The sequence below is a fragment of the Lissotriton vulgaris genome, chromosome 11 (assembly GCF_964263255.1).
Source record: "Lissotriton vulgaris chromosome 11, aLisVul1.2, whole genome shotgun sequence".
Classification (NCBI taxonomy): domain Eukaryota; kingdom Metazoa; phylum Chordata; class Amphibia; order Caudata; family Salamandridae; genus Lissotriton; species Lissotriton vulgaris.
The window spans coordinates 1,095,710,523-1,095,854,701 of record NC_141699.1 but is presented as its reverse complement, the minus strand read 5'-3'; positions in this window follow the sequence as shown (position 1 = coordinate 1,095,854,701).

The window sequence follows — 144,179 nt, the reverse complement described above, 5'->3', positions numbered from 1 at the left end:
AGGGGCCAGACCAGTGAGGTGTCCCCATCAGAGGGAGTCATTGAGGAGTGAGCACACAGGGGCCAGACCAGTGAGGTGTCCCCATCAGAGGGAGTCATTGAGGAGTGAGCACACAGGGGCCAGACCAGTGAGGTGTCCCCATCAGAGGGAGTCATTGAGGAGTGAGCACACAGGGGCCGGACCAGTGAGGTGTCACCATTAGAGGGAGTCATTGAGGAGTGAGCACACAGGGGCCGGACCAGTGAGGTGTTCCCATCAGAGGGAGTCATTGAGGAGTGAGCACACAGGGGCCAGACCAGTGAGGTGTCCCCATCAGAGGGAGTCATTGAGGAGTGAGCATACAGGGGCCAGACCAGTGAGGTGTCCCCATCAGAGGGAGTCATTGAGGAGTGAGCACACAGGGGCCAGACCAGTGAGGTGTCCCCATCAGAGGGAGTCATTGAGGAGTGAGCATACAGGGGCCATGTCAGTGAGGTGTCCCCATCAGAGGGAGTCATTGAGGAGTGAGCACACAGGGGCCAGACCAGTGAGGTGTCGCCATCAGAGGGAGTCATTGAGGAGTGAGCACACAGGGGCCGGACCAGTGAGGTGTTCCCATCAGAGGGAGTCATTGAGGAGTGAGCATACAGGGGCCAGACCAGTGAGGTGTCCCCATCAGAGGGAGTCATTGAGGAGTGAGCATAAAGGGGCCAGACCAGTGAGGTGTCACCATCAGAGGGAGTCATTGAGGAGTGAGCACACAGGGGCCAGACCAGTGAGGTGTCACCATCAGAGGGAGTCATTGAGGAGTGAGCACACAGGGGCCGGACCAGTGAGGTGTCACCATCAGAGGGAGTCATTGAGGAGTGAGCACACAGGGGCCGGACCAGTGAGGTGTTCCCATCAGAGGGAGTCATTGAGGAGTGAGCATACAGGGGCCAGACCAGTGAGGTGTCCCCATCAGAGGGAGTCATTGAGGAGTGAGCATACAGGGGCCAGACCAGTGAGGTGTCAGCATCAGAGGGAGTCATTGAGGAGTGAGCACACAGGGGCCGGACCAGTGAGGTGTCACCATCAGAGGGAGTCATTGAGGAGTGAGCACACAGGGGCCGGACCAGTGAGGTGTCACCATTAGAGGGAGTCATTGAGGAGTGAGCACACAGGGGCCGGACCAGTGAGGTGTTCCCATCAGAGGGAGTCATTGAGGAGTGAGCACACAGGGGCCGGACCAGTGAGGTGTCACCATTAGAGGGAGTCATTGAGGAGTGAGCACACAGGGGCCGGACCAGTGAGGTGTTCCCATCAGAGGGAGTCATTGAGGAGTGAGCACACAGGGGCCAGACCAGTGAGGTGTCCCCATCAGAGGGAGTCATTGAGGAGTGAGCATACAGGGGCCAGACCAGTGAGGTGTCCCCATCAGAGGGAGTCATTGAGGAGTGAGCACACAGGGGCCAGACCAGTGAGGTGTCCCCATCAGAGGGAGTCATTGAGGAGTGAGCATACAGGGGCCATGTCAGTGAGGTGTCCCCATCAGAGGGAGTCATTGAGGAGTGAGCACACAGGGGCCAGACCAGTGAGGTGTCGCCATCAGAGGGAGTCATTGAGGAGTGAGCACACAGGGGCCGGACCAGTGAGGTGTTCCCATCAGAGGGAGTCATTGAGGAGTGAGCATACAGGGGCCAGACCAGTGAGGTGTCCCCATCAGAGGGAGTCATTGAGGAGTGAGCATAAAGGGGCCAGACCAGTGAGGTGTCACCATCAGAGGGAGTCATTGAGGAGTGAGCACACAGGGGCCAGACCAGTGAGGTGTCACCATCAGAGGGAGTCATTGAGGAGTGAGCACACAGGGGCCGGACCAGTGAGGTGTCACCATCAGAGGGAGTCATTGAGGAGTGAGCACACAGGGGCCGGACCAGTGAGGTGTTCCCATCAGAGGGAGTCATTGAGGAGTGAGCATACAGGGGCCAGACCAGTGAGGTGTCCCCATCAGAGGGAGTCATTGAGGAGTGAGCATACAGGGGCCAGACCAGTGAGGTGTCAGCATCAGAGGGAGTCATTGAGGAGTGAGCACACAGGGGCCGGACCAGTGAGGTGTCACCATCAGAGGGAGTCATTGAGGAGTGAGCACACAGGGGCCAGACCAGTGAGGTGTCACCATCAGAGGGAGTCATTGAGGACTGAGCACACAGGGGCCGGACCAGTGAGGTGTTCCCATCAGAGGGAGTCATTGAGGAGTGAGCACACAGGGGCCAGACCAGTGAGGTGTCACCATCAGAGGGAGTCATTGAGGAGTGAGCACACAGGGGCCAGACCAGTGAGGTGTCACCATCAGAGGGAGTCATTGAGGAGTGAGCACACAGGGGCCAGACCAGTGAGGTGTTCCCATCAGAGGGAGTCATTGAGGAGTGAGCACACAGGGGCCAGACCAGTGAGGTGTCCCCATCAGAGGGAGTCATTGAGGAGTGAGCACACAGGGGCCAGACCATTGAGGTGTCCCCATCAGAGGGAGTCATTGAGGAGTGAGCACACAGGGGCCAGACCAGTGAGGTGTCACCATTAGAGGGAGTCATTGAGGAGTGAGCACACAGGGGCCGGACCAGTGAGGTGTTCCCATCAGAGGGAGTCATTGAGGAGTGAGCACACAGGGGCCAGACCAGTGAGGTCTCCCCATCAGAGGGAGTCATTGAGGAGTGAGCATACAGGGGCCAGACCAGTGAGGTGTCCCCATCAGAGGGAGTCATTGAGGAGTGAGCACACAGGGGCCAGACCAGTGAGGTGTTCCCATCAGAGGGAGTCATTGAGGAGTGAGCATACAGGGGCCAGACCAGTGAGGTGTCAAAATCAGAGGGAGTCATTGAGGAGTGAGCACACAGGGGCCAGACCAGTGAGGTGTCACCATCAGAGGGAGTCATTGAGGAGTGAGCATACAGGGGCCAGACCAGTGAGGTGTCCCCATCAGAGGGAGTCATTGAGGAGTGAGCATACAGGGGCCAGACCAGTGAGGTGTCACCATCAGAGGGAGTCATTGAGGAGTGAGCACACAGGGGCCAGACCAGTGAGGTGTCACCATCAGAGGGAGTCATTGAGGAGTGAGCATACAGGGGCCAGACCAGTGAGGTGTCACCATCAGAGGGAGTCATTGAGGAGTGAGCATACAGGGGCCAGACCAGTGAGGTGTCCCCATCAGAGGGAGTCATTGAGGAGTGAGCATACAGGGGCCAGACCAGTGAGGTGTCACCATCAGAGGGAGTCATTGAGGAGTGAGCATACAGGGGCCAGACCAGTGAGGTGTCCCCATCAGAGGGAGTCATTGAGGAGTGAGCATACAGGGGCCAGACCAGTGAGGTGTAACCATCAGAGGGAGTCATTGAGGAGTGAGCACACAGGGGCCAGACCAGTGAGGTGTCACCATCAGAGGTAGTCATTGAGGAGTGAGCACACAGGGGCCAGACCAGTGAGGTGTCACCATCAGAGGGAGTCATTGAGGAGTGAGCACACAGGGGCCGGACCAGTGAGGTGTCCCCATCAGAGGGAGTCATTGAGGAGTGAGCATACAGGGGCCAGACCAGTGAGGTGTCCCCATCAGAGGGAGTCATTGAGGAGTGAGCACACAGGGGCCAGACCAGCGAGGTGTCACCATCAGAGGGAGTCATTGAGGAGTGAGCACACAGGGGCCAGACCAGTGAGGTGTCCCCATCAGAGGGAGTCATTGAGGAGTGAGCACACAGGGGCCAGACCAGTGAGGTGTCACCATTAGAGGGAGGCATTGAGGAGTGAGCACACAGGGGCCAGACCAGTGAGGTGTCCCCATCAGAGGGGGGCATTGAGGAGTGAGCACACAGGGGCCAGACCAGTGAGGTGTCACCATCAGAGGGAGTCGTTGAGGAGTGAGCACACAGGGGCCGGACCAGTGGGGTCTCCTCATCAGAGGGAGGCATTGAGGAGTGAGCACACAGGGGCCAGACCAGTGAGGTGTCACCATCAGAGGGAGTCATTGAGGAGTGAGCACACAGGGGCCAGACCAGTGAGGTGTCCCCATTAGAGGGAGTCATTGAGGAGTGAGCACACAGGGGCCAGACCAGTGAGGTGTCACCATCAGAGGGAGTCATTGAGGAGTGAGCACACAGGGGCCAGACCAGTGAGGTGTCCCCATCAGAGGGAGTCATTGAGGAGTGAGCACACAGGGGCCAGACCAGTGAGGTGTCACCATCAGAGGGAGTCATTGAGGAGTGAGCACACAGGGGCCAGACCAGTGAGGTGTCCCCATCAGAGGGAGTCATTGAGGAGTGAGCACACAGGGGCCAGACCAGTGAGGTGTCACCATTAGAGGGAGGCATTGAGGAGTGAGCACACAGGGGCCAGACCAGTGAGGTGTCCCCATCAGAGGGGGGCATTGAGGAGTGAGCACACAGGGGCCAGACCAGTGAGGTGTCACCATCAGAGGGAGTCATTGAGGAGTGAGCACACAGGGGCCGGACCAGTGGGGTCTCCTCATCAGAGGGAGGCATTGTGGAGTGAGCACACAGGGGCCAGACCAGTGAGGTGTCACCATCAGAGGGAGTCATTGAGGAGTGAGCACACAGGGGCCAGACCAGTGAGGTGTCCCCATCAGAGGGAGTCATTGAGGAGTGAGCACACAGGGGCCAGACCAGTGAGGTGTCACCATCAGAGGGAGTCATTGAGGAGTGAGCACACAGGGGCCAGACCAGTGAGGTGTCCCCATCAGAGGGAGTCATTGAGGAGTGAGCACAACTGGCCAGACCAGTGAGGTGTCACCATTAGAGGGAGGCATTGAGGAGTGAGCACACAGGGGCCAGACCAGTGAGGTGTCCCCATCAGAGGGGGGCATTGAGGAGTGAGCACACAGGGGCCAGACCAGTGAGGTGTCACCATCAGAGGGAGTCATTGAGGAGTGAGCACACAGGGGCCGGACCAGTGGGGTCTCCTCATCAGAGGGAGGCATTGAGGAGTGAGCACACAGGGGCCAGACCAGTGAGGTGTCACCATCAGAGGGAGTCATTGAGGAGTGAGCACACAGGGGCCAGACCAGTGAGGTGTCCCCATCAGAGGGAGTCATTGAGGAGTGAGCACACAGGGGCCAGACCAGTGAGGTGTCACCATCAGAGGGAGTCATTGAGGAGTGAGCACACAGGGGCCAGACCAGTGAGGTGTCCCCATCAGAGGGAGTCATTGAGGAGTGAGCCCACAGGGGCCAGACCAGTGAGGTGTCACCATCAGAGGAGGTCACTGAGAAGTGAGCACACAGGGGCCAGACCAGTGAGGTGTCACCATCAGAGAAAGTCATTCATTAATGCCCACACAGCCCTAACAAATGGGGAGTTATAAGTCAAAGGAAGGCGTCCACCACTGCTGACACAGGTCTGACCAATGAGGTGTACGCATTCAGAGGAAGGAAATGGGTAACGTCCACACAATAGAAGTCCGTGGCTCCCAATGAAAGACCAATAAGTGTAATATAGGGCCATATTATCAAGAAAGGCCGATACATTATCGCTGCTTTTATCGGCAGGAAACTGCTGCTAAAGCGGCGATAATGGGCTTGATAATATGCCCTTGTGAATTCCCATAGAAGCCCAGGTTCTGGTGTTAACCTGGGCTGCTATGGAAATTCACAAGGGCCTGTTAGCAAGCCCATTATCGACACTTTAGCGGCAGTTTCCTGCCGATAAAAGCGGGGATAATGTATCGCCCTTTCTTGATAATATGGCCCAAAGTGTCTTGCTGCCACCACCTAACACACACTCAATACCACAAGGGATGTGGTAGTCTGTGCGTCCACACACTCATTACCACAAGGGATGGTGGTGGTCTGTGCGTCCACACACTCGTTACCACAAGGGATGGTGGTGGTCTGTGACTTCACACACTCGTTACCACAAGGGATGGTGGTGGTCTGTGCGTCCACACACTCATTACCACAAGGGATGGTGGTGGTCTGTGCGTCCACACACTCGTTGCCACAAGGGATGGTGGTGGTCTGTGCGTCCACACACTCATTACCACAAGGGATGGTGGTGGTCTGTGCGTCCACACACTCGTTTCCACAAGGGATGGTGGTGGTCTGTGCGTCCACACACTCGTTACCACAAGGGATGGTGGGGTCTGTGCCTCCACACACTCGTTACCACAAGGGATGGTGGGGTCTGTGCCTCCACACACTCGTTACCACAAGGGATGGTGGTGGTCTGTGCGTCCACACACTCGTTACCACAAGGGATGGTGGTGGTCTGTGCGTCCACACACTCGTTACCACAAGGGATGGTGGGGTCTGTGCCTCCACACACTCGTTACCACAAGGGATGGTGGGGTCTGTGCCTCCACACACTCGTTACCACAAGGGATGGTGGTGGTCTGTGCTTCCACACACTCGTTACCACAAGGGATGGTGGGGTCTGTGCCTCCACACACTCGTTACCACAAGGGATGGTGGTGGTCTGTGACTTCACACACTCGTTACCACAAGGGATGGTGATGGTCTGTGACTTCACACACTCGTTACCACAAGGGCACAAGGGATGGTGGTAGTCTGTGACTTCACGCACTCGTTACCACAAGGGATGGTGGTAGTCTGTGACTTCACGCACTCTTTGCCCCTTGCGGAAATACAGGATCCTTCTCATAGCAAATCTGTAGCTGCCTTTGGCACACCTGAATGTGCTGGATTTACCAGAGAACCCATGGATAACCTACCCTGAATATAATGTCATCTTCAGGGCTATTTACTCCAGCCCCCACTGTGCCCCCATGTATCTGCTTCAAAGGTGGACGTGAAACCTCTTAACATTAAAATTTGTAAAACCATTTTGCAGCTGAATATTCAGCGTCACATTGGCTTCAATAACTCATGTCGAAATGTATTCAAATGAAAACAACATGTTGCTGTTAATATTTTTATAGCGCGCATTGTACAAACACTGGGGATGCCTCAGGTGCTCAAGACATAAAGTAAAATGCACCATTGCCAATTCTTCATCATCACAACAGCTCAGCATTATGCAGGTGTCTAGGGTCAAATGTTCAAGAAAAGCACAACTCAGTTATTCCCTTTTCTCATCAGCTCCAGTGGTGGGATCCACCATTAGACGTGGGACCCTCCATTAGACGTGGGACCCACCATTAGACGTGGGACCCACCATTAGACGTGGGACCCACCATTAGACGGGGGACCCACCATTAGACGCGGTACCCACCATTAGACGTGGGACCCTCCATTAGACGTGGGACCCACCATTAGACGTGGGACCCACCATTAGACGGGGGACCCTCCATTAGACGTGGGACCCTCCATTAGACCTGGGACCCACCATTAGACCTCGGACCCTCCATTAGACGTGGGACCCACCATTAGACCTGGGACCCTCCATTAGACGTGGGACCCTCCATTAGACCTGGGACCCACCATCAGACCTCGGACCCTCCATTAGACGTGAGACCCACCATTAGACCTGGGACCCTCCATTAGACGTGGGACCCTCCATTAGACGTGGGACCCTCCATTAGACCTGGGACCCACCATTAGACCTGGGACCCTCCATTAGACGTGGGACCCACCATTAGACCTGGGACCCTCCATTAGACGTGGGACCCTCCATTAGACTTGGGACCCTCCATTAGACGTGGGACCCTCCATTAGACGTGGGACCCACCATTAGACGTGGAACCCACCATTAGACGTGGGACCCTCCATTAGACGTGGGACCCACCATTAGACGTGGAACCCACCATTAGACGTGGGACCCTCCATTAGACGTGGGACCCTCCATTAGACGTGGTACCCTCCATTAGACGTGGGACCCTCCATTAGACGTGGGGCCTACCATTACGTAGGAACTGGCGAACTATTCACCTACCAGAGAACTCCTATAGCAAGAAAAACAGCCCTTTTCCAGGTTTTTTACATAATATAATGCTACAAGGTGACGGATTAATGACTCTCTCTAGCCCTTATGGCAGAGTCGGCCCTGGTGGTATGACTACCAGCCCTTCTGCATGGACACCACCATTCCTGTGTAGGACACCACCCCTCGCGCGCCCCAGCGGAAGGAATCATTGAAAGTAAAGAGAGGTGAGGGACGTCTTGGGGGGAGGGTAGCAGACTAAAAAGTTCAACCCACTTCCACCAGTCTGAACCCCCACTAATAGGTCACCAGAAAAAAAATCCTCTTTAGTGAAAAAATATCCCAATGGCTAGCGTTAAACAAGGTCACCGTCCCTGTCAGGGTGCCTTATAAAAAGACCCTAGGACTCCCCTCCCCCCCCCCCCCCCAGCACTCGCACCTTAAAAGCTGCCAGATTGTCACCCAGCTGTCTGATTTGAGACTTTAAGCTCTCACTTCTAGGCTTTCTTCAAACATTTCACACACAAAATAGATTTAAAAGAAGGTGAGGTCCCAGGCATGGCGATATAACATGTTATAAAATCAAATATTTCCTTTCATATGTAAAAAAATGCATTCTGTAAGTGACCATCAAGTTCATTTGCCCTGTGAAGCAGCTCTTGTATCTGGTTGTAAAATCCTTTGATGATTTTAAGTCATATTCAGTACACAGCTGGGACTCACTATTTTGCATTTATAAAAATAGGGCTCCAACTCTTATGGTACATATATTTTTGACATTGCTGTCTCTACTTATCCATATATAAGGTTTGCAAATGTTATCCACATTTATTTTGGGTTTTGTGAAAAACAAAGCCGAAATGTGTATATTTCCACATTTATTCAACCGATAAACGTTCCCTCGTCCTTGAATGCCTGACGGGTTTCAGTGATATGATACGCATAGATGATACTTGTCTGAAACCCTGTACATTTTAGCAGCAGCCTGGTGCCCATTATCAGCTCTTTAAGACTCATTAAGAAAACTTCCTCTGTTTTTGACTCTTTAACTTGTCAATCCGCACAGCTACTGGCATGGCAACCATGACGGGCAGCATTTAAAATAAGCAACCTGTGTCCGTTTCTAACCATATTTTGAAATAAATGCAAAGAGGAAAATAGATGATTTTGCACCTGGCACCCTCCTTTGCACTACTGCGTACCCGCCCTCATTCAAGGACTGACTGCCCTCTGGCCGGTCCAGCCCTTCCTCTTAAAGGTTCTTCGTCTCATCTCCCTGGCTCTAGTTCTTCTTCTGGCACACCCTCTCTTCCACCCTCCTCTCACCCTGCATGGTTCTACCTTCGCTACTACCCTCTCTCCAGGTGGATGCATTGCAAGGCCTCTGGGCTGGTCCAGCCCTCCCTCAGGTCCCAACCTCCTGAGGAAACAGGTTCTTCCTGGGTCCAATCCGTCTTCTGGCACACACTCTCTTCTACCCATTTCCCTCTCACCGTGCATGGTTCTACCTTCGCTACTACCCTCTCCCCTGGTGGATGCATTGCAAGGCTTATAGTCTGGTCCAGCCCTCCCTCGGGTACCAACCTCCAGAGGAGACAGGTCCTTCTGGGTCCAGTCCTTCTTCTGGTCCATCATCTCTTCTACCCATTTCCCCTCTCACTGTGCATGGTTCTACCTTCGCTACTACCCTCTCCCCTGGTGGATGCATTGCAAGGCTTATAGTCTGGTCCAGCCCTCCCTCGGGTACCAACCTCCAGAGGAGACAGGTCCTTCTGGGTCCAGTCCTTCTTCTGGTCCATCATCTCTTCTACCCATTTCCCCTCTCACCGTGCATGGTTCTACCTTTGCTACTACCCTCTCTCCAGGTGGATGCATTGCAAGGCCTCTGGTCAGGGCCATACTGAGGAACCAGAAGCAGCCCTGGCAAAAATACTCAAACCAGCCTCACTCCTTTTGTCTCCTCGTTCTATTTCCTTCCATTCTCTCTCTCTCTCTCTCTCTCTCTAATTTTCTCTCCTCCCTCTGTGATTGCTCTCTACTTTCCTCCTCCCTTCCTCTCTTTCCGTCTCTCTTCAAGCCTTCCTGGGCCTGCTGTGCTTAATTTGAGCCAGTGGTTGCCGGTGGGGACCATAGACACTAATCTTTCCTTATCAGACATTCCCTGAGAACAAAAGTGAGAAAAACACACAAAGAAAGAAGAAGAAGGAAGAGAAGACAGGAAAACATCAACATGGGAGGAAGCAGGAGCCTGAAAGAGTGAGATGAAGGGGCAGGGAGCGTCCAGCAGTGGGTTGAAGAGGCCTGAGGTTGATTCTGTACTACACAGCCTAGGAATTCGGTGCCAGAACATTTAAGAGCACCGGACGCTATCTTTTGAGCAGTGTTTTGGGGCTCCGGCACTGATTATGTTACAAATTAAGAACTGGAGTGGCTGCTAAGCTTAGAGAGCTGGGAAAGTGATAGAGGCAGCCCTGGGCTTTCAGACCAGCCTCCCAGGGCCAGTGGTGGAAGTGGGCGTGATCTGAGGGGCAGGACGCGCCTCTACTTTTTAAATTTAACAAAGACAGGTCCCCTACTTTTCGTGAAGAGACAACTATACCGGGACGGACAAATTCTGACAGTTGAGAGGCAGAAAGTCTCCTGTGCTGTGAAACCGAGGGAGGGCAGGCAGCTAAGCAAGCCTTCTTGCCAGGGTGCCAGCTGCCTGAAAGAAATGTAAATGTGTGCAACTGGTTGATCTGCAGGTGTAAAGGGTGCTTGGAAGCTGGTATTGGCTTTAATTGATGGAATTCCTTGAAGCTTCCTCATTACACAGATGTATTCTTTTTTAGTGGTATTGGAAGGCTGAGTTGTGCAGTGTGTGCTTTAAAAGGAAAATCAAAAAATGCACAACATAGCCTGGATTTTACTAGAAATCTATATTTTGGAAGAACTTTTTTTGCGTAAACATTTTTGTGCATTTTATAGCAGCCTATATTATGCTGAGTGTAATGCTGCATTAAAAAAATAACGTACGTGTTCACAGTGCTTTCTGCCATAGACTGGGACCTCGTAGCACTAAACAAACACAAGTCACTATTCTCCACTGCAACAATCAGCTTTCAAATCTGTGGTTCTCTTGTTACAGACAGAGACCTCTGAAGAGCATTATCTAATAGAGGTTTTGTAATGTGTAGGCGAGTGCATTTCCCACTAATTAACTTAACTCTCATTTTTTTGTCAATTAAGCTGTGCGTAATTGTATATGCAGTTACCCGAAGGTGAAAGACAGAAAAAAGTTATGGAATATTTAATTTTTTTAGTCACACCTTTTACCACGCCCATACGCTCACTCACCCAGCCCGATTGCATGCAACATCACAGTTCCCCTACGTTTTTTAAATCCATTTCGAAGGCTGCCAAGGGTCTGAGCCTACCAGGGAAATGCCCGGTGGAAAAAAGTCCTGTCCAGCCCTGCTTCTAGTGCATACTAAGGGCCAGATGTAGGTAATCTTGATTTACCTACTCTTAAATACCGAATTATACTGATTCGGTATTTAAGAGTAGGTAAATGGGATGTAAATAATTTCTCTTTTTCAATTAGTTAAGATTCGGTAATTACGGAATCAGTATTTACCGAATCAGTAATTGCCATTCATTCCTATGGGCCTGTAGGCCCATAGGAATGAATGTCAATTACTGAATCGGTAAATACTGATTCGGTAATTGGGGGAAACATTGAAGGGTGGCAGGGTGTCACTTTGACACCCTGTTGTACGCCTCAATCGTGTATGGGTGCACATTGCATACATCCATGCCCTAAGGGCATGTATGTCTGCAACATGGCAGCGTTTAAAAAGCAAAAAAAATGCTTTTTCAAGGCTTTTCATTATTTACCACCAACTTCTAGTTGGTGGTAAATAACAAATTCTTAAAGCCCTGTTACCTACATCGCAAAATACAGATTCGGTAATTTTACAGATTCTGTAACTTTACCGAATCTGTAAAATTACTGATTCGGTAACATTACCGATTCTGTATTTTAGGTGGCCCTACATCTCAGTATCCAAATACCGGTTGGTAATGGCCGATATCGGTATTTTCGTCCGTTACCGACCGGTATTTGGATACCTACATCTGGCCCTAAGTGTTGAGTTCTTGAATTAGGCCATCTGGGCATTAATAGGTCTTTCAATTCTGTATCTTATCATGTTTTTCAGAACGTGTAGCTTTCCTGTGCTATAACAATTGCTGGACAATTTTGACCGGACACATACCAGTGCTGTAGCAGTGTAGTCATTTCACCAAACATGAACATCTCGCCCTCTAGCACCCTTTCAGCTCTAGTTTTTATACAGTGTGGTACAGGTTTGGAAATGTCTTCATTATGAATACGAAGGTAACAGAAATACTGGGCTGCCCCTTACGCCAGCGCTGGCCTTGTAACATCCTGCAAGAAGCACTATTCTCCTAGGTGTTCATTAGCGAGCCCTGTACGCCGCTGGAACGCCACCTTTAGTGACAGTCCAGTGGCGCACACTGCAGGGCCAAACCGACAGGGCCATGGAAGGCCACCCTATATGGCTTTTCTTGGACTCGTAGAAATGATGTGAGGGAACGCAGTGCAAGTTGCGGCGTTGCCTCACACTGCCATGGGGAGGCGTACCATGGGCCTTATGGTGGGTGTTCCCAAGTAACACAGCATTTGGGAATGCGTCAAAAGCCTATGCCTACCCAGGGATGACGTAAGGGTTGTTTTTGTGCAGAAAGGTGTCTCTTACTGCATGAACACAACCTGATATCAGTGCAGCCACCCTTGCACCATGGGGCAAAGTTGCCTGCTCTGGTGCTAGGCAACCATTTTGTGCTCCAGTGCAGTAAAAGACACGTAATAGATACAGCGCATTCCTGCCCTTTTCTTTTGACGTAGGACAGTGCAGCAGGAAGGCTTGCGGCCCTGACCTACACCAAAAATAAGTAAATGAGGCCCCTTAGTATCTATTTTCACAAACTGTTGAAGTGTTTTTAGCATCGAAAGAGAGTTTCCCCCGACTTCTAGAAATGCACTTATGTGCACTAACTTATTCGAACTGGATTTGCAGATGACATTACAAATGCCAGATCTTTGTTTGCATTTTATATTAGTCACCTGTCATGGGACTTTAAGTGTCAGCTGCAACAAAACAAACAGCGAATGGGCATCCTGTACCCCTTGCCAAGCGCCGAGAAGGCGTGTGTATGCAGGGTGTATAGCTGTACCACGCGCAGCTGCTCCACAAAGAGTTGGCAAACTTACTGCATTTTTCATGATGTTGTTGTTTAATGGAATAGTCAAAATGGCACTTTGATTTGTGTGACATTTAAGGTCCCTAAACAAACAGATTGAGCTGCACACATTATGAGCAATCATGGCAGATGAGCTGTAGAATATTGTGCATAACGCACACTCTGCAGGAAGAGGCGATGGAAAGGGTTTGATCGAATTCTGGGTCACACTGCTTTGGCTTAAGGCTGTGGTGCGTGGCTGGGGTAGACCTCGGATGTGCTTGGAGGAACATACTGAACATTTCACATGTGTGTAAAATGCCAGAATGGAATGGCACACACTAGGTGCGGGTCAGTCTGTCACTCAGGTGTATTCCAACCCCAGCACCCCTCACCTATCACTCAGATCCCAACAGGGGGCTTTGCAATCTGCAGGGGCTCCCACCGCCCTCCACGCCAATGTCTGTTTGTGCTCAGAGTGCCTTGTATTGTGCCACTTGTCACACGCTCAAGAATTTAAAAATCCCTCTGTTTAGAAGGAAGACACATTTTCCTTGCTCTGTATGACGTATGTAACCTGTGACCCCTACAGTCATGACCAGCTGCAGATGTTTACTGAAAGGTTCTTGTTAGTTGGTACAATTTACTGTCCTCCAACCCCATTCCTGTCGACTGCCGAAGACAATTTGAGGGGTTGTTTATTGCTGGGCGATCAGGGGATGCACAGAATACTTTCTAAAGTATCTCTGTGGATAAGGCTCCTTGCCGACAACTTCCCTACCACCACTGGGGCATACCACGTGGAGCCCCTGTGCCACAGAACCAGCCCATGGATGGCCATTTATGGAGGTCATCTCTGTGGGGAACCTCACCTGCAGTACTACCTGCCCCTTGCCGACAACTTCCCTACCACCACCGGGGCATCCCACGTGGAGCCCCTGTGCCACAGAACCAGCCCATGGATGGCCATTTGAGGGTGTCATCTCTGTGGGGCACCGTACATGTAGTACCACCTGCCCCTTGCCGACAACTTCCCTAAGACCACCACCGGGGCATCCCACGTGGAGCCCCTGTTCTACAGAACCAGCCCATGTATGGTCATTTGTGGAGGTCATCTCTGTGGGGCACCTCACCTGCAGTACCACCGGCAACATTAATTGCAAAACCAAACGGATCCCTGGCACTTCAGGGGACTACCTTGTGTGTGCCATTAATAGCTGAGCATTTCCCACCCCCAACAAATGCATCCCAGGGAGTACAGCGCCCATGTGGCATGCCACCCCCTGGCAGCCCTACGCCATTTATTATGCTGCAGGATTCTTTGGCTTGCCACTCAACGGTTGGCATAAGCCTCTAGTGTGTGAAAAGGCACAGACCCTTTGGCCACAGGAATGGCAGCGCCCTGAGGCGTGAATGTCATCAGCAGCATAGAATCATCCGAGCTTGCTTATGCAGCGATGCTTGCCACAATTATAAACCGGTATCAATGACATATCAGTGACTCACATCAAAGTATTTTTTAAATTATTTTGCATTTGATTTGAATTGTATTTTATGCTTCTAAAAATGTGTGAGCATTTGAGCTGCTGATACACAGTAAGTACTTTTTTGTCTTTTCAAACCATGATTTTAGTTGAATATTGTAAGGTGGGTGATTCATAAACAGTGTTAAACAGGCAGCTACAATGTCTGTGCAGATAGTTAAAATTATACAAACGCCCAAAACGTATGTTATAGCGTCAGAATCTCTAGGCTGGTCCCAAATCCCAAACCGCGCACTACAGCCCAACATTTCACCTCAGTCAGATTGTAGCTACTTGAGGTAGTTTGAAGCTTAAACTGTATAAATCTAGCAACATAGCGCCGATCATGCCTCATAAGAGAGGTCTGTGCTTTGTTAATCAATATATTTATTTTTGATAAAATAGTTCATAACAAGCATGGCGTTAGTATCGCAAATTTACTGATTCTGTAGCAGTCTTCAACTGAGAGTTGCCTCTTGCACTCCTTGCTCTCTGGCCCAACTGTTCAAATTATATTTCTCAAAATGTACAACTATCCTTTGGGACTCGACATAGAAGCACTAAACTCAACCAGAAGAAATGTCAATAATTTATGAACGCGCTACCTCGTTTTCATTAATTCATTGCCACCATGACCTCTAACAAGATGCTTCTCTAATTTGTTCTTCAGTGAAACACACTTTATTCATCAACTCAAAAAGTTTCTCCCATGTTCAATATTCCTAGTGCATTTCACACTCACAATACAGCTTCATCTTGGCAAAGTTTCTCAAAAACTGGAGGGAACTAGTAATTACAATGTGTTAATAATATAAGAACTCACAAGTATATCAGAAACACATCAGTCATGTCTGCACGCTGGTCCACTTTACCTCTTTGTGTTACTCTCTCATACTTCACTCTACACCACACTCAGGTGTGTTTTCATGGCATGCCATACCTTGTCTAGCAAACAACAATCCATCTTTTCCAATGTGTGGTGTTAGTATCTGGTACTCCTCGCTCTCTTATGGATTACATCTATATAGCAAAATTCTCCTAGTAATATGCAGATTCTATACCGGAAGGCTCTCCAAAGACCTCGCTACAAGTCCACCTCCTTCATTATGACGATTACAAGTTAGTTCGATTCCCAAAGGAAGGATTTAAACTCCTCTATATAGGTAGCCATACGTGTAAACAATAATGTTTCATGGTGTTTGCAAAAGTATGTTATTCCCATTCACCCACAAGCTTTACACGATTTCAGCTTGTATCCGATTGTAGGAGTTGTGTTATTCCACTTGGGTTTTGAGTTTACTCTATCCAAAGTCTTGTAAAATGCTAAGGGGATCTGTAAGTGGGGCACAGGCAAAATATGTAGTACTTTTTCGATAATAATCACTTTAGTAGATTAAAATTTCCCACATCAGTTTAGATACAACAATGCTATTTATCAACTTTCTCTTCTGATTTTAGTAATAACATAATTACAACTGAGGATTACAGTTTTCTTAATGGAGTTTGTAAATAAAATTTCAAGATATTTTCTTTCCTTACTACACTGTATTATATTAGCATTATTAAGCATAACATGTGTACTTTGAACATTTAATGGAAATAATTGAGGTTTTATGAGGTTATCGGCCAAACCAGAAACCTTAGCATAGGCATCGGTTTAATCTTAAAAAAACTGAAACAGCAAGATTAGGATTGCTAATAAAAAAAAGAATGTTGTCAGCATAGGCAGAGGTTTGATGAACAATGGCCCTGTTTTAGAGTTTGGTGGACAAGGGACTCTAGCACAATGAGATGGAGTACCCAGTCCTCCAAGCCATTTGTCTACACTCCTCACTTAGAGACACGGGGACCATACGATTTTTGTCGACGAAGCCCCTGTTTGTGTTGCCTCCATGGAAAGCTTCCTCTCATGGCCTGTCGGAGAAGGACATTGCCACCCGCCCTATTTGTAATGGACAGGTAATGTCTTTTTTCTGTCGTTCGCCCTAGGGAATTTCTGGTGGTGAGAGAGAGGCAAAAACATTGATGACCCTCAGGCTCTGGGAGAAAACTCCCAGCATTTGGTCGTCATTAGTTTTTTAGTTTTTCATAAAGAAACTCCCACGTTGAGACTCTGTCTCCGAAAAAATAAATCTTTGGAAAATGTTTGTGAACAGCTATCAAAACCGACAGCAGCCATCCACCAAAACATTTGTTTGTACCCCAAAACGAAGGGTGACGGAGATTAATTTCAATGTACATAGATGAACACTGGACGGGCATCACTCTGTATATTTGGCAAGCATTAGTCCATCAGGTTAGTAATGGACAGACTGAAGGACAGAGTACTGTGATCTAAACCAAAAACCAGGCATTATATCACCAATACAGACGCCTTCATTCTCTTTCGAATCTCTCTCTAATTCAACAAAGCACAGGTTCAATAGATAACAGAAAGGGAAGGGGGAAAACAGACAACCCGGTCCTGTTTCTCTAAATATTTTGAAATATGATGTGGAAGTACCTTTTATGAAAAGCACGGCAGATGAGTGCATGTCGAGAGCTGCAACCATTTTTATAACATTAGAGACAAACTGAAAAGCTTTCATCTCTTGAAATAAAAATAGCCAGTTTCCTTTGTCAAATGCTTTCTCAGCATCAAGGGCAAGTAAGTCGGAAGAAGAATAAATGGACAAAATGGATTATAAAACAGGACAAATAAGCCTGGAGTTATTTGGTCAGAATCTGCTTTTCATAAATTCCGACTTATGTGAAAAATGCCTTTCTCACCTTTGTTAGTCTGTTTTCTAGAATTTCAGCATATATCTTACCGTCTTGATTTATTAAAGAGATATGACTGTAGTTTGATACTTCAAAAACATCCTTGTCTGGTTTAGGTTTTATAAATATTATAAATGCTTCCGAGAAAAATCCAGACACAACACCCGTGTCACTGAATTCTCTAAAATGTTTAAAAAGATGTGACACAAGTGGGGTAGTAAACGTTTTATAAAACTCTGCTGGGAGTCCATTCAGACCAGGGGATTCTCCAAAAAAGAATCTATTTCCTTACAATGAATTTCATCTGGTTCACTAGCCATATATAAAGTAGAAAACAATTTTTGAAATTCATTAATGATATTCTCAGTAGAAACTAAAAGTTTCCCATCTTTCCCACCAACTTTGCATATTTGGGTCCAATCCTTTTAATTGTGGAGGTGCTTGCCATGTAATTTTCCAGACTTATTTAAATTAAAATTAAGTTTCACTGTCTCGTTAGATACATTTCAGCCAACTCTATTACTAAGTAATGAGTAACATTCACAACAGAGTTTCTCCAACTTCAAAATATACGAACTTAGTGGTAAAAAAAGGCTCATTCTCAGAGATTTATTTTTCAAAATCAGAAATTCTAGACAGAAACCTTTTTTTTTTTCCTGCAGCATCATAGAAATTGTTTTACCCCCAGTATATGTATTAAAGAAATGCCAATGTGGTATAATTTTTGTTGCATTTTTTGTATTACACTTTAGGCATTTTTCAATGGCAGATAACATTTTATCTTTATTGTCATCTCTAATAAATATATCACATCCATTCTCTATCTAGTCAAGGAATCAAAAGGGGGAACATTGTTTACAGCGCAGTGTTTACACCGCACTACCTTAACAACGCTGCCATTACAACGCAAGTCGTTACTACGACTTGCGCTGAATGGCGCTGTTGGTTAAGGAATGTTGTAATTTTAAATTCCAACACCTTCCCTACTGTTACGTGGACTGGTGATGGAATCTAAAATTATAATATTCCACAATTCACGCCCTCCAACGCAAGTCGTTGTAATGACTTGCGTTGTAATGGCAGCGCTGTCAAGTACCGCGATCTAAAAGATTGCATTGTACTGACATACATCCAATCAAAAGTCATCTTACTTAAAAACCAGGGTAACAATGGTAACTTAATTATTACCTGTCTCTCTAAAGTATTCTCCTGGTTAAGCCTTAACCATCTAAAATGTAACTCCGAGAAGTCTGAGATTATTTTATTTGGCTCACGGCCACCCGATACCTGGCATGCATGGTGGCCCCAGGATCAGGATATGTCCCCCCCTACGTCTGCCATCTCCACTGTGAAAAATCCGGGAATCAAGCTGGATTCAACTCTCTCTATGAAGGCCCAAGGGCAGTCGGTAGCCGGGGTCTGCTTTGGGATTGCTGAGAATGTTACGGAATTTTCTCCCCTTGCTCTCCATTCCTCACAGGAAGACAGTAGTCCAGGCCTTAATAATGTCTAGACTGGACTACGTCAATTCCTTGTATCTTGGCCTGCCGGAATATCTTTTGGGCCGGCTACAAGTGATCCAGAAAGCAGCGGCTAGAGCCATTTTTTTGACTGGTCCAAGAACACACACCTCCCAGCTCCTGTCTTCGCTCCACTGGCTTCCGGTACGGAAGAGACTCCAGTTTAAAGTCTTGGTCATGGTTTTTACAGCCTTCCATAAGATTGGAGCTCCTTATCTCAGGGACAGATTCCAACCTTATCTTCCTCAGCGTACCTGATTGGGGGTAGATCCTTTCACGCTGATGGAATAGACTTCCTTTTTCTATTAGGCAGAGTCCTGATCTACTTACCTTCAGGAAAAGTCTTAAAACGTGGATCTTTCAGTTATGAGTTCTTTAGCAGGTGGCCTGATGTGCTCTACGTTACGTGGCTGATGTTTGGTTTTAGCGCCGGGATACTCCAGGGAGTAGCCGTGCGCTGTATAAATATGCGCTAACATAACATAAAATAACCATAGAAATCATGGCATGACATCATTTTGATCAATTTTGGCATTTGAAATTCAAATTACATAAATTTCTAGATGATAACAAGCAATCAACTCGAGACTGAGAAAGGCCCAAGTTTAGAAAGAACGTAAATTATTTTTGCGTAGAGGAAATGAACTCTCTATTGCTCAACTAGCTTTATGCTGTAAAAAATGCTCTAAGAATGGAAAAGGATCTGGGGCTACATTTAGTATATCAAATAAATTAACAATTCTAAATAATGAGATAAGACACAATTATTGACTATTAAACAAAAATGTTTTTATCATTTAAAAAAATGTTAGTGCATTTGCTCAAGAGATCTGTGTGTAATCTGCTGCTCAAAGGTTTGAAGAATCGTAAAAACTTTGTGGAGGGTTACTGTGCCTACTGCAAGTACTGTGTGTAAACTGCTGAGCACAGTTTAATCCAGAATAAGGTGGGACAGCCGCCCAGGGGAGGACAGTATAGTTGGTGGAAAAGTAGGACAGTATAAGTTGAAAGTGGAGGTGAAAAAATGGGTCCAAGGGACAAGAAAGGAGGAGGAAAAGTTTGAGGGGATAAGGACGTTGTACAGTGAATGTTATTACTTCATCTTGAAGGCAACATTGGTGGACCAACAGCACTTTGTGAGTAGAAGAGCAGGGATGTGTCAGTGTTTTTTTTGTTTGGGTAGAAGGGAACATGAAGGATTTCTCTGGAGCATTTCCAATTCATTACCACACATGCTGCCTGCAGCAATCACACCCCACTGGGACCACACACACTATGGGGCATATTTATGGGATTTTGGTGTAGGGTAGGGCAGCAAGGTCACACCAAAGTGAAAGAGCAGGAATGCTTAAGCAATGCGGTGCAGTCCTGTCCTTTCTCCCTGAACTGGCATGGTTGCGGCATTAGCGCCAACATAGGCTCCCTTGCACCATGGTGCAAGTGTGTCCCCATTGCAGGCAGGATTGCTTTTGTGCAGGAAGGTAAAGATATACTTTTATTTGATTTCATAAAATCATAAAAGGGTGGAACAGACCACCATGGGATATACAATGTAACGCAGTAAACTAGATTAAAAATTGCAGCATCCCATTTTTTTTATAAATAGTAAAGTAATTAATTCCAAGGTCTAAAATCTTATAATAAAATACCTCAACCACAATCTTTGAAATTAAGTTATAAACGTGTGTATTCCTCCTGCTGCTGGTAAAGTTCTTGTGCTGAAGAGGGGAAGGTGAGAGAAAAAAAACGGACTAAAAGTTCTGAGGAGGACTCAACCCGACTGCATGAAGGAATACTGGTCATCTGTCCTTCATATGATAGGGGCACCTTTCTCCACAAAAAACAATCCTGAGAGGCGTTTTCCTCTTTCTATGTGTGCGGCAGAATGCAGAACACATGGACAGAGGAAAAAACGAGGAGAAATAAAGATATTTCTCCTCATTATGCCTCACCTTGATTTAGCACTTCCCCGGGTTTACATTATTTTGTAAATCTGGGGCAGCGTGATATTCCATGGGTTTCTAGTGGTAAAACCCAGCGCAACACCCGTGGAGCGCCTCCCAGGCGCCGAGTAAGGTAACACAGTCATTTTCGCTGGGTCGCCGAACTCATGATATATGAAGTCACTAAATGCCACACGGGGTGGCTCTGCGTGGATTGATAAATCGAAATGAGAGCCCTGCGTCACGCATGTACCACTTTACGGGGTGCAAACATCACGCAGGGCTCTCATAAATAATCCGCTATGAGTCTTATAAAGTTGAAAGTTGCTCTAGTTCGATACGTAGCCACATTTTAACCACCAATCCGCAAATGGAGGGGCGCGCATTTATTTTAGTACCAGGTAGTATTTTCTCTCGCAGACGATCCTGGTCACAGTGCAGCTATGGCGGGAGTCTAGGTCTAGCCTGTATGCCCTTCAGGCCAGTGGTCAGTCACTGGTCAGACACCGTGTCTGGCTGGCATCTGACCCTTCCATATATGACCGCCCCTTCAGCGCCCATCAGAGATCAGAAGACATCGAATCTGTGAGCTAGAACCGCAGGAACAGCGACAGCTTTATTACGACACAGAAGAAATAATAAATAGGGCTGCTTTGCGGCACGGTAAAGACACTGTAAAGTCACAAATTTATACGAGGGGCATTAAGGTGCCAGGGAAGCAAGGCAGGCCCTAAAGGTACCACTACACCGCTCCCGAATCTCGCTGAGACAACAAGGTCATTAAGCATTGCTCATTCCTTTTCAGAAAACATAAAAATGTCATGCAGGGAATTGCGGATCTTTAAAGGAGCTGTACCCAGGGGCCGGGATATGATGCAATGAAGTCATTAACTGATCTCCACCCAGAGCTCGGAGACCCAGCTCGCAGAAGAGTGTCGCAGCGTCAAACTTTCAAAGGCAGATGTCGCACGTTGTATTGGGCGAGATAGCGCTTAGATTGTATAGTACAACCCTTGCAGCTGCACTTGTACAGCACTTCACAGGGCAGTCACCCATCCCGTCTGTTCATCCCTCTTTCACTCAGGCAGCCACTATGCATCTGTCTGTACATCCATACTTCACTGTCTGTCATGCATCCATCCCTTAATCACAACACCATCATCCACCACAGCCATCTATCAATCTTTCCCTTTATCACTCTGTCTGTCCATCATCTATCCATCTATTCACCTGGTGATTCATCTCTATGACACTGTGTTCGAACATCCTTCGTTCATCTATTTATCTAGCCTTCTATTACCGGGCAAGTCCACCTTTGCTCTTCCACATATGGATCAATCAATCAAACAGGCTTTATAAACCGCAGCTATTCACCCGTGAGGGTATCCAGGCACGGAGGGTCTTGCTGCTTCAGGTGGTTCCGTTGAACGGCCAGGTCTTGGGTCCTTTCTCTAATTCTTAAAGGAAAGATGAGGTCCGGAGGGCAAGAGGGAGTTCATTTCAGGATCTTGCCATGAGTCAGGAGAGGGAGCATGTTGCACTGTTGCTTCAGCGGATGCAGGGGGGTGTGTGCAAGGGAGAGGGCGGTGGAACGCAGGTGTCTGGAGGGTTGGTAGAGATTCAGCCGGTGGTTGATGTAGGTTGGTTCTTGGTAGTGCAGGGCCTTGTAATAGTGGATGGGCATCTTGAATTGACATCTCTTCTGTATGGGGAGACAGTGAAGCTTCTTGAGCTGAGGGGTGACGTGAGTCCATCTGGGGAGGTCGAGAATGAGTCTGGCTGTGGAGTTCTGCATGGACTGCAGTCTCTTCAGAAGGTTAGTTGTAATTCCTGTGTAGAGTGCATTGCTGTAGTCCAGACGGCTGGTGACTAGTTCTTGAGTGATGGTTCGTCTGGTGTGGACGGGGAGCCATTTGGAGAATTTCCGAAGCATGCGAAGAGTGAGAAAGCAGGACGATGAGACTGCATTGATCTGGCTTTTCATGGTGAGCTTGCTGTCCAGGATAATGCTGAGGTTGCAAGCCTGGTCTTTTGGAGTGGCTGTGCATCCTAGTTTGGGAGCGGGGGACACCAGGAGTTGTTCCAATAAGAAGGTCAGTACTTCAGTTTTGTGTGTGTTGAACTTTAGGCCGTTGCTTTTCATCCAGTCAGGAAAGCTTGTAATGCATCCGCAGAAGTTGGCCTTAGGGGTGGAGGTGCCTCTGATAGTGAGAGGATGAGCCGGGTGTCGTCTGCATAAGATATGATGTTGAGGCCATAGGTTCTGATGATGTTGGCCAAGGGAATCATGTAAGTGTTGAACAGAGTGGGGCTGAGGGACGAGCCTTGAGGGACACCGCAGATGATGTTCTTGGATTCTGCGGTGAACTGTCGTACGCAGTTTCTCTGGGTTCTTCCGAGGAGGAAGGAAGTGAATGATTTGAGGCCGTCTCTTCAGATTTAAATGTGAAAAAGCCTCTTGATAAGGGTGTGATTGGATACAGTGTGAAATGCTGCTGAAACGTTGAGTACAATCAGATCAACCAGGGTTCTGATATCATCTGTGGCAACAATTAGGGCAGTTTGGGTGCTGTGGTTGGTGCGGAATACACCCATACATTCACCTACCAGTCTGTTCACTACTTGCACCGTACCATACTTCCTTCCCTTTACCACAAGGAAGGCTATCATCCATCCGTCTATTCATGTTGTGATCCATCTCTCTATTGCTGAATCAGTCCGTCTTTCCTCCATCCATCCACCGATCTATCTGGCAGTTTGTTCACCATTCATCCATCCACCCCTTTACCATAAGGCCATCTTATCACCCATCATTTATCATCTATCCATCTTTCCGACTATTATTCTGTGTGCCAATTACTTATCACTCCACCTGACAGCCTGTCAGTTATCTATCTGTCTGTCGATTCATCCTTTATCACTTCATCTGCCCATCTATGAAGCCATCGCTCGACCACTCTGTCTATCCTTCTAGCAATTCATCGATCCATTTTGATATCACTCCTTCAGCCATTAATGCGGAGGTAGCAGCCAGGTCCTGAAGACCACGGCCTGGAAGGGGAGTGGTGCATGGTCCCTGGGGTGCAACCCAAAGTCCAGGTGGGGTGAGTAGCGTAGGGTCTGGGGGCTGAAGGAGCTGTGCATGTTCTGGGCTAAGAACGAGTGCAGATCTGGAGAAGAGGTTGAGGGTCCAGGGAGAGTTGACTGGCCTTAGGAGGAGCTCAGCAGGATACAACAGAAGAAAGCAACTCAAAGGTCCCAAGTGGTGGGAAAGAAACCTTGGGTCGTGCAGGGGGCAGCATAGGGAGCAGGCAGTACCTCGGTGTCCAAAGAGTGGGGGGCATACCCCTCCTAAAAAGAGTAGTTAAAAGTAGTTGCATTTTCTGTTCAATTTGCCTGATCTGGGTATGCAAGATGAAAGGGCCTCCAGTGATTTCTCTAGATGTATACAGTGTTCTGTCTCTTGCAGTGTGGCTAAAAACGGACATATATTGTTTCTATGTTTTGTAACACTAAATTGTCTGTGATTAATGTTTTTCTGTTTTGTATATTTATTGTTACCCAGACTAGTAAATGTATTTGAAAGTTGGAAAACTACCTATAGGCATCAAAATTCATAGCAATAGCCATTGATACAAAAAAACTGTCATTGTTCTAAAAAAAAAAGACTAAAGGAATGGTTATTGTCTTTATGTCCTATGTATTGTCTGACACATTTTAGCCACCTTTTTAAATATTTTTTAAAAGAATAAAAATACGTACTCATATATTTGATTGGTACATTAGGTTGTTTTTTAATCCGTTTTTTTTTTATTTAGGACTTCCTTCTAGCCTCATTTGACCTTATGTTTGCCTAGTGATTTTGATTGACAATTGTTAATTTCCCTGTCCTAGGAAATTCCCATTGATTACAGGGGGTCCTTATCTTTTGCACTAACTGTCTCTTGTACCCTCCATCTTCTTTCATAATACTTTTTTTCTTTTTTCAGGCATAGTTTAAATCATTTTATGATGGGGAGGGGCTGATTCACAAACTGCATGTTGTAGTATGTTTTGTAGTACAGTATTAAAACTTGTGCATCACCAAATGCAATTCACAAACGTAAGTGCAGACCTCCTCTCTGCCTCTCCTATCTTTCCTTTGTGAGATGTCCACCACAAGCCAGATCTCGGCACACAGGTCTAAGTTTTAACAGTAACTGTGAGAGGGACAGGGGGAGTGGCTGGAAAATGGGGAATACTTACATACATGATTCCACATCAACATGAGTTTCGAGAGAACACACACTGGGTGTCGGCTGCTGCTGCAATTGATTATTTTTACTTTCTTTGTTTTTTCATGTTAGATATCTGGTCCTACTTTGTTATGGTAGTGCGCCCTTGAAATGCAATGCAGTTGCTGAGCCTCATATTGTATATCCAATGTACACATCTGTATGTCCGGCGGAAGGGGCTACTCCGGCGGGTCCACGACCCCAACTGATGGAATATTGCGTCCGTGGTTTCCTTTTGATTGATGAGTGTACTGGATTGTACTATGCTATTTGCAGTGCCACATATGTCTGTGCTGTGTAGTCATACGTGTATTATGCAACTTCCCAATAAAACTAGGTAAATAAAAATAAAGAACATGAGTTTCCAGTTTTTGTTCTCTATATTCTCATTTCCTGCAGGAAACTACATTGATGCAGCCCAGTGCAGCTTTCAGTCCCTGTAAAAAATAAAGTGTAAATAATATCCTGAAAAGTAGAGTGACTATAGATTGAATGGTTCCAAGAATACCACACAAAGTATACAGTGTCTACTCAAAAGTACAAAGTGTGCCCGAAGGGGGTGCCACAGCTGGACCTCAAGGTTTCACTGCCTCAGCCATTGAATCAACAACATCTGCTGAAAAGAACCCACCAAGAGAGAGGAAAAGCTGAGGATGAGCAGTGGCTCACAACCCGGAAGAAAGGTAATGATGACAAAGTCCCAGAACCCTCCAACATAGATTGCAGGCAGTGGATGTATCAGTTCCACAGCTGCAGCTGCTCCTTTTAACCTGACTATCTTCCCAGCCTTGGCTCTGTGGATGCCACAGAGCTGTTTTAAGGCACAGACAATGTGGTCAAGGGCCCAGAGACCCCACCTGAGCCCCTAATAAAGTGTTTTGGGTGTACAGTGTTATTTTTGGTGATTGCCAGCTTGAGATGCCAGACGCCTGGTGTGCAATCCTGTCTGTACAAAATAACCTTAAACTTGCAATATAGGCTAGTTCAATTCATAAAAACAAGTCTTTCTGTCTTATGACTCTCAGTACATCACCAACCTCTTTTACCTCACTCCTCTCTGGGTACCTCTCCCTCAGTCTCTACATCTCTGTACACCTACCCCTTTCACAAATCTTAGCTCTCACACTCTCACCTATGTGGTGCTCACTTCTCTCTTAAAACACCTCTCAACCCATCTCTCCCTGCCTCTTTGATACAACTTCACTTCTTTCTGCCCCTCTGTCACTGAACACATTTTTACCTTGGTATCCTCTGTCTCTACATCAATTCTTTCTTTACCTCTCTCCTCTCTCTGCACCTCACTGCTCTATGTCCATCTCACATCCTTGTGTCCCTCCTTGACCACACGTCTTTGTCCACCTCATTTCTTTCTCCACCTCCCCTCCATGTCTCTCAATCCCTCTATACATCACTTATCTCTTCTTCTCTGGTGGCCTCATATCTGTCTCAGTACCCGATGATTTTCTGCCCAAACTCCCTTCTTTACTACCTAACCTCACACTTCATCTAACCCTTCATTTGCGACCTCAGCCCATCTGTCGACCTCCTTGTTCTCTAATTCCACAACTGGCCCCTCTATTTCATCTCCCTCCCTACAATACCCCTTTCTAGTTCTCTCTTTCTCCGTCTGTTTCTCTTCTTTCTCTACAATTACTTCAGCTCTCTCTTTGTCATCTCTCATGCAGTATTTTAACTCGCTCTCTCTTCTTCTCTTTTAATTCATCCCTATACCTCACCTCACTTTCTCGCACTCTCTATATCTCACAGCTGTCCTCTTTCCACACCTCTGTACCATATGAACTTCCCCCATTGTTCCTAACTACAGTCCTACCTCTCCAATTAGCCTAGTTTCTACCGACACCTCTTGTCGCATTCACTTTATGTCCTTCACATCTCTCTCTACATGTCTCTCTGCCTCAACACTCCCTTCACCTGACCTCGCGTCCTATACCTCCTCTCATTTCCCTCCCTTTTTACTTTGCAAACAACTATAGTTCTCTCGCTACCTCACCTCTCTATCTATCGCTACCTCTCTCTAACCCACCGCTCTTTCTACCTTACGTCTCTCTACCTCACCCATTGGTTTACCATACCCTTCTTCCTCTCTACATTTCCTTCTCCCTTTCTCTCACTCTCTCCACCTCATTCTAAAACCTTACCTGTCTTTCGATGTATCTACCTCTTTCTCTTTTTACTTCTCTTGACCTTTCTTTACTGCTATTTCCCCTTTCCCTTTCTGTCTGTACCATATGCCTCTCCCTGCCTAACCTATCTCTCTGTCTTGTCTCTATCTCTCCCTCCCTCCCTTATCTATATTCTCACCATACTATTCTTTTTAACTATCTCTGTCCTGTCTTCAGTCCCTCGTATTTCTGGACTCAGCAGAATGTTTCACTGTCTAGCCAGAGAAGTGTAAACATAGAATGAGAGATAAGGCAGGGAAGGAGTCATGTTTTGATGTTCACTGCTGCAGTGAGAATACCAGTTATGAAGGGGATTTATTGGTGATTATGGACATCCAGCAATTCAAGCTACAATTTCAAGCACTGCACTCATAGGTTTTATTTTAGAACAGGAAGTGGTGGGAGCACACTGCTTCACCTCCCAGCACAATTCGGCCCTTAGCATTATGGTAAATGCAGTTCGTAATACATGCTTACTTGAGATTTTACAGGAGTGTTCCACCAAAGTTGGTGCCGGTTAGTGCTGTACATCTCTAGACACGTGTTTGTGGATTTCATCCGTCATCAGTAGTGATAAAAAAGATTTTTTTAGGTTTTATTTTAACATTATGCAAAAGTCGGCTAAACATAAGTCGCCCTTATATTGTGATTTATAACTTAAAACATGGAGGAACCGGCTGGTCAGACAGCCAGGTAAATGTAAAACATTGGTGCAAGACACATAATATAGAAAAAACAGAAAAAATAAATGCCTTTATCAATGCTTGTTCCTTCAGCTCTCTCCTGGTTTTGTGTGCTCTGTTTCTGAAAGTTTAAGTTATAATGCAATACTATTTACACAAGTCCTTAAATTAAAATGAAAATGGGTAATACATTTAAAGTTGTTCTGAAGGGCTGTACCAAAATACATTTTGTTCAGGAACCAACAAAAACCTTGAGCTTGTGCTGTAGACACACCACCTATATATTACACACAAGGGATATATACAGGACATTCATACACAGAAAGTAGAGACACACAGAGTCATGAAAATTGTGGACATACAACATTCTCCTGCACACACACACAGGGAGAAAACAGATATGGAAAGTCATGAACACATCACTCAAAGGTATAGATGCAGGATAAGACAGTGAGAGACACACCCATACAAAGTCACATAAAGAGACACACAGAGACAGACAGATGGAAGTACATACATAGGAGATGCATAGGCAGCCACACTGAAATGGGCATACATGCCCTCTTTTCTTTCCCTCTCTCATCCAATCACCTTAAAGCTCGCTTTGCCCCAGCCCTCTTTTTCTCCCTCCCATCCAATCACCTGAAAGCTCGCTTTCCCCAGCCTTCTTTTTCTCCCTCTCATCCAATCACCTCAAAGCTCGCTTTGCATCCTTGGTCCTCCTTCCCCACCCGAGCTGCCTCCACGTGTCCTCAGGTGCCCCCTCACGGCTCCTCCCACAGCCGTCACTCACTCGGGTCTGCCCTCAGGCTGCTCCTGTGAGGGCGCCTCGAATGACGCGCCTTGTGATTCTCTGCATGCGCGAGCATGCACAGGAGGCGGAGAGGCGCTCCCTGACATGAATTACATTTCCCAAGGTACCCTTCTTCGAAGAACTGTCTCAAGGACGCCGAAGCTGCCGAGACAAACTGTAATCTCAGGGCCGAGGGGAAGTGGAGGGGAGGGAAGAGACAGACAGTACCGGGGAGGAGGCCTCACGTGACATGGAAGATAGAGCGTCAAAACACTGCTCCGAAACCTCTGCTCCCTTCTGGCGATGACGGCGCCATTGATGTTATGTTTTCTAGTTATTTGATAGAGTGCAAACTGCACCTGTGTGAAGCTGCAGCGGCCAAACTAAAACCCTCTACCAATGTGCAAGTGTGCAGTGGGATCTGGCCTCCGTGCACAAGTGTTTAGTTGTGACAATGCGTGTGCACCATGGCTGTCCATCTGCAGCCCCCTTGCACAATCTCTACACCCAGGAGGCCTCTAGGCCAGTGGTCTTCAAGCATTTTAATTCCGCGCCCCCCTAGTGTAGAAAAACAATTCACCGCCCCCCCTCAAATTTTTCACAAATATTCTATTTAACTGTCAATGTTTAAATATGTCTAGACTTGTTTAAACATTGCAGCTAGGTTCTGTCACTGTTTTAGAAATGCAAACAAATACATGATTTCCAAACATAGTACTCCGGCGAGGCAGGCCTTGCTAATGTGCAAAGGATCCAGTGAGGTTATTCGAAATGGCAGTGTGGGTCTTGGAGAAAATGTGAAGTCCCTTCCCTTTTGAAGCCTTCTCCCAGCCAGGATTTAAATGACAAAGGATGTTAATGATGGCCCATTATAGACGTGCATACTGCTTCTAAATTTTTTTAGGCTGAAAACAAAGCATAATGTTTCTTCTGACCAGAGCCTGACGGCCCCCCTGGGATCACTTAAGGCCCCCCTAGAGGGGCCCGCACCCCAGTTTGAAGACCTCTGCTCTAGACGCTCCTCCGTACACTCTCGTGAGGACTCACCGCTTGCCTTTTTCTTTTTTTTGTTGCGTATTTATATAGCGCGAACTCGACCCAAAGGTATTGGAGCGCTTTACATGAGCACTGTATTTACATTACTCCATATCTAAATTTTAGATATAATGTTTTAGCCAAAGGAGGGTTAACTTCATTCAAAAAAAATTCAACATTTGGGCCCGCCTTGAACAAAAAAAATTCTTCAGTCAAGGAACCATTTTATATCATTGGTTCTATGATCGTTAATGTAAGCCCAAAAAATTGCTTTTAAAATCTTCCTTGACCCCGGCATTAATGCAGATGGATTACTCCAGAAATGTGATAGTCCAACCCTCTCTTACCATGTTCTAGTATGTTTAAACCATGTGATGCAGTTAGAGATATCTAGATCTTTTATCTCCACCACAGCCTCTCGATAATGTAGGAGCTCTGGTGTTGTCCAAATTCTAACCCAGAACATTAAGGGTCTAAGTATAGCATAATGATCTGAACGCTTCATGTTAAGATCAAATATCAGCGGAATTGTGGGAGTGCGTACTGGTACCTTTAGGAGGGCTCTATAAAATATATTCTCTTTCACCTCAAACGCCTTTTTCTCAGGACGGGCCCCACAATTCTGCTCCATATAGGGCTTCCGATTGCGCCTTGGCCCGAAACACCTCGAGTGCAGGAAGCACAGCTTTGTTAAGGCTGTTACCATGTCTTTTTAATATTGGACGAGTGTTCTGAATTAGTAGCATCTTACTCTTTTCAATTTGTGATTTCCACCGCATTTTTGAGTCAAGTAAAACACCCAGGTAGCTAAAGTTTAGAACATATTCCAGCTTTTGATTATTCAAGGCCAAGTTTTCCCTAAATGAACTATGAGGATTTATTGCCATGTATTTTGTCTTGGCAGTGTTTATCTCTAATCCTTTTTTGCTGCAATAAAATTGGAAAGTGTTAAGAAAAGATTGTAGGCCCTTAGAAGTTTGCGATATTAAAATAATGTTATCCGCGAAAAGTAGGGCCGGAATTTTCTCACCCCCCAATTTCGGCGCATCGTTACTACAATTACTTAAAAAAGAAGGAGCATCGTTAACAAATAAGAAAAACAAACTTGGTGCCAGGACGCAACCTTGGCGAACTCCCCTTTCTATTGGTATTGATCTAGTGAGTTCGCCACCTGGGCCCCACCTTACCTTTGCGAAGTTAGTTCGCCACCTGGGCCCCACCTTACCTTTGCGAAGTTCCAAATTGACAAACAAGTACAGAATTTTCAGGACATTAAAGTTCTTATCTTCTTCAACTCCAAGGTCCTCCAGACCTTAACACACTCTGTTAATTGTTAACCCAACTTTGCCTCTCGATCATAATTCTCTGTTTCCTACGCTTAGCCAAAGTAGACCAAAGCAATGGACTGTGAGCCTCCTGTCTTAGCCTAAGCAGACCGAAGCAATGGACTGTGAGTCTCCTGCCTTAGCCTAAGCAGACCGAAGCAAAGGACTGTGGGCCTCCTGTCTTATCCTAAGCAGACCAACGCAATGGACTGTGAGCTTCCTGTCTTAGCCTAAGCAGACCGAAGCAATGGACTTTGAGCCGCCTGTCTTAGACTAAGCAGACCAAAGCAATGGACTGTGAGCCTCCTGCCGTAGCCTAAGCAGACCGAAGCAATGGACTGTGGGCCTCCTGTCTTAGCCTAAGCAGACCAACGCAATGGACTGTGAGCTTCCTGTCTTAGCCTAAACAGACCGAAGCAATGGACTTTGAGCCTCCTGTCTTAGACTAAGCAGACCGAAGCAACGGACTGTGAGCCTCCTGCTTAGCCTGAGCAGACCGAACCAATGGACTGTGAGCCTCCTGTCTTAGACTAAGCAGACCGAAGCAATGGACTGTGAGCCTCCTGCCGTAGCCTAAGCAGACCGAAGCAATGGACTGTGAGCCTCCTGTCTTAGGCTAAGCAGACTGAAGCAATGCACTGTGAGCCTCCTGTCTTAGCCTAAGCAGACCAAAGCAATGGACTTTGAGCCTCCTGTCTTAGCCCAAGCGGACCGAAGCAACAGACTGTGAGCCTCCTGTCTTAGCCTAAGCAGACCGAAGCAATGGACTGTGAGCCTCCTGTCTTAGGCTAAGCAGACTGAAGCAATGCACTGTGAGCCTCCTGTCTTAGCCTAAGCAGACCAAAGCAATGGACTGTGAGCCTCCTGTCTTAGCCCAAGCAGACTGGAGCAAGGGACTGTGAGCCTCTTGTCTTAGCCCACGCAGACCGAAGCAATGGACTGTGAGCCTCCTATCTTAGCCTAAAAAAAACGAACCAATGGAGAAGTGTGGCTCACTGGTTAGAGCAGGCAGACCCTGAAGCAGAGGTCAGACCCGGGACCAGGGTTCAATTCCTGACGCGGCAGGGTCTTGAGCTCAAATGTCCACGGACTCGATAATTCTCGCTTCGGTGCCTGACCTAATCATGGGTTCACAGTCTGCAACTCTGGGCATTAAGCTTGCTTAATCTCCACAACGGCCCCCCGCGGCGGGATGCCTGGCTTTCACCTTGGGGATGCCTGTTAGGGGCTATCTCACAGGGAAAAGCCAGGACGGGTTCCCAAGGCAAGCGCCGAGATGCCTCCGGGTAGTCGAGCGCTATATAGGAACATACAAAAAAAAAAAAAAAATCTTAGCCTAAGCAGACCGAAGCAATGGACATTGAGCATCCTGTCTCGACCTGAGCAGACCAAAACAATGGTCGGTGAGCCTTCTGTCTTAGCATAAGGAGACCGAAGCAATGGACTGTGAGCCCCCTGCCTTAGCGAAGGAGACTGAAGCAATGGACTGTGAGCCCTCCATCTTAGCCTAAGCAAAGTGAAGCAATGGACTGTGAGCCTCCTGTCTTAGCCTAAAAAAAACGAACCAATGGACCGTGAGCCTCCTGTCTTAGCCTAAGCAGACTGAAGCAATGGACTGTGAGCCTCCTGTCTGAGGCCAAGCAGACCGAAGCAATGGACTGTGAGCCTCCTGTCTTAGCCCAAGCAGACTGAAGCAATGGACTGTGAGCCTCCTGTCTTAGGCTAAGCAGACCGAAGCAATGGGCTGTGAGCCTCCTCTCTTAGCCCAAGCAGACTAAAGCAATGGACTGTGAGCCTCCTGTCGTAGGCTAAGCAGACCGAAGCAATGGACTTTGAGACTCCTATCTTAACCTAAGCAGACCGAAGCAATGGACTGTGAGCCTCCTGTCTTATCCCAAGCAGACCGAAGCAATGAACTGTGGGTCACCTGTCTTAGCCTAAGCAAAGCAAAGCAATGGACTGTGAGCCTCCTGTTTTAGGCTAAGCAGACCGAAGCAACGGACTGTGAGCCTCCTGTCTTAGCCTAAGCAGACCGAAGCAACGGACTGTGAGCCTCCCGTCTTAGCCTAAGCAGACCGAAGCAATGGACTGTGAGCCTCCCGTCTTAGCCTAAGCAGACCGAAGCTATGGACTGTGAGCCTCACGTCTTAGCCTATGCAGACCACAGCCAAGTTTTTTAGTCTTTCCTGAATCCCTGTTTCATGTCAGCCATGCATATGTGGGTGATTAGGGAATTCCAGAGCTTAGCCATCCGTACCGAGAATTACCTGCCACCTCGTCACGCTTTGGCAAACCTCGGAGTGCAAAGGAGTCGCAGGTGGTTGGATCTCAAGACTCGCTCCTGCTGGTACATGCTAAGCCTATTCCTGATATAGTTAGGCCCTATGCCCCTTAAGGCTCTGAAGCCAAATGTCAGGGCTTTAAACTCAACCCTCTTGGCAACCGGAAGCCATTGAAGTTGCCTCAAATAGGAGGAGATGTGATGGTGACAAGGGACCTGACGAATGAGCCTAGCCACCGCATTTTGTATTATTTGTAATCTACGAATCAGAAAAGCTGGAAGCTTATAGACAATTTTTGCTGTGGGATCGTAAGACCTTCTCCAGCTGGGCTCTTGCACCAGCTTTTCTCTGCTCTAAGTTTAACAGAGAACCCAGGGGCAGATGGATTAGCTGTCTTGGCTACAACTGTTTTTAAAGGGGCCAGCGTGTCCAGAGCATAAGAGGTCCATAGGTTAAAGCAGATCACATTGCTGTCAAGATTAGGCCCTTCAAGCCTTTGGGTCGGCTTGAAGGGCCGACCCAAAGGCTTCCATCATAACTTTCCGTCAGTTCCTCCTCTTTTCTGAATTTTTGCAACTCATTGACTGGTAGCCCTCGTCATAAAAGCTTAGCCTAAGCAGACCGAAGCAATGGACTGTGATCCTCCTGTCTTAGAGTAAGTAGACCAAAGCAATTGACTGTGATCCTCCTGTCTTAGAGTAAGTAGACAAAAGCAATGGACTGTGACCTTATGTCTTAGCCTAAGTAGACCAAAGCAATAGACTGTGACCTTAAGTCTTAGCCTAAGCAGAACAAAGCAATGGACTGTGACCTTATGTCTTAGCCTAAGTAGACCAAAGCAATAGACTGTGATCCTCCTGTCTTAGAGTAAGTAGACCAAAGCAATAGACTGTGACCTTAAGTCTTAGCCTAAGCAGAGCAAAGCAATGGACTGTGACCTTATGTCTTAGCCTATGTAGACCAAAGCAATGGACTGTGACCTTATGTCTTAGCTTGAGCAGAACAAAGCAATGGACTGTGACCTTATGTCTTAGCCTAAGCAGAGCAAACCAATGGACTGTGACCTTATGTCTTATCTTGAGCAGAACAAAGCAATGGACTGTGACCTTATGTCTTATCTTGAGCAGAACAAAGCAATGGACTGTGACCTTATGTCTTTTCTTGAGCAGAACAAAGCAATGGACTGTGACCTTATGTCTTATCTCGAGCAGAACAAAGCAATGGACTGTGAACTTATGTCTTAGCCTAAGCAGAGCAAAGCAATGGACTGTGACCTTATGTCTTAGCCTAAGCAGAACAAAGCAATGGACTGTGACCTTATGTCTTATCTTGAGCAGAACAAAGCAATGGACTGTGACCTTATGTCTTATCTTGAGCAGAACAAAGCAATGGACTGTGACCTTATGTCTTATCTTGAGCAGAACAAAGCAATGGGCTGTGACCTTATGTCTTAGCCTAAGCAGAGCAAAGCAATGGACTGTGACCTTAAGTCTTAGCCTAAGCAGAGCAAAGCAATGGACTGTGACCTTATGTCTTATCTTGAGCAGAACAAAGCAATGGACTGAGACCTTATGTCTTATCTTGAGCAGAACAAAGCAATGGACTGTGACCTTATGTCTTATCTTGAGCAGAACAAAGCAATGGACTGTGACCTTATGTCTTATCTTGAGCAGAACAAAGCAATGGACTGTGACCTTATGTCTTAGACTAAGCAGAGCAAACCAATAGACTGTGACCTTATGTCTTATCTTGAGCAGAACAAAGCAATGGACTGTGACCTTATGTCTTAGCCTAAGCAGAGCAAAGCAATGGACTGTGGGCCTCCTGTCTTAGCCTAAGCAGAGCAAAGCAATGGACTGTGACCTTATGTCTTAGCCGAAGCAGAGCAAACCAATGGACTTTGACCTTATGTCTTATCTTGAGCAGAGCAAAGCAATGGACTGTGACCTTAAGTCTTAGCCTAAGTAGACCAAAGCAATGGACTGTGACCTTAAGTCTTAGCCTAAGCAGAACAAAGCAATGGACTGTGACCTTATGTCTTAGCCTAAGCAGACCAAAGCAATAGACTGTGACCTTAAGTCTTAGCCTAAGCAGAGCAAAGCAATGGACTGTGACCTTATGTCTTTGCCTAAGTAGACCAAAGCAATAGACTGTGACCTTATGTCTTAGCCTAAGTAGACCAAAGCAATGGACTGTGACCTTATGTCTTAGCCTAAGTAGACCAAAGCAATGGACTGTGACCTTATGTCTTAGCCTAAGTAGACCAAAGCAATAGACTGTGACCTTATGTCCTATCTTGAGCAGATGAAAGCCATACCTTTTCTGTCTCCAGTGTTCGTGTAAGTAAACCACAGTGGCAGACTGTCAATGTCATATCTTAGCATGATCACATCGAAACTATGGAGTGCCAAGCTCCCATTTTATCAGCAGGATGCTGGGGTTGTACTGCCCATTGTGCCCTCCTGGCACGAGCTCGGAGGCTCTTTTCAGAGCAGGGTGTGGTACCATAACTCAACCCTGCCCCATGGCTCCGGTCTTGTTGTGGTCTCCTGCACTGTTGGTTGGTTTGAATATTTTATGCACGTGTTGATTTTTGTTTTCAGTCAGGCCAGGAAGTAGACCAAATCAGTAATTAGCCCATCAATTACCCTAGCAAGAGCACAACAAAGAGATGAATTATCTGACTACCATGAGCATGCCAACGTAAAGAATTTCTTTTTTCATATCTTAGCATTAGCAGACCAAAGCAATGGAATGTGTGTCTTCCATCACAGTGTGAGCAGACCAAAGCAAAGGATTGCCTGTTTCCCATCTTAGCAGGAACAGACAAAAGCAATGAATTGTCTGTCTTCCGGCTTACATGAGCAAAACAAAGCAACAGATTGACCACAGCTCTCCTAGCACAGGTGAGCAAAATGGATTTCAAGAATGTGGAATAACTAAGACACAGCACTACTCACAGTTTCTCCAAAAAGTCGGCCCCTGTAATTGAAGGAGAAAAGAGTGTTGTGTTTTGTCCTTCGTTGTGTGCACCTAGAGAAGTGGTGGGTGTTGGCTTACGAAAACCCAACAATGCAATCCTTCCCAAATTGGCCTTATGCCCCACCCCCTTTACTTTTAGACACTTCCTTCAATAATTGACTGGCATCTGAGTGTTCTCACTGGGTACAAATCATCAGGTATCTTCAACAGATGTTGTAGACAGCTATCTAGTACCGTCCAGCCCTGAAAAGTTTGCCAGGATCATGTGTGACTAGCTGCTCCAGTACAGTATAATGTTTTTGAAACATTCTGGATCTTGAAGCCTTGTTTAGCCCAATATAAAACCAGTCCTAGACTTCAGAGGAAAACATCTGGACAGGGTCGGTTCATGCATGGACCCGCGACACGTGGCAGCTATGAAGATCATCTGTTTCTGAGGGGACATCACAGGAGAAGCTGGACTCAATTATACCACATCACGTGCCCTCAGCAAATGCCAATTTAGGCTTCGGAGCACACGGGAATGAGTTTACCACAGTGCAAAAACCCAGGGAGAAAACTCAGCATGAGTGAAATTTTAAACCCATTTACGTAGTCGGGGGGGGGGGGGGGGGGGGGGGTGTTAGGACATTTTAGCCATCATCAAGAACCAGTTAACACCAAACCACCCAGGAAACCTGCTTGCATTTCAGCTCTGGGTCAGACACTGCCATGTGTTGTGAAATACATAACAATGATTGAAACGTATTTAATGTTTGTATATCAAAGTGTTTTCGCCAAAACTTCACCTGACATGAGCTGTCATTTACCTTACCGTACCAAGTAATGTTTGTGCGCATTCTTGTACATTTCATTAGCTCATTATGTTATCCTCTCTTACTCCCTTTACGGTGTTCCCCTTGCACCTTGTTCTCCCCTTCCATTATTGTGAAGCGCTCTGATACCCTTCGGGGTCTTTTTTGCGCTATACAAAACTTTTTAAATAAATACATTTAGGTTTTCTGAAATCTTGAACTGGGATAAGTTTAAGTAAAGGTACTCTTTGCTATAATTAATTACATTACGGATAGGATCCATCAGTATAAGTAGTCAAAAGGCACTTAAAACTGGTCCACCCCACCCCACGCCCCTCTCTCTCTTTCATTTACTCTGTCTGTCTCTCTCATTCTCTCTCACACACACACAAAGATGCGTGCGCACAAGTACACAGACACACTAAAATGGACTTCTGGGCTCTTTGTCTTAAAAAGGGGCAGTAGAAAACTGATTTCTTTCCTGTCCCTCCCTCCATCCCTGAAGAATGGTGATTCTGATTATGAATCTACAGCACTCCGTGTCACTCTCTTCCAGGAAGCCAATGAGGTCTGCACTCTAGCATACGTGTAATGTTTTCCCAGGGCAGTGGAAGATTGCCGATGCAAGTGACATGGTTCATTGTTGGCGCTGAGGCAATGGCTCAAACCTTAGCGTGAAAACGGCCTGAAGCTGTTGCTTCAGGTAGGACCAGGCGCTGCGCGTGTTTAATTCATCGAGGTAAGTACCATTGGTCTGCAGGGGATTGGCCCACCTCATGTACAACCACAGGCTGAGGACTGAAGGTACTGGACTGTAGTGGGGCAGTCACCCCTGGCTGCAGCCCACAGACCGGGGTCTTGGAGAGTCCACCGGTAGATAACTAGGCAGAAACACACCACAGGTGCAACTGATGTCCAAATCCACAGGGCGAAGAGAGTCACCCCGGGACATCGACTCCCTACGCAGACTCCACCAGGATCAGCCCACTCTACCTCCCGCCACAAGACTCAGGGTAGTAACAACCCTCGTCGTTCCAACAGCCCTCCTGGTCCCAATCTGATGTAATCAGTCTCTCCAAGTGACACCGTGGACTGAGTCACTGACCGATCCCTCTTCACGAAGAAACAGGTATATAGTGTTCAAATAGTTTCATGGAATCTTGCTGGCACACCTGGAGGGGGCAGATTCAGGCTACACCAGCCAACATAACTAGCCACTCAATGCTAACTATACAGGTCAGCAAAGACTGGAGATTTTATTTATTTAAAAAGTTTTATGTAGCACGAACAAGACCCCGAAGGGTATCAGAGCGCTTCATAATAATGGAAGGGGAGAACAAGATAAAAGGGGAACATTGTAGAGGGAGTAAGAGAGGATAACATAATGAGCTAATAAAAATGTACAAGGATCCACACAAACATTACTTCTTACGGGGAATCTCTCGCACACTTCTAGTCAATGGTAGACTCTGACATAGTCCACCCTGCATATACCAAATAGTCATCCCTGGACCACAACATCCTATCATGACAAAAGGATGTTTATAAGAGTGCATCTCTGCAAATCTCCTTAAATGACATATCATAACAGCAGTCATTCAACGAAGAACTGAAGGCAACCTATATGGGCAGATCTTAGCTTCCCATCCACCCTTAAGGGGTGGAAAGCACTACACAAATGCTACAACACAACAAACTATCTCACACGTACATAATGTCACGACTTTCTATAGTTCTACAATGCAGATTGCATGCTATCTAAGCCTCCGCCCACTATGTGGAAACCCAGCATGAAAAGTGCCCTCGACTTACAATTATTGTTTTTCCTTCTTTCTATTGAACGATCCTCTCCTTACCTTCAACCCCCTAAATGGCTATTCTTTCCGAGCACCTCCAGCTTTGAGTGGCATCGCTCTGCGGCTTATTCTCTCTTGTATTTCTGCAAACTGCCCACACCTCATTTCATAGATCACAACTTCTCTTTCTTTTAAACTAAATCCCTGCAACCCAACAATACTTTATGTGCTCCAGCCTGTCTATTGACTCCTTCAACTATCTGCACAAACTCACATACCTCCTGTTAGTTTGATCACCACAAGAACTGCAGGAAATACCAGCAATGTTTGTGGGAACAAGCATTATGACCACTGGTTTAACCATTAACCTTGGGTTTCAGAAAATCTTACTACTCACCATAAAGCATTCCAACACCTTACTGTGGTGGTAAAACCATAGAATTGCAATGAAAAGAAAATACTACTATGAGGCATCCCAGATTTGCCTGCCTCATGCATGGTCTAATTTTGCTTATACCTTCAGTCGGATGACCACGCCATCATGGAAAGGATATGAATAAATTTCCAAATCAAGTTCCAAGGTATATGCAATTCTTCTTTGTATTCTTTTTTTGTTCTTATATAAAATATATGTCACCAAATTTACAGAAGAAACAGCCAATGTGTTTCGTCCAAGGCAATGGACTTTTTCTGGGTAAAGCTGTATTCAAAGCTCATATCATCAGGTAAATTCTCACGCATGCCACAACTAACATTCTCCAAAAAGCATGTCAGTGTGGATCCATCAATCGTGAACCCCTAATCAAAAAATACGATGTGGCAAGTGACAGCGTCCACAGGCATTAGAGTAACAACATTCAGTAAATTCTCAAGGCATCCAACTGAAATTATATTGTTGAATGTCAAAGAAGGGGTCTATTTACCCCGCTGTGGCACTAGTGTAGGTACCGGAGCCTGCAGAAGAGCATGCGTCAGGTACTCCGTGTACCAGATGAAATGAATTCATACTTGTATAGCGCACTTGTACACATACCGCTGTGGAACCCTTCCTGACTTTTCCCTGTGAAATGCCCACTCCTGGGCACCCCCAAGGTGAAGCCAGGCATCCAAGCGCTGCTGGGGCCGTTTGTGGAGATTAAGCAAGCTATTGCCCAGAGTTTGACCCATGATTAGAATAGGCACCGAGGCAAGAATTATCAGGTCCGAGGAAATTGAGCCCAAGACCCACCGAGGCAGGAATTGAACCCTGGTCCTGGGCTAGAACTCTGCATCAGGGTCTGCCGCTCTAACCATTGAGCCACATTTTTCCAGATCTGGTATTTGGAAATTTGTTCCTATTGTTATTACTTGTGGTCTGCTACAGAGTACCTGCACTTCTATTTTTCCATTTCAAGCACTGCTTGTGGTGCACCTTTTGTTCCAATTCGAAATGCCCTTGCTCTAGGGCTGCATCTTGCCAGCAGGTGCTGATATTGTGTGCACATGCAAACTGGAATTTACACATTAGAAAGTGATCAGGGACACGGGATAGGTGTGGTGAGCTGGGATCCCCTTCCCCTGCCTTTTTGGTGTTTTTGCCAACATGGAAAGGACAACAGGCTGCAGAGATCTGTCTCCCCGGCTGTCACCTGAATTCACAGCCTCAGCATTTACTTTCCCCAGGCTGTAAGTACCAAAGTCAAACAGAACATTCCAGCCAGAAAGGGGCATGGCTAGAAAGTTCCAGAACCAGCAAAATGCTCCTTTTTAGCTAGAATACTTTTTCAAACAGCAGCATCTTGCAGGTCTGTGAACTGATTAAACAAACAATAAACCATGCTTGTGAGGCAGCTGCATCCCCAACTTTGCACAAGCCTAAAAGTGTTCTACTAGTTTATAAATATGATTTGTGTTGGGTGTTTTCAGGGATTTGCGCCAGATGTACACTCTGGAACAAGAGTGGATAATACTGTGTGCAAATTGTATTTCTTCCCTTATTCATTTTCGCATTTTCCCAATTTACCCTCACACACGTCACCCGCTAAAAGAAAGTGACAAATGCGGAAGCAAGCGATGAGCAAGCACAATATGCAGTGGTTGTTTATTCAAATTAAGAGGTGCCATCTATTTCCTACAGTGACGAGACAAAATAGAAGACTGCACTGGAGACATCAAGTTAAGAAATGAAGAAATGGGGATTATATCAAACCTACTGTATGTGCAATACAAGCGATTATTGTACCTATAGGGCAGAGGAGTTGGCCTTACGGCTAGGGCGGTCGAGCTGAAATCTGGGGAACAGGGTTCGAGTCTCGGCATGGACGCGCAACATCCTGTGATTCTGGGCAAATCGATGTAGGTAGGCTTTTACCGGGTGGTAACGGCCGAATTCGGCCGTTACCACCCGGTAAAAGCAATTTGACATGTAGGTCCCTGTAATTTACAGACTCGGTAAATTTACCGATAGGTAAATTTACCGAGTATGTAAAATACCGAGTCGGTAACATTATGGATACCGGTAAATTGGTATGTAGGTGGGACTCTTCTGAGTCCCACAAGCAGTACAAAATCGGTATTTTACCATCAAATAATACTTGATGGTAAAATACCGTTTCAGGTGTGCATGCACATGTGTGCATGCACACCTATGCCATATGACAGGCAGACCTGCCCTTAGGGCAGGTATGCCTGCCACATGGCACCTGAGCCTCTTTTGGGGGTGCCAGAGGGTGTCAAAGTGACACCCCCTGCTCCCTTGTGGCTATCGGTATTTACCGATGTGGTAAATACCGACCGGTAAATGCCCGTTCATTCCTATGGGCTTCAAAGCCCATAGGAATGCATGGGCATCAACTGGTCGGTATTTACCGCATCGGAAATTACCGACTGTTTCCGATTCGGTAATTGCACATCTGCAATTACCTACATCTCGGTATTTTTATTTTCCGACCTCTGAAATACCGAGTCGGTATGACTCGGTATTTAAGAGGTCGGAAAATAACATTTACCTACATCTGGCCCTTAATCTCCCCGTGCCTAACAAATAATAATGTGTCCTCATGTAACGCAACTGGTGCTTGTGTAAAGCGCTCTGATACCTGATACCTTTGGGTCAAGTTTGCACTATGTAAAAAGTTAATTGTGATATATGCTAGTGAGATAATGTAGATGCATAAGACAAATGCATATTTGGGACTGAGTCCTTGATACATAAGAAAGACTCTGTGAATGCCCCTCTCAGGGGGTCAGATGTGGCCCAGGGCAATGCTCTTGGGGCAATATATATTTTCAGACCGCTATATGCTTTTTGCTAGTTTGTCACAACTGCCTTGAAAGATGTTTCCAAAGCTCGGATTCCAAGAGGTGGCCCCAGTCAGAGAAGGGTGGAGAGAAGTCAATGGTTCAGATTCCACCTGGGGTGAGGTACTGGATGAGGAAAGGATCTTAAAGAATCATTCTATTAAAGGAATAAGAAGCATGATATATGTTTTATCAAAAATAAATCATGTTTGGTAGTAACAAAAGATGGAACTTCTGGGGTGTCAGAACTCTGTAAATAATTTTTATGAATTTTGCTGTCAAACAATAAGGTGTGTGTTTTAACAATAGTTTGTTAAACTGCTGCCATACTTTCAATAATAAAACCGCATTGTCAAAGCCAATAGGTTTCGCCTATATGAAATCTATTGGCTTTGACAATATTTTTTCTTAATGCACAGCAGTGCGAGCTGCTGAGCTACATAGCTTAAAGTAAAAACACAAAAGTGATATGACATGGCCAGACTGCATCATATTGCTTTTCTTTTTAACTTTAAGCTATGCACGTACAAACAAGTTAAAATTGGTTTTACCCCATACTCAATATACAGTTTATATTCTTGAACAAATGCCCATTGCAGTTACCGAAATGTCAAAGTTTAGCCAGATGGAACAATGAGCATGGAGAGGCTGTGGCGTTACAGTCAGAGCTGCTCACTTTGGAGCTGGGGAACTTTGGAGTCTTGGCGCTCACCGTCCTGTCATTCTTGGCAAATCACTTAATCACACTGTGCCTATAAAAAGTAACGTGTCCTTGTGTGATGCAACTGACACTCGTTGAAATTGCTCCAAGTCCTTCCAGTCGACTTTGCACTATTTAACACAAGCTATGACTAGCAACGGAGTGGAAAAGGGGAAAGCAATGACGGGAGCGAGAGGGAGGGAGGGACAGGCCAGCACCGAACGGGGAAGGGGCTTGCAGCAACTGACATTGGAAGGTGGTAGGGACAGGTAAGAAAGAAACAGAATGTGGCTGCTGGAAAGTAAAAAATAAAAACACAGTATGCTACAACTGTACGCCTAGTGGAGGGACACTGCCCGCCAGAAGCAGTACTTGGTCCAAGCTCCACAGCAAGGATGAATACTTGTAGCTGAGCATAAAGCTGGAGGTAGGAGGAGGCACTGACCAACAGGAACAAAGGGAGCAAGAGTGACTTGGGAGTCACCCTATGGTAAGGAAAGATAAGTAAGAGGCGGGCTCTAAGTCCCTTTAAGATTTTTATTTTTCTTTACAAGAGATTTCACAAGCAAGGCACACGCATAGGGTAGACCAACTCTAAAAAGGGCTGTGAATGTTACATTATAAGCCATTTTTACAGCAAAATCTATACCATTCAAACGGACTATTGGTGTATAGATCAAGGAAGGAGACTGAAACAGAAGTGCAGTTGAAAAAAGTTACATGTAAAGGATTTGCTTGAATGATATCACATTTAAATGTCGACCTTCCAAAATATTGTGGCCATATTGACTACTAGAATATCTTGATGGTAAGTATATATTAGAAAGTAGTAGACACTTAGCCTACTTAACTCAATATTTATGTATCTTTGAAAATACACAGACACACACACATATATATATATATATATATATATATATATATATATATATATATATATATATATATATATATATATATATATATATATATATATATATATATATATATATATATATATATATATATATATATATATATATATATATATATATATATATATATAAGTTTCTCGCCACACGCAAACACGTATCCAGCCAATGTTTTAGCAGGAGAACATATGACGATGCAGAAAACCCAAGTCTGTTGCTGATTATTTCTGTGCTTTTATTTCGTGCATAAGATCGCCAGCATGCCTGCCATGACGCGTTTCGCCTCTCTCCAGAGGCTTGATCACATGACATGTTGCAAAGCATTAGGGAGGTTACTTATAGTTTTAAAATGGCCGGGCATTAATTACCACGCTTGATGCAGTTAAAAATAGACATAGAAAACATATTTGCATCGGAACATTTCACCATTGAATAAAAGACTAGGGGCCAGATGTAGGTGGCCAAATACCGGTCGGTAACGGCCGATTTCGACCGTTACCGACAGATATTTGGAGTTTTAGATGTAGGGGGCTTAAATTTTACAGAATCGGTAAATTTACCGATCGGTAAATTTACTGATTCAGTAAATCTAGATGTAGGTGGCATTGAAAACAGTGCCACAGGCCCTTAAGAATTCGTTATTTACCACAAAATAATATTTTGTGGTAAATACCGAATTCCAGTGTACATGCACATCTGTGCATGTACACCTGTGCCATGTGGCACACATACATGCCCTAAGGACATGTATGTGTGTCACATGGCACACAAGCTAGAATCAGGGGTGCAACAGGGTGTCAAAGTGACACCCTGTCCCCCTTGACAATTCGGTAATTTTACCGAATCGGTATTTACCGATTCGGTAATTGACATTGATTCCTATGGGCCTCAAGGCCCATAGGAATCAATGGCAATTACCGAATCGTTGGTAAATACCGATTCGGTAATTACCGAATCATACCGATTCGGTAAAAATTACCGATTTTTTTCCTACATCTAATGTAGCGAATCTAGAATACCGAATCAGTAAAATTCGGTATTCTAGAGTCAGTAAATGAGATTTACCTACATCGGGCCCAGTGTCTAAAATCAGAAAAAACATTCCCATATTAAAACCAATCTGTAATGGCAATAAATATGTGCAAATATACAAATATCCATAGTATAAATACTTTTAAATGCATATGTACTTCTTCTGGTTCTCTATGTACATCAACTGCAAAATACTACCCAAGTGTGTTATCGTCCTAAATTGGGCAACTTCATTTCATCAATTTTATAAACTATGTACTCCTTCTCCATATAAAAAACGAAAGTGCTATTAATGTTCAAATTTTGCATTAAAGTGAAACTGGTGCAAAATTATAAATAATATTAAAAAAATAGGTACAGGAGGTTTGCCTACATGCAAAATTTGGTATGTTATTGATTCTTCCTATTCCTTGACAGAACCTACAGATGCATCTTGTTATTACTATTACTCCACAGTCTAGTTAATCCTATATGTACAGCCATTTTACTTTGTTTACTGATACCACCCTGGAACTATAGGCAGGTATACAGATCTTCAGTTGCATTAAGACCTGCCGGAGTCTTACTGTCTAGTTCCAGTATGTACCTAGTTTCCAGGAGGCGTAATTGTGCTTCCCTGTTGGCTCTGCATTTAAATGGCAGCGCAGTAACAATTAAAAAATATTGTGTGTGTTTAGGCTTACTATCATGTGTACTCTCGAAATGCCGGGCAACATTGTAAGTCTGATCCTTACCCGTAATCGCCCTGATATGCTGCAATATTCGCTTGTGGGCGGGCAGTCGGGTACTCCCCACATACCGCAGCCCACAAGGACACTGCAGCACATACACCGCATAGTCCGTCTTGCATGTGAGTCTCTTATTTATAGGTACCGGTGTCTCTTTGAAGGGGACTGAGAAATGGGTTTTGTTGCAGTCGTAACGGCATGCTTTGCAACTAAAACATTTCTTGAATCCCTCACTCAGTGCCATCCATGTACTTGGTACTGTAACCTCTGGACAATTACTCACTATGTATCTTTATAAATACACACACACACATATATATATATATATATATATATATATATATATATATATATATATATATATATATATATATATATATATATATATATATATGACCTACTGACGCCAGTAGGTAGTTATAGTTAGGACCTATTTTCCGTAGGAAATCCGCAGCATTCTATTTGGAATAACTTTGGCGCCGGTTGACGAATCTTCGCAAAATTTTCAAAACTAATGGCCAGCTCTGGTCCAATCCTATCCTGAAAGTCTCTGGGTGATTTGTGAAGCGGGGACCGAGAAAAAAGGGGGGTCCAAAACGTGTTTTCCCCATGCAATTTTCCATAGGAACCGTTCATCACGGCTACGAACTGCTGAACGGAATTACACTAAATTTGGCAAAGCGGTAGTCCTTTGTTCAGACTCATGCATTTTGCTTAAATGGTGTAAATTGGTTCAGTAGTTCCTGAGAAAATCACAATTAAAAGTACATATATATCGATGGCCGCGGTGGATCCGCGCACCCTAAGCGCACCCTGCCGTGCACAAGCTGTATTCTAATTGGCTGTGAACACTTCAAATAAGGAAGTGTTGACAGCCATCTTGTGCCTCTGTAGATCCGAGGCACAAGAAAACTATGAATAAAAACGCGCAAACCGCAAAAAGGGGGCAGGGTAGAAACACCCTGACCCCCTAGGCCTGCTCAGGGGGTCCCACAAGGACCCCCATGGGCCCCCAAATTCTTTTAATTTTTTTTTAATCAGCAAAATCTGCGCTGGGTGCGCGTATCCTGCCAATAAAAAAAAAGAAAACGAAGCGCGGGCTCCCGCGCTTCAATGCTAATTAGCCCCAGGGGGGCCACATCCCGGGTGCATGGTAAAATTAAAGGGTGGGGGGGCCAATCGCCCCCACACTGCCCCGGGGACTGCCACCCCCTGGGGCAAAGTGGGGGCCGCCACCCCCCCCGGGCTTAATAGTTTAATGTGGGGGGCCTCTAAGGCCCCCCGAGCCCTAGGGACGCCTCAAAGGCCCCCCTGAGCACCGGCGAATGCCACTCCCGTGGCTCGACTTTATTAACATTACGGGGGGACACACAGCCCCATGGCACATTTTAAGTTTGGGAATTAATTTTCTTTCAATACTGAGGGTCCCCAAGGGCCCAATAGCCCAAGAGGTATCTCCAGTATGAGCCAGGGAGCTGCGTTGCAGACAGGTGTTCAGAGGCCACGACCCTTTTTACACCTCTCGGCAACGCAGCTCTGTGGCGCTTATTGGAGGTACCTAGTGAGCTAGTTTGACCTTATGGACCCTTAGGATTGAAGGGGACTTAATCTCTCAACTTAGAACAGCCACAGGGCTCGTATACACTGTGGTGAAGGGAGGTGACAGGGCCTGAGGTGATGTGTGCAAACACGCCCTGTGGCTCATTTTAAATTGGGGAAAAAAATCCACTTCAATCCTGAGGGACCATGGGGGTCAAGTAGCCCACCAGGTGCTTCCAGGAAGCGCCACTACGCTGCGTTGCAGAGAGGTGGTGCAGGCCGTGCCCCTTTTTAAATCTCTCTGCTACGCAGCTCTGTTGCGCTTACTGGATGTACCTAGTGGGTTAGTTGGACTCCAGGGACCCTCAGGATTGAAGGGGAATTATTTCCCCAACTTAAAACGCGCCACAGGGCATGATTGAACAGTGGTGAAGGGAGGGGATGGTGTAGGAAGGTGGCTCTATATACACTGGACCGAAGTAAAATCAGCCAAACTACGAATTCCGATTTACTCACCTGTTATCAGGAGAGACCTCAGTGCTGCATCTTTGAGTCCAGTACTGATCCTGAAAAGTTATTCTAACCATACTTACCAGTAACTTGAATTTCCTTCCTTAGGTTATCATTGCCTGCTTTTTGCTGAAAAAGTTTTTACGTGTTGATTTTTGAAACTTACAAATATTCCTCTAAAATCAGCCGAACTACAAATTCCGATTTACTCACCTGTTATCAGGAGAGACCTCAGTGCTGCATCTTTGAGCCCAGTACTGATCCTGAAAAGTAATTCTAACCATACTTACCAGTAACTTGAATTTCCTTCCATAGGCTAACATTGACTGTTATCACTTGGAAATTCTTTTCAGTGTGGAGTTTTGAAACGTTAAAATATTCACCTAAAATCATCCGAACAACAAATTCAGATTTACTCACTTGTTATCAGGAGAGAACCCAGTGCTGCATCTTTTAGCAAAACACACAAAATGATGGACGGAATGTTGCACAATTGCAAAACATTCATCCCCAGTCACAGATCTAGGTTTAATCCATCGTTATTTTGCTCACCAAGCCACCCCAGTTTAGACATGGCCATATGCAAATCAGTCTTGACCCTGTGCCTCATGGGAACAGTCCAGCATGAACTGCCAGAATACGCCGATTATCCAGTCGCTCGGCAGATTCCATTGTGAAACAACATTGGGGAACCTTGACGTATGACCCATAAGAGAGGGAAACAGGAGCAGCGGTAAACTCATGGACCATAAATTAATATAAAAAATAACACATGGAAGGAAAAAAAGGAATTTAATTTCAAACAGACCGTAACCAAGGAAATGTTGTACTTTATCTTTCTTCGAAATCGCCACACAGGAAAAGGCTAGAGGAACAAGCATTTCTTACACGGAAGCTCCAATCAGTGGGAGAACTTCTCGCATCAGACCTGAGTTAAAGATATGGACGTATGACCAGATACAAGTCTACTTCACGATTAACAATGTGCAATATTGGAACAATAGACCCTGTACCCATTAATACTTGTCCTGAAGAAGGTGGTTGGGCAATAAGTAGGAATACCACCGAAACGCGTCGACGCATTTACAAAGAATCCACCGCTGAAGGGTTTTTTCAGGACTAAAAAGAAAAATGTATTTACCGAAATTACCTTACAATATATATCAGCTTTGGATCAATAGTCTGGCTACAACTGAATGTTACTATTGGGTTTTTGTTGGCCTTAGGGTCTTGTACTGCTATTTTAGGAATTATTTATAATTTGTGAAGGAATTGTTTTTCATAAAAGTAGTTCTTTGTGATGTTTTTAATGGACTAGTGTCCACCATGTACTAACCATGCAGGAATTGCTATTTTTAATATTTTGTATTGACATAATTAAATATGTGTTCAAATAGTTTTTTTTTTAAATTAAAAAATATATATATTAGCACTACCTTCCAGTTTGGATATAGATTAATGTCATAAGGAGGAGCATACTGATAGTTTATGGAGGAGTGAATGTGTGAAACAGAGTCAACTGTGAGTGCGCATCAGAATTGTATGTATATTCCTATGTTTTACTAAAATCCAGGGGAACCTTTTTTGCTTTCCTTAGACAAGGCTCAGCCCCTTGGAACAGAGTGAGCCACCTCTCTCTTTTTCAAATATAGGAGGGGTGCAGCCATGCACAATGCAGCCGATAAAGGGTGTCCCATGGCCCAGGTGACTAAGCAGCCCCGTGATCCTATGCTGACCCTTTTACTAACAACCCCAGGGTGTCAGCCTGAGTAAGTCTCTGTTTGCACTGGAGCCTAGGGCGCCGCTGCTATACCACTGGGCAAAATCCATGCAGCCTGCAATTTACAGAGCAAAGCTTTGGAACCTGGTTGGTTGGAAAACACAACAAGTTGTGTAAAACAACGTACTGTGATAGTGTCTGCATGTGGGTTATAGTACTCTGAGGAACAACTGGAGGCCATAGTTAAGGTTTTTGCTGATAGAAAAATTGCCCTATGAAACCTTTTCTCTACTGAGTAAGATTGTGACGTCATCACATGCAGGAGTTTTCAAAGACCATCTTGGGGATATTCACTTTTGGGCTGATGTTCTGTTACTTACTTATTCAAAGTTGTAATTGTGCCCTTACACTTTAGATACATGTGGGAAAACCCACATTTGTTTGTACTCAGAGGATACGAGAATCTTGAAGGATGCTTGTTTCCAGAGATGCACTCAGCCTACATTTGCTAGTTTGGAGTCCTCCATACTGGGGACCAACTTTCTGTAGGGTATGTTCGGTTGTACCTCAGACCTACTTTGGATAATGTGCTACCTCAAGTGATGGCTAGACTTTTGAGGCCATTCAGAGTTTCCTATGATTGGACGTTCACCGTCAATCAGTCAATGTCTTGTTAAGCTCACAGTTCCCCCACCTCATTTGTAGGTGTTTCCAGTGACAGCACCTCAGTTAAATCCAATGTTGAGAATTCTTTCCATCTGTCACAGAATTTATGGGAACACAGCTCTGGAAGGCCCACAGGACGGGCCTTTGAATGCAGAGTTTCCTTCATGGACTGCCAAGTGAGGTCTGCGGGACCTAGGTAAGAATATTTATGCATGACCTCCACACACAAAGATAAAGCTACATGCATACAAGAGATTTGCAGGGTTATTAGGAGGGCGGGCAAACTTTGTCCTATCGTGAAATGGGACTGCCCACCATAAGGGCGGGGGTCCCGTGGGGGCCATTAGGTTGCACCTGCCACAGTGGCGGGCGCATCCTGCATTTCTGACATTGTGGCGGGCGGTGCACTCAGCTCCACTCCCCACAATGCCAGGAAGGCATGCCGTGCACTTCCATGCACAACATGCGCGGTGCCTGCCATGTTGTGTATGGAACTGCAGGGTGTACCATAGGTACCCCCCATGTCCACCCCCCAGCCCCCAGAGTCCCTGGGGGCTGGCAACAGGCCCTCGCAAGCAATTCCCGCATGCCTTTTGGAGGCGCCAATGCCGCCACAGAAAGGCATGTTTCCGCACCCATAGTAATATGGCTGACGGTGTCTGACAGACACCAGCACCATATTAAACTCTTTTCCGCCCGGTCGACTTGTTGACCGGGTGGAAAAGCGGCGGATGGTCTTTCTGTCCGCCGCGGTCCCTCCCCCATAGTAATATGGTGGGAGAAATGGGTGGCGGGCTGAGACGGATCTCGGGCGGATCGCCACCGCCATCCGGGCGGTGGTAATCCGCCCGAGATCCTAATGGGCCGCTTGATTTTAAGGTCTGCCTACAGAGAGCTTTAGCTGTCTTGTGTCAAAGACCTATTGTGGACTTACAATGTGTTCTGGATTTTCCCACTGATGGCCACTGATAGTCTTTCGAGTGAATCTCATTTGAATGCTTCCTAATGTTCCTCCATTGCTCCCTTACCCCCTCTCTCTCTCTGCTGCCCCCACTGTGTTGACTTCTCCCCACATGCTCTGTTGTTGCTCCCTTGTCCCTCCCGTTACGATCTTTTAAAATATATGTATTTTACATTTTTGGGAGGGCCCAGCCGCTGTAATTTGCTATAAGGTCATTCCTTCTACAAAACACACTTTCATACATTGAAATATTTTTTTATTTAACATTCTAAAATTGGCCCCCACTATCCTGGAAGGATAAATAAAAATATGCACAAAAATGGCAGCCGATTCATGCCATTTCAAGGTGCCTACATGGTGATTCATGTGTACACATACATCATCGTGCTCAGCCACCGTAGAATCATGATGCATAAATGCAGTTGCGTAATAACGCATGCACAAGTCATGACACTATTTTCTTTGTTTTCCTCGTGCTGAATATCATCAGAAAAAACATTTTTTTTTCTCTAGGCTGAACAGCTTCTGCAAAAAATATGTCAAAGCCATAGGTCTGCATTGGCAGCCATAAGACGGGGTATGCTTGCTTTGCCAATGATTGTTTTTTTAACTTGGAAAACACTTCGCATTTCTCAATTGCTAAAAACATGCTGTGCAGTTTTGTTAGGGGCCCAAGATTGGCAGAACCTTCAGTGCCAGAGAGGATTTGTAGACCCCTTCGGACCTCAACGGCCCCCTTTATCATTTGCTCAGGTTAGGGTCTCCCCATGGCCAAAAAAACATCTTCTTGTAAGTTTTTTATTTTCTGTTTTATGTGGGATACAGTGCACCACAACGCTTTATGTTTATGTTGTTTGCCCTTTCATCAACCTTCTGGAGGGAATGTGAATTTGCTACTTGAAGAAACAATGAATTTGTCATGTCAAACGTAGAGTTCCGGCATGCAAAGCGGGCCTAAAGCGCTCACGACCCAGGGTCAGCAGAAGGCACTAAGGGAGGGGGAAGTGTGGAAGAAATGTCCACTAATGGACTCTCCCCTACAAATTGGGTGAGTAGAGAAATGGGTAAGGTGAAACGCCTCATTGGCCGAGGCCAATAGTCTCATGCCCGATTGGTCGGATAGGGGAGGAAACCTTCAAATGAACCAATCACCCAATAAGGTAATTAGGCCTTCAAAATAACCAATGAACCGATTGGTCAGAAGGGGAGGAGAACTTCAAAATAACCAATCACCCCCTGGAAAGGGTGGATATAAGTATTACAGTAACCCCAAATTCTACAGCACCAGGCAGCTGTTCCTGTTCTGGGAGAGGTACCGAGTAACAGGGGTCGAGCTTGGGTGTAAACTGCCAGGCGAGCCTCAAAATGAAAAGAGCTTGTTAGATGCTGTCAAGTAAAACTGGTGGCCTGTAAATTTCCGACTCTGATCTCTAATAAATGTATAAATCTTACATCTATATTTTAATCCACGTTGGGAAACAATGCTCCCTTTCTCCACTGATCTTTGGAACTGGCGGTGTGTCGACACATCATGGGTAGCATGGTCATGAGAGATGACGCTCTTTTTCTCTACAATGTTGTCCAGTGATGTCATTTTAATATCTTACGCTATACCTGATTGGATAAAAGTGCTTTGGTGACCCTGCCCCAACCCTGTAGGCCTTCCAGAGGCATGGCCCTACAAGGACACCTCCTTTCTTTTCTCTGCATGCATACCCCATCATTTGCCCTGGACTGGTGTTTCACCCCACGCCTTCTCCCTCCTCTGGTGCTCTGTTCCACCTCATTGGTCACAGACGACGGGCCGGTCACGTCCAGGGCCCAAAAACGGACCTTTTAAGCATGGAAAGATTGCCTCACCCTCTCTGCACGCCCTGCTCGGCTCACAAACACAAGGTGAGCTGTCAGGAGCGCCCGGGGCAGAGTTTGTACTTGAATTCATACTTTTGTTTATCGAGGTAATAAACCGGTCCTGGGCTCCAGGTGTAAAAGCTATTATGCAGACGGATTTGCGCGGCTCCGCCTTGAATGTACGGTATGTTCTGGAGGTGGCTCCGACGAGGCAGGGATAGGTTCCTCCGGCTTCTTACAACACTCAGAAGAATGCAGATGGCCTCTCTGGGGAGCCCGCTGGCTTGGAAATACAAAGTAGCTGGGTAACCAGAAGTCACCTCGGTGCCTACCACCCGCTCCTGGCCTGGCCGGCCCGGGTTGAGACTGGGCCCGCCGAGGCCTGCGGTCTCCCACGCGGGGTTGGCCCCAGGTGTCCTCAGAGTATGTTTACTTGATCTGTTCTGGCAACTTCTGCCACACATTCTTTATTTATATTCTCAACAAAACAACTTGAGACCAAGTGGCACCTGAGAGCAGCGTGTCAGTTTCAGCGGAGTAGATGGGCAGCCGCCAAGTCGCGGGGAGTGGCTACTGAACCGCCGAGTTGCCGGGAGAGGATAGGCAACCGCCATGTCGAAGGAAGTGGCCAGAAATCCGCCAACTCAGGGAATGGACTGAGAACCGCCAAGGCGAAGACGGTGGCTACGCAACCACTAAGGCCCTGATTACGACATTTTGGCAGAGTGGTGTCGCGGCGGTGCAAACGGCCATGCCACCGCTCCACCGAAGGTTGCCGCCGCCCACCTGCCGCATTACAAATTTTTAGTAGTCTGGCAGGCAGACGGCGTATCGGTCCCATGGCAGTCCCTCTTTTAAAGGCTGGGGTTTCTTAAAAAAAGGCACTGCAATGGGACCGCACTACAAGATTCTTGCACGGCATGGACTCGAAAGTCCATACCATGAAGGAACCTATGTGCATGCACAAAGGAGGGCACATGTTATGGCCCCCTGGGTGCATCAACATGCTGATGGGGCACAGGGGGAAACCATGGAGAAGAGGAAATTCGTAATATGCTTGGCAGGACCACAGCTGTCCCGCCAAGCATATTGCGGCCTCTAAATACCGCTCCAATGCCAGGGCACAGCGTTTTTGTGGCACGAGCCGGCGATCCCAGGGCGGATCGCTCAGCCAAGTCATAATAGGGTGGTCGGACCGCCGTTGCGGTGGTGGCTGGATCTGCAACTGCAGTGCTACCAGAGGACCGCCAGACTTGTAATCAAACCCTAAGTTGTGAGTCAGTCAAGTTCCTGGTCCAAAGTAGTGAATGTGAGAACTGCTACGATGAAGACAATGAACACGTAACTGTAAAGTTATGGGGATTGTACCATGAACTGCCATGTCAAAGGCAGTGGATAGAGAACTGCAACATCACAGGGAGTGGACCGGCTAGTGCCACGCCATAGGGAAGTAAAGTGCCAATTCAAAGGTAGTGGATACAGAACTGAAAACCACAGGGAGTGGATAGGATAGTGCCAAGTCATAGTAAAGCGAAATGCCCAGTCGAATGCATTGGATAGAAAGTTGAGAAATCAAAAAAAGTGGATAGTCGGGTCTTAAAAGTTTACCTTGTTCAAGCAAATGTGTGTTGAGCAGGCCTTGGCATAGTTCGCACGGTTTTGCTACGTGGAACACTCGAAGTTACAGAAAAATGGTGCAGAGTTCCACAAGTAGCGGAGTGAAGTGCGAACCGCCATTTGCGACGGTCTTCCTGCCGCTCGGGTAGAAACTCTACGGCAGCTCGGGCTCGCAAACTTACAGTTCGCAATCGTCAGCAGGGAAAAAACTCAGCTGAACTATGTGAAGCGGAGTTTTCTGCACTCTGCGAGCTCCGTGGAGTACAGAAAACTCCACAAACTCCACGAAGAGAGTGGAGTTCACCGCCCAGGCCTAATGTTGAGCTCCCATGTTTGTTATGTTTCTACTGCCAGTACTGAACAACACTGTGAAGAGTGATGACTCGACAACTTCTTACTATACAGATAATTAAACCAAATGCTATCAAAGGTTTATGGGCTAGTTCAATAATGATGTCCCAGCAGCCAATGACACATTTTATGATGCACTCCTCCATCTAGGGCACGCCATCTTGGAGTTTCAGTCCTATTTTTATTTCACCTGTTGACATTTGTTGGAGACGATACAAATGGCGGTGCAAGTGCTTCCCAAACGCAAGGCAGGTTGGGAGCCCAGGCTGAGGCAGCTGCTGCTTCTGCTGGCTTTGCTGTGTCAAGTCTGCAATGGAAGTTAAAGGGTTCAACGCTACAGGGAGTCCCGAAAGACTCCACAAGTCAGTCTTTTAATGAAGTGATAGAACCCGTTGGCCCGGTTTTCATCAATTGAAGCGCGTCCGGCAGTAGGGCGCGAGTCGTTTGTGCAGTGCTCTTGGCATACTGCAGTTAGAGCACCATGGGGCCAGGTGAGTTTGCCTGTCACTTTCCCTGGCTTCATTCTCCCTTTGAAAATTGGGATCTTTCTGTGGCACAATACAGCGGGGCAGGATAGACTCACATTCTTAGACAAAGTGTGGGGAAGGCATTATTAGGAGAGGGCCTGCCTGACTCTGTAGTTAATGATGCTGGACTCAATTGCAAAGAAACAAATTCCTTTACTGATAATAAAGCACTGGTCAGGGCAGCTGCTGTTCAGATCCCCACAGAGTTTCTGTCTCCTTCAACCCCGAGAACCCCCCGTACAATAGACACAGACACCGGACCCCTGTAACATGCTAAAGAATATATAGATACTAGAATTCAAGCCCACAACACAGTCCCTTTCCTTAACCAGAAATAAACCAACACTTAAAAAAAGAGAAAGAAGTAGATACAACTGAACAAAGAAGAGTCCATAAAAGTCTGGTGGAGTAGAACGGAAAAACCATGAGTACAATCACAACTCCCAAGGTTCTTTGGTGCTCTAATCTTTCTACTAACCTTACTCACCGTATTATTATTATTTTCCTCAGAATACATACCAGGTACATGTCACCATCGATTGCATCAGCAACACATGACTCAGCCTGCTCCATCTCACGACCACCCAAACCCTTCACATGCGCGTCCTTTGAGGATGGGTCATCTGCAAACAGGAAACAACCACCTATACATATAGGTTGAATGCAGTCATCCTCATGCTGCAACACCTTTACACCCATCTCTTCACTCTGCAAGATTCACATCTACATCTCTCTTCATCTAGGCTGGCCTATGACATGAACATCCCCCTCTCACTATCACAATGTGATGTTTATGCCAGATACTGGCTTTCTCCATCCTGACAATGCTCATCGTCACCCTCGTAACCTTTTTTGAGCTACTAAACCCACTCTATCCCGCGACAGTCTTGCTTCCGCTCTTCACGGGCACCCATTGCCCAACACAAAATGTATAGTCCTTTACTAAATGATTTGTATCATAATACAGTTTGTTCCTTATCTGTGTTGCTTTCATCTGATGGCTTACCCCTTATAGATTCCACCAATCTCCCTTTTACCTCTCCAACCTTGGTTACTTCCAGAATTATGTACATGTCCTATTATGATAACAAAAGGGCTTTTCCAGGGAACCCCATGGGCAGTGACTCGTTAAGCCCAAAGTATCCTTTGAACTTCGAAACATCAATCCTTGTTGCTCTGATTTTCAAGCTGTAAAGTCCCTTCGATAACCTGGTTCACTCTTTCGACAACCCCATTACCACTGGCAAGTTACAATGCAGTAAATATATGCTTAACACCAGAAAAACTTCCCATAATCTATCATTTCTGCTGATATAACATTTGGATTCATTGTCCATCAAAATGGATGCTCTCAAACCACTTGTAACAATCTGTTTACTCTAACCAATAGAACAGAACTTAATGTATGAATCGTAACTCCTAGCCTCATGTGTATGCGTACTCGAATACTGCACTTATTTTAAAACTGTATCCACGGTTTCTGATCACCTCTATCATCAATATTAGACTGTGTCACATGCCTTCTTGCCCCCTCTTCTATCTAGTATTGAGTGCTTGTTTATGGCGAAGTAAGGATGGTGGACTAGTTAAACTTTTTCTAATGAAGTTTAGACCCTGAACAATCCCAAACATGAATAATCAAAACTTTACTATTAGTTGTGCACAAGTGTTTTGGCCACCTAGGGGGTGTACCTTCCATGAAAGGGACTGAATGGAAAGAGTACTTCTTGAATTATATTCTTTCTATTGAAAAAGGGAATGTAATAACAGCAGATAAAAGGGTCCTAAACTGATTAAACCGTACAACCAAATGTGTATCTGTGCAGCCAATGGGGAAACTAACATACTCACTTGTGTATTTCTGGATTCTGACAATTAATTTGCACTTAAACTGTGTGCAAGTACCGGTAGTTGCGTCCCAAGGAGGTTAGTCTAATCTGAGTGAAAGGGGGGTAGTAGATGAGTTGGTTGCACATGATTGTGAAGTAATAAATGCACTTTCCGCTGTTGTGGACATTCTTGCCTGTTCCAAAACCTTGTTGGATGAAGCTTCTACGTCACACGCATATCTGGAAAAATATATGAAAAAAACGACTATGTAGCTGAAGGATTATGACACTGGTGATTCTCTAAAAAGAAATTAGAGCCATGTGCTCAAGTTTCTTGTAATCTATTTTTAGGATTTGCCTGCACAGCACTTGCGCTTGAGAAATCTATTGTTTTTAATATAAACTTAAAGGGGACCTTGTCGTTTTCCTGGTTTTTCATTGGTTCCTGTGCGTGCCAGTTACCTTTCCTCCATTTCTATTGGCTGTAGTATATATTTTCCTGCAATTACAAATGACTGTTCTTCGTCTGCTTCTCTTATCAGTTTCTTGCTGCCAAAATACTGTTAACATCCACTTTGTGGAAATATATTTTCATAACGTTTTTCCATTTACTATTGTAGCATATTTATAACACAGTTTATCACCTAGAGAGATTAAGTGATTTGCATAGATTCACAGAATGTTGTGTAGCGCAACTGAGACTTGCACTGGGATCCCTAGCTCTGGAGTCAGCAGCTCTGGTCACTGCACCGCATCCTCTCCACTCCTGTGTTATCTGCCAGGGAGCTCTTTCCTTCTCCTGGACGATGACTGATGAAAACAACTCTTTATTCATTACATAGGTGAAACCGATGTATTACCAATGCCTATTCTTTTTTCTTCTTCATGCTTTCTTCTTTGGAATTAGTATGGGGTTTTGTCTTTTGTTATTAAAAGGGGCAGGTAGAGGGTGGTGGAATGTTGAGTTTGTGTTCCACAATCTGCTGGGTTAGGGGTGTTGGGACCTAGAGCAGATAAAGGTGTTTCTTCTTCTCAGGTGCGTACCAAAATAAAGCTAAGAAAAGCATTCTTCAGATGTGAATATTGTGGACATCACCACTACAGTAACAGCCTCGGGGTCAAATCCCTGCAAGTTTGATGCATTACAAGTGGCAACTATCATCACATCAAAGGACACAACACTATTGAAACAACTTACCTTTTAGCTATTAGGTCCAAGCAAATGATTCAAAAATTTAATCCTGAACTCAAAGCTAGCAGCTCTGGCACAGAGCATACAGGAATATTTTAGAGAAACTGTTTAAAACATTTAGAAGTATTAAAACAGCAAAAACGTAAAAAACTCAACACAATTAGAACCCAACTCCAATTTATAACAAGCATTAGAAATGCAATAGGTCTCGCAGCATTAGAGTTAGTGCTTTTAGAATTGTTTATGGGTTTTTTTGTAAATCTTTAGCATGAGGTTGAGGGTGAGTGAGGGTGAGTGAGGGTGAGGGGTTGAGGGTGAGTGAGGGTGAGGCTGAGGGGTTGAGGGTGAGGGTGAGTGAGGGTGAGTGAGGGGTTGAGGGTGAGTGAGGGGTTGAGGGTGAGTGAGGGTGAGTGAGGGGTTGAGGGTGAGTGAGGGTGAGGGGTTGAGGGTGGGTGAGGGGTTGAGGGTGGGCGAGGGTGAGGGGTTGAGGGTGAGTGAGGGTGAGGGTGAGTGAGGGGTTGAGGGTGAGGGTGAGTGAGGGTGAGTGAGGGTGAGTGAGGGTGAGTGAGGGGTTGAGGGTGAGTGAGGGTGAGTGAGGGGTTGAGGGTGAGTGAGGGTGAGTGAGGGGTTGAGGGTGAGTGAGGGGTTGAGGGTGAGTGAGGGTGAGGGGTTGAGGGTGGGTGAGGGGTTGAGGGTGGGCGAGGGTGAGGGGTTGAGGGTGAGTGAGGGTGAGGGTGAGTGAGGGGTTGAGGGTGAGGGTGAGTGAGGGTGAGTGAGGGTGAGTGAGGGTGAGTGAGGGGTTGAGGGTGAGTGAGGGTGAGTGAGGGGTTGAGGGTGAGTGAGGGTGAGTGAGGGGTTGAGGGTGAGTGAGGGGTTGAGGGTGAGTGAGGGTGAGGGGTTGAGGGTGGGTGAGGGGTTGAGGGTGGGTGAGGGTGAGGGGTTGAGGGTGAGTGAGGGTGAGGGTGAGTGAGGGTGAGTGAGGGGTTGAGGGTGAGGGTGAGTGAGGGTGAGGGTGAGTGAGGGTGAGTGAGGGTGAGTGAGGGTGGGTGAGTGTGAGTGGGGGTGAGTGTGGGTGAGTGTGGGTGAGGGATTGAGGGTGAGGGGTTGAGGGTGAGGGGTTGAGGGTGAGGGGTTGAGGGTGAGGGGTTGAGGGTGACTGAGGGTGAGGGGTTGAGGGTGAGTGAGGGTGAGGGGTTGAGGGTGAGGGGGGGTGAGTGAGGGTGAGGGGTTGAGGGTGAAGGTGAGTGAGGGTGAGGGTGAGTGAGGGTGGGTGAGTGTGAGTGTGGGTGAGTGTGGGTGAGTGAGGGTGAGGGATTGAGGGTGAGGGGTTGAGGGTGGGTGAGGGGTTGAGGGTGAGTGAGGGTGAGGGGTTGAGGGTGAGTGGGGGTGAGTGAGGGTGAGGGGTTGAGGGTGAGTGAGGGTGAGGGGTTGAGGGTGAGTGAGGATGAGGGGTTGAGGGTGGGTGAGGGTGAGTGAGGGTGAGGGTGAGTGAAGGTGGGTGAGGGGTTGAGGGTGATTGAGAGTGAGGCGTTGAGGGTGAGTGAGGGTGAGGGGTTGAGGGTGAGTGAAGAATTACAATACAATACAATACAATACAATATACCAAGCCAGCTTCTCACACTAACTTTGAGGAATGTTTACAGTCTATAAAATACACAGAGTGAAGATAATGTATTCCAAATACTCTAAATCTGCTGTTCTCTAAACTATTAATGTATGATTTTGCCAGCATAACCAGTTAGAAGCCAGCAATGGCATTACAAGCAGGCAACGCACACATGCAGTACAGAGGCAAAACTCAGCCATTGCACAACCTGCACTAGCTAGAATCCAGCCAGCAGTTAACCAACCAACAACCTACGTGCAGCGCGGGCCCGCGTGCACACAAACACACCCACATAACACATAGAGTCAACCAACACACAAACAGACATCCAGCAAAGACTAAACACACAAGCCAACACACCCGGCACAGAACCGGCAACAGACCAGTAGTTTTAAATACAGTCGGCGTTTGGTGAGTGATTGGGGCACCATTTGGAAATGGTAATCTAAAATGGGGTACCAGCGTTTAATAATTAACGGCGCACTGCGTATGTGGGTGTGGAGGGGTGCTACCACGGAAAGTGGGCACATTCAGTTGCTTTCTCTCATAACGACATATTCGAAGGGGTGGTGAGCTTTTAGAATTTCACATGAAACATTTTTTTCCTGCAGCTCTCAATTAATTGGAGGAGCAAGGGAGAATCCCTGCAGCTTTCCAGTCCAAAATCAATACCAATAATTCACTCAGATCAAAGAGAGATGGGAGCGATGGCTGAGGGAGGAGGGGGAGGGCGAGGGGAAAACGAGAAGAGGTGGGGTGAGCCGCGGGGGAGGGGAGGGGAGGGGAAGGCACACGTCAGAGGACATGGTGGGGAAGCAAAGCAAATGAGAGGAGCAAGGGAGAGAGTGGGGTGACAAGGGAAGAGTGAGGCGAGTGATGGAATGGGGTTACAAGTAGAAAGACATTGGCGAGGAGAGGCAGGAGAGAAAGAAAACAAGACGGACGGACGGAAGAGAGGGGAGGGGGGAGGAGAAATGCGACACGGAGGGAAGGGGAGGGGGCGGAGCGGGTTAAATTATACAAACCAAAAACAAGCCTTTCACCGTAACACGGCGGGCAGGGGAGGGGGCGGGCAGGGGAGGGGGCGGAGAGGGGAGAGGTGCGACACGGCAGGATGTGACCGTTGCGGCGGTGTTACGCGGAAGGAAGTTAGACGGCGTTAGACGGAAGGAAGAGAGGGGAGGGGGAGGAGAAATGCGACACGGCGGGAGGGGGCGGAGCGGGTAAACAAAGACGGACGTGCACGCGCACGCGCTTTTAAGGTCAATGCGCATGCGCATAAGCTCAATGCGCATGCGCATTGACCTTAAAAGTCACGGGCACTGCAAGGAATCGCCACGATTCCTTGCAGTGTAGATAAAGAGTGGATAAGTCGCAATAGTCTCGCTTGCTCGATGCGCATGCGCATCGACAGGCGAGACCTAAAAATATGGGTAAATGTACCAATCAAAATGACAGAACAACAACAAAAATGTAATAAGGGGAACGGGAGATATGAGCTTTTCAACATTTAAGGCAAAAGTATCAAGAAAAGGCAAAGCACTGATCATTAGTCACTGTTTGTGGGTCGCCGGGACATACACGCGTCATGTTAAGCTGACTGCGATGGCGCGCAGGTCTCATACACCGAGCAGATTCGTCCCAAGGACCTGATTTAAAGATTGGCAGGCAGGTTGCTCTGACACAAACGTGACAGATATCCCGTCCGCCTAAATACAAGTGCCTTAGTATATCTCAGGCGTCTAATTACAAGTGCATTGGTATATAATGCACTTGTAGTTAGGCGGATGGAGTAACCTGTGTGCCATTAGTCTCTGAAATGAAAGTCAAAATCCTTCCGCCAGGCAAAGAAGTCCTCTCGAAGAGGGATAGCCAATAGGTGAGGTTCGACTGAAGCTGTTGGTTTTGCCGGGGAAAGGTCAGAGAAGAAAAGTTCACATTTCGGGCGCCAGGGTTGTACTCTTGTCAGCCGGACACAATAGTCTGGCCTGGACCACAAACACATGCACCTGTCCAGAGTGACAAATTAGTTGACCTGGTCTGTGCAGCAAAAAAGCCACCTAGAACAGAAAGAGTATACGAGCAGCTGGGTCTGGACCACTTGAAAACTACCTAGGAGAGGGGGGGACACTATTTATCATGAACCTGGGCTGTACCAAAAGAAAACTGCCCTTAACAGAGAGAGCATACCATTAACCCAGACTGTACCGCATGTAAATTGTCAAGTAAAGAAAGAGCGTACCATTAGCCTAGGCCCTACCATCGAGTGAACTGCCCAGTACAGAGAGTGAGTGTAGCATTAGCCTCGGGTGCACCACAAGAACACTGCCCAGATCAGATAGGTATTGATATTTAACATTAGCCTGGGCGTACTGTACCACAAGTGAACTGCCCAGTACAGAGAGGTATACCATACAAATAGAATGTTCTGTATCACAAAAAACTACCCAGATCAGAGAGGGCTATTTGTTTACCATTGGCGGGGACTGTACAATTAGACAACTGCCCACATCAGCGAAACAACGTAATACCAGGCTACAACCACAAACAACCATCCTGAAGAGATATTAAAACCCAACGTCATAGCCTACAGTTTGACATTCAAACTGAGAGTTTGGATTTAGAGTACTCTATGCCCAAAATACATTGAGTAGATCAGAAGGTATAAATGCTTCGCCCTTGTAACGAGGCCTTCTAAACACATAAGGGGCACAATACTCTCAGTCAGTACTGACAGTCAACACCGCTATGCACGAAGTCTCAGTACTGGACCATCAGGAAGCGTTCGAGGTCCAGAGGGATATCCATTGGTAGAGCGGTGTGAGCCAAGTACACGCAGCGCAGTGGGGGCCAAAGTCAAACATTAATGTGCGTTTGTAACGCTGGGTTCATAGTGCTCGAGAATCACGCGTGTTTCGAGTGAGCATTGAGGTAAGCTAACTTAGCTCCATGTGGGTCTCTGACATGGAATTGTAGGGAATGTGGTAGGCCACTGTTTGTTTATTTATTACGTTTCAAGTTTGTAAAGCGATACCATTCAGTCTGTGTTCATCTCAGAGCACTTCTTGGTATATGCAGATAGAAGACGTAACAGTGAGTTCTAATATGGTACATTTACTAGAGCCAGTGGTGGAGAACCTGTTGAGCATCCAACAGTGACACAGTACAAGAATAAAACCTGCCATCCATATGCCCCCAACTAGATAGCAAGCCTTGGAAGAGCAGTTTATTGTGCTGCATGAGATGGGCTGCCCACGGGGGTGAGTATTAGAATAGTAGAGGGTGCCACAAACCCAGAATAACTTGCATTGTCCTAGATCTAGATCTTTGTTGTCCCAGTACTGGATTAACAAAGGAGCTGCAGGTCAGGATTGAGGTGCTTTGGGCATTTACCAACATCCCTGGTACTGTCAAAGCTAGGGTCCGGCAAGTGGTAAGAATTGAAGGGATAAAACACGTTACTTACCTGTACACTTTGCTTCTCCAGTACTGAAATCTTTCATAGATTCAAGCATGTGAATCTATGAAAGATTCAATACTGGAGAAGGGGACTTCATGCCTAACTCACTCCCTACCTAGATGCTTATTTCCTCCTCCTCGAGTGGTTAAAGTTGTGCAGTGTGTATGGTCACCTGGCGCCAAACACCATGTTCATATTTGCTAATCTTGACTTGAGTCCGCTGCTACTTACAAGTACGTCTTGGGATGATGATGTGATTGAAAACCTCCATCTTAGACTCACTGTACTACTGGCTGAAAGCTAATCTTTATAGTACTCAAATTACTTTGAGTGGCTACACATTCATCCTACATTATTGCTTGCGATGTTGTAACCAGTCTGGAGTGAGAACTGTTCTCATTGAGTGGAAATCTGTGTTAGGAGAGTTTAACATTAGTTAAAGTCACGTAGATCAGAGTTGGGTGATGCTTGGACTTCAACTGAAAAGAGATGCAAGCTCTTGTATCATTAAACAAAATTAAATCTAGTAAAGATTTGATGGGGTTTGGTTGAGAATTCGCTCTTCAATACAAGATTCATACTCATATATCGACTTGTAATCAACAGATGCAAAATAAACAATTCACCTTGTGAGAACAGCCTAGTCTGAACTGCCAAGCCAGGTCCTCCCTGGACTGGAAACAACCTTTCATCAGCCAGGCTAACTTGAATCCAGTGGTGTAGTGAGCACGGGACCCACGTCTGGGCATACCCGTCCCACTTGGGGTGACATATACAAAAGAAACAATTGATGGACCGAATGCTGGACAATGCAAGCATTCACCCCCAGTCACAAGGATCTGGGTTAAATCCATCATTCTTTAGCTCACTCCACCACCCCAGTTTGGGCCTGGCCATATGCAAACAGTCTAGACCCTGTTCCTTGTGGGAATAGTCCAGCTCGAACTGCCAAGCCAGGTCATTAGATGGAAATATTAGTAAACATGCATTGGCAACTCCAATAGACTGTTCTAGTGGACCTTACCTTGCTCCTGTACCACTCCTTTGTTCTCAGTTGGATGACAAAGCATAATTTCACTTGGAAATTACGCTATTTAATTCTTGACAAGATCAGATTTAAAGACTGACTTAACAACCAAGCTGATGTTTTTGGAAAGCAAAATGGGAGATGTTAAAGTCTTGCGATGGAAAAATATGAAAGCAGTTTGATGGATATTTGTATTTCAGAAGCATCAAAGAGAAAGGAAGGCATGTGTATCATTCCCGGAACAACACGAACAACACCTAATTAAACCTTGTTAATGGGTAAGATGACCAGAATCCACGCCTGATATCAGACATCGCTATAAATGTGAAATATCAACTAAAAAAAAAACTTTACTGAAAAAAAATGAATTTTGTTGAATGAGGATTGAGCAACTGTTTTGGGAAAGAGATGAATGAAATATCAAACGGTTTGTTTATCACAGAAATAATATTCAAGAAATTAGACATCAAAATAAAAATAAAAAACACCAGTGATGTCAAGGAAATGATAAATACCTTCAAATGTTACTATGAAAACTACCCAAAAACAAAAGAAATAAGGAATAAGGCTTCTTGAGAACTTTTATGATGTTTGGCAGTACCCAAACTGAAAGCAGAAAGTAAAGAGTTTCTCAATGATTTTATCTTAGAGGTTGACGTCCCCAAACTATTAAGATTGTACATTTTGGAAATCACCAGGACTTTACAAGCACTTCACCATAGATAACTCTACTTTGTTAAGGATGCCTTGTTAAATCCCTTCCCAAGACTGACACAAGAAGAGTCTCAAATAATCCTCTTGCAAAGATCCACTGGATGGAAGATCCGCCGGATTGAAGAGCCACTGAATAGAAGATTCGCTGGATTGCTGTAATTACAGTCCAGTCTCCATGTTAAGCCCCGGTGCCGATATACTCAGTAAAGTCTCTGTCGATAGGCTGAGTGGCATAATAAGAGGACTAGTTGACAACGATGAACCATATCTCATTACACAGCGCACAAGAGCCACCAGCATTTAGTGGGTGGTAGATATTGTACATATTATCTGCTACATGCTTGAGTTCCACGTTTTGTGAGTTTAGATGTTGAGGGTAGGGATTGAGGGGTCTACACTGGCTCCCCAATGCTCAAAGACTTGAGTTTAAGTCCCTGTGCATTGCCCATAGAGGCTGTCATGGCAAGGCCCTCCCTACCTTCAACAGCTTGTTACTCATGATGACCCTAATAAGGCCCTCAGTTCTTCCAACCTGCATTTCGTCAAGATTCCTGCATGTAAAAGAGCCAGGAAAGGAGGATGCTCCTTTCAGATCAATGTTGCTAAGCTCTGGAATTCTCTCCCCTTGGCCTGGTTCACCACCGATCTCCAAGAAGCCCGGCGCAACTGCAGATGCCTGGAGAAGAACTGGAGGATCACCAAGACAACAATAACTACTCCACCTACAAGGACGCCATGACGGACTACCACAACCAAATCAGAGCAACCAAAAGGAATTTCATCCACAACAAAATCCTCGCCAACACCAAGGAACTCTTCAGTGTCATTCAAGAATTCACCAACCCACGCAGCGAAGCCACTGACATCACCCCGTTCCAAGACCTCGGAGACAAATTTGGAACGTACTTCCACCTCAAGATCAGAACACTCTATGACAGCTTTGTCAACCACACACAAGACACCATAGCCGACCCCCGGCCCCCCAGACACACAAACCAGTCCACCATCTCCAACTGGACAACGATCACGACCGAGGACACCGCCACAACCATAAAAGGCATCCACTCGGGGGCCCCCACTGCCCCTGCCCCCTGCAAATTTACGACAGAGCAACGGACACCATTGCACCTGAACTACAACACACCATCAACACCACCTCCACAACAGGCACCTTCCCAGATGACTGGAAGCGCGCAGAAGTCAGGCCACTGCTCAAGAAGCCCATGGCCGATCCCATGGACCTCAAGAACTACCGGCCCATCTCACTCCTTCCCTTCGCAGCCAAAGTGGCAGAGAAAGCAGTCAACAGGGAACTGACACGATTAATCGAAGAGAATGCCATCCTCCACCCGTCCAATCCGGATTCCGAAGCAACCACAGCACGGAGACCGCCCTACTAGCCGCCACAGACGATATCCACACACTCCTGGACCAATGCCACTCTGCAGCCTTCATCCTCCTCCACCTATCTGCAGCTTTCAACACTGTCTCTCACCGCACACTAATCACCAGACTACATGACGTCGTCATACAAGGAACGGCCCTGAACTGGATCCGATCCTTCCTCATCAGAAGAAGCCAAAGGATCAGACTACTGCCCTTTCTTTCCGCCCCCACGGACATCACCTGCGGAGTCCCACAGGGGTCATCACTGAGCCCGACCCTCTTCAACATCTACATGGCCCCCCTCGCAGCCAACGTCCGACAATACGGCCTCAACATCGTATCCTACGCCGACGACACCCAGCTCATCCTCTCCCTCACCACCAGAGACCTCACTATCGCAAAACTCAACTTCCAGAGAGGAATCCAAGACGTCTCAGCCTGGATGACCAACAGCTGCCTCATACTCAATGCCAGAAAGACAGAAGTCCTCATCCTTGGAATCACCCCTTCAGCGTGGGACAACACCTGGTGGCCTACCGCACTTGGTAGCCCACCTACGCCCTCAGACCACGCCACGAACCTCGGCATCGTACTTGACTCATCACTCGCCATGAACAGACAGGTCAACCCCATCACCTCCAGCTGCTTCAACACCCTCTGCATCCTTCGCAACACCTTCAAATGGATTCCCCCTAAGTCAAGGAGGACAGTCACCCATGCACTCATCACCAGCAGACTGGACTACGGAAACGCTCTCTACGCCGGCATCAACAAGTCCCTGCTCTGCAAACTCCAAACAATACAGAACACTGAGGCCAGACTCGTTCTCGGCATCCCTGACACAAACACACCAGCCAACATCTGCTGAAACTCCATTGGCTCCCCGTGGAGAAGAGAATCACCTTCAAAATCCTCACTCACGCCTTCAAATGCCTACACAACAATGGGTCCAAATACCTCAACGACAGAATAAACTTCATTGTGCCCAAAAGAAACCTTCAATCCTCCAACCTCATACTGGCTGAAACCCTGCGCATCCACAGAGCCAGAGCAGGCGGAAGATCCTTCTCCCACATTGCAGTCAAGACCTGTAACAAGCTACAGATAGACATCAGGCGCGCCCCCACCCTGAACACCTTCAGGAAGACTCTCAGAACCTGGTTCTTCGGCTGAATGGAGCTGTGTACCCCGACCCCCCCCCCCCCCCCTCCCCCTCCCTCAGGGCCTTGAGACCCTCAGTGGGTTTACAATTCCCTGAGTGATTGATTAGGTGTCTGGGCAACGAGATGTGCTTTCACAAAGGCATTAAAACCTGTCTCTTTTAGCTTTAACCTTTTAGAAGACTGATCCTCTCCTGAGCTCCGACTTGTCGTATTCCCTCCCTTTCTTAGTACTGGGATGCCTCTGGGTCACCATGCGCTATGCAAGTCCTAGAACAAAATAGAACAGAATAGAATAGAATAGATGTGTAAAAGCCTTTGATAACATTCACTGTGACGACCTAAACGAAGATCTGAGAACAATGAACCTGGGTAAAGAATTCGGCACTTATTTCATGGCTGTCTAAGAGAGAAGAGAGAGAGAGGTGGTAAACTGTGTGTGTGTTAAACGAGACAGAAAGAAAAAGAGGAAGGGCAGGAAGATGTAGATCGAGAAAGGGAAATTAAGAAGATATAGAGAAATAGGTACAAAGAAGCAGAGAGGACATGGACATCTAGCAAGAGAGAGTAGGAAATAAGCACATTGTACACAAACGTTTGTCCACAGGCAATGCCAGAAAGACAACTCCGCCAACAATGTTTTACCATACGTGTGTCAATCCAATGATATTGGAGTAGTGTTTGTGTTTAATAATGTCTCAAAACAGCCAGATCTGTGGGGAAACTGCAGAACCCCTTCGTGAAGTTACAACCACACAAACAATGCCCGCAAAGCAGATGTGGGAATATTTCCATTGTAGTAATGACTTGTGAAGAACTATGCACTGAGAAGAGGGGTGCGAGCATGCACATCATTTAAGGGTCGCCAGGGGGCACCACTGTGACACCTGGCATGCCCCTTGTGACCCCTGGCACTGCCTTTGCAACCCCTGGCATCAGTAGTGGTAAAATCAGTGCCAGGAACAGATGCTGCTCATCCTTAGGCACATCAGTGGGGGCTTTACTCTCCTTGTTTTTTGTCTTTTTTTAGGTTGAGCCTTGGCAGCACATGCGCTGCTCTGCCAGGCATGCTGTATTCAGTATGGACTTGACGCCCCATTCACACTCCACCCATATGTGTCATTGGCATGTGTCATTGTCTTTCATAAATGCTGGCTTCTGATTAGTTAATAGCCTTGTTAGTCCCTCTTTAGTACCGCCTTGTCTTCATTTGTAACCTCTCATGAGGACTGGCCCTTTTACTTCTGTTGTTTTACCGCATGTCTTATTTAGTCTGTAAGTACTATTTTATTTAATCGGTTTCTCCTACTGCAGGCACGACATGCTTTCCTGCATCATTCAGAGCGCCATGCGCTTTAATTTCCAAGCAGCCTGGACATTGGTGGCCGCTTCTTTGAAATGCAATAGGTCTCGCATTTATAAGAGTTTGAGCCACTGGCGCTGTAAATGACAATGCCTTTTATGTATATGTTAATTATCAAAACAGATAAATAAAAAGCATTGTCATTTAACAATGCCAATCGCTTAAACTCTCGCAAATGCAGGACCTATTGCATTGCAAATGCTAGTTTAATTAGATAATAGTGAATAATATTATATTATTCGGTATTAGTTTAATATAAAATGGAGTATGACTTTACCTGGCAGCTCTAAGTACAAAAATGCTTTAAAATGTGTCTATTTTGTGTGCGAGCTTACGGGTGAGAGACTGAGTGCGTTTATGTAAGAGAGTATGTGTATGTGTGTGTATGTGTGAGTGTATATGTGAATACATGTGGATGTGTAAGCATGTGTATGTGTGAGTGAAAGTCAAAGGGCATGTGAAGTCACTTCCGGTACCCCAGGCACTTTAGTGAATGGACGTTCATGGGTGCGAGAGAGGAAGATAGTGAGGGGTGGGAATGGGTATGTGGCGAGAGAGTATGGGGAGAACCCAGAGGGGGTTGGTCGAAGGATACAGAAAGAAGCCTCTAGGATGAGAGAAGAAAACATAGAGTGAAAGAAAGTGTAACAGAGAAAAAGCAAGGTAAAGAGAGATATAAGAAAGAGGGGATGTAAGAAAGTGCAACAGAGAGAGGGAATGGGAAGAAAATAGAGGCAGAGAAAAAGAGGGCAAGAGACAGTGAGAAAAGAGTGTGAGGCAACAGGAGAGTGCTATAGGTATGAGTAACTGTCCCGCAGAACCAATGAATTCTCAAAACTGGACGTTGAACAGGGGTACTCCTCAGACACGAACCAGACATGGCGGCAGAATACCTGGGCAGCAGAATATCTGAGGGCCAGTATCACCTCCAGAGACCCCCCCCCCCCCCAACACCTGAGCAATATACAGAAGCGTGCAAAACTTTAACAATATCATTAAACTGATGAGTCAGATCAATACAGTATTACTGAGTTGAAATGGCAAAGTTAATAGTGGAATGAAGGGTTGAAGAGAATGAGAAATTAATCTAATACCCAAATGTTTGAGTCTAGTTTTCCGTAGCCAAACATCATCTGTCCAAGGCCAGAACCCACCAATCTAATCCTCAGAGTGTGATTGAGAAGCCAAAGGTCAGACAGCGACACCACTATATGTGTAACTGTAACCAAGGGTGACCAACTGCCATGGCCGCAAATTCAGGACCGTGAGTGTAAAAATTCAGGACAAAGGGTCAAAATTCAGGACAAAGATTCAGGACAGAAGGTCAGAACTCAGGACAAAAATTCGGGACAAAGGGTACATTTTACAGACACATCAGAGGACCTTGCACAATATTACATAAGAAAATAGACAACCAACACAAGCCCAGGTCAAAATAAGTTTATATTAGGTTGAACCTTGCACCGCATCTGTTGTGCGCTTGAGTGAAATTTAAATACCTGCGTATGCATATTGGATGCACCTGGGTAACATGTGCCATAATGAGACCTTCACCCACCCCAGAGCTTGGTCCCTGGTGAGGTGACAGAAGCCCATACACAAAAGCAGTTTGCCATTCCCTGGGATCTGTCAGGAGGAGGCCCAACAAATGCTGTCAGTAGCCTCTTATCATTCTGTATGTGATAATTCAGCCGACATACAGAATGATAAGGGACCGCTTGCAGCCTGTGCCAGGTCGGGGAGGGGCTACTGCAGGCCACTGATCACAGCAGGAGCGTGAGCTGGCCCCTTCAGTAGGAGTTACAGAACTCTCAGGCTGCTTGTGTGTGGTGGGGGGGGGGGCAGCTCGCTCTAAAGTTCGAAATTACGGACAAAAGACGTCCGTGAAAGAATTCTTCACGGACAACGGAAAAGAGGCCCAAATTACAGGCAGTCTGTGAAATTTACGGACGGTTGGTCACCTTAATGTAACCTGGGCCTGCCTGTAGGGACAAAGTGGGATGTAACCCATGGAAGCAGGCTCATAGCTTCAAGCACCAAGAGGCGTGGTGGCGGCTTGTTCCCAGGGCGTGGAGGTGCTAGGCCTACCCCTCTCCTCCAACCACACCGACCAATATCCTGAGGTTTCCAGGATATCGCCTTGTCACCTATGTCTGTGAAAGACGCACAGGCAGACAGAGCAAGGAAAGTCCATGTTACAATGTGACTAGTGCTTCACTCAAGGATGCAAAGCCAGCTCTCCCCCCCCCCCCCCCCCACACCGCCCTGGTCATTGGTAGACACCTGACTGCAGCCATGCCTGAACAGAGGCCTGCAGAGGGGAAGCTGAGGTCCTTTTCCTCGATGAAGCCCCTCCTCGGTCGCCCCTTATGTTGCCTGCGCCCATTTTGTACATTGTGTGAGGAACCCAGGGCCTCTTTTATGTTTTTTTTCATAGGGCAGCACAGCAAGGCACCTTGGTGCTCTGCCCTACGCCAAAGTGAAAGGGCAGGAATGCACCGCATTGAAGCAATACGGTGCCTTCCTGTCCTTTCTCTCTGCGCTGGAGCCGTTTCGGCAGCCTAGGGTCAACGGAGGCACTCTTGCATGGTGCCTCCATTGCAGGCAGGATTGTTTTTGAACAGGAAGAGAAACCTTCCTGCACAAAAACGATCTTACAAGGTATTTTTCTCTTTTTAAATGTGTTGCATTCTGCAAGCAAACATAGAAAGAGGAAACAACGAGGAGAAATAAACACATTTCTCGCCATGACGCCTCACCGGATTTGACACTTCACCAGGTTTACATCTCTTTCTAAATCGGGGAAGCGTCACATTCCGTGAGTGTTGCCCATCGCAACACCCCATAACACATTCCTGGTGCAGAGTAAGGCGTTGCAACGATTTTGCGCTGCGTCGCCTCACTCATGATTCATGAGGCCACGCAAATCACACTTGGTGGCTTCGCTGGCTTCACACATCTTTATGAGACCCCTGTGTCCAACATATACCACTCTAAGTGGTGCAAAAGTGACACAGGGCTCTTATAAATAAGCCCCCCCAGAGTCAAATTTGTCACCCCGCATCCCGTACTGCAAAATTGCAATTCAAACCTCACTCGTAGAAATTTCATTTCTCCAGTTACAGTTGGTTCGTGCTGGATTCAGTTAGATTTTTGGGGGGAGCTATTCTAGACTTCTGTGCAGACATTGCATCCGGAAAGCCTTGGAACTGGTTTGTGGCAGTCGATGATGTCTGTTAAATTTTGTTGCCATTTTTAGCCAATAGAATTTTCCCTTGTCTGCAACATAGTCAAAGATTCCAGCCTCCAGAGGTCAACTGATTTAAAGTAATGGGCGCCACTGGTTATACACCATGGGCAGATTTATGAGGCCGTTGCGCCTCTTTGCGCCGCAATTGCGTCACTTTATTTGACGCAACTGCGCCGCAAACAATGCGCCCTATTTACAACGTGAAGCATCTAGGAGATGCATCACATTGTAAAGCCCTGCGCCATAAGGAGGTGTTCCTGCGCAGGGGGGGGCGTTCCTGCGCAGGAACGCCTCCTGAAAGTGGCTGAGTGAAATCTATGAGATTTCACTCAGTCACTTTCAGGGCAATGCTGCGTCAAAACCCTGCGCCTGCTTGAAGCAGGCGTAGGTCTTGACGCAGCATTGTGTATATGGGGCACCCCCGAGCCTTGCTGGAGCTGCGTCGCGGTTGCAACGCAACTCCAGCAATGCGCCACATTTCCGGCACAGATGCGTCACGCATCTGTGCCGTTTTTACACCATGGTGCGCCGCATTATAAATGCGGCGCACCATGGGTGGCGGACCTGTGGCACACTGTGGCGCATGTTAACTGGCGCATCCCTGGGGCTGCGCCAGTTAACATAAATCTGCCCCCATGTTTGCATTTCTCTTCGAGACAAATTTGCATGTTTAGTCTTGGAGAGCAGAACACGGCGACGTGGCAATCTTTTTATGTAAATTCAACAGCAACAAATTCACCTTTTCAGGTGAGTTTGTATTTTAACATGTTAAATCGAGAGGCCTCCAGAGAGGAAAATAAATGGAAACTTAGTAGAATGTAAAAGGGTCAAAACGCCTAAACAGATTACAATATATTTGTTACTTTCTGTACATTTTCTCTGTAATTCAATTGGGTTTCTCTGTTAAAGTGCGAGCTGAGACAAAGCTTCAGCCCACAGCTCAGGGCAAAGGTCACACTGTTTGTGAAAGTAGTCGCCTCCGAGTACGAACAGGTGAACTTAATCTAAGCAGTCGGATTGGATTGTTCCAGAATGCCGGGTGACAAGGACGCCTCAGATCACACAAGCCATGCTGGGATCACAGAGGTTTGGAGTTGGGCCCTGCCCCGTTAGGTATATGTTCCTTAGTAGCACCTAGTGGGATGCTGCTATGGAAACCATAGCATCGCTGCTGTGCTGCGGGAGGGAGAAACGTTGCCCTGCATTTCAGGAAGGGTTGACACCTTTCTCAAATAAACGTACGAGCCGTTTTTGCGTGATTTGGGGTTCTGGAAGGACAGGGCCGACACTCTCAGAGCCGGCTGCGTGGAATCATCTGAGACCTTTTTTTAATGCAGTAATTTAAATTCGATTTGCTGGAGAAAAAAAAACCATTCATGAATAGTAGATAGCATTAATTCTTTCGATGAGTTTTTTTTAAATAATTACATCTGGGGCATTTGTGGCATTGGGTAAAAAAAGTGAAAACGAATCCCTCCACTAGGGTCTTGTCAGGGAAGAAGAGGGGTGCAGGCGCTCAGACGGAGGAGCCACCCTGGACGCAGCCAGCCTAGACCCGGCCCCAGGGCTGGAAAGGCCTGTTATTCCACCGGGCATTTCCCAGGTGGCCTGGAGCCATTGGAGGTTGGGTTTGAAAACCGAGGGCGGCTCTCCCAGCTCCCATAGGTTAACTGCAGCAGACAAGCTTGAAGAGTGCAAGAGAGGGAAGGCGGTGGAGAGAAAGCAACAGAGAGATAGAAGAGAAGGAGTGAGATTAAAGTGTGGCAGAGAAGGGAGCGAGTCTGGTTTGAGCATTTTTGTCAGGGCTTCTTTGGATTCCCAGTCCACCACTGTGCGCTGTCACATGCCACTAACCTGCCTACCTCCTCAACACCCTGCTCATGGAGAGCGCCAAAACACCCCTGGCCTGGCCGCTACCACACTACCCACACAGCCATACTGCCCATCCTTCGCAGTCAACAGTATCAGTCAGTGGTGGGAGTGCTGCCGGGCGGTGAGGTGGGCAGCCGCGGCCCATGGAGGGAGTTCGGTGGGGCAGAGAGGCGGTGCGGGGGAGGGTCACGGTGTGGGGTGGTACCACTACTATGATTGGCAAAATAACCCTTTCTAGACTCTCTCCTACTCTACCCCTCCTTGCATCATCTGACACCTCTTATACTATTCCGATCCCCTAAACCAAACCTTTCTAATCTCTTCCCTCTGAGTCCTCCCCTCCAAAACTCCTTTTTACTCATCCAAAAGCCTCCTCCTACTGCTAAGACCTGAAAACAAAAGAAAATCCTTCACTCTTTTATCCCTCCACTATCCTTTGCAATCAAAATTAACAGACTAACATGTTCACTTCTCAAATTCCATATTCAACTATACTAATATACTACCCAAATAACTGAATAACATATCTGCTATTCAAATTACTTCATATTTACACTATACTAATTTTCAACAGTAACCCTTTATGGGTTCGGGAGTGGCGTGCTACTCGCCAGAAAAGCGCTTCAACACCCATCAGGGCTAACGAGTGCTATATGAATGCAAATCTTTCTTCCCCTTTTATCCCTCTGCTATCCTTCTCACTCCAAGTAACTGACTAATATCCACCACTGAAATTACTTCATATTTCACCATATTAATTCACCACTAATCCTTTATAGGCTTCCTGAATAGCGTGCGTCAACAAGCGCTATATAAAAACAAACCTTTGTCCTCTTCTATCCTTCTGCTATCATTTGAAATCCAAATAACTGACTAACCTATCCACCACTCAAAATGTACTTGCATGCTTCACTATACTAATTCAACACTAATCCTCTATGGCTCCCGGAGTAGCATGCTAGTCGCCGAAAAAGCGCTTTGACGCCTCGTCAGGGGTAGTAAGTGCTATATAAATGCAATTACAATACAATACAAAACAATGCAAATCAAAAATCACACTATGCCTTATTTCTCGAGCAGCAAGCTTTTCTCTGAATTATTTCTTTTTTACTAACTTGCTTTTACATAGGCTTCCATTATTATGCAACTGTTGCATGAGGTAGCTGAGTGACAAGCGATGACCCAGTGCACTATGTATCAAGCTTCAATGTGTCCTTCATTTCATTAGCAAAACACTTGTCTCCTTTACTTATTAAGATCTGTCTCACTTCTTTTAGATTTGGAAGTGCGGATAGTCTAACAGTGTAGTACTGTTTTCTTAGTTTCATCTTCTTTTATAGGTTATCTTCCCGGCTGCTGCCCTTGGAAAGAACAAAAGTTCCCCTAAGTCCTTAATTCTTAAGGGTATTTAATTCTTACCCTATTATTTTTTTCCCTATCTACTGTCTTCCTTTATCACTTCTATTTTTGTTCTTCTATTTATCAATTCCTTTTTCCTCCATCCATTGGCCAACATTGCATCATCCCCTTGATTTCCCAGAAGTAGTACTACAGGGTTGTCAGGTGTGAGTGAAATTGGTGTTTGGTGAGTGCAGCAAGTGTAGGTACAACCCCACAGAGAGAGGGCTGTGGAGCAGGGGAAGAGCCAGGGTCCTGAGTGGTGACAGTGTACAAGGCTGAGAAGACTAGGACACTGCATGGTCATCACTGTCGTGGCTTGTCGCAGTACGTCATGGTCGATTATACCACAAGCAGATCAAGGAGAATGGAAATGGTGAAGAGATGGCTGTCGCTTAAGAGTTCTGGTCGTAACTCATGGTCTGGAGTGGTGTAGCGAGAGTAGACCTTGAGTAGGAGCACCTGGGTGTCTTGGTTCTATCTGCACAGAGAAGAAGCTAGTGGTGAGGTGATGCACCTGCATAGCTGGGTTTTGTGCATGCTGCTAGAATGTATTGTTTGTGTGAGTGAGGGAGACAGAATAAAGGAGAACCAGTATGGGCATTTTACAAACTCAAGAGGGCTGATCCAGAGGGGTGTTGGAAAGTTTCATAGCATCAAACTCGACTCATCCAACGTTTGGGGTGATCCAAGGTTTGACGGCCCCCTTTTTATTATCAAAGTTTGAGGCCAGTGATTTCCCTGCTTTAGCGGCTGTGACAACCGTTCTCCGTTGCTTTCCTCGAGTATTTCTCCTATGTCTATTGTTACATGGATATAGATAAAAGACGAGAAGGAGAAGGAGAGACATACATACAGCCAGTCTGAAGCCAAGGTTTAGCATAAAATCTATTTACTTACCAGCATGTGCCTTTTGCTTCCTTCTACTAGACCCTTTGTGCCACACTCATTCGTTTTCGATGTCCAGGTCACCATAGACGTGGAACACGTACTGTAGAGAGGCAACAGAGAACGCAACCTGCATTTGGGGAGAAAAGATAAGGTTCTTTATGATTTTTTGGAAACCTAAAATGTTTCTACTATGCAGAGCTCTGGCCTCCCCAACAGAATTTCGTATTAAATAACCGAGAATACTGCCCTGTGAGGGCCTTTCCTTCCTCTCAAGGGCTAAAAAAAAAAGGAGTACACAATCTTGTGGTGGTCAGTCTATCCCTTGTGGGACGTAAAAAGTGTCCTGCCCATTCCCTCATTTCCCACCATACATGCACTCACAGGTATAACAGCATGCTCCAATGGTTGACTTATGAAGATTTCACGGGTCCCACGGTTCGCCCAACATTAGATTTGCCCAACTTACATTTTCATGGCTCCATACTCGTACTCGCGTGCATGGAGTTTGCAGGAGCGGTTTTTAAGGTCCCAATGGACAGCACAGCTGTTTGCAACACCTGCATTGTACAGCAGACATAGGTTGGGTTTGGGTCAGTCCCCTTCAACCAGTGGGTGACTTGCATCAGCTTCTCTCGGGCATTGGCTAGAGTTAATGTTAGTCACATGTTAGTTTATCCCAGAGGAGAATGTCTCAATCACCCTCATGGTATTGGCTGGTTGGTGTATCATTTCGCAACCATGTGTTTGCATGCAATAAAAGAGGGATTATTTTGCATAGAAAAAGTATAGTAAATAATCAGACTTTGTGTCACAGTCAAAAAGCCTCATCAGGGCGTTCTTCACTACATGTTTCAGAGTTTGCCTTTGAAATTTATGGATTTCACTAATTGCCAATGGATCGAGTGGTTTTCTTTTTAATTTGGAAGATCCTTGTGCTATTTCTGCATGCCGTGTATGTATGTATGTATGTATTTGAGCTTATATAGCGCACAGCTACCCACAAAGGGTTTCCCGGCGCTTGCTTAGGGAACCCGTCCTGGTATTCCCCTGTGAGATAACCCCGGCAGGGTATCCACAAGGTGAAAGCCAGGCATCCCGCCGCGAGGGGCCATTGTGGAGATTAAGCAAGCTATTGCCCAGAGTCGCAGAGTGTGAACCCGTGAGTCGAGAAGGCACCGGAGCGAGAATTATCGAGTCCGTGGAATTTTTGAGCCCAAGACCCACCGAGGCGGGGAATTGAACCCTGGTCCAGGGCCGATCTCAGCTTCCGGGTCTGCCGCCTCTAACCCCTGAGCCACACTTCTCCAGTCTAGAACTGGACTCATGTGAAGGGATGCGGTACAAGAACACCGCTGTCGGGAGGGGCAATAATCTTGTTCTGTTTGGAAGGATGTGTGGTAATTTAAACCACTAATACATTAAACACCACACCGAACGGAATCTGTTCGACGTGTTTGCAAAGTTTGCACTTAAGAGAAATGAACCACAGTCAGGTCAAAGGGTTTGCTTAGAATCATGCATTTTGGTGAAATGGGGAAGTTGTGATTTGAACCCAGTTGGGTCAGTAGAAGAGCATCCAAACCAGGCATAGAAATGATTGCCAATGAGTCTCATTTCATAAGAGAGACCACTGACTCGCGCATGATTGTCTTTCTGATGCTGTTTTGACTTGCAAATCACATGACAGGCCCGCCTGCTTCTATGAACAAGTCAGGCCAAGTAAGGGTGACTCAGCCACAAATGGGTATCAAGTGATGCGAAATTGCGTGGGATTCGTTGAAGTCAAGTAACCTCACGCGGAAATGAAAAGATTCTAAACACCAATTGAAATTATTAGATATTTCAACTTAATTAGCCGTCAACAGTACTAAGTATACACTGTTGGAAGAACAATCATCATGGCTCTTTGATAAAAGAATAAATCAATAAGGTGCTGGACCAAGGAAGCTTCAGGCAGACATGTATTGTATTCCTACATATATGTAACACGGTGTGACAGTGTGAACCGATAGTGCAGACGACGCAGTCTACATAAAGCGGTTCAACAGACAACATCATCATAATACAAAGACACTGTGTGGTCTCAATTCTTATCAGCGTATTCGAGATCACAAGAATAAAAGGAGGCTCAAGTATTTTAGCCAACCTTGTGGTTCAATTCTAGGTATTAACCACTTGGGAATATTGTTGACATTGCGACCCAAACCAATTTATAGGGGTCTCTTCAGGAAGTCATTATTATACTACCACACCAATGATAGTCATGATGCATTTAATCAATTCTTATATTCGTAGAAAAACAGCACATGAATCAGGGGCGGCTCCTCCAATAGGGCGGAGGAGCGTCGCCTCACTTTTTTCCTCGCAGTGCGAGAAGCAGAAACATAAAATGGTAATAACTTCCTGTTGTTACCATAATATGTTTAGTTGCGGGCAGGCGGGTGGGCGGGGCTGATCTCTGAGCAGGGGGGCAGTGGTGTGCCCACTCCTGAGGGTGCAATGACTGTTTGGACGGCCCTCTAGGCCCACCAAAACCAGTCATTCACACTCTGCCCATTCTCCATGCAGGCTGCAATGGAAAACATGGACTCCCCGTAAGCCCCTGGCTCAGCGGCATCCCCACCAATCACAATGCCTACATTGCAGCATTGTGATTGGCTTAAGGGAGGGGAGGGAGGCTGCATGCTTCCTGTTCCTGCCAGAGAGAGGAGAGCAGAACCAGGAGCCGAGAAGACACGGGACCAAGTCGGCGGAAAGGAACGTTACATTTTTTCATTTATTATTAAATTAAAACTCCCCTCTCCCTGACCGACCCCCCCCCCCTCCCTTGTGACCCCCCACACTCCCCCACCCTCGAGCCATGTCAGCCGCGACTGGCGTGAATAGTCACTATGTCTGCTCACAAAGGGAAATGCCCGAAAAGGCATACAACAGAACGTAGATGCCGTACGTCGGACGCTGTTAAGATTCTGTGTTTTTCACAAAGCCGGGGGTTTGCCGTGCTCCCCTCGCCAAAGATCTGCACACATCTGCTGTGGTGTGGCCGATCAACCACAAATGGGACAATAGCCCAAAAAATAAATAATGTAAGCGAAATTAGTGTAAAGCACGCTACATGGATTAAAAAATAAAACATACTGTTCCCAATATATAAAGAGGGAGATCTTTTTATTCACATGTAAATATTATTAGTTTCATATAACCTATCTAATTGACCTATTAGAGAAGAGGCCTCACATGTCAGTAAATAAAACAAGAGAAATGAAAAGACAGCAAGGTTGCGAAGACCATGATTAGCCAATGGCCTCCTGCGCTCAATGGCCCAGTTCTGTGATGATTGGCGGCAGCATGTAAGGACTAGCTCCAGTTTCTAGTTCAGTGTTTGTAATTTCAGTTTTCAGAGGAAGGACAAAAACAGACATATTGGATTTTGTATCAGTGCTTCATTTAGCAGGGCGCTGCAATGGTCTTTGTATGGGACAAGAGAGGGTGGTAGCAAGACCTGTCTGTGGCCTTTCAAGCTGATGTGACCTGCGCCAAACAAGAAGCATACATTTGCCTTGCGGAGGCGGGCGAGGAGGTGGATATGGTCAACTCTGGTACGGAGAGTTGGATAACGGCAGTCCAAGATAGAGTGGCTCCTATGGCCCTGATCCTGGTGACGCGTGCACTACCAACTATAGAATGGTTAAGCGATGAGTTAGCATTCTTAAAGACATCTTGTAAACGCCTGGAGCAGTTATTGCGAGAGGCGTATAGCACGGAAAGTAAGTTTGAGTATAAAGCAGCGCTAAAGGCACTACCATAAGCAGATACACATCGTATGCAGGGCTTTTTAAAGTCAGAAAATTGAGGCCTCAACTAATTCTACAAAGGATTCTTCTCCATAGTTAAATCGTTGTCCTTCTTGGAGCAGGAGGGGGTTCGCAATACCCCTTCGGTCAAGAGTTGCAAAAAGATTGCATTTTTCCTTGCTAATAGAGTGTCCAAAATCAATGACTCCTTTCCTGAAAAAGTCAGAGAATTCCATTTCTCTGAAGCCTGGTTTGATGTTTCTCCCTCTGGGGACAGTCTCCTTAGTTTTAAGGTTCCTTCCTCGGATGAGCTCAGGGGACTCTTAGGTAAAGTTAAGTCAGGGTACCCTATGGACACGGCCCCCTCTAAAATCCTAGTTCAGGGAATGGAATCCATCTTTCCTCACTTGACCAATTTAATTTCCAGGATTTTCACTCTGGGCCAAGTGCCTCTGAGATGGAAGCATGCTATTGTGTGCCCCTTTTTAAAACACCCTCCTTAAATTCTTCGCAGATGGAAAATTTGAGACCAACTTCGATGCTGCCCTGTTTCTCAAAACCGACAGAAATGCTTGTTAACAGTCAATTAATTATGTTCCTAGATGCCAATATTCTGCTATAACCGTATCAGTTAGGTTGTCGGGTGCATCATTCCACAGAGTCTGCTTTATTGTTGGCTTCTGAATCACTTAGACGCTGTGCCGATGGAGGTCAGACGGCAGCACTAATAATGTTGGATTTGAGTGCAGCTTTTGACACCGTGTCTCATGGCCTCCTTTTAGATCGGATTGGGGACTGTTGTGTAGAGGGCTGTGGTCGGGTGGCTGGCCTCCTTTCTCCAAGACCACTTTTTTCAAGCTGCTCAAAAGCCTTTCTCCTCGGATCCGTTGCCTCTGCCACAGGGGGTGCCTCAGGGTTCCTTGTTGAAACCTACACTTTTGAATCTATATATGCACCCCCTAGCAGAGATCATCGAGCGACACAATGTGGCCATTGTGTCTTATGCCGAAGATACTCAACTGATTGTCACCTTATCCCAGGAGGTAGGAGGTGCGGCTGCCCAGTTTAAGTGGAGTCTGGCAGAGGTGGCTAACTGGATGACGAGCATGTACCTCCTCCCTGTTTGTGCCAGGAAAACCATTGTGCAGGCATTGGTGACTGCGAAGTTAGATTACTGCAATATCCTTTACCTGGGGGCAACCAAAGTGAGACTACAAAAGCTACAGAGGGTGCAAAATGCGGCTGCACACCTAGTATCAAATTTACCTAGACGAGCACCCACAAGTCCAATCCATGCTACCTTGCACTGGCTGCCACTCAGCAAGAGAATTCTGCTCAAAGCTATGGGTTTCTTCCATAGAATGTTCACTGGCAGTGACCCCCGGAACTTGGCGTCACTGGTGAAAGACCACCTTTCAAGCCACAGTCTCAGGTCTTCAGGTACCAACATGGCGGCGGTTCCTCGAGTGAGAAAAGCCAGGAATGTGTGGTTGCTCTTTTAGTTTTCTAGTGGTGAAGATTTAAAAATCTCTGCTTTTACAGCTGAGGATGGAACCTTCGGAAATAGTTTTACATAAGAGGCTTAAAACTTGGCTATAACAATCGACTATGGAACAAAGTCATGTTGGGTAGGTAGGGTGGTAGAAAGTTTACTGATTTTGTGTCTGTTAGCAGGTAAGGACTGTTGGGTTGTAGGAGTTTTGGGCTTTCTTTCCCCAGCAATCTGACACACCTCTGGGCGTAACCATGCGCTTTATAAATTAGGTTATTATTAATAATATTGAGCTAGGCTTCAGTTTTACTTAGCTCACACATCCAACAGCTTCCAGCAGAAATGTAAGTGTGTGTGGTATAGTACAAGATAATGTACATTGGCAATGTATATCTTCAAGGTACATAGATGTGGTGTTAAGAATACTAAATCTGTACTTATCTATATATAAACACGTTCACTATGGATGGGTTTCACCCTAGATATGGATACACCAGCCAGGTATAGCTTGGTTCCAGTGACACATTGTGCACTGGTCTTAGGTTGCTTGTGCTCTGGATCTGAGTGGACCTGGCTTGGGAGTTCAGGCTTCACTGTTCCTATTGGAGCAGGGTCAAGATTGATTGGCATTTAGCTGGGTTTAATCTGAGGAGCACGGTGGGCAAGAGAACGATGGGCTGGAATGATACCCGAGCAACTGCCAGTGATTGGACTCCTTGTAATCATCTTCCATCAACTTTTGTGTGTTTGCTATGTTGGTAGCACCATATTTTTGTGTTCTATATACTAAAACCAAAACCTTTGTATGAATCTGTGAGTATGTCGGCATCACATGCACAACTTAGATGCTACCGCCAGGTCGGCGAGAGCAGGGGCAACGCCTACTTCACAAAGACACAAAGGCAAGGCAAACACAATACTTGAAATACATGTGCGCTTAACATGGGTGACCAGGCAGACGAGGGATATGTGCTGAGACTATCGCTGAGGACACTGTATAGAAACTGTAAGACTCAGACTCAGGAACCAGATGATACAGTGCTGGGGATGTTGTACCGCAGACATGTGTTGCACTATCGAAGCCTAGGGTCAAGCACATGCAACTGTTTTTGAGCAGTTTATTGATGTGTCACGTGGTGTTGTGATGTATACTAGTATGAGTTGTGTATACTGTTGTGTAGTATAGTGTACAACCAGACAGTAAGGGCTGGGTAACCAGATAGTATGGATTGAGTATACTGTTGTGATGTACACTACACAACCAGACAGTATGGGTTGCGTATACTGGTGCGCTGTACACTGCACAACCAGACAGTATGAGTTGTGCATACTGTTGAGCTGCATATTGCACACCCAGATAGTATGTTCACTGTTAAGTACATGGAGTGTGATGGGAGCTATGTGCTTAATGACATGTTCACGGGATATACACATAAGTGTCCAGGGGACTGATGCAGAGCAGGACGAGAGGTCACCCAAAACACTGTTGTGTGGTTGTGCATCACTACTTCTGTCACTGAAACCATGGAAACTGAGATGGAGGCATCACTGATCCTACATTAGCAACGAGGTTACACACACATCCTGCCTGGGCAGCCATATGAATGTGCAACCCATCAAAGTCGCAAACAAGTGCAACAGGCAGCATCTGTGGAAAGCATGTTACTGCAGGTTTTTTTCTTGCCTGCCCCACAGAGTGACGCCTAACAACCCCTTCCTCTGGGTCAGGTGGGCTGTTTAGCATGACCCGTCCACCGTGACTGGGGTTGGTGACTGCTGGCGCCTGTTACACTTCTTTTGGCTAGAACCGTAATGGGTGTGCGGGTTGGCAAGACCCCCGTGGCTCAGTCACCTATCACCTGCAGAGACTTGATGCTGGTTCCATGAGCTCAGTCCTCAGGTGGCTGGTGTACATCTCTCATACCAGCCTGTGGATGCTCGTTCTGATTCTGTAAGCCGAGCCCTAGTGCCTGCACCAACAAGGCTGATACTGTTGCATGATGTCATCTGACATGTATCTCCCAAACATGCCTTCTTCAGGTCTCAGGATGGCATTGGCCATCGTTCATCCACGCATGCCTCTTGCACATGCACTAATATGCCCACAGCCTTGCCATGGAGTTGCTGTGGTGCGCACACAGCAGATACTGGTGGCTTGATTTCATCTGACACGTATCTTGCAAACATGCCTTCTACAGGTGTCAGGATGATATTGGCCATCGTTCATCCATCCATGCCTCTTGCACATCCGCTAATGTGCCGTCGGCCTTGTCATGGAGGTGCTGTGGTGCAAACACGGCTGATACTGTTGCATGATGTCATCTGACATGCATCTCCCAAACATGCCTTCTGCAGGTGTCAGAATGGCATTGGTCATCGTTCATCCATGCATGGCTCTTGCACATCAATCAATCAATCAATCAATCAGAGCATTTGTAAAGCACACTACTCACCCGCAAGGGTCTCGAGGAGCTGAGGGCGTGGGGGAGGGGTGCTGCTACTGCTCGAATAGCCAGGTCCTGAGTAGCCTCCTGAAGGTTAGTAGGTCCTGGGTCTGCCATAGGAGGATAGGGAGGGTAATTCAGGTTTTGGCAGCGAGGTGGGAGAACGATCTTCCGCCGGTGGTGGCTCTTCAGATGCGGGGGAGGGTGGAAAGGGCGAGGTCAGCAGAGCGGAGCTGGCGATTCGGGGTGTAGAAGGTGAGTCGTCTGTTGAGGTATGCCAGTCTAGTGTTGTGGAGTGCCTTGTGTGCATGGGTGAGGAGCTTGAAGGTGATCCTCTTGTTGACAGGAAGCCAGTGCAGGTCTCTCAAGTGGTGTGTGATGTGGCTGTGGTGAGGGATGTCGAGGATCAAGTGTGCAGAGGCGTTCTGTATGCGTAGTAGACGTTTCAGGAGTTTGGCCAAGGCTCCTGCGTAGAGTTCGTCTCCGTAGTTCAGCCTGCTGCTGACGAGGGTCTGGGTGACCGTTCTTCTGGTTTCGGCGGGGATCCTCCTGTAGATCTTGCGGAGCATGCGGAGGGTGTTGAAGCAGGAGGACAAGACGGCGTTGACTTGCTTAGTCATGGAGAGCGTTGAGTTGAGGATGAACCCCAGGTTGCGTGCGTGGTCGGTGGGTGTTGGTGCTGCTCCCAGTGCGGTCGGCCACCAGGAGTGGGGGTGGAGCAGAGGACGAGGACTTCCGTCTTGTAGGAGTTCAGCTTCAGACGGATGTTCTTCATCCACTCGGTTACGGCTTTCATTCCTTCGTGGAGGTTGGATTTGGCAGTGAGGGGGTACTTGCTGAGGGAGAGGATCAGCTGGGTGTCGTCTGGGTAGTAGATGATGTTGAGGTTGTGCAGCCGGGCGACATGAGCGAGCAGTGCCATGTAGACGTTTAACAATGTTGGCCTGAGGGATGATCCTTGGGGTACGCCACAGATGATCTTGATGGCTTCAGATCGGAAAGGGGGGGGCAGATGCTCTGGGATCTGCCGGTGAGAAAACAGGAGGTCCATTCCAGAGCCTTGTCTCGGATCCCTGTGTCATGGAGGCGTGTAGGATGGCAGACAGTGTTGAAGGCAGCTGATCAGTCCAGGTGGATGAGGGCTGCGGTTTCGTCATTGTCCAATAGGGGCCTGATGTTGTCGGTGGCGGCGATGAGGACAATTTTGGTGCTTAGGTTGCTGCGGAACCCTGACTGGGATGGGTCCAGGATGCTGTTCTCTTCGAGGTAGCGGGTCAGTTGTCTGTTGACGGTCTTCTCGAGGACCTTTGCCAGGAACGGGAGCAGGGAGATGGGTTGGAAGTTCTTGAGGTCCTTTGGGTCAGCCTTGGGTTTTTTGAGTAAGGCGTTGATCTCGGCATGCTTCCAGCTCTCCGGGAAGGTCGCGGTCTCGAAGGAAATGTGGATGGCCTTGTGGAGATGTGGTGCGATGGTGGCGCTCGCTTTGTTGAAGATGTGGTGTGGACATGGGTCTGACAGAGAGCCGGAGTGGATGGTGTTGATGATTTCATTGGTGTCATCATCGTTTATGTTGGTCCAGGTAAGCAGGAGATCGATGTGGGCGGTGGCCGTGAGGTCAGAGGACTCAGTGGCTGTCGGGGCAGTCAGGTTGTTGAAGATATCGTAGATGTCTGCGATCTTGTGATGGAAGAAGGTGGCAAGGGCGTCGCACAGGTCTTCCGATGGTGGGATGTCATAGGTGTTGGAACTGGGGTTGGAGAGTTCCTTCACGATATTGAAGAGCTCTTTGCTGTTGTGCACATTGTTTTCTAGGCGGTGTTTGAAGGAGGCCCTTTTGGCGGATCTGATGAGGTGATGGTGTCTGCAGATTGCGTTCTTGTGGGCTGCGTAGCTGTCTGGTGTCTGTTCGCAGTACCATTTCTTCTCTAGTTTACGGCAGGTTTGCTTGGAGGTCTGGAGGTCCACGGTGAACCAGCTGGCTTTATTGTTGGTGTGTCTGTTGGAGGGTTTCTTGACGGGGCGAGAGTATTGGCGCAGTTATCGATCCACTTTCTGGGTTGCGGGCAGCGGTGTTGGTGGGGTCGAAGAGTGGGCTTCGGGCGAGGGTGGTGTTTAGTTAGCCTTCAGTGACTTTGCTCCAGCAGCGGTGGGGGATCTGTTGAGTGCGGTGGTGCGTGGTGGGTTTCCGGAAGGTGAAGTGGATGCAGCGGTGATCGGTCCAGTGGAGTTTGGTGGTGTGGCTAAAGGAGACGTGGGAGCTTGCAGAGAAGATAGAGTCAAGCGTGTGGCCGGCAGAGTGGGTGGGTGTTGTGACGAGCTGTCTGAGTCCGAGGTTGGCGAGGTTCGCGGTCAGGGTGGTGAAGTTTGCATCATTGTTATTCTTGAGGTGGAAGTTCAGGTCCCCGAGGCGGATGTAGTCTGTGGAGGCAAGGGCATGCGTACTGACGAAGTCGGCGATGGAGTCGCTAAACTGTGGCTGTTGTTCGGGGGGAGTCTGTAGATGAGTGTTCCTCTGAGGGTGGTGTTGGGATCTGGAAGTGCACTAATGTGCCCCCGGCCTTGTCATGGAAGTGCTGTGGCGTGCAGCCTGTTCACCTAAGGGTTGGGAAGGTCTGATATGCTTCTGTTGTCCTCTGTTAAAAAGGGTTCCAAAGACAACCGGTAACCAAAGACCCTTTTATGTTGCCCGGCAGTATCGCCTCTATGACCCACCAATATTAATCAATGAAGAAGCAGGCGCTGGAGACTGGAAGGCGGGAAACGAGGATTTTATTCTCTCCGGAGGAGAACACATCAATTCAGACAGCAAGTATCGTCACGAGGTGCTCTAACCACATCTCTGAGGCCTGGCCTCTTATACTAGGTTTTACGACCTTTATTGCACATAACACATTCTCGCAATACTTTAGACCTTGAAAGAACATCCTCGGAATCTCCCCTTCAGATCCGTTCCCACATACATTTACAGTTGGATTCCCCACCCCGGTCACAACAGGTGTTGGTTGTCGCACAGCAGGGCATTCCGCCGATTCACGGAATGCATGGGGTTGATCGGATCTCATGGGGTGGGGGCTTTGATCGGTTCGGGGGTCTTTTGATGGGGAGGGGGAAGCTTCCTACTGTACGGGGTAATAAACAGTATCCGCAGGGTCAGGTGGCGGCCTGGGAACGAGGAAGACAAACGGGGACACAGGAAAAGGGGGTTTGCATCAAAAGGGTTTGAGGCCATGAAAGGAATGGGGGGGGGGTGTCGCGCTGGGAACAGGATGGGACTCAGTGGTGAAGCTGCGCTGAAGAGGGGTTTATGACCCAAGGCATGAGAGAGCGGGGGTTGTCAGCGTGCGGGGGAATGCTTGCGAGGTTAAGAGAGAGAGAGACGCGCTGGCTATTAGCGAGGGGCAGGGAGGCCATGGCATTCAAAATGGCTGCCGCTTACGCGCACGAATGGGCTCGAAAAGGGGGGGGGGGGCAAGATGGCGCAGATAATGTTCACCAAGATTGTATTCATTTTTCACAGTCCTCCCTTTAACATTTCCAAGACATCTTGCTGGCCTATTTCCTATCTACACCTATATGCAGCGATCATAAGTAAGGGAGAGGGGCTTAGGCAAAGGAACTGCGCATATACATCATTTTATAAACATCACATTGAAAAATCTCATCATCTAGTAAGCGGGTTCATTGTTAAGTTGGTTGCAGGAAAAAATCATCATAATGCAATATCAGACTAGAATTACGCAGTGAGGGCGTTGGGTACAGATCATAGAATAAGAACTGGTGAGTTATCATATAAGTAAGTCCTTTTTGTAAACGGCGGGTGCATAGTCAGTCCAATGGTGATTGGGAGAGAAAGGAGATACAGTAAAAAAATGTCAGAGTTCTCGTTGTCCTTTGTCGTCTTCTGTCAGCACTGTTGAGCACCTGGATTACCTATCAACAAAAATGTTCATGTGGATTGAGTCGTTTGGAGGTCTGCGGGCAGGGGTACTTTTTGCTTAGTTTCGCCAGACCCCATAGGAGCAATGCGTTACGGTTTTGGAACAGGTGCACTTTCTTTTGTAGCGCAGAGCATTGATTTGCAATAAAAAATGCGATTGTTCCAGAATTGTGAGATCTGTTCGTATCTTGAGTCTCTGTGGCGGGCATTTCCTGTTGCTTCCATCATCTTCAGGGTGTTTGGTAGCGGGCAGAACCACAGACTTTGTTTAGCTTTTCTTCGGGGGCGACCCTTGGTGGAGTTCTAGGTCACCGTTCTGGGGTTTAACATAGTTCGTGGTCTATTTAGTCGGAGCTCCCTCCCTTCTGACGCAGGGAGTACTTTTCTCTGGGTAGCTCAGTAGGATTTGGAGGAACTTGGGAGTTCGGATGGAAAGGTGTGGGTGTGAACAGTCCTTATGGTAGGTCGGAGGAGGAGGGGATGGAGCAAGGCCAAGTCGGGAGCAGATCAGGGGGAGGCGGAGAGTTTGCGACAGGCGAGTCCGTAACCATGTTCAGAGAGCGGGGACTCTTGGCACACGTTGATCATAGAGCAGGGGCTTCAGGTCAGCCCTTTCCTTAGCTTTGTTTGAAACAGTGCCCCGTCCTGCGACTCCTTACTGCTGTGGTCTCGCCTCGGCCTCCGTTGCTGATGTTCCACGATCCGTAGTCAGGCCGCGTGCTCCCACATCCGATCTCTTTCTCCTCCGACAGTGATACCCTTAAATGAGTTTGAAAAGACAGTCTTTAGAGATTTTGCAGAAGAAGGTAATTACATAAGTCTATTTCTCTCCCAACACCAAGCAACTGGGGTAAGCACTCGCTACATTAGAGATTCTTGCGGCTAACGTATAAACAATTGATGATGGGTTTGCTGGATTCCTTACAATTTCCTTTCGCTGGCTAATTCTTTGGCGCTTTGATGATTATTTCGTTCATTTGTCATATGTCTAGTATAGTAGATGTCAGTTCTTCTGGCAGAGACCCATTTCCCTAGTACAAGTCTTGAAAGGCTAGGCTGGTCTTCAGGGCCTTGTATTTTACAAAAAGTGTAACGTGCTATTCACCATAGTCTGATAGGCATCCTTCTGAGGGATGAACCTAGGCTAAACAAGTCTGCATTGCATAAAAAAACATCTTATTTCCAACCAGGCTTACTGCAACAAGTTCTTTCGATTTTCAATCTAATTTTCAACTTTGCACACATCCTTCTAACTTTCTATATAAATCCTCGCAACCTGGTTACTACAAAAACTCGGGAAGGGTGATTTGCAATAATTATTAAACTTATTCTCGGGGAAGGAGGGATCTTATGGATACCAAACTGGGGGCATTTTGGGTAGATGGGGGTGTCTCGATCATTTCTTACAGCTTGGGGTACGGAGACAATTTTCAATGGGGATGGTCGCATTACCACAGACACATTTCTATCATAGGAGCCACTGACAAATAGTTCCCTGAGAGTGGGTCAAATTTAGGGAACCTTAGTCGTCTTACCTGTCCCTTTCCTATCGGCCAATTTAAATTTCATCCATATTTTAGTAGAAAAGGAGAGGTAGTAACGTGGTATCGATACAATTTTATTTAGGACAAATTTGTGCAAATACTTGTGGTATTTGGGGCCAATCAGGAGGTGCACCAGGTTTGCCAATTAGGTGCCAGTTGCTATGAAGAGGGAAAGTGAGGAGGGGTGGAAGAGTGAGTGAGAGAGAGAGAGAGAGAGAGAGAGAGAGAGAGAGAGAGAGAGAGAGGGTGAGAGAGAGAGTAAGAGAGAGAGAGAGAGAGAGAGAGAGAGAGAGAGAGACAATAGGCCAAACAGTACACGTGTGACATGGGGAATGACCGTGTATTGTTTTGGGCTATTCAGTGCGTGACCTAACGTTAGACGTTTCGGGTCTGTGTTAGGAGGTAGGAAGCATGCAGTTTTGGGACAGAAAAGCGTTAGATTTGGTAAAAAGGTCGTGAGGGCGTCCTTGTTGTGCCATTTTGCAGCGTTAGTCCGTCTTCATGCATCGGGCGTGACGTGGTTCCAGATCCCTTATGAGACTCTAATCGGGATTCTAATGTAACCTGCAGAGGGAAAAGGGGGAGAATAGGGGAGGTAGGGGGACAACATTTGAACACATCAAATGTAAGGGCAAGAAAATCCTTTACTTACCACATACTCGTATTTGTCTCTTCGGGATATAATCCCTTAGGGTTCTGGTTTCTTAAAGTCATGGGGGCAGGCAATGTGATAGGTGGTTCATGGGGAGGTTCGAGGATGGCATTAAGGATCGTGTGTAGTGAAAAACGCTAAAAAGAGGAATCGGAGGTGCCTAGCGCGAGGTACCCGGTTTCGTAGATGTATCCGGTCATCGGGGTCCCTAAATCATTCCCAAAGCTGTGATGTTCTTAAGGCATACCAGTTCTTCGTTCAACCCTGTACCTTAGTACCTTCGACCACCATATCCTTATAACAATTTAACAATCACACCATTTTACTTTACCCATTCCCTGAAGTCGAGGTCCTTCTTCATACGTCAGTTCCTGAGCTTAGTCGCATATCTTGGAGGCAGCGTATCATACCTTCGATTTGACCATCAACCCAGGGCCGAACAACCATTTCTCGGATAACCTTAAAAAGAGAGCAGAACAGTTGCGCACAGAAAAACCCTCCCACCGATACCCGTATTTACAAGAGTACGCGATGCCTATCTATAGTTTTTAAGACTTTTATTTGTAGAATTATTCAGTACGTAAAATGTGAGAGCGCAATTCATATTTTGGCCTGACATGTCGTCGATGGAAGCACATACAGTAGGGGGTTATTTTGTAGTACAAGAACATGTAAAAAAGGTCTAATTAATTATTTGTAAGTAACCAAAAACATTTCATTGCGTGACGAAGGAATCAGGGGCATTTCAGTTCATAGATGGAAACACAGTCAAGCTCATCGTAATCACATTTCCTAAATGCAAAACCGCGGGCGTGCATCATGAGCGACGTTATGTATCAGTTACAACAAATATTAAAAATAAATTGTTCATTGAAATCAACATTTTTACGGAACCCTTCTTAAATGTTCGCCAAGTGAACCCTCCTCCCTTTAACATCGAGTGCGCAATGGTTCGTATATATATATATATATATCTTAGTACACCCAGTTTCATTAGCTAAGGAATACCACGAGGCATCCGTTAGTTTCCATTGATACCAGCGCCATTTTGGGCGAGGCCGGTTTAGTCCGGAAGTAGCATCAGGGGCAAAATATCCCCGCCAATTGGCGGTTGGACCAGAGTCCCTTTCGGTAGTCCAAAAGAAAACTGTGCTAACAAAGGGGGCTGGTGGTGTGGACCGTCAATCAAGAGAGGGAGGGGGTAAAGTCTCTCTTACCGGGTCATGTTGATGTTCAACCGGAACTTGCTCGAGTTCGTTAGCCCATAATGTTCCTGGGTGGTTCAGACGGAAGCTGATGCAGACACGAGAGCACCGCCATCTTGTTGCTGTGCCGTGGTTATTTCATTTGAGATCAATGCAACTGTTCCTCACCGGAAGCCTGAAGGGGCCGAGGGCTCTTGGGACTTTGGTAGAATCTTCAAAGTCGAGGGGATGTTTGTCGATGGTGGGGGCTTGCGCCCAGGTGGGCAAGCGCCCGAGTTGCAATTTCGGACAAAGTTACTCCAGCGGCCTAGACCCGCCTTTTGAGGGCCCAGACGCCATTTTGAGGCCCTGCAGTAACCTTTGCCGTATCCATCAGGAGTGGAGGAAAACTTCTTGTGATGGCGAAAAACAGAGCATCATGCGGTTGGAGCAGGACATTTTGGTTCGGGGCGCCAGGGTGCAGCAGTGGAGCCTTCATCTGGGGAGGTGAGGGAGGCTCACCGTGCCGTCTTCCTCTCCCGGTGCATCCTACACCGTCTCTTGGAATCAGGGGCGCACATGATGACCACCCTACACCCCTGATTCCGACTCTTGGGGGACCACTGTACATCCGGTGCTCCGCAAATATGCCCGTCGGACATTGTATGTCCTGTGCTGCGTAAGTATACCAGCCGGGTCTTGTATGTCCTGTACTGAGAAAATATACCAGGCGGGCATTGTATGTCCTGTGTTATGGAAATATACCAGCCGGACATTATATTTCCTGTGCAGCGTAGGTATATGGCCGTCGCCCGGCTGGAGGACATCGGCGCCGGACCAGGGCAGGGGAGCCTCCTACCTGTGGAGGTGGAAGAGGCTCGTCCGCGTCGCCTCTTCCTCCCTGCCCACCCTGCATCCGTTCGATGGTGGAATTCGTGATGGCCGGACCAGAAGATACGAGGGAGGGGGTCTTTTGCAGCCGCCCCCTCCCTACCTGCGGCCCGGGGGACGCCATCCCTGGAAGGGCAGTATGGGAAGACCATTTCATTGCCTGCTTTGTGGAGTCTCCGGTACCTTCTCGCCGGCGATCTCTTTTTGGCCCATGGTTGCTGGCAGGCCCCGCCCCACACGTGCTAGGTGTTCCGGATGGGCGGGACCGTCGAACTGTTACATTGGAGGACTTCCGGAGTGAGCATAACACGTTTTGTATTTTTCCTATCAGTAAAGTTTGTTTTAGTGAGAGTTCTACTAGTTATTCTATTTACCGTTGGTTGTGTGTTTTCTTTACCGTAATTAAATCCTAAGTTTATATAATAGACGCTAGGCTTCCTTGAGTCTTTTCTTTAACGGGGGGTTGTTTACACTGACCTGCAGTTGTGTTTGTTTTTCAGAGTGGGGGAGCAACAGAGAGCAATCAGTCCCAGAACTCTAACATGTCGTTAAAATTGGCCTGACGAAATCTGTGCCACCGAGCATAATCAAACGGGGTGGTCCTGTCTGTTCTGTCTGCACTAGTCTGTTTGGTTTTTATCTCACGTCTTTTTCCTTTCTGTCGGTCCGTCCTTTCTGTCAACCTTCCATTCTTACCTATGCTTTGCAGAGTCGGGCATTGGGCTTTCCAGTGTCCAAGACATTTACAGAAAGCACATTGGTTTGGTTTTAAATCTGTCCGTCCTGTGCGTAATGTCGGGGGATTACCTTCGGGTCGTTGTGTTCCGGGGTTGGCTTGTCGGCACATCCCTTTACACCATTCGCTTTTCATGTCTACTCCTCGGGGCAGTGCCATCGCTGGTCCTTCCCTTTGCCTACTAGACGTTTGGAGGGTTGTCCGTCGTGTCCCTTCACCTTTTCTAAATTCGTCGTCTTCCCTTCGTTGCGTGGCTTCTTTGCGCCACATACCGAGACTATCGAGCATAATGGGTGTTGTTTCATTCCTACGAAGGGCTATTTCTACTGTTTCTATTTTGTCGAGATCAAAGGATCCTCTCAGTGGCCACTGTCTTTCTCGATCCCTTTTTGTATAATTATGCCACAGCTCACTATAGGCTATAGCAATTAATCCATGCTTCATGAACATGTCCTTATTAGGGGTGCCTTCCAGCGGAGCCGGATGGTTCATCTCTAATAAGCGGTCCGGGTTAAACAGGCTATTGACCAGTGGGGAGAAGACAGGCATGACAGATCACAATGGGATAATAGTCAGCACTACCTATCTTATCGCTGCGCGCAAAGACTAGACAGAATATTTCTATTCTACGTTGTTTGCACGTAGTGAATACCTCATGAACCAATTCTGAGCAATCAATCAATGTTAGGTCAAAAATAAAAAATCAATATGGTCAATGGGGAGAATAAGTAGGCTCGCAAAGGTTCGCGTCACCTACCCTTTCACTATCTGTAAAGAGGGGACCTATTTTTCCCTGTTTGCAGACAGAGAATCTCCAGAAAACAATCTATAACAGTTAATCAATAGGGGGAAGGGGCAATTGTTCAGTGGGGGAGAAAGATAGGTCCGACGGGTGCGTACCTATCCTTCGCTGTTTATAAAGGGAGAGCCTGTTGTTTCTCCGTTTGTAGACAGTGAATCTCCAATAAATTAACAAAAAGTAATACTAGTATTTTCTCAACAATTATCAATTATTTTCAATTATCTATCACTTTCGCAATTCGTCGTGTTTACACGACCTTACCCGGACCGCATGGACAGTTTCTCGTCTTCCGAATCCAGCGCCCGATCGTCCTCTTCTCTTCGTACTTCTCGTGGCACTCCTGATGGTTCCCAGTCAGGACCGTAGATCACTCGAGAGAGGTCTGTTCGGAGCCAGTGAAGTTCGGATGATCGGCTGTCAGACAAGGGTCTATCGGACAGGGTACCTTCCGATCGTTGCAGTCGTTCACTCTGTCGTCGGGACCTCTCCCACTGGATCCACGAGTCGCTGATGGGCCCCACGTTGGGCGCCAATTGTTAAAAAGGGTTCCAAAGACAACCGGTAACCAAAGACCCTTTTATGTTGCCCGGCAGTATCGCCTCTATGACCCACCAATATTAATCAATGAAGAAGCAGGCGCTGGAGACTGGAAGGCGGGAAACGAGGATTTTATTCTCTCCGGAGGAGAACACATCAATTCAGACAGCAAGTATCGTCACGAGGTGCTCTAACCACATCTCTGAGGCCTGGCCTCTTATACTAGGTTTTACGACCTTTATTGCACATAACACATTCTCGCAATACTTTAGACCTTGAAAGAACATCCTCGGAATCTCCCCTTCAGATCCGTTCCCACATACATTTACAGTTGGATTCCCCACCCCGGTCACAACAGGTGTTGGTTGTCGCACAGCAGGGCATTCCGCCGATTCACGGAATGCATGGGGTTGATCGGATCTCATGGGGTGGGGGCTTTGATCGGTTCGGGGGTCTTTTGATGGGGAGGGGGAAGCTTCCTACTGTACGGGGTAATAAACAGTATCCGCAGGGTCAGGTGGCGGCCTGGGAACGAGGAAGACAAACGGGGACACAGGAAAAGGGGGTTTGCATCAAAAGGGTTTGAGGCCATGAAAGGAATGGGGGGGGGTGTCGCGCTGGGAACAGGATGGGACTCAGTGGTGAAGCTGCGCTGAAGAGGGGTTTATGACCCAAGGCATGAGAGAGCGGGGGTTGTCAGCGTGCGGGGGAATGCTTGCGAGGTTAAGAGAGAGAGAGACGCGCTGGCTATTAGCGAGGGGCAGGGAGGCCATGGCATTCAAAATGGCTGCCGCTTACGCGCACGAATGGGCTCGAAAAGGGGGGGGGGGGCAAGATGGCGCAGATAATGTTCACCAAGATTGTATTCATTTTTCACACCTCCAAGTCACCTCATCTCATACAGACCAAGGATTTTTAGGATTTTTGTCAGACTCCAGTAGATGCCGCTGGCCCTGGGGTGACATGCTGGCAGGGGTGACTAGGAGGCAGCCATCTTTCTTCCATTGATAGAAAGACTTCTTTTAGGGTCTGACTTGAGGTTCAGGAATATGAAACTCATTGGATGATGTGATATTACCCCGAAGCGACAAGACATGTGTCCTACTCAGGTTGTGTTTGCAAAGCATTGGCATTTGAATCTGTGTGACACTGTGTGACACGCTTCACGTTACAAGCAGGACAGCACATTTATGTGAAAATGAAGCTTCATGACATGCACATACATCAATGTGTACATGGCATGGTGACGTCTTACACGAGGACCTAATGTGGCCCTTGCCCTTCTCAGGAGTCCCCTGGGATGCCTCAGTTGATGGAATATTAGGACTCAGTGGGTCACAGCCATTGGTGCGCACTAAATGTCACACACCACGTTCTGAAAAGGACTTTCTGGACGCGCTCACAATGAATTGTGAGACTTTGATGGGTGACGTGCCTCTGTCTAGACCTTGCTGTGTGTATCAGGTTATGTGTTGCAAACATTGTGCGCCCCGTTTTTCGTACCCTCGGAGGTGTACAAGCTTTACGAATGGTCATCGCTTGCGTGCTCTGGGACAGGCCCGCTCTGGTGACGCAGTGTAGCTCACTTCACTCCGTCGTGGCGCTACATGGCTCGTGCTCGTTATCCGTCACACCTGGCAGGCTCTCGGGGGATGTTGTGTTGAGCTTCTGTACTGCTGGCCCTTTCTCACACCTCAGGTCTGCTGCTTCTCATCCTTTGACCCCAAAGGTGGTGTCTGGGGCACCGGTGGCTGGCATCTCCTCCCGGCTGGCACCAACGTGTGCCAGAATCCACCACTCTCGTGTGACGATGTTCGATTCATGAGCTTCAGCCGCAGTTCTCTTGGTGGGCACAAAGGCATTGGTGCGTGCAAGGATGGCATTCTGCATGGCATTGGCACATCCATTTGCGGGTTCATCCCGTCAAATGAATGAGGTGCCCCTCCTCTGTGATGGGGCTGACCGCAACGCGTGAGATACAATAGACGCCAAGTTCCTGACCCTTTGGGATAAGAAAGATACAAGCCCCGTACCTGTGCCCACAGCTGGGCGGGCGCCTGCTCACTTCAAGGAAGAAGAAAAAGAGCAAACCCTGAGAAGGGGCCAGATGTGGGTGACGAGAAGTCAACACAGAGAAACCAGGGCTGGGGAGGGGTCACCACAGCGTCGACGGAGAGAGCGTCAATGACAGGACAGGGAGCTGTTCACACAGGCACTATGGCATAGATGCATCAAGCTAAACACCGCTCGCAAAGGGGCAGATTCTCAGAATCTGCCCCTTTGCGACCGGTAGTTTTGCATTTGGGATGCAAATTGAGATTCCTTAAATGCAATACATTAAAGTTAAAAAAATTGGCGATTTCGCTAATAGGGGAAGCAAATTACCATGAAGTTGAACTTCATCGTAATTTGCAAAAACTTTGAAAAATGCACTAAAGTGCATTTTTCAAAGTTGCATTTTACACACAAACATGCCCTTAGGGCATGTTTGTGTGCAAGATGTACCCATATGCAGATTTCAGGGGTGCAACAGGGTGTCCTTTTGACACCCTTGAAATTGCATTCTCAATTTGCGATTCTCTAATTGAGAATCGCAAATTGAGATTGTCTTCCCATGCATTCCTATGGGCCTCTAGGCCCATAGGAATGAATGGGGAGGTATTCCTTAATTGCGACTCGCAATTTGCGAGTCGCAATTAAGGAATTTTAAGAAATCGATATTTTTTAAGCAAGTTCTTCATGCATAGCATTTTGCTATTCCTTATTAGCGAATCCTTATTTTTTGCTAATAAGGAATCGCAAAATGGATGCTTGATGAATCTATGGGTATATCAGCAAAAAATGGCGACAAGCCCGGAACCACTGAAAAGCATCGTCCCAACCTGACGCCAAAAAGTGACAATGAAGAGTAAAACGTAAAATGTAAAAAGGCTTTATGCACTGTGCGGTCCCCGGGACCTTATTAGATTCATGAAGCGCCGGGATACTCTGCGAGCATCTGTGCATATGCAGAATCCTTCATTCATTATAAATGTTACAACCTCTGGGCTCGATTCACAAATTGCACTTTCTAGTAAGTTTAGTAGCACTACATAACTTACTTCAAAGTGCTATTCACAAACTGCTCTTTTGTAGTGACTTATATTGTTAGTAAGTTTACTACTTTTCAGTATTCACGAACTGCACTTTTGTAGTATCTTACACTTCTGAGCAGGTTCACTGCACTTTAATAGTAACTAACGTTTTTGAGAATGTTTACAACTTTTTGGTATTCACAAACCGCACTTTTGTAGTAACTTACACTTTGGAGTTAGTTTAGAACTTTTCGGTGTTCACAAACAGCACTTTTGTAGTAATTTACACTTTCTAGTAACTTAGACTTTTGAAGTGAGACACCCACACCTTTTCGATAGGAGGGTGTTGCAGTACTAGTGGTTGGCAGTATGCAGTGATGGGGTTACAACAGAAGCTGTATGGAATGTTTACAACTTTTCGGTATTCACAAACTGCACTTTTGTAGTAACTTAGACTTTGGAGTTAGTTTAGAACTTTTCGGTGTTCACAAACAGCACTTTTGTAGTAATTTACACTTTCTAGTAACTTAGACTTTTGAAGTGAGACACCCACACCTTTTCGATAGGAGGGTGTTGCAGTACTAGTGGTTGGCAGTATGCAGTGATGGGGTTACTACAGAAGCTGTATGGAATGTTTACAACTTTTCGGTATTCACAAACCGCACTTTTGTAGTAACTTACACTTTGGAGTTAGTTTAGAACTTTTCGGTGTTCACAAACAGCACTTTTGTAGTAATTTACAATTTCATAGTAACTTAGACTTTTGAAGTGAGACATCCACACCTTTTCGATAGGAGGGTGTTGCAGTACTAGTGGTTGGCAGTATGCAGTGATGGGGTTACAACAGAAGCTGTATGGAATGTTTACAACTTTTCGGTATTCACAAACCGCACTTTTGTAGTAACTTACACTTTGGAGTTAGTTTAGAACTTTTCGGTGTTCACAAACAGCACTTTTGTAGTAATTTACAATTTCATAGTAACTTAGACTTTTGAAGTGAGACATCCACACCTTTTCGATAGGAGGGTGTTGCAGTACTAGTGGTTGGCAGTATGCAGTGATGGGGTTACAACAGAAGCTGTATGGAATGTTTACAACTTTTCGGTATTCACAAACCGCACTTTTGTAGTAACTTAGACTTTGGAGTTAGTTTAGAACTTTTCGGTGTTCACAAACAGCACTTTTGTAGTAATTTACACTTTCTAGTAACTTAGACTTTTGAAGTGAGACACCCACACCTTTTGGATAGGAGGGTGTTGCAGTACTAGTGGTTGGCAGTATGCAGTGATGGGGTTACTACAGAAGCTGTATGGAATGTTTACAACTTTTCAGTATTCACAAACCGCACTTTTGTAGTAACTTACACTTTGGAGTTAGTTTAGAACTTTTCGGTGTTCACAAACAGCACTTTTGTAGTAATTTACACTTTCTAGTAACTTAGACTTTTGAAGTGAGACACCCACACCTTTTGGATAGGAGGGTGTTGCAGTACTAGTGGTTGGCCGCATGCAGTGATGGGGATACTACAGAAGTGTATGTTTACAACAGAAGTGGAAATTCCTACAAAAATGCAGTTTGTGAATACCGAAAAGTAGTAAACTTAGCCAAAAGTGTAAGTTACCTTTGTGAATCAGGCCAGTATTAGCTACTTACTTGCAAGGGGTAGGAAATTGCTGTACAAATGACAATAAAAACACTAATCCATAAGCATCTGGATTTGTAAGGCACAGGTTGGAACATCTCCTCAGAATGGTCATCCACTGATGAAATAAGTGAGCTTTTTAGGAACTGGGCGCGAGGACAGAGCGTGGCGCTGGGTGGCATTCCCGAAAGCAGCCAGCGATGCAAACTTCAGTCATCGAGAGCTGCCTGTCGAGGTCATGTACCAGCCGAGCTTGTACACAAAGGCTGCTTTCTGGGCAGGAGTAGGAAAGAAAAAAAGGATCAGATGAACTGTAGGCATTGGATGAGTTCCATGGCATGGATGACGGCAGTGCAGTGGGCACGGTGCCGCCCTGCCCGCTAACAATCATGTCTCAAGGCACTGGAATGGCGGGTGCAGATCGCAATGAGAGCCAAGGTCTGCTGAGAGAAACCTGCGAGGTTGAGTGATGATTCAATAGGACTCAGTCCAAAGAAGGAGTGCCCGTGTCATGGAGGCATCAACAGCGATTCTTTCAAACCCACTTGGCCATGGGCGTCTACCATCTGATTGGCTCCCATAGTTGGCAAGCGCTTGCGGAAGCTACCTTTCGCCGTAAATTAACAATAGTATCGAAATAGCATTTCCCTCCGTAGTTTTCAAATTATTTAAAATTAGTTTTACAGATAACCCAGAGCTGATTGGATAAAGTTTCAGAATTCTGCTTGCAATAGACCTCGTGGTAGAGAATAATCCACGTATTTTAGTTCTTGCAAGACATTGCCGGTGGCTTGCTGGTGCCTGACGCGGAGGACTTTAGGGATGAAGCATGGTGGTCAACCAAGCGTGCATGTAGCAGGGGGCCAGGCATGATGGAAAGTAAGAATAGAGGAGCTTTGCCCTCCATCTTGGGAAATCTGAAGAAGTTAGCCAACGGTAAGAGGCAAATTTTCTTCTATTCAGATTTAATGCATATTGTGCAATGCATAGATCACGACTTGGGCACGCAGCGCGAGTCTGTGCAAGCGCAAGGCTTGGAAGGAAATTGTAGAAGCCGTCTCTTAATTTGTGGATGGCTGCAGGAGTGCAGTTAATTGTGCTTTGAACAAAAAGGAATGCAAATGCATGAATGCAAGATTGAAGTAAGAGATACATATGCATAATAATTCATGCCTTCATTAGCATTAATTAGCTCTGCATGAATCAATGTGAAAGGACGTAGGCGAAACTGCATGGCTGTTTGTCATGTGCAGCAATGCATGTGCAGGGACTCCTCAGCCTTTCATGAGCCGGAAAAGCCTCAACCGTGAGCTTGATTATAAATGACAAGAAATGCAAATAAGAACAAAGGAGAAAATGACTTTTTGAAAGAATTGTAGTTCCTGTAGGTCACCGGGAATGATTAATTCGTATTCTAATAGAGGAGTCTTCTCTGAACTATATTTGTATCTATCTGGTTCTAAATACGTGTGGTGGATGAATGCATGTTTATCTTTACAAAATGTGGGATTCTGAATGTGTTTTTTACGATTAAATTGTGTTGCCTTAGTCATTGGAATGTGTAGCATACTCAAGCCATACAAACCATAACACATATATTTCAAGTAGATATGGGCACGGACCAGCAAATAGGAGTTAGATGCAAAAATGTGAAGTTATATTGGATTTGTGATTGACTGTAGGACTATATATGTGTTTGATATGTATCACCAGCTCCGCCTCCAGAGACGCCCATAGGGCTACACCCATTATTGATTTCTTGACCGGGCAAGGCGTCGCTTGACAGGAGGCCGAACCCACAGCATCCACCCTTGGACAGTCTTCCACATTTGAGAGTTGAAAAAGGGAGCACAGAGTGTCAAGGCGACAGACTTGTGTGTTGCAAGGAGGGTTTTGTAATTTGAGTTCAAGCCTGACAACTTTGAGACCAGTAAACGCTGGATCACTGCCTACACCTCCAACAAGTTTCCCTTTGTGCCCTTGGCTGTAGGGGTTGATCGTGTGTCCATGGCTGTAGGGTTTTAATTTGTTGCCATGGCTGTCGGGTTTGCCCCTGTGTCCATGGCTGAAGGGTTTGCAATTGTGCCCCAGCCTCTAGGGTTTGCCCTTGTGCCTCTGGCTGTAGGGCTTGCCCATGTGCCTCTGGCTGTAGGATGTGCACATGTGTCCATGGCGTAAGGTTTGCATTTGTGTCCATGACTCTAGGGTTTGCCCTTTTGCCTCTGGTTGTAGGGTTTGCCTGTGTGTCCATGGCTGTAGGGTTTGCTCTAGTGTCCATGGCAGTAGGTTCTGCATTTGTGCCCCTGTCTGTAGGGGTTGCCCTTGTGTTCATGGCTTTAGGGTTTGCCCTTGTGCCTCTGGGTGCAGGGTTTGCACTTGCGTCTATGGCTGTAGGGTTTGCCCATGTGTCCACGGCTCTAGGGTTTGCACTTGTGCCCATGGCTGTAGGGTTTGCACATGTGTCCATGGCTGTAGGGTTTGCCCATGTGTCCATGGCTGTAGAGTTTGCTCTAGTGTCCATGGGAGTAGGTTCTGCATTTGTGCCCCTGTCTGCAGGGGTTGCCCTTGTGTTCATGGCTGTAGGGTTTGCACTTGTGTCTATGGCTGTAGGGTTTGCCCATGTGTCCGTGGCTCTAGGGTTTGCACTTGTGCCCATGGCTCTAGGGTTTGCCCTTGTGCCTCTGGCTGTAGGGTTTGCTCTAGTGTCCATGGCAGTAGGTTCTGCATTTGTAGGGGTTGATCTTGTGTTCATGGCTGTAAGGTTTGCCCTTGTGCCTCTGGCTGTAGGGTTTGCACTTGTGTTTATGGCTGTAGGGTTTGCCCATGTGTCCATGGCTCTAGGGTCTGCACTTGTGCCCATGGCTGTAGGGTGTGCACATGTGTCCATGGCTGTAGGGTTTGCACATGTGTCCATGGCTGCAGGGTTTGCACGTGTCCATGGCTGTAGGGTTTGCACTTGTGCCTATGGCTGTAGGGTTTGCCCATGTGTCCATGGCTCTAGGGTTTGCACTTGAGCCCATGGCTGTAGGGTTTGCACATGTGTCCATGGCTGTAGGGTTTGCACGTGTCCATGGCTGTAGTGTTTGCTCTAGTGTCCATGGCAGTAGGTTCTCATTTGTGCCCCTGTCTGTAGGGTTTGCCCTTGTGTTCATGGCTGTAGGGTTTGCCCTTGTCCTCTGGCTGTAGGGTTTGCACTTGTGTCTGTGGGTGTAGGGTTTGCCCATGTGTCCACAGCTCTAGGGTTTGCACTTGTGCCCATGGCTGTACGGTTTGCACATGTGTCCATGGCTGTAGGGTTTGCACATGTGTCCATGGCTGTAGGGTTTGCTCTAGTGTCCATGGCAGTAGGTTCTGCATTTATGCCCCTGTCTGTAGGGGTTGCCCTTGTGTTCATGGCTGTAGAGTTTGCCCTTGTGCCTCTGGCTGTAGGGCTTGCCCTTGTACCCATGGCTGTAGGGTTTGCTCTAGTGTCCATGACAGTAGGTTCTGCATTTGTGCCCCTGTCTGTAGGGGGTGCCCTTGTGTTCATGGCTGTAAGGTTTGCCCTTGTGCCTCGGGTTGTAGGGTTTGCACTTGTGTCTATGGCTGTAGGGTTTGCCCATGTCTCCATGGCTCTAGGGTTTCCACTTGTGCCCATGGCTGTAGGGTGTGCACATGTGTCCATGGCTGTAGGGATTGCACATGTGTCCATGGCTGTAGGGTTTGCACTTGTGTCTATGGCTGTAGGGCTTGCCCTTGTGTCTATGGCTGTAGGGTTTGCCCATGTGTCCATGGCTCTAGGGTTTGCACTTGTGCCCAGGACTCTAGGGCTTGCCCTTCTGCCTCTGGCTGTAGGGTTTGCTCTAGTGTCCATGGCAGTAGGTTCTGCATTTGTGTCCCTGTCTGTAGGGGTTGCCCTTGTGTTCAAGGCTGTCAGGTTTGCCCTTGTGCCTCTGGCTGTCGGGTTTGCACTTGTGTCTATGTCTGTAGGGTTTGCCCATGTGTCCATGGCTCTAGGGTTTGCACTTGTGCCCATGGCTGTAGGGTGTGCACATGTGTCCATGGCTGCAGGGTTTGCACACGTGTCCATGGCTGTAGGGTTTGCATATGTGTCCATGGCTCTAGGGTTTGCACTTGTGTCTATGACTCTAGGGTTTTCCCATGTGTCCATGGCTCTAGGGTTTGCACTTGGGCCCATGGCTGTAGGGTTTGCACATGTGTCCATGGCTGTAGAGTTTGCACATGTGTCCATGGCTGTAGGGGTTGCACTTGTGTCTATGGCTGTAGGGTTTGCCCATGTGTCCATGGCTCTAGGGTTTGCACTTGTGCCCATGGCTGTAGGGTTTGCACATGTGTCCATGGCTGTAGGGTTTGCCCATGTGTCCATGGCTCTAGGGTTTGCACATGTGCCCATGACTGTAGGGGTTGCCCTTGTGTCCATGGGTCTAGGGTTTGCCCTTGTGCCTCTGGCTGTAGGGTTTGCACATGTGTCCTTGACTGCAGGGTTTACTCTTGTGTCCATTGCTAGGGTTTGCCCTTGTGCCCATGGCTCTAGGGTTTGCCCTTGTGCCTCTGGCTGTAGGGTTTGTCCATGGGTCTAGGGGTTGCACTTGTGCCTCTGGCTGTAGGGTTTGCACATGTGTCCATGTGTGTAGGGTTTGCCCTTGTGCCTCTCGCTGTAGGGTTTGCCCATGTGTCCATGGCTCTAGGGTTTGCACTTGTGCCCATGGCTGTAGGGTGTGCACAAGTGTCCATGGCTGCAGGGTTTGCACACGTGTCCATGGCTGTAGGGTTTGCATATGTGTCCATGGCTCTAGGGTTTGCACTTGTGTCTATGACTGTAGGGTTTTCCCATGTGTCCATGGCTCTAGCTTGCACTTGTGCCCATGGCTGTAGGGTTTGCACATGTATCCATGGCTGTAGGGTTTGCACATGTGTCCATGGCTGTAGGGGTTGCACTTGTGTCTATGGCTGTAGGGTTTGCCCATGTGTTCATGGCTCTAGGGTTTGCACTTGTGCCCATGGCTGTAGGGTTTGCACACGTGTCCATGGCTGTAGGGTTTGCCCATGTGTCCATGGCTCTAGGGTTTGCACTTGTGCCCATGGCTGTAGGGGTCGCCCCTGTGTCCATGGGTCTAGGGTTTGCCCTTGTGCCTCTGGCTGTAGGGTTTGCACATGTGTCCCTGACTGCAGGGTTTACTCTTGTGTCCATTGCTGTAGGGTTTGCCCTTGTGCCCATGGCTCTAGGGTTTGCCCTTGTGCCTCTGGCTGTAGGGTTTGCCCATGGGTCTAGGGTTTGCACTTGTGCCTCTGGCTGTAGTGTATGCACATGTGTCCATGGGTGTAGGGTTTGCCCTTGTGCCTCTGGCTGTAGGGTTTGCACATGTGTCCATGGGTGTAGGGTTTGCACTTGTGTCCATGGCTGTAGGGTTTGACCTTGTATTTATTTTATTTATTTAAGAGTTTTATATAGCGCTGGCCAGACCCGAAGGTATTAGAGCGCTTTACAACATTTGTCAAGTGACTGTTGGGAATACACAGAATTGTAACAGTAAATATAGCATAAGTCACCGGGCATTCGAATGTAAGTAGTAGTCATAGTCGAATGGGGGGTACAAGGGTGAGGTTCAAGGGGAGTGGGCTTGACAGCGTTTGTTCTTATCCAAGCAAATGGATCTTCATTAAGGTGCAGTTCCGTTGTATGGGTCCTTTGTCAGGTCGTGAGCGCTCTATTGAGGAAGAGCACTTTGAGTTGGCTTTTGAAATTTTTGAAGGAAGGGTTAGTCCTCATGTCTACTGGGATGGCATTCCAGATTTTTGGTGCATTTCCAGAGAGAGAGCGAGATAAGGTTTTTTGTTTGCAGGTTTTCGGGGGATAAGGAGAAGAGTGTTGGAGCTCCTGAGATTTCTTGTCTGCCCTGCTTTCTTGAGTTTGGCGGCTACATAGGGGGGTTTGCCAGTGTGCAGAGCTTTGTGAGTGAGACAAGCAGTTCTGAAGTTGGCGCGCATTTCTCTGGGGAGCCAGTTTAGCTCTTTGAGTGCGGGGGAGATGTGTTCAAATTTCTTTACTCCTCTTGCTGTAGGGTTTGCCCTTGTGTCCATGGCTGTAGGGTCTGCCTTTGTGTCCATGGCTGTAGGGTTTGCACTTGTGCCCATGGCTGTAGGGTTTGCACTTGTGCCCATGGCTCTAGGATTTGCTCTGGTGTCCATGGTTTTAGGTTTTATTTTTTTACAGAGTTTTATATAGCACAAAGTTGACACGGCGGTATTGGTTATCAGAGCGCTTTACCCAAGCACCAGTTGCGGTGCCCAGACTCACAGGATGTTCAGCGTCGTTGTTGGGACTCAAACCCGGTTCCCCACATTCGAGGTCGACCGCCCTAGTTGTTAGGCCAACTCCTCTCCTCTTGCCCTTGTGCCTCTGGCTGTAGGGTTTGTACGTGTGTCCATGGCTCTAGGGTTCGCTCTTGTGTCCATGACTGTAGGATTTGTCCTTGTGTCCATAGCTTTAGGGTCTGCATTTGTGCCCCTGTGTGTAGGGGTTGCCCTTGTGTCCATGGCTGTAGGGTTTGCACATGTGTCCATGCCTATAGGATTTTCACTTGTGTCTATGGCTGTAGGGTTTGCACTTGTGTCCATAGTTGTAGGGTTTGCACATGTGTCCATGCCTATAGGGTTTTCCCTTGTGTCCATGGCTTTAGGGTTTGACCTTGTGCCTCTGGCTGGAGGGTTTGAACTTGTGCCCATGGCGCTAGGGTTTGCCATTGTGATTTCTAACATCTTATTAAGCTTCTCTCTCTGATCACACATGGATGGGTTGACAGCTGTCAAGCCCTTGATGCCAGCTTCTTGTCTTTTAAGACTTCAGTGTGCAATGCACAACATGCACAAGGAACCCACTTGCCTTCATCCTCAACAAGAGGTCCTACTGAAGGCCTTGTCCCTTGATCTCTCAGGTGGAAGGAGCTGAGGTGGAAGTTGTCCTCACGCCTTTTGATGTTTCTTGCCAAACCTTGGTTGTCAGTGTTTTTAGACCAACCATGGTGAGTCGTAGTGTTTTCTAAGAAGGTTTGTCTCGGGTGAACAGGGTTGGATTTGCCTCCACCTACATGTTTGAACACAACACAGTATATATAATTTGACTAATAGATTGATCTACAAATCAATATGAACAGTGGTAAAAGCAAAAAAAACTGTTAATCATTACATCTTTGCAGATTTTAAAAAAAGGCAATTTCATCTATGGTATCGCCACAGAATTCATATATCATACACTCTACAGTACAAGCATGATGTATAATGTAGTAAAATATCACAACTCAGGGGCACAAACCTCAAGACGCAAGGTTAACCAGTTAAAAAGTAACCTATAAAATATATCAAGTCAATAAAATCAGCATTTAATAAAACTCCATGCCTGATAAAGATAAAAGGTTTAAAAGGTTATTAAACAGATTTAAAATGCAAGTAATAAAAGATTATACACAGTGAGGTTGAATCACACCATGCAAAGATCAAATGGATGCTGCAGCGGAGGGTGAACCTGGTAGAAAGGGTGCTAGATTATTCTCGGTAGGTACGGTTTTTGATCTGATGCACCAAACCCACTTTAGATATTTGGCCAAGGGGATAGCAAACAAGCAAGGGATCAGTCCTCAGGATTCTTAAGGCTTCGCTGCTTTGCCTGGTGCCCAAGTAGCAATTACACTTTATTTTTTCCTAAACGAGGAATAGATTTTTCTACGTGGAAAAACCACCAGTTTTGGGGGTGTTCCCTGCCTGTTTCCTCTCTGGAAAGGAATCTACTCCTGCAATCGACAGGAGTAAACGTGCCCCTGTTTCCAAGGTGGAAATGGGGAGAATAAAAATCCGAAGAGCCAGAAATCTACGAGATTGTGGCTGCACACAAACTTTCCTGAGCGATCACACCATGCGAACACCCCTCCTCCCACGGGGAACCATATTTACTCCCACCTAATGTTCCACCATACTGGGGGTAATTTTACATGAATATATTTACAATTGCAAAAACACCTTTTGTGAATTGCACATGCTGATCGGTGTATCGATCAATAAATTTGCATGTATAATGTGAACTTGTTTATGCAGATTGCTTTATAAAACGAGCTTCAGGCGTGGTATGTAGGCTGACTGCTGGGAGAGAGCGGGTCTGAATCAAAAGTCACACTCCAGAGATACACCACTTTCCTAGAACACTGCAACAAGGCGACACCTACCTAAAATGACCTGCAAAACCAGAACCAAGTGGCACAGATGAGCACAAACAGAAGCACCTACATTTTGCACAAGATTGCAATCGAGCAAAAAGTAAATTATTGGTCATTATCGGTTGACCATCCATAAATCAGCAACAACTGCGCTTAGTGCACAAATTAAAAAGCATAGAGCCCAAGGTAACAAATGTATCTGGAACTTGCAGTGTCATTTATTCGCCTTGAAAGGCATAACTGAATTTAAATTCCCCGCTTTTATTCCTAGAATTAAATTAAGTCGAATTGTTGGCTTGTAAAGTGCACTCACCGCCTCTGAAAGTTTGCCAACAAGAGAGATTTTCACAGCCAGAAGTTTAGAATGAGGATATGGAAAAGGGGGGTCAGTACAGATGTATTGTATTGTATTGTAATTGCATTTTTATAGCGCTTACTACCCCTGACGAGGCGTCGTGTGTAAAAAGCGTGCAAACCCACAAACCTGCACGTTTGTACAGAGTTATTACTGTGTTGTAACTGTAAGATTGGGGAAGGGGCACACGCCCTGTCTGCCCTCCACAGGTATGCACGTATGATGCTTCCCGCCCTTCAGACCATGCTGACTTTGGGGGTGAGAGGGGGCGCCGGCGGCCTGGACTTGTTTACAGCCAGCACAGCACCACTCCTGCGGTTCAAGCAATCTCGAGAGCAGCTGTATTGATTCTCGCCGGGTTTTCCCATTACAATAATTTATGGGAATAGGTTTGGCTTTCGCATCAAGTCGATAGTTAACGGCAGCAAATAAATGCAGGAAATCATTTTTGAGTGCGCCCAGGGACTAGTGATCGAGAAGTAAAGATGTGATCTTTCCTTGCGGTTGTGGCGCCTCTCACTTTTTAAAACAAGTCCATCCTTTTACAGGGGAGTGACGGGGGGTCTGGTCCACAAAACTCTTCTAGAAGGTTCTCCCTTACTCTTGTCTTCGATGGAAATAACTCACACATTCGGGGCCGGCTTCAGAAAGATATTTTCTGTGAGTTGTTAGGTCTTACTCCTGTTTTATGTGTGAGTTACTTTTGAATTTCTAGATCTGTTTGGCCCCTTGCATGCGGGGCTCATTCCCCCGCTGTGCTTAGGTCTGTGTAAGCATGCCTTGCCTTTAAATTCATAGCGATATCAAAGGGGATGATGGACGGAGCGATGAACAAATCACTCACTCACCCCCAGACAACTGATCTGGGTTCAAACCATCACCATTCTTTAGCTCACTCCGCCACCCCAGTTCAGACATATGTAAATCAGTCTGACCCTGTGCCTCAGGGGAACAGTCCAGCCCGAACTGCCAAGCCATGCCTTCCCTGGACCGGAAACAAGCATCCTGGGACCGGTTTCGGATTCATAATCCTCATCAGCCAGGCTATCTTGAATCCAGCCACAACTGGGGCTCCCAGTTATATGGTATTTATTTTTTTGCCATTTCCATCTGTATTTATCCATATTTATTTTTTGCTACTTTTATCTGTATTTATCCAAATTTATTTGGGGTTTTGTGGAAAATTAAGCTGAAATGAGTATATTTCCACATGTATTTAACCAATAAATATGCACTCATGCTTGAATGTCTGTCAGGTTTCAATGCCGTGAACACATGCAGAAGATAAATCAAAGCACTTAAATGAAAATATGCAAATTTCACTATCAACCTAGTGCATATCTACTGCTTTTTAAGCCTCTTTACTAAAATTCCTTTCTTTGTTCACCAACTTTTCTGTCAACATACACAGCTATTCGCCTGACAGTCATGGCAAACAGTATGTACAATTACTCAAAAAACAACCCCATTTCTGTTTTTATCCACATTTAAAAAAATACAAGAAAATGAAGGTTTTCTGTCTGTATTTATCTGTAAAAATCATTAAAAAAAACAGAAAACAGAGAGCCTCAGTCACAACTAAAGGCCTTATTTCGGTTTGGAAGACAGGTCAGGCCTAAGTCTGAAGTAAGAAACACTTCTCAGAGAAAAGGTTTGCAATTCTGTAATTCACTACCATAGTCCACAAACATGATCTTTGCCAGGCATTATGGCCAGTGCCTAATTTGTAAATAATTAAGTGCCCGCATCACCCATACCCTGCCAGCACAGCCAATGACAGTACCAACCTAACACCTAACCATCGCACTCCTACAAGTGTACCAATTCAGACTATTTCAGGCCACAAAAAGCTTTAATAATGGCATGAGAGGCTGGTACTACTAATTTTTAATTTATATTCACTTAATACACCGGGTTGTTCTACTCATCTCCAAATTAAAAAGACAGTTCCACCATGTGTCACTAGAGTTGGTGCTGACAATTAAGTGCTGGTGCAGAGCACCAGAAACCACCAGTACAAATTAAGCACTGATTATGGAAGACATAAAGCGTAGAACATTGCACATGAATTCTAATAATACATTATTAAACAATTGCTGTGCAGGAGGGCAGTGTATTGTAAGTGTTATTGCAGAACGGGATCGCTGGGTCTTAGGTACATTCTATAAGGTCAGGCATTTATTAGCCAACACGTAACTCTACATTTGAATGCAGATAAGTACATTTGCATCCCTTCTGCTAAAGCTGCATTTGTAAGTAATTAAATATTCTGAAGGCATGCTGCTTTCGAATGCTTATATTTATGTAAAAGTCTCTTATTGATTTGATCAGTTATTGATAAGGCCATTTATTGAAAATGCTTCAATGGGGACACAAAATGGTTAGGTCCCTGGCTAACAAAGTGTCATAGGAATTCCTTTAAGTTAGCCCTTGCCAGTTCCTAAAAATGTGACTATGAGCATTCTATGTAATTAGGCGTAGGTCTGACAATGAATTTTCGGGTATCAATAATGGTTTTGCAAAAACAACAGTTGATAGACAGAATGCAGAACAATGTCATACATTCACCCCAGTACAGAGATCTGAACTGGGGTGGCGTGGTGAGCAAAATAACAATGGATTAATCCCAGATCTGTGTCTGGGGCTGAATGTTTTGCCATTGTGCAACATTCCGTCCATCATCTTGTGTGTTTTGCTGTTCACCCTATGTGGGAAGGGTGTGCCCAGACGTGGGTCCCGTGCTCACTACGCCACTGGAGTCAAGCTATCCTGGCTGAAGACGGCTGATAGCCAGAAACCGGTCCTAGGATGCTTGATTCCGGTCCAGAGAAGACCTGGCTTGGCAGTTCGGGCTAGACTGTTCCCATGAGGCACAGGGTCAAGACTGATTTGCATATGGCCATGTTCGAACTGGGGTGGCGTGGTGAGCAAAAAACAATAGATTAAACCCAGATCTGTGACTGGGGGTGAATGCTTTGCCAATGTGCAACATTCCGTCCATCATCTTGTGTGTTTTGCTGTTCACCCTATGTGGGAAGGGTATGCCCAGACGTGGGTCCCGTGTTCACTACGCCACTGGAGTCAAGCTATCCTGGCTGATGAAGGCTGATAGCCAGAAAACAGTCCTAGGATGCTTGATTCCCGTCCAGGGAAGACCTGGCTTGGCAGGTCGGGCTGGACTGTTCCCATGAGGCACAGGGTCAAGACTGATTTGCATATGGACATGTCTGAACTGGGGTGGTGAGCAAAATACCAATGGATTAAACCCAGATCTGTGACTGGGGGTGAATGTTTTGCCAATGTGCAACATTTCGTCCACAATCTTGTGTGTTTTATCAATAATGGTTTTGCCATGACCACTAATGCTTTAATAGACGTTCTTAGATATAGACTAGGCCTGAGGCTAGCAGTGAGCGCACACCCATCTATAATGGCTAGGCCCAAGTAATATATTGCAGATATATTCATAGAGCTTGGCCAGATCCATAGCTAACTTTGCCTCTTTCAACAACCATCATGATAAGGACATTACTAACCTTGTTTCTATGAATTTCATTAAATTTAAAACAATCGTCAAATAATGGTTGTAAATAGATCCTTAGACAGGTGCTTAGCAATGCTATTACCAACTTCCTTAGAGGTCAGGACATTTTTAAACAATGAATCCAGACATTCGTAGACATCAGGCGAATGGCCAACAAGGATTGAGTGAATATCCATGAGACTAGGCCATATCAACCAGAGCTTCAATGAACATCCTTAGAAGTTAGGCCTAAGACTGTCAGTTCTTTCACTATCAGCTATAGAATTCGGGCCGGATTTAATAATGCCTCTCAGGGCATCCTTAAATGATCAGTCCCCTTGTTAAGAAAGCTTCCATTGTCAGCTTTAAGGGTATAAAACCGATGGTGATGGTATTTTACTTCGTACATCAAACCATAACTATTCTATATTGATGAAAAATTAATGCATTCCAATTTATCTGGAAATAAATTAAATGCAAATAAAAACAAGGTTTTACCACTTAATAATTTATACACAAAATGTGTATTTGCTAATTCAAATTTCGAGTGGAGCTCAAACCAAATAAGTGATCATTTAAATAGTCATTTGGACTAGAAAAAGATTGAAAACACTATTAATAATGATTTTTTCACCCTTAAATATACAACTGTAAACTTAAAAGCATTCCATATACTTGTCCTGAAAAGAAATATCGATTAAATTACGCTTTGACTCAAAAACACATTTTTAAAATTTGGGTTTTATGTTAGCATTTGTTTGGGACTAAAAACGGCCATGACTAGCCATTCATCAATTTAAATGATTTGTCCATGAAAAGGCAGTAGGAGAGGGATATCTAAATCCCAATGGCAGTAACTGCCTCAGCACCGCCGTCATAATTGGATGCTGCTCCGACCGCCATAACTATCTAGATCTCTGATCCTGGTGGAGGCGGTGGTCTGTCATCAGACAGATGTGGGTCCGGCCGCCAGCATTGTAATGCAGCGATCGGACCGAAGGATTGTCGGTGGTTGGACCACTGCTGACGGTGTGTCAGTGGTGGTCTGCCCTCTATCGTAATAAGGCCTTTAGGTTTGCATCAGATTTAAAAAAAACAACATAGATAGAAAATGCACAAATGTATCTGATTGGGTTGTTTACTTACAGCTACAGCCATTATTTCAAAAGTTAAGTGATTTCTGATTGATGTACAGGTGAAGGAAGACTACATATTTCCAAAAACAGTATTACAGGACTAATTACATTCAAATATATTAAATTGTTCAATTTTAGTGAATTAAAACACAATGAATATTTAAAGACGTATTAAAAATGCACCTAAAGTAAAAACTTTATATTTACTTATTATGTATTAAAAATGGCAAAATGTTATAGTTAATTTTGGTTAATGAAATATTTTTTTCTGAAAGTTAGACTTATTTTTAAAGTAAAAATGGTAATTAAAATATTTTATCATAAAATGCTTTTTTTATATAAATTTATTGACATTACATTACAACACATTTTTTAAAAGTTGGAATTAATTAATTTATCTGAACATTATTTCTATGGGATTCTATTTTATGTTTCAGCTTCCATTATTTTGTGTGGGAGGTGTTGCAGTTCCAGTGGTTGGCCATGTGTGGTGTTGGACTTACTAGAGTTCATTTACTACTGTTTTGTGTCCTTTTTGGTGGTAGTAGTTTTAGAAGAAAAGATTGTTAATAGCAATGGGCTTACTCTTTTGTTGGTGGATGTATGTCCATCCCTAAACCTCCTATACCCCCTCTCCCGATAGCATCCTCCATTTAGTAGTAAGTATTCCTGATTTTCCAACCTCTCCTCTGCTCCCTCCGATATTTAAAAACTTATAGAATTGTGGTATTGTTACTAGGACTACGGTGCCTATATAGGCAGGAATACACTAGATATGTATAGAATTGTAACATTTACATAAAATGGTGCTGAAAGGTTTAGAGAACCACAAACTCTACAAATGTTGTGCCTCAACTCAAACACAATATATTTCACTCCCCAGCACACGTTTTATTTTCAAAACTAGGTTTCCCTATTTATGATTGTGAACAACACAATATATTGTCATCATGCAAATAATTTCTGAACAATTCAGTTGGTTCTTTCTTTCCGTTTTATTTCGGGGTTCTTGTCTTTTAGTTCTCAAACTTCACAGCCAACACGTGTTTCGTCACTTTAATGGAGGTATGTTCCCTCAACTTTCTCAAGGCTAAATGCTTCAAATCGGCAACTTTTGTAATGTGGTGATAATTCAAACCCACATTGGGGTTCCACTGCATGTGACGTGTCCCCAAGTATCCCTTCAATACGCACTATCCTTTCTTCTACAGCTCTGATTTTCTTTGATAAATATCCGGGAGACCGGCATTCAACAGTTTGCAACCGAACACAGCAACAAACTGAAGCGGCGTGCTGCCTCACACGGATATTTATCAAAGAAAATCAGAACTGTAGAAGAAAGTATAGTGCGTATTGAAGGGAATACTTGTGGACACGTTGCATGGAGTGGAACCCCAATGTGGGTTGGAATTATCACCACATTACAAAAGTTGCGGATTTGAAGCATTTAGCCTTAAGAAAGTCGCGGAAACATACCCCCATTAAAGCGACGAAACACGTGTTGGCTGTGAAGTTTGACAAACAAAAGACAAGAATCCAGAAATAAAACGGAAAGAAAGAGCCAACTGAATTGTTCAGAAATGATTTGCATGATGACGATATATTGTAATGTTCACAATCATAAATAGGGAAAACTTGGTTTTGAAAGTTTAACGTGTGCTCGGGAGTGAAATATATTGTGCTTGAGTTGTCCCTCACATATTTACTACTTAGTAGTAAACTTACACGCAAGAGGATCTCCCTATAGAAAAGATCAGAAAGGTAGAGATCTCCATTTTTTGGTGTATTTATTGCATTTTATAATAAGAAGTAGCACTACTTTACACATTACAAGGTGCAGTTTGTGTGTACTGTACAAAGGGGTTTTTAGAAAATTCGGACTCCGGGGGCGCATTGCCTAGGTTAGAACGTTACAGTGTGTGAAAGATACACGGAATATCGTTATGTAGTACGTGAAGAGCAGACGGCAAACACCCTTAACCGTCCAAACAGGTCAACAGACAAAGCAAATTAACAAAGCTGAGCTCTCGCAACTACATGTGTGGTAACAAAACAGGGTACAATGACCAAATTTGAAAAAGAAGCGCAGAAGCAGGTTCTTTGGTGTATATCTTCTTGTCACAGCAAGATGTTGTTTTTATTTTCTCCAGACTTGAGAAATGTAACATTCGCCGACACGTGTTTCGTCGTGTACGGTTGAGTCAACACGACTCTTCAGGGCTGGTGATACAAAATAACGTAAGCATGTCATTCTGCGTTCATGTACATCTATGAAAACTGCATATAGTGACAAGAGGTGCATCCAACATGCAGTAGTGACGTGCGTGTTCATTCGCACACGGTGGGTGAGATTGGTGATGATGCTGACATAATGGGGCGAGTGATTGGTCTATAGTGCTAGTGTGCACGTCGTGAGTGAGATGTAAATTAAAAGACCTGTGTGTGGTCGTTATTCACTCGTACACAGTGGTCCTAAATTTAGAGGGCTTCTGAGGTGGTAGGGCGTTTACAGTGAGGTGTAAAGAATATTGGTAAATTGTATGTGAGAGAACAAGGTAACTATGCGGCGTAATAGCGTGGTAGAATTAACGGTGCCTATTGAAGGAAAAGATCCAGACAGCACTGTCCATGCATTTAGCTACTATTCTATGAATAAGTGGTATTACCTTCAACTCCAATTCCAAAAGTAAGGTTGGAGTAAGTCTGGGTCTTGTAATCTCTGTTCTGGCTAAGTAGCGTAAGGCAAAAAAGGGGGAAAAGAAACTCATAAGGAGGCTTCAAAAACAAGGGAAATGTGTATAGGACCTTAGGTTAACCAAGGTCGGGATACTGGGCAGAAAATCAATATTTCTCTTACCACTCAGTATTCAGTATGACTAAGTTATAGTCGATACAATTGAGAGATTGAACCAGTAGGGATATAGGGGTGGTGATTCTCTCGTTTATATGTGGTCACTTCCCACTGGTGGTGATGGATCTCGAGTTAGGCGCTACATAGAGATAAAAGAATAGTAAGTTTGTGCGTCGATGCGCTATATTCTGTTTCTACAAAAAGTATTACAGTTGCTGTGGTGCGTTAGATCTGGTTGCCCAGTCACGGGTTAAAAAGTAAAAACGCAAGGATTTACCTGGGAAACGCTTAGGTATCAAGCGGAAAGCCGGGAGGGGATTCTACTGTTGTGCCACACGAAGGAAACGGGTGCGTCTCCTCTACGGCGGTATGCTGATGAGCAAAAAAGATTCCAATTAGAATGGTGTCCATCATGACACGCACCCAGAGCCCTGGGCACCCGACGTTTTATCTAGAAAACGCGGGCATGTAGTCCAAGAAAAGGCGGTGGGAAAAGTAACACTCACCCGATAAAGGCAATCCCTCCTCTGTTAGTTCCCGGCGGTCGTCTCTCGTGTACGAACACGTGACCCCGGGCGAGGAGGGATTATAACAGATTTGGTAGACATCGATGACGTCCTCCTATTAGCTATGTTAACGTGGGCGCCATTTCTAAGAGGGGAAAATACAGATGAAAGGGGCACGTTTGTGTCTCTCTTTCCCGCTATGTCTGTAGTTCACCTTATTATAGTTCGCTGTCTTAGTTAGGTAAAGGAGCAAATGTAATTCAATATGGTGTGAATAGGTAGAATAATTGGATGCTGCTCGGAAATGGAAATTTGTTTCACCATTCCTGCGTATGGTGGGAGTGTTGAGGAACCACAAGGGAGTCAGTTATCTATCTCATCATAAAATTGTTAGAAGTAATAGGCAAAGTTCGGGGAAATGTGAAGGTGTGACATTGTGCATGCAGGGACGTGCCGTGTATGGCCGGATAATTTGTGTATTGAGTTGTGGGGTGAAGAAAGGGGACACACCGTACCCCCGGTGATATAAGTGCTACATATCTATGAGTATATCAATATTAGCCCAGAGTCTCGATTCTCATAAGTGGGCAATGGGAGTGTATACGTTTCAACAAAAAATCACGAATTATAAACATTAACATGTACCAGCTCACAAGTATGATAGAGACATCTAGTTCTATTAGATAGTACATTACAAGTAATTTTTGTAGTGCAATATAAAAACAGACGTTGATTACATTTAACTCTATAGCAATAGAAACTTTCTCATGTTATTGATTACTGTTCATTAGTTAAATATTTACTGTCATTACAAAGAAAATCAGTCGTTGTGTGCACCAAGGATCCCCCCGGTGAAACTCTAATCGCCTAGGAAATATTGGAGCTCAGGATCGTAGTTAAGCCCATGTTCTACGCTCTGTAAGCGCATGATCCATGTGGCCTCCCTACGCCTGAGCGTCAATTCACGGTTGCCCCCTCTGATGTTGAGGGGAATCAGATCGATCCCAAAAACACGTACTTTGATGTCGTCCTCTAGGGGTTGACATTCCGCAATATGAAGGGCTACCGGATATCTGGGATCCCTCCTTTGTATGGCTCTCATGTGCTCAGCTATCCTCTCTTTGAGAGCCCTGATCGTACTCCCTACATAGATCTTGCCGCAATGGCATTCAATTATATACACTACAAATTTGCTGAGGCAAGTAATATTGTGTTTAATCTGATAGACCATTCCATCATGTCCTTTGAAACTTCTGGTGCCATGTTTACCCCATATACACATGGAACAGAAACCACATTTGTGGAATCCAAGGCCACGTGTGGATAGCCAGTCCCGTGCTGTGGTGTTAGGGGGAACGGTAGGGCTCAGTTTGTTTCTCAGAGTGAAACCCTTCTTGTAAGTGATGGAAGGTCTCTCAGGAATGAATTCCTTAAGTGTAGGGTCATCTTTTAGGAGTTTCCAATGTCTATTCAAACTCTTTTTGGTGAAGTGGTTCAAAGCATTAAATTCAGTTATGAGTCTGATGTGTTGATCAGGGGATTCAATCTCCGTACGTGTTTTCAGACAATCAGGTCTTGGAATGGCCCTAGTTTTCAACTCTGCTTTCTTGAGGGATGTTTTTGAATACCCTCTCTTCTGAAATCTGTCTTTCATGTTGGCAATACAGTTATCAAGTTCACAAGCTTCACTACAGTTCCGTTTAGCCCTAAGAAATTCTCCACAGGGGATAGATCGTAACTGGTGTTCAGGATGAAAACTGGAAGCATGTAGTACGGAGTTGCACGAGGTGGGTTTTCTAAAAAGTTTTGAATGTAACTGATTGTTTTTCACATAGAATTCTAAGTCTAGGAACTCAATGCTGGTTAGGCTATGTCGCATGGTGAAGCTGATTTCCCATGTGTTAGTATTCAGGTATTCGAAAAAAGATAGAAGAAGTTCCTCAGATCCTGACCACAAGAGAAAACAGTCATCTATGTATCGACCCCAAAAGACTATGGAGTCGGTGTATTGTGTCCCTTTGGTGCCCCAGATAAGGTCAGCCTCCAATGCCCCCATGAAGAGATTAGCAAAGGAGGGTAAAAATTTTGAGCCCATGGCTACTCCTTTCTTCTGGCGGTACCATTTTCGATCAAACATAAAGAAATTATTTTCCAGGATAATCTTCATCATGTGTATTAACATGTTTGTGTGTGCCCATAGTGAAGCCGGTCTGTTGGATAGAACTTTAGTAATGGCAGCGATTCCTAGGTCTAAGTTAATGCTGGTGTAAAGGGACACCACATCCATGGTTACTAGTATGGTGTCTTTCTGCCAATCAATATCTGCCATGATGTTTAGTATATGTTTGGAGTCTTGTATAAATGAAGGAAGGTTTTTCACTAAGGGTCCCAAAAAAAGGTCCACGTATTCAGCGATTCTTTCCGTGGGGCCCCCAATCCCCGACAATATAGGTCTGCCAGGTGGGAATGGTAAATCTTTATGGACTTTGGGTAGGGTGTACAGCCATGGATATGTGGGTCTGTGGACTTTGAGATATAGGTATTCATTATCATCTAAAAGACCTGATTGTTTCCAGTGTAGTAATTGTTCATTCACTAGTTGTGTTACTGGACCCATGGGGTTATGATTGAGTACTTCGTAGCATGAGCCATCGCTCAATTGGCCTAGGATCTCATTGTTGTAGTCAATTAGATCCATGACCACAACATTACCCCCTTTGTCAGCCTCCCTGATGATGATATTGGGGTTCTTGCTAAGAGTAGAAAGTGCCGAGCGTTCACCTCTAGTCAAATTGTCTTTATATTTGAACTTCATGTTTAGGTTCCTGATGTTAGTTCTGTTCAGATCCTCCAGAACATGTTTGTGAAAGTTATCAATAATGTTACCACCTGATAGTGTAGGTGTCCATTTAGATTTGCATTTAAGACCACTCGTCATGCTATAATCATTTTCCACATCAAGTTCTTCAAGTAATTGTTCCATTTCTAGTGGACTATCTTCCCTGTCTGTCAAAGAAAGAAGCAGGTGTGTTGCTTGTACATCTTTAATAGTCAAAGGTACATCGTCAAATACATTCGGAATCAGTGTAGGCTGTCTTTGTGTCTGTTGTGATCCCGCAAAATGTTTCTTAAGTTTAAGGTTGCGTATAAACTTAAAAAGGTCAATTTTAGTTTGGCATAAATCACCCGTGGCATAGGGGTTGAAATTAAGGCCTTTACTGAGTAGGGAAATCATTTCTGGTGTTAATGGAATTGAAGAAAGATTAATGACCTGTACATTATCTACTAGTGCGGTTAGTTTCTCTGTGTCCCTGATCTCAGTTTCCTGCGATATTCCTCGCTTGTTCCTGCGCTTGCCCCTATGGGGTTTGGGTCTACAGCGACCTTTGGTGGCTGGGTTCTGTTGCCCTTCCTCACCCGTTCCACTTCTAAAAAAAAGTTCGAATTGTTTGGTTCTGCGTTGGCTAAGATTTCGTTCTCAATATCACTGAGTCCTGTGGAGCTCAGGGAGGTGGTGCTAGAGTGAGCGGAATTGGAAGTGGTGGGTCTCACAGTTTGGGAACTAGCCTTAGGTTTGGGGATCAAAGAATCATATTTGCGATCAAAGGTGTAGACTCTGCCATTTTTGTAGTCTGCCTCATCCCTCTTGATTTGGCGTGCCTTTCTATTTTTGATCTCTGTTTGATGTTTAAGCAGAATTTCATCCAGTAGGGTGTAATTCTTTACGGTGGCCTCGGGTTTGTTCAGATCTTTGATCTCTTGTTCTATAGTAGAGATTTCTGTCTGTAGTTTAGCGGTTTTGCGGTCAGCACTTTCGATAAGAATGTCCATGAGTGTGGTGGAGTTCTGATTGAGTGAGTCTTCCCATTTGACCATGAGATCCCGGTCAAGATCATCATAGGTCGGGAAGATGTGGGACCGTAAACCCCTAGGTACTATCTTGAGTTTCAAATAGTGCTTGAGGGTGGCCCCATCCCACCACCTGGAGTTTTCTTGTTTCTTAAGCTTCTCTAATTTCAGGAATTTGTCTCTAAGACCCTCAATTCGTGCAGGACCCGCTGCGGCCGATGCCTGGTGTGTGGGCATGCCTTTGGCCAGGTTTTCAAAGAGATCTGCTGCTGCTTTATCCCTGTCCATGTTGTGATGGACAATTATCAGCTATGTTAATGATTTAATAGTAAGGTGAGTAACGTGGAGGCACCCAGTCCTGAAACAAGTAAATGTGTACTGTACAAAGGGGTTTTTAGAAAATTCGGACTCCGGGGGCGCACTGCCTAGGTTAGAACGTTACAGTGTGTGAAAGATACACGGAATATCGTTATGTAGTGCGTGAAGAGCAGACGGCAAACACCCTTAACCGTCCAAACAGGTCAACAGACAAAGCAAATTAACAAAGCTGAGCTCTCGCAACTACATGTGTGGTAACAAAACAGGGTACAATGACCAAATTTGAAAAAGAAGCACAGAAGCAGGTTCTTTGGTGTATATCTTCTTGTCACAGCAAGATGTTGTTTTTATTTTCTCCAGACTTGAGAAATGTAACATTCGCCGACACGTGTTTCGTCGTGTACGGTTGAGTCAACACGACTCTTCAGGGCTGGTGATACAAAATAACGTAAGCATGTCATTCTGCGTTCATGTACATCTATGAAAACTGCATATATGCTGGTAATATTAATAAAACTACTACTGTTCCTACTACTACTACTGCTACTAATACTACTACTGCTACTACTTCTACTACTATTACTGCCACTACTGCTACTATTATTTCTATTACTACTTCTACTCCTACTGCTACTACAGCTACTACTACTGATTTTGCTGCTACTACTACTTCTACTACTACAACTGCTTCTACTACTACTACTAATAGTGATGTTGGTTGTCCCTGTAATCATTTACAAACACATCCAAATTAATGAGTAGGATAATGCTAAATAGATTGGAGGACTGGGAGGAGGATCCGGCATCCTGATAGCAATACAGTATAGTTTCAAAAAAAGAAAAGGGACGATAGATCAATGTTTAAATTTAAACCTGGTCATCGATAAATATACAGCGGCTAAGAGGGGCCAAATATGTATGGCTTTATGAACCTCTCAGCTTTTGACTGTTGTTAATTCAAAACTATGGTTCATTATGGAATCATTGGGGATTGCAGAGACCATTATAGCATTCATTGGGCAAATGTATGCACAGGCATCTGCTTGTGTTCGGCATGGAAGGGAGGGGAAATGTACCCGGGCATTTGAGATTATGAGGGTGTGTCCTCACCCTGCTCTTGTTTTCAATCTATACCAGTGGGGTAGAGGCAGCCTTGATTGGATCTACCTCGACGTCCCACACATTAATTCAACCCACCTCCCTATACTATTATACGCTAATGGCGTGGTGCTAATGACTTGATCTGGGTTTTGTAGACCCTGATTGGGGTATAGAAGACTTACATGGAAACCTTGGACCTTCAAGTTAATGAAACTAAAAGTTATGTATTAGTCTCCGGAGGGCACCCGAAGAAATTGCCATCCTTTCTCATAAATAACCAAAGGCTTGAGGTGGTGGATACTTTTTAATACTTTGGAATACTTTTTGATGCCAAACAAACCTGGAATGCTATGATCGCTAATAGGGCCTTGATGATGGAAAAAAAATATTCCGGCAATTCTAACATTTATAAAGAAATTGGAGTCTTAAACTATCCCCGAAATTAAAAAAATAAATCATGCCAAAGATATTTCGTCAGCCACTTATAGAACAGGGGTTTGGGCCACAGTGGTAATTGAGGTCTTACAGAGCATATAGGGCAGTTTTGATAAAATGCTTTTAGGTCTCACTAGTAGCTGCTCCAGTTACAACTGTCATGCAGAACTCGCAGTCCCATTTATAACAGACACAGTCCGGCTAGCTCCCATTTTATTGTGGCACTCAATTTGGAGAAGAGAGTCGGTAAACTTGAATCAGAGCATTATTAGTGAGTGCCAGAATTTAGATTTTGTACAAAACATTAGGTGGTTACAATATGTAAAAAACATGTTGAGGTCACTGGACTTACTGGAGTTGTATGAGAATCCTCACACCTGCACCCTTATTTCAACATCTAAAATTAAGGAAATCTTTCTAGGAATAGGCTATGAGAGATAGAAAGGAAGCTATTAATTTAAAGTCAACAGTGAGGACATATCTTGCTTATCCTCCTATAACACAAGACCTGCACTCTTATTTGGCCTTCGTATCTGACCTCCAGCATCGTTTTTTTTTGTGACGTTTAGGTTACATTATATTCCTCTTATGTTGGGCTTTCCGAGTCATACGTATTCTGTAGAAGACTTGCCGCCATGTCGTGTGAAAGGGTGCCATAGCAATAAAATTAATTTTATTCTTTTGTAACTTCTACATTGTCCAGAGGAAAAGATTCATCCTACCGGTTTTATGTAGACATAACTTCAGACAATATTGGGTAGTCTCTAATTTCATCCATAGGCTAGAAGATCCCTTTGTATGCTACTCCCTTGTCTTCTTTTTATGGTGTTCATTAAAGAGGAGAACAATTAAGGTAATTTAAAGAATGATCTCTTTGCCTCTCTTTTAATGATGCTGCAACGCATTTTAAGATGAATTCTTTGAGTGAAGCTTCTTTTTAAAAATTTTAAAAATGTGTGGAACCGTTTTAGAATTGTATTCTTTACTATTTAAACATATGACATGATTATACTATACAAATTTTATATCCTATAGAGCTGTAGCGAACCAGGTTGGCAGGAGCGCATAGCGGACTCATAGTTGAGGTTTTTGCCCTCCTCCCGTCCCACTTGCTCCCAACTTTAATATGTAATAGCGTCTTTTGAATATCAAAGATGGGGTTGTGTCAAGGTATGATAGTGCTTTAAATAAATTGTTTTTAGAATGCATTGTAAAAGACTCTGTTGGATATTAATTACATTTTACGTACTTTTTATTGTTCGTTTATGGTCTATATATTTTGATCGAATAAAGTTGATTCTGATTCTAACATTCTTATTCTTTTTGGCATATGCCTCTTGCAATCCTTAATTGTCCATTTTGTTTTTAGATAGGATGATAAAAACGAAGTCTTGGCAAACATATTCTGTATCCCATGCCTCTTCATGTAGCTTCCCTTTGGTGTCATTCCGTGCAATGCTTCCCATGTACAAATGAATGGAATCAATTAAGAGTATTTCATACTTTGTGCTTGACTTTCATCGTCCTTTTTTGCAAGCTGAAAATGTATACTCTATCTCACATTAGTACGTCTGGTTTTGTAAAGCGCAACTTTTATTCACGTAGTGCTTATTGATGTTGACAGACAGAAGAGAATCTCACACCCAGATCTTTTCGCTAATATCACAGAGCCTGGCTCTGATAGATTTCTTCTGCAAGTTCCTGAGAACTTCTGAGTAAGTCACAACTAAGTCAGGAGTAACTCACACATCTGAAACTTCTTTGAGAATCCGGCCTTGTAGCTGAAGAACTTCTGCACAAAAACAAATCATTAGTAACTTGAAAAGTATGAGATGACGCGATTCTCCTCTGCGGGGTTCAGGGATTGAATTCCAGTGGTTAGTTCCCGGCACTCGCAGAGATCTATCTTAATTCCATCTTGATGTGGGAGACTCAGCCCTGCCCTCTGGCAAATTGCTCTTCACCAGAAGCATGGTCCTGTGCCAAGGTCTTGCTGAAGAGACTCACCAGCCAGCTTAGGCGCCACACCCAGTTGTGATGGCGGCTTCCTTCGTCCGTGGGCTGAGAACAGATAGGAGCTAACTCGCCCGCTATAACCCGCTGTTGCCTAAACTTGAATGTGCGTCACCGAGCTCAGGTGTTGGATTCAGGAATCACTTTAGACATGTCCACATTTGAAACTTCAGATGATGCAACATCAAGATGAAAACCTCAAACAGATCAAATGTCATGATGAACAAATCCCACAATTCAGTGCAGGACATTTAGTTGAAAATGTATAAAGTGTGAACCACAAAGGGAACTCTGAGGATACCTAACTAAGTTATTTGGTTACTTTTCTTGTTTGCTTACTGGCAGTGGTCCTGCAGCATTACCTCTTATCTTATAAATATTCCTTCTTTCGTCAAACTTTTCGAGCTAAAAGCCCAGTCTGACTTTTCTGCTAAACGCTATTAAGGGTAGTGTGTTCTAAATATGGCAAACTTTGCCACATCCACACCGATCAACACTTTTTAATGGTCCGTCATTTCCACAGAGGTAAAATGAAATTCTTAAACATTGAAAAAGTGGAAGCAAATTAAGTGAAGACAGTTGGCTGGAAGATGAGGAAAAACACGCATCAAAACAAAAAATAGCAGTTACAATTGGAAGTGGAAGAATTTCAATTTTGGCCAACAAGCTGTGCAAGTTTTATAAATTTTACATAATTGGCAATGCTGAAATTTTGCATAAACATCTAACATTTTCACCTGCAGGCACAACTGTTTAGAGAACATATTTTTGTAAGAATTTTCTTGGCGGATATTTTTCTCACCTTTTAAACTTTGCAACCTCAGTCAAGCTTCTGAAGCTTGGAAAATGAAACATTGCCATAATTTTTAAAAAAAGAAACACTTACCTTGTGCTCGGGGCATCGCTGAGTTGGCGATGCCACAAGCGAAGGTAAGTGTTTTCTTAAACTTTCATTAAAGAACAAGTTACTTACCTTTGGTAACAATATATCTGTAAGAAACATAGGTTAGTTATAGATTCCTTACCTTAGAATTACCCGCAGGCGTCAGACTGGATACGGAAAGTTTTTTCGTCAGCAGTACCTCTGGAAGTTGGAAGGTTGTGTCGGTCAGCTCCGTGTCCGTTGTTGGCGTTGTGGTCACGGGATGACGTCGCAGTAGCTACTTAGATGCTGCCCTCGCGTGCTGCCGTCAGTTCTTTACACGACTTTCCGTGCCAAAAAAGCAAAGCCATGCAAGACACTGACCACTGGCACAAAACGATGGCCCTGAAAGGATGTCCTTAACCCTAGAAATCAGTTCACAGAACAGGGAGGAAGGGTGGGGCAGTAAGGAATCTATAATTAACCTATGTTTCTTACTGATATATCGTTACCAAAGGTAAGTAACTTGTTCATCTGAAAGGAACAGTTAGTTATAGATTCCTTACCTTAGAATAGATACCCCAGCAATACCAACCCCGGAGGTGGGTCTGCGAACCAAGTTCACACCAGGAAGTCCTGGAGGACAGAACTGCCAAAGAAGCTGTCCCTCCGGACTTGGCTATCCAGGCAGTAGTGTTTTGCAAGCATGTGCAGCGATGCCCACGTAGCTGCCCGACAGATGTCATTAAGAGTGACACCTCATCCCAAAGTAGTAGTGACTGCTGTCTCCCTGGTGGAATGGGTGTGTAGCCCCACTGGAGGCTCCTTTTTCGCTATAGAATAGCAGGCTTTAATACACAAAATGACCCATCTGGAGATGGTCCGCTTGTGTACAGCCAGACGTTTCTTGGCGCCCACGTACCCAACAAAGAGCTGGTCATCTACCCGGAATTGTTTGTTGCGATCCAGATGGAAGAAAAGCGCACGCTTGGGGTCCAGACAGTGGAGCCTCTTTTCCTCTTTCGAGGATGCAAAGGCGGAAAGAAGTTGGGAAAAGTGATGGTTTGCCCAACATGAAAGGAGGTGACCGCTTTGGGAATAAAGGATCGACGAGTTCTTAGGACAACCTTGTCCGGATGTACAGCCAGGAAAGGAGGTTTGGATGAAAGAGCCTTGAGCTCTGTCACTCTTCTGGCAGATGTGATGGCTACCAGGAATGCAGTCTTAAGAGTTAAGAATAGTAGAGGACAGTTGTGAAGCGGCTGAAAGGGAGCCCACATCAAATAGATCAAGACCAAATTCAATTCCCACTGAGGCATTACGAAGGGGATAGGAGGAAAGACATGAGTAATGCCTTTTAAGAAATGATTTACACCCGGGGACTTGAAGAGAGCAGGCTGATCAGGAAGCCTAAAAAAGCAGAAAAGGACAAGAGATAGCCCTTGACAATTCCCAGAGCAGAGCCCTGCTGGGCCATAGAAAGGAGGAACAAGAGGACCTCAGAAAGAGGGGCAGAAAGCAGATCCACAGCATTTTCTGCGCACCATACAACAAATTTGTTCCATCAGCAGGTGTATACCGTCTTACTGGAGGGACGCCTGGCTGCCAAGATTACATAATAGACTTTGGAAGGCAGGTCAAATGACGTCAGCTGCCGCCGCTCAATCTCCACGCAAAGAATGGAGGCTGGACAGGTTCGGATGGAGGACCGTCCCCTTCTGCTGCGACAGAAGATCCTGCTGAAGAGGCAGTCTGAACGGAGGATTGATGGCCATGTTGAGCAGCTCAGGATACCAGACTCTTCATGCCCAATTCGGAGCCACAAGAATTACTTGGGCCCGGTTGCGCTTGATCTTCTTTAGTACTCTGGGCAGAAGTGGTATAGGCGGAAAGGCGTATAGAAGACCGCAACTTCACTTGCGATGAAAAGCGTCGCCTAGCGAGTGCTGCCTTGGAAATTCCAACACCCAGAATTGCTGACCTTCCGCGTTCGGTAGCAAATAGTTTTAACCAAGGATCTCCCCACTCCTGAAAGAGACCTTGCACCACCTCAGAGTGAAGATCCCATTCATGATCCATCATGCACCTGCGGCTGAGTATTCCTCCCTGGCGTTCAGAGAACCTGCCAGGTACTGAACCACCAGGAATATGCCCTGATGTTCCAGCCATGCCCAGAGACGGAGGGTCTCCTGACATAAGGTCCACGACCCCACCCCTCCTTCTTTGTTGCAGCACCACATGGCGGTAGTGTTGTCCGTGAACACCTGCACTACTCTTCCCCGGACAGAGGGGTGGAATGCTTTGAGTGCCAAACGGATCGCCCAAAGCTCCAGACGGTTGATGTGAAGTCCGGACTCCGCCGGAGACCAGAGGCTTCTGATCTCCGACTCTCCCAAGTGGCCACCTCATCCCAAAAGGGATGAGTCTGTCACCGCTGTGTGTTCTGGTTTGGGAAGGGAGAGGGATCTGCCGTTGACCCAATCCTGTTTCGTGAGCCACCACTGCAATTGTCGTGCAGTACCCTCCATGATCTGGAAGCAATCGGACAGATTCCCCTGATGCTGCACCCACTGGATCTTCAGGTCACACTGCAGAGCCCGCACATGCCACCTGGCATGATCGACCAGCAGGATACAGGTGGCCATGAGGCCCAACAGTCTCAGGGTCATCCTGACCGAAACCCAGGAGAGAGGCTGAACGATCAGAATCAAGGCCTGAATATCCCAGACTCACTGTTCGGAAGGATAAACCTGAAACTGCGTTGTGTCCAGAACAGCTCTGATGAAGAGGAGCTTCTGAGAGGGGGGTCAGGTGTGACTTCGGCACATCGATGGAAAACCACAGCGAATGCAGGAGGTCGGCCGTAGTCTGGAGTTAGGAGACGACAGCCTGGGGTGAGCCCGCCTTCAACAGCCAGTCATCAAGATAGGGGAAGACTGGAACCCCTGATCTGCGCAGGTGAGCTGTTCCATACACTTAAGATAAGGTTCCTAGAGCTTAGGCACGTTCAGGACATACGTGTTACCTCAGCAGCACGCTTGGAGTAAAATTGAGGAAAGTTAAAGCTAGTTGAGATTTTCCGAGTGAAAATAGAGTGCTCCTCTCACCTCCAATTCATTTCGAGCTGCGACCACTGCCATCACTTTCGTGAACACCCGAAGCGCGCTGGTAAGGCCAACGGGGAGCACGGTAAACTGTAAGTGCTCGTGGCCTGCTGTGAACTGCAGCTAACGCCAGTGGGGTGAAAAGCAGACTGTGCAGGGCGGATGAAGAGGCCGAAGGACTTGGCCGTAGCCCGTGAGTCCTTGAAACGCTCTAGAGCGTTCTCTGCTTTGTTGCCAAAAAGGTGACGCCCATCAAAGGGTATGTCCATAAGAGTGCTCTGGACATCCCCAGAAAAACCAGTCGATCTCATCCAGGTGGAGTGTTGAAGGGCTACCCACGGGGAAATCGTCCTGCCTAGAGAGTCGGCGGTATCCAGCCCACAGCGGATCGTAAACTTCGCTCTGTCCCTCCCGGCGGCAACAGCCTGGTAGAGTATGGTCTGGGCCTCCTCCGGACACTGAGGCAACACTAGCAAAACCGATTCCCTTACAGAGTGGGAATAACGGCCCACTAGACATGCGTGTTTACCGACCACAGTCCCAAGCTAGCAGAAGAAAAAATCTTCTTCCCAAGATGATCCAGCTTCTTGGATTCCCTATCTGGTGGAGCGTTAGAGAATGCAGACAACTAAATATACCCCCTCGTAGCCTATCAATTCCTTACATCAAAACATAATCATTCATAAAAATGTCTCATACATTTGCTCACAACAGCGACACTTGACATAGGATTTTTCATTATTTTTATTATTTAATTTGTTTTATAACATTTCAATTTTCCTTTCTTTTTATGTATATCTTTATAGGGAATGCACTCTTAGAGGTAGAGGCTAGGACCACCAAGCTCTCAGGGGTGGGGTGTTGCGAGGAAAGTGAGGTAGCCCGGGGCCGGGCGGTGGCATCAGGTAATCATCCTATCCATGGGAGCCCCCGTGTTGAGCCTGGACCAAGTGCCCAAAACAATGTTGGTGAGGGCTTCTTTAAACGGCAGCAGGGGCTCAGAAAAGCTTGCTTGTAGTTGAAGTCCTGACTGCCATGGTAGGGAGCTCGAGGGGGAGAGCCTCGGCCGCCTTACGCAACACCACTGCATAAGAAGCTTGCTCCTCCTTAGCCACGGTAGGAGGAGACAACATGCCATGGTCTGCAGAGGTATTGAGACCACTGGTACCCCCCAGGTCCTCTCTTCATTCTGGGTCATAATCTAACTAGTCAGTCAGAAGGTCACCTGACTCCTCCAAGTCCTCTTCCTCATCCTCCCATGCCAATCTGGCCTGAAAGGGACCCCAGGATTGAACAGGGGCAGAAAGTCGAAGAGCGACAATGCTTCTTCGACTTCTTCTTTTGCTTCGACTTACCTGACCCCGAATGTGCAGTCTTGGATGACGAGTGGTGATGGCTCCGCGACCAGTCCCTCGACCTCCCTCTCGACCGGGACCTCGAACGGCGCAGATCCGACTGCCGGCGCTCTAGAAGCTTTCGGGACCGCTCCCGCAAAGACTTCAGAGCCAAGGTCTGGCAGTCGGAGCACGACTTGGGGTCGTGGTCATGCTCTAGGCAAAAGAGGCATACACAGTGCGTATCTGTCACCGATATCAGTCGGATACAGGAACCACAAGCCTTGAAGTCGGGCATCCCTATGTGCACCAGAGGTCGTTAGGACTCAAAAAAGACGTCAACAAAAGTCGCTCAAAAAGTTCAGTCAGAAAGTGACTGGAGGTAACGCTTTCTCCGGATCTGCACTGACTGGAGCGGAAAAAGAAAGAACAGTACTGAGGTCAGCGCGCGAGGGCGGCATCTAAGTAGCTACTGCGACGTCAACCCGGTGACCACGATCCCAACGACGGACGCGGAGCTGACCGACGCCACCTTCCGACCTGCAGAGGTACTGCTGACGAAAAAACTTTCCGGATCCAGTCTGACGCCTGGGGGGTCATTCTAAGGTAAGGAATCTATAACTAACTCTTTCTTTCAGAATATTACCTATCCTGTCATCTGTTATCTTCCACCTTCCAGCCCGCCCGCTCAACAGCTCTTACCTGTGCCAGCCACCACTGGCTGTAAGTGATCCTCACTCCTGGGAACAGCTCACCTACCGGGCTCTAAATGGTCATCACTCCTGGATACAGCCCACCTACTGGGCTCTAAGTGACTGCCACTCCTGGGTACAGCCCACATACTGGTCTCTGAGTGGAATGTACGATGATACAAGGCATTCCATTACAACGAGGTACATCACGGTTTTTACTTTGCAAGTCATTACAACGACTTGCGCTGAGGGAGCTGGACTTTGGAATAGTATGATTTACTATTCCAACGCCAGTCTGTGGGGCCAGTAGGGAAGGTGTTGGAATAGTATATCATACTATTTCTTAGTGTACAGCGCCATCCAGTGCAAGTCGTTGTAACGACTTGCGTTGTGAAAACCGCGATGTAATAGTATTGCGCTGTAAAGGTTCCGTAGTAAAGGATGTCTCCCCTGTGGAGTGATCATCTCTCCCGGCTACAGCTCACCTACTTGGCTGTAACAATCAGATGTACAAAGGATTTTTGCAGTCAAAAACCCTCCAATTTGGTAAAATACATCCACTGCAACGGAAAAAAAAAACATCTTACATTTGTATTAACCTCATTTTGTGACTAGGAAAATTTTTCCGAATTCCAAAATGGACTTAGAAAATCATTACTGAAACATTAAGGGGCATGTTAGGGACATTTATTCGAAATTGTGATTCAGTAATCTATTTTGCAATGGGTTTTACCATAATTCCGGTGCCAAAATGGTAGTCCTATTCGAATCCCTTTCCCTATGTAAACTACCATAGTGGCTTCAGGGGGAACCTGCTCTCACTAAGGTTTTCCAAAATGGAAGATTTTATGTTTTTTTAACAAGTAGCTTAGTACTTTTAAGGACTGAGACAGCTTTTTGTTTACATTTTTATTTTTTTCTGTTTTGGAAAGCAATGACAGGGGTGGTGTCTGGGAATATAACCAATCACAGGGTGTCGCACATTGTTACCTGCCTAATGAATATTAATTAGGTAGGCTATTCACAAAATAGTGATTGCAAAAAGTCAGTACACAATCTGTGACTGTTTTTCCCAACCTCTTTCTTAGTTTATCAAAACATGATTCCCTTGTGAATTCATGGGACATGACTCGAATAGGCCCAATGGGTCTCTCTGTCCATAACACAACTAGATCCATCACAAGTACCACTGATTTTCTGGTGTGGCCGGTTTCTTCCGATGTGGCCTTTACTGGTCACATCAGAATTTATGAGGTCGCTGGAAACACCTTGCACCTGTCTTGTTTCCCCCACAAGCTTAGTCTGTTCAAAACAGTTGAAAACTCCAAAGGAAACTCTGGGGACGCATGGAGAATTCTTTGTTGGATTATGCTCAGAACTACCTATTTTCTCAGTAATTCCCCAATTCTTAGTGGACCCTAAGGGTTACCCTCAGAACACCAGCTAACTTGGCATCCCAGAGTTAATGGAACCCCTCATAACATTACCTTGGGGGTTGCAGATGTATCGGGTATGGGTACTGGTACTCATAATGAGGTCCTAAAGGGGAATTACAGCTCTGCAGTACAGCATTACCACTCATGGGTCCACCTCGTCTCAGTTGGTACACAGTGAGGGCACCCCACCCCGGAGAGGCCACCTACATACTAGTCATTTTTCTATTTCAATAGGAATTTTAAAGGATCCTCTTGCCCTCCACCATTCCTGCAAGTGAAAAGTTAAAAACAGATGTGAAAAATCCTAAAGGAGGGAGGGTCAATGACTGGGACGAGGAGGACCCTAATCAGGGTAATGAAGTTTACTGGTAAGCAATGTATTCATTTTCAGCTACTGACAGCCTTCCAGAATGGGTTTGGGCAAACTGCCATCAAAGTATGGCCCTGTGACTCGTGTGCTGGGAACTCGCCTGTAAGTGTTGGCAGGTTTGCCAGCTATACTCGGCAGTTTTAAAAGAACGGGCATGGCAAAGTGGCACATTAAGAGCATCACATCTGGCATCAGTTGAGATGTGACTATGTATAGGGAGGGCATCACTTCTGAGTGTCTCAAATGGATCTATGTTTAGGAGAGCATCACAGCTGAACACCCTCGGTGACAAGAAATCAGGGGAATCTGGGAACACCAGGTGTCAACTGCTGGACTGGAGGGACATCAGATCTGCGTCTTCTTGGGCTGAGTGAGGTTTAGGAGAGCATCACACCTGCCAGCAACTGGGAATGAACTAGGTGTATGTGAGACCACCAAAGCTCCCACCTGCTGAGATGGGAGAATGTAATACAGTAACATAGGAAGCAGAACATGTATGAAACTGGAATGGCATAGGGAGCAAATAAACATTGGATTTAGGCCCAGATCTCTGTAGTAGGTTGAATATATGACAATGTTCTGCATTCTGCCCATCATTTGTTCTTTTGCATTTGTCACCCCAAGTGGGACGGGTGTGCCCATATGTGGGTCCAGTGCTTTTCATGCCACTTGAGTCAAGCTATCCTGGCTGATGAGGGGATGGGTCGGACTGAGAACCAAAACGGCCCTGGCAAAGTGCTCGGCCGGCCCCCTGGGGGTGCGACCGAGCTCTTTGCCGGGGTTGGTTTTCGACCGATTTTATTACAGGGTCGCTTTTGAAGCTATGCTGCAAAAACGGTCCTGTAACAAAAACGGCCACCCTGGGCCCAAAACCGGCCCCAACCCTAGAGGCGCACCGGGATATTGCCCGGGGCCCGCAACGGCCAGTCCGGGCCTGATGAGGGGTAAACCCCTGAAACCAGTCCTAGGATGCTTGTTTCCAGTCCAGGGAGGACCTGGCCTGGCAGTCCGGGCTGGACTGTTCCCATGAGGCACAGGTCAAGACTGATTTGCATATGGCTGGGTTTAAACTAGAATGGCATGGTGAGCAAAAAAATGATGGATTTATGCCCAGATCTCTGTACTGGGGTGAATGTATGACAATGTTCTGCATTCTGTCCATCAATTGTTCTTCTTGCAAACACAGAAGGGGCATCATTTCCTTGGTTAGTCTAAAAGAAAGCTAAACAGGGTGTGTGTATCTGAATGGAAATAAGCGAATTGCACGTAAACATAGAATATCTCGCCGCTGTTTGTGATCCTGCACATTTTCCTCCAGATGTTTGATTCCGACATGGCTGGGATTTTAGTAAAAGAAGAATACACATATTTATCGTTCTAATGTTACGCCTTGGAAAAAGTCCTGTTGGGCGACGAGGGGTTGACACAAATTGTAAAGCCAACAGCTTTAAAACCCAGAATAGAGTGTGCTCGAAGGCATTTACTTCTCTGATGTAACAACTCAGGATACAAACAAGGCAAAACGCGCAGGAATAAAAAGCATTGCTCGAGAGCCTCCCCGGCCGGGCTTTGCTTGCACGTGCCCTGTCGTTCGCCCCCGCGCAGCAGCTCGCTTCCTTCTCAAGTGAAGGGATGCAGCGTGACTGCGTCAGTGACTCGTGGTCCTGATAAACACGTGTCTTGGAAAGTAATTCAGTGATGGAGGCAGCGCCGTGAACTCTGCAAAGACGCCGAGTGTGATACCGCGACCTCTGCAGTGTACAGAAGACAGAGGGTCCTGCCAGTGTCGGGTGGGCTGGGCCGGTCCAGTGTTCGTGTCTAAATATAAAGTACCGCAGGGATCAGACAGACAGGCTCCCTCTAGGGGCCCTCCTGGGTATATACACTGTTTGACTGCAACTGGCTACAATCCTCCTTTTACTGGGAGGGCCAACGCTGGTTGGACCCCGTCATGTATGGTACTGGTCAGATAAGAGCACTTGAATGAGATGCTCCCACAGATTCTCACAGTGAGGACCATATTTTAGTCACATTTCATCACTCAGTGAGTTTCCTGGATGGTATTTGCAGATACAGGTCTAGGCAGCTGTGGCCGCTGCAGGTAAGTGTGGTGAGGCGGTAGGGCCAGGTGAGGGGGGATTTCGAGAGACGACCATTAAATATTTAATTTTCCCTCTTGGCCGTCTCTCGAAATCCCCCCTGACCTGACCCTACCGCTCTCACCTGCAGCGGCCGCGGCTGGGACTAGGGTTGGTTATACCAAAGACCCACCAGACCGGGCTACTAATGCTTGCGATCTACTGCAGAATGAATTATGTCCAGTAGGTCTGAGTGAGCTGTCCTTTCTCAGGTGGGTCAACACTGATTGCCATAGAGCGGGACCTCTTTTAAAATGGGACGAAAGAGTCAAGAACAGAATGCAATCGTACTCAGCAGAATTCACAATGCGTAAGAAATGTTAGCGAGTATGGCGACAGGTTGTAGGAACACAGGGACATAAATGGCAGAGCTGTGGCAGAGTGACCGAGTTAGATTTGGAGCTACAAATTAATGTAGATTGACCCGCCTCAAGTCTTTGTAACATCAAAGATACCTTTGGTCTCCAGAGTCCTACTGATTGGAAAGGACTTGATTCTGACAGTGGGCGGGTCAAGCAGAGACCTACATTTGAAGACTGGGTTTTAGAAATCCTAACAATTCAAAATATGAAAAGGTTATCTTTTATTATACGATATTTAGAGACAAGCATGACAGTCTATGATGAAGCTAAGATGTATTTTAGGATAGGAAGAAGCTGTCTCTCATGACGTGATACTTAGAGACCAGCATGACAGTGTATCGCGATGCATTGATATATTGTATAAATAAGTATTTTTTTAGTTTTTTGCCTATCCCTCATGACACACCATTTTAATTAGGAAAAAGATCTATCACTTTTAATTTTAGCTGAGATTGAGTTATAAGTAGAAATTAATTATTTGTTTGCAATCCAATGATAATTTCAGTAAGAGCCTCAAACTGTAATATTATCAATCTGTAATTATATATTAACAGCTTATTGGTTTAAAGAAAATGAATATTACAAAAGAATAGTGTCCCTCATCCATCAGGCTAAACTGAGTATCAAGGTCTTCGGATCTGAAAGCAGCCAACGTATCCAATATACCCTGTCCTCTCTCAACTCAGTGTTTAAACATTTGTGTCTTTTCCCATGGGGAGTAGGCTCAAGGCTGATTTGCATATGGCTGGGTCCAAACTGGAATGGTATGGTGGACAAGAAAACAATGGATTTAGTCCCAGATCTCTGGACTGGGGGTGAATGTTTGACATTGTTCGGCGTTCCGTCCATCGTCTTTTTATGTGTTGCTATAGTCGCCCATAGTGGGAAGGGTAAGCCCAGATGTGGGTCCCGTGCTCACTATGCCATTGGATTCTAGCTAGCTTATCTGATGAGGGGTGACACCCCTAAACTGGTCCCATGATGCTTGTTTCTGGTCCAGGGAGGACCTGGCCTGGCAGTTCGGGCTGGACTGCTTCCATGGGGAGCAGGGTCAAGACTGATTTGCATATCGCTGGGTCCAAACTGGAATGGCGAACACGTAAACAATGGATTTAGTCCCAGATCTCTGTACTGGGGGTGAATGTTTGATAATGTTCGTCATTCCGTCCATCATTCTTTTGTGTTGCTCAAATTCTGCCACCCAGGTGGAGTCTTTGCCTTCTTCCCCCATTTGATACTGAGGTCTGGGTGCTCACGGTCACAGGTTTGTGGCCATTCAAGCTCATTTTCGACAGAGAGCTGAAGGAGACATCACAATTTTCCAGGGCAGCAGGCTCCGTCCTTTTTAATTAGTTTTAATTAATTTAAATTTAAAACCTTACCCTAGCATTTCGTTTTATTTCACTACTTTTCAATTAATTTATTAAAATAACCTTAACTGTGAAAGACTGTTTTAAATTATTTTGTTATGTATATGTAATTAACATATCTTGAGAGAATTCCCTACAAAGCCCAGATTTTGTTTAATTCAATTAAACACATTTAAATCAATTTAATTTAAATACAATTAATAACCTTGAACTCAAAATTAATTAATTAGATTTATATTAATTTTATTTAATGTTCATTAATAACCCTGACCGCAAAATTAATTAGGGACGGATGTATAATTGTGCGTTCACAAACCAGTCAGTGCTTTTTGCATGCCCACTGGTTTGAGATCCCTTTTCCATTTTGAGATAAAACTGATGTGATAATCAGATGCATCGCCCATCTGCAGGAAGCTGCCAAGACTCCTGTCTCATTCAGAAATCCTCGTGTTACTGCCTGCGAATGGCTGTGAATGCATCGATTGAGGCCTTTGAAGAACTACAAACCTCGCTCACTACATCAGCCGCGGTCGGCAGTAGGAGTTTAAAACGAATTTCACCAAATGCGATGCAGTGCGCGCAACGAAATTCATTTTATTTATTTATATGATTACTTACCTGTTAAACTCTGTAATCCATACATTACTCCCCCCCACCCTGCCCCTCCCCCTCCCCACGTCACCGCCCTGCAGGAACTCCTACTGCCGACCGCGGCTGCACTGCATTCAAGTTCAATAAATGTCAATATTTGTCTTTTAAAGTCACCCACAGTCTGTGCAGGTACGAGCGGTGAGGCAGTGGTGCCGATGGTGATTTCGACAGGTGACTACGAGAGAAAATTAATTATTCATTTAATTTTCCCTCGTCATCGTCTGTCGAAATTTCAAACCCCCCCTACCCAGTCTCACCGCTCTTATCTGCACGGGCCGCAGCTGTTTAAAGCAGCCCTGACCCAAGCCAAAAGCCCACATTCACAAGGTGTGAGCTGTTTCAAGGCAATAGCTACCACTTTGTGGATGGGATATCAACCCTTTCATGAAGGTTGTATCAGGTCAGTGGTTTGCGAGCACCATTGATACATTCCATTGCAAATCACAAAGTGGGGTGCCAGTGGCAGTTGTAAGCTATGGAGAATGGAGGGTGAGCAAATGGGTGAGCGCAAAACTTTATGAACAAAATTGATGCCGACATGCATAAAATTATCATGTTAAAGTTAAAATGTTTCATTTTAAAAAGGTAATGTAATGCATGTCACCGATTTAGGGCATAATGCAAACACATAAAATACATACAAAAGAAAAGTAAATAAATGTCAATTACCTTGCTGCAAAACCTTTATGGTCCCGATGTTCTTCTCTCATCAGGCCCAGCTAATTCCTGTAATCAGTCCTGGTGCTGCTCTCATGCTGTTATCTAGCATGAGAGAAGCACCAGGATTGGATGGAGCAGCCTCTCTCAGCGCTCTTGAGAGCACTGGAGGCGTGTGCTTTCTCTAACCCAGCTGCTTAAGAAATGGGCACACCTGACTGGCCATTACAAGATGGCCGCCCAAAGAGACATACATGCCAACTTTAAACTAGTGCACTGGCAGCTCACCACTCCTCCGTGCTGCTGCCACTCAGCAGGCCCCGCCCCTGTCCTGACACTCAGCTCAGGACACAGGTTTGTCGAGTTAATGAAAAATAAAATGGTAATAATGTTTATTACCATTTTATTTTTTATCTGGGCGCATTTTTATTAGTGGGGGGACAATCCTCTGCCTTAAAGGAGGAACCGCCCCTGAAGGGTGCCCCTTTCATGTCCCCTCCTTCTTCTGAAAGGCAATGAGCCTCGAAACCTATTTTGTGTGTAGCACAATCCTGTTTGAAATGCGTTATGACTTGTGAACATTGCAAATTGTACTTTTGTGGTCAAAAAGCTGTGACTGCGAATCATAGCCTCTGTGACCACAAAAGTGCCTCATCCGTTGGGCCCTTTGTTACTTCTGTTAGTCAATGTAGTTATCAGGCATGTAGTAAACCGTGATATAGCTGTGCTTAGGATGTAGTGGCGGAGATGTAGTAGGGTACACCAACAACTATATTCCTATATATCTTCTACAGGGCAGATGAGTGGCCTCTACTGTGGCCTGCATCCTCAGGAAGAGTGACACTGATGTTTTAAAATTCAAAAAGCTCCCCTCGTTTACAAGCAATCCTTTGGTTTCCAGGTCAGAATTTCTCTAAAAATGGATCTTTTCTGGTCAGCTTCTCCCACCTGCTTCATTGATAACTATCAGGCATTTTTCTTGTAGGGAGACAGAAAGCATTGGAAACTGGCGCATTCTCTATAACTGATGATACTTTGGTATAGAATGTGGCATTTCATGGGTCGGATTCTACAGTGGCCAATTCACAGACCAGCCAATCAAGACCAGTTCATCTGAAACCTGTGAGCACCCAGAAGCATGCAGCACGTGACTGTAGGCGCTATGGGCATGTGTATGGATGTGTGTTTAATAGGAGGGCTAATGGAATATTCTTACCAAGTCATCTGTCAGTGCAAAGACACTCACCTCCTCACCATCAGGGGAGGGAGGTCTTCTTCAGAAGGCACAAATGGCATCGCCAGTGATTGTCCGGGGTCCTCTCGGACAAGGCTTCGGTGGATAGTCAGATACCATTGGGATCCAAGGACTTTGAACCTCTTTTGGCATTTACAAACTCTGTCTCAATGGAATCTGTGGGGGTTAAGGTTTGGAACTTGCAACTCTGGTTGTAGGTAAACATGTTTTATTTGTTGTGACACCAGCTAATAATGTCGAATTGTGAGCTAATATATTGTGTATATTGCTTTTATGAATAAGTGGAGGCTAGCTAATACTTTTAAGTAAATAGAATCAAACATTTGGGGAAAGTTCTAAAGCTCAAGTAATCCAAGCATGAGGGGATGGAGTCAGATGAGGATCACAATGATGCTATAATTGGGCTACATGTCCTACACCTCAGTCTATATGGATCAGAAAAAGCAATGAATCAAGGTTGATATTATGTGCCTAGTCTACCGTCAACCCCAAACTGCATCCTCAAGGCAAGGGTACAGTTAGAATTCTTACCCCCACCTTTGTCTTTTTGGACTTGCGTTGCGACGTCGTGTCTAAGTTGATGTGGTGGAAGCAATACTTCTGGGAAGTCATGCGAAGCATCCAGTAGGGTCAGTGCATATCACTGTAGGATTGAGAGGGTGCTTATGTGCTCCATGATGAAGGGACTTGCATTGCAAAGTCTCTGCTTCCACGTCAGCTCTTGCATTGGGGTGTGAAGTAGGATATGGCTGGATGGGCACCAGAATGAAGTGCAGACATATGTAGAAGATTTCCCTTAAATGTATTCATGGGTGAGAAGGAGGCCTTTATAGATGACCCAGGGGAGTCTTCCTAGAAGTGAGAAGGCAGACGCCTGAATTACTACAGTGTTACTGGTTACAGTCTTCACCAGGGCCTGGTACAAAAAAGAAGATTTGATGTTTGGGCCACTGAGGTAGAGAGAATTTGCACTAATAATCTAAGAGGGACCACTAGTCGTCTGAAGGAGCAGCGAAAGGTTGACTTCGATGCAGCTGAAAGAATTACTCTCAGCACTATTATTTGGGGAGCAGGCCTTTAATTACTAGTATCGTCACAGACAGTGGGTTCAAATGCAACGTACAAAAATATGCCAGGTCAGTGCCATTCCACATGAGGAGCAGAGAAATAATGACCACTGAAGAGATAGAAATTGTATCATCCACTGATATTGTGCGGTAGTATGTAGAACTAATACGATAGTACTAATGAGCGGTGGCGGCCAGCATGACTCGCGGGGATGGGTGCAGGGGGGAGGGGGGGGGGGTCGCGGGGCGCTAGGATAATGTAAAACAAACAAAACATTAAAAAAATTATACACTTATCTTGCCGCCGCGTCGCTGCTCCTTGCTACTGCTCTCCTTGTGGAACAGGAAGCCAGGAAGAACAGCCAGGCTCCCCTGACCAATCACAACGCTGCAATGCAGCATTGCAATTGTTTCTGAGCATCCTCGTTCGACGCTCAACCAGGAAATGGGGGCCCCAAGGTGTTCTCCATGCAGGCTATAATGCAGCCTGCATGGAGAGCGGAGAAAGTGCGCATAACTTGTTTGGGGGGCCTGAGAGGGCTGACTAAACAGTCATTGTACACTTAGGAGACGACAAACCACTCCTTCCCTGCCCTGCTGCAGGAGCAGAGCAGCAACGCCCACCCGCAAAGGAAACATAAAATGATAATAACTCAAAGTTATTAGCATATTATAGTTCCTTTCCTTTACACTGCTCAAGGGCAGTGGGACGAGGCTCCTCCACCATGGCGGAGGACCCTGGACAAATAGGTTTTGAGATAAAGGGTACATAAAAGATTAGGAAGATGTTGACAACATAACACATTTGTCCTCAGGGAGCTTGCCCTACTTGAAAGCGTAGGTGAACTGTGTGGTTGCTGTGGACCTCAGTGTGGCTTGAGGTGGTCTTGTGGGCCGGTTCAGGTGTTAAGGAAAGAAGATGCCCTACTGTTCGGTCATAGTAGTGCCAGGAGAGCATAAGAGGAAAAAGTGAAGGTGGTGCAGCAAAGTTGCAGTACTCCTGCAGTGATGGATTAGCAGTAAGCCTGGGCAAAGTTTGTGGAGTTCTTCATGACCGGCCATGCTAAGCGGAGCACCTCAAGCAGCGGACTGCGCTTGATCAAGCCTGTTCACGTTGATTTTCAGCACCAAATGCTTGTCTTGCGCTGGAAAATCAGCGCGAAGAGCACCATGCGCAGTGCAAGAGGGTGCTTCTTCTTTTCTGCCGCTCAGGTAGATTTTCTATCCAACCAGCAACTTTCTCAACGCGAACGGAAGGTTTCTCAACGCGAGCGGTCACGACCACCCGCTACCGCCCACATTGAGAAATTCGACCGCTCACATTGAAAAAAATCCCTCCAGGAGGTTGATTTTTCTCCTCACACTCGCCAAGTTGACGTTGGGGAGCGCTAACAAGGAGAAATGTCACCGGGCAGTGAATTTTCCTTGCTCGTGCTCGCCAACTTGATGTTGGGGAGCGCAAGCGAGGAAAAAACTCTCCTAAGCTACACGGAGCACAGTCTTTTAAATTCTGCATGCTCCCCGGAGTGCAGAAAACTCCGCAACCAGAACGGAGTTCACCGCCCTGGCTTAATTATCAAATCAAGGAGACAAGTGCAGCAGGAGATTGCTGTAACTAGTAAAGGTGGTTAAGAATGAGGGCCTGATTTAGATCCTGGCGGACAGGTGACTCTGTCACAACGGTGACATATATCCCGTCCACCGAAATACATATCCCATTATTTCATGTGGGATTTATATGGCGGCAGGCGGGTTATCCATCACTGTTGTGACGGAGAAACCCTTCAGCGAAGAATTAAATCAGGCCAAAACTGTTTGATTTTTAATACTGAGAGTGTGTACTAGTCCCCATTTTGCCACATTTGAAACCTATACAATGTCTTAAGGTGGTAGTAAGAAAGGGTCTATGGAAGGAAGACATGGTGCAAGTTATATTTCCAGCATAAGGAAAGACTAAAATAGGAGGACAATGTCAAGGGTGACGCGCCAGTCCAGATTTCTGAGTATTTCAGTACTCATCAAGGATTTAAAGGATGGGGGGGACATCTGGACAGAGGTTGCGACTTTTCAGAAGGTGGCTGTTGGGGAGAAGGACAGCAGTGAAGGGGAGGAAGATGGAAAAATGCATGGTTTCTGGGGCGACTCCTAATGCATGTGGTTGTCATGGTTATCTGAAGGTTTCTGGCTGAGGGTGTCCTCGGCAGATACTGATATGGGAGCCCTGGTAACAGTGGTAGAAGGAATCACACAACGTTTGTGTTGTGTTGAGCGCCAGACAAAGCAGATCCATAAAGTGACAAGCAGCATTGAGGAAACGAAAGCTTTGCTAAGGAGATGGGGCCAGATTGGGTGATAGCAGGAAATTAAATTTGGGTGTCAGGTAACGAGTCAGACTTTAAACATAAATTCAAGAAAAGAAATGTCAGGTAACACACAGAAACATAAATTAATTGAAGTGCTTAACAGATTAAAAAATCAATATATAAACAGGGTCAGGTAGCCAATTAAAAAAGACCATGGACAATCTTTTTAAGAAGAAGATTGGAGAGAGTTCCAGGTAAAAGGGCTGCAGGAAATACAACGTGAATATTTCGTTGTGGTGAAATAACGGAGAAATCAAAGTATTCGGTCCTGTGCTAAGGATGAGGCGATAGTAAAAGCCGTTTTTAAATCTTTACCACCTGTTTGAGACAATATTTAGGTTGCTAAGAAACCATAACTCCTATTCCCCCTCAAATAAAAGTTTCACTATTTTCATAAATTGTGCAATTCCTGATTCGGGAATCGATTTTGTTGTCTCAGGAAAATGTTTTATTAATCCCTTATACCGGAAGTTCTTTTCTGCACTGCTTCACCGTTTCACTTTTCCATTCTGTCTTTTCTATTGAATGAATTATTTGGTGCCACAACCTTTTCTCATCTACCGTTTATTATGTTTTCATGGATCCGGGGTGTTTTCTTGCCCCGCTAAACATTTGTTTGCTAGTTCTGTTGTCTTAAATGGATTGGCCTTTATAACCCTTGACTCACATTCTTCAACACATCTGTATCCATGGAATGTTTCCTCCTTTCACCTCTGTCCCGTTCACTCATCTCAAGTCAATGTCTTTTTCTCACAAACTTTGGAACTTAGCTAACTTAAAATATTTCCCTTCATCACTTGTCTTTTCATTCCTGTGAAAGAAATTCAGCTCCTTGTTAGGTCTGGCTCGGCTTTGCAACTGTCAAAAGACCTTATGTTATGTTATATGTTATAAGGGGATTTATATAGCGCACTGCTACTCAAGAGTGTCCTGGCGCGGTGGAGAACGGTGACAGAGGAAGGCAGAAGAGCTAGATCGATTGTTTGAAAAGATGAGTTCTAAGGAGTTTTTTGAAGATAGGGCGTTCCTTAGTATGCCGAAGGTCACCTGGCAGAGCATTCCGCAGGGTGGTTGCCTTTACCACAAAGGACTGCCCCCCAAGCCGCGCGCGTCGTAATCTAGGGACCAAGAGCCGGCATTGGAGGGCGGTCCGAAGAGGACGGCTAGGAAGGTAAAAGGCAAACCTTGAACTAATATAGGCAGGGCCTGGACCGTGGAGTGCCTTATACGTCATGGTCAGAGCTTTGAGGCGCACTCGCTGGGCAACAGGGAGCCAATGCAAATTGCTTAGCTGCTGACGTACGCTCATTCTCCTCAGGATGTTAAACAGGAGCCTGACAACTGCATTTTGAATAACCTGCAGCTTTCCCAGGAGGTACCCCGGGATGCCAATGAAAAGTGCGTTGGCGTAGTCCAGACGCAATAAGATGAGTGCCCTGGCCACCGTCTCCATAGCAGAGCGGGAGAGCAGGGGAAAAAACCTCCTCAAGGCTTTAAGCGTGCCAAAGCAAACCCCTGAGAGTCTCTTGATCTGCTCATGAAAGCCCAAGCTGTCCCCGAACCAAATTCCCAAGTTCTTGGTAACACCACTATCCCCACTGGGGCATGGGTACCCCGGAGGCCAGAGGGATTCTCGAAAAGCAGGAGGGAATTGGCCATAGAGGAGCACCTCAGATTTGTCTTTGTTGCACTTAAGGCTTGCCTGTGCCAAACAAGAAAATACTGACGACAGGCACCGATGGGCCACGTCGGTTTGAAGATCAGAGCCCTTCCAGGTAAAGAGGAGCTGGGTGGCATCGGTATAAGCCATGATTTTGGCACCCAGCTTCTCTGCCAAATAAATCAGGGGTGTTAGGTAAATATTAAAAAGTAGGGGGCTCAGAGTGGACCCTGAGGAACCCCTGTGGACACTTTACTGGCAGATGAAGAGAAAGGATACATCCACACCTGTTGGGAGCGGTTGTCCAAAAAGGATTTAACCCAGTCCCAGGCCATGCCAGTAATGCCAATGTCAGACAAGCGAGAAAGGAGCTGGGGATGGGGTACCGTATCGAAGGCGGCAGAGAGGTCCAACAAAATCAGAGCCGCCCTGCTGCCCGCATCCAGGCACTCCCTGATAGCCTCTGTTATCTCCACCAGCGCTGTCTCGGTGCTAAAGGATGTCCTAAACCCGGATTGAGCCGGGTGAAGAGCACCGTAAGATTCCACAAACCCTCCAGCTGTCTAAATGCCACCTTTTCGCACACCTTAGCTAAGGCCGGAAGAAGGGAGATGAGGTGATAGTTGGAAAGGAGAGTGGGATCAGCTGAAGGCTTCTTGACTAGAGGGAGGAGTTTGGCGTGTTTCCATTGCAGGGGCACTCTACCAGATCGAAGTGAGCCATTAACAAGCACCGCTACCTCAGGAGAGACTATCTCCGCCACCCCACCCAGGACCCTCGCAGGGCAGGGGTCCGCTGTTGAGCCTGATTTCTTGCAGCCAAGAGGGAAACACCACAGGTACGGACCACCAACCAGCCGCGGCCGGTAGTGGGAGTACCTGCCGGGCGGTGATGTGGGGAGGGGGAGGGGCAGGGTGGGGGTAGTAATGTATGGATTACGGACCTTTACAGGTAAGTAAAGATATAAATAAATAAAATGAATTCCGTTGCGGGCACTGCATCACCAAATGCGATGCAGTGTGCACAACAAAATTTGTTTTATTTATTTATATCTTTACTTACCTGTTAAGGTCCGTAATCCATACATTACTACCCCCCACCCTGCCCCTCCCCACGTCACCACCCGGTACTTCTACTACCGGCTGCGGCTGCCACCAATGTATTCCAAATTATCCAAAGGCAAGGGTTCACAGTTCCATAATTTATTTGATCTTCACCCAAGTGAAACAGACAAGTGTCTGCCCCTGACGTGTTTCGATCGCCACAGCGATCTTGATTATATGTCCAATGCAACACAGACACTGAAGTGCCAAGTCTAAG